General features: G+C 37.2%; 1 protein-coding gene across 2 annotated transcripts; it reads right to left on the minus strand.

Moving 5' to 3' along the window:
* Positions 1-8,696: 8,696 nt before the first annotated feature.
* On the minus strand, positions 8,697-78,576 carry ANKFN1 (ankyrin repeat and fibronectin type III domain containing 1). 2 transcript variants are annotated; one of them, XM_062591780.1, is made up of 17 exons: positions 72,113-72,298; positions 64,469-64,679; positions 59,725-59,919; positions 58,145-58,258; positions 42,919-43,016; positions 41,680-41,770; positions 37,883-37,990; positions 31,167-31,266; positions 29,832-29,964; positions 29,098-29,214; positions 24,143-24,358; positions 21,903-22,069; positions 20,304-20,454; positions 18,367-18,535; positions 14,779-14,945; positions 11,631-11,850; positions 8,697-9,493 (listed from the first exon to the last, which is right to left on the minus strand). In XM_062591780.1, the coding sequence occupies exons 1-17, from the start codon at positions 72,296-72,298 to the stop codon at positions 8,697-8,699; spliced, it is 3,240 nt and encodes a 1,079-aa protein (XP_062447764.1). The 2 variants fall into 2 exon arrangements, with proteins under 2 accessions (XP_062447764.1, XP_062447765.1); XM_062591781.1 differs by lacking the exons at positions 8,697-9,493; positions 11,631-11,850; positions 14,779-14,945 and adding exons at positions 72,905-72,911; positions 78,469-78,576 and having other exon boundaries at positions 18,344-18,535; positions 72,113-72,303.
* Between the last annotated feature and the right edge of the window lie 65,603 nt (positions 78,577-144,179).

Genomic DNA, 144,179 nt, shown 5'->3' on the forward strand with positions numbered 1-144,179 from the left:
CACCCTGATTTTCAGAAGTGAGGAGCACTCCCAGATGCCACTGAAATCAACAGCAGTGGCAGATGTCAGCATCTCTTACAGAAGGGTATTTCAATCTAATCATCTAACGTGGATTTATTTTTCACTGTTTAATGTAGGCAGCCACACCTGAAATGTTTTGCTTCAGGATTTTTAGAAATTGATTACGAAGAGCACTGGACCAAATTTGGCCTTGCCTTTTTTCTGAGAAGTCAAATTTGGTTGACTGAAATTTAAAAATACTTTATTTTGAAAATATCATGTTGCTTCAGTCAAAAGAATGCCCATATTACCAAATTTGAAGATTTTATTTTCATGTTTCCAAAACAAGACTTGTATATTTGCTGCTACAAAATAATGTTTTGTATTTAAGTTGACTTTAGCATTAGTTTATAAAGCTTAAAAGCTGCTGTTCAGTTTAGCATTTTGGTATTTGTGTGTATGTGAGCAGCAGATTAGAGGAGTCTACCTGAATTTTTTCCTGCATGTTTTCTATAATAAAAATGGACTTAAGAAATCAGAATAATAGACCTGTTATTCATACAATTAAGGACTGAAGTCCTACTGATAAATATTAATTTAAAAAAACTTTAAACAAACATTTTTAGTACACTACTTTTTTAAATGAACACATTTGTTTAAAGAGAGAGCTTGAAAACAGCAGTCCATGGAAGAGAGTGGCATTTTATTAATAAAGATTTTTTTTTGTATATTCGCAAAACAAACAAAACCCAAAATCAAACCCAAAGCTTTTTATTTGAAGACAGAATTAAAAATGAGTTACTAGATTGCATATAAGTTAATACATTTGAATGGAACAACAAAATGGTGATCTTTTGCTGTCAGAAGATTGAGTCAAAAACATGCCTGTTAAGAGTTTGTTAAGTTCTTTCCAGTTGGTTTAAAAGCATTTCAGTAAAACAGCATACAACACAGAGGCAATTATAAAACAGCACTGTCTTTCTTCAAAAAACTATGGCAGACTTGCTCTAAAGGTCTGTAAGAACTGCACTGTTCACCTACTTATCTTCTTACGTAAAGAAGAAATCTCAGCTCTGGGCAAGCAAAACCATATGAACAACCAGGGTCTAAAAATGCATGGTACATGCAAAAATGCACCAAAGTAATTTAAGTACATGCACACACAAAAATCCTTCTTTATCCTGTTGTGTTTTTTTCTAGTTAATTTCCTTAGTATTACTGCACGATTGATTACTTGCACTTTTTTTCACTTTTACTAGCTCAGTAAATGTAGTAACAATCCTAATATATTGAAATTAAAAATCAAGGAAGCAAAAATGACAGACAGTAATGTTTTATCTTACATTTCAAGAATTATTTTGTTCTGTTGTTTAACTCCACTTTAGCTGTGCTTTAGTTAAAATATTTTCCATGTGTGAAAATATCCACAGATACTCAGTAGGATGCTGTTATTCTGAAGCTTGCAATGAGTTGGCATGTCATGGCTGAAATACAGACATTTGTCAACATTTACATTACCAAATATACTTGTGCACAGGCTATAGATAATGGATAGATAATGTTGTAGGGATGCTAGTCAGAAAATTGTGTCTAAATCCCTGCTCTGTAACAAGCTCTGTGTGACCTTGGGCAAATCACTTATTCCAGTTATGGCATTATCTGTACAAAGGGGAGAACAATACATGAAACATGTTGAGAGGCTCAGACAGTATGGTAGTTAAAGCAGATGTAGCAATCCGTCCATTTTTGAAACGAAGTAAACAATTACCCAAAGGAGAATCCTTCCAATTTCACTTCAGCATTCAAAATGGAATTGTTATTATTTCTCTTGCTTAAATACAGTACAGCCCAATTTTATACTACAATAATAATGTTGCACTGCTTTCCTGTTTCTTTTGTAAGAATATGTTAAAAAGAGACCAAGAAGAATCACAGCAGAGGAGTGTGTTTCATTTTTATAAGGTAATTCTCTCAGTAGGTAATATCTGGGGTGTTTCTTGACTACAATCAGATTATATATAGGCACAGTACAGTATGTTTACAATGTGACTTGAAAGCATGGATTCACACCAGAAATACACAGCAGATTCTGTCTGGCCCGTCACTGTAAATGTAAAAACAGCTGAAAACTGCAGAGCCTGTATGACAGCCACCAGGCTTGGAGAAAGAAGGCTCAGTCTGTCAGCCTGTGAGGTTTTAATACTGCTCACTGCTTTGAGGCAGATGCTTGTATGTCAGCAATTCTTCAATATGGTATAATACACAGATGAGAAACGTGCCTTTTCAAATCTGACTACCAAGATATCACACCTGTATTAAGGCATTTACATTACTGTAAAACGATTTTCAGTTTCCATTGTTTTTGATGGAAGATTATTTTCACCCACAGACTGTGAAAGTCATGCCTGTTTATTTTAGATTTCTGAATAGGTAGACTGATGTAAAAATTAGGAGACCATGTCTGAAAGTTTGTCCTTAAAAAAATCACTTACTTTCCAATAAAAATAAAAGAATTCTGAGAAAAAAACAAACTACATTCAAATTTCCATTGATTGTAAAGCTCAAGTATGTGGGTATCTGATGATGGTCAGCTAGAACATATCTGAAAAAAAAGTTTAAATATTTTATGTATGTATGGTATTTGAGATTATATGGCTCTGTATATGAGCATCTTTTTTGTTAAGGACAGAGAAGACTTGAAATGAATGGTTGTAGAAGGTCACAGGAATTTGTAAGAATATGAGAGCACTTCAAGTCTTTTAAAGCTTGAAAGAGCTAGGTTTCTATGATATTAGATCAAACAAAAAAATCTGTTAAGTATATTCTTATGACAATGATTCATTCGAATAAATCTAAGATTTCTTTTCCTGACCAATCTTTTTTCTAAAATAGTATTTAATATCTGAAGTTATAAAAATATTTGTAGTCTTGAAAATTATTTTTATTGTCTACGTTATGTACTATACATGCCTCTTTCAGGAATTATTAAAGAAGCATGAGTCATACGGCACTCATTTACTCTTGGCTCATGGCCATCCTCAATATATATTTTGCTATTTTCAAGCCATTTGTACGTACGTATGCATGAAAATACTGTTGTGTCAAGTCCCAAGGTCATAGTTAGCACAACATACATTGTTCATCTGTATATTTACAAAGTTTTAAAGCACATAAAATTGTGCATTATTATATACCAAAGTTTAAACTTTAACATACACTTGGTTGCATATATAGCAACAAGTTACAATAAAAATCTGAACAAAGACAACCAATAAACAGCCAAATTGCTATGTACAAACAAGGCAGGAAGCAATTAAACACTGCCTTGCACATTTCACTTAAATTACTTTTTCTCTGAGGGGAAAAAAACAAACAACCCTTCTTCCCCTCCCCCGAGTCCCCAACAACCCTAAAGAGTCTTCATTTTTTCAGTTAAATAACGGGGGGACAAATCCTTCATGGAACTCCCACTGCATTCAGTAGGAGATTAATTTGCATAATATGGGAGTGAAATTTGGTCCCTATTATAAAATGTAGCACTATATTATGCAGTACATGTGCCCATCACAGTACAACTCGTAACACAGCAGCATGGTGGGCTGACTCTCTGTGCCCTCCTCAGACAATGGTCCCTTTGATCTCTTGGGGGAATATTCCATGAGATAAACAGACTTTTGTCTTTTTTGCATGTATCTTTTTTTATAGTAGTATAACTGTGTAGTTTTCATGATAATTCTACCAGTCCAGATCCTCAGCTGGTATTAAGCGAGCCTCCTGAGTGAGTTCAGCTATGCTGATTTATGCTAGGTAACACCTGTCTGAACTGCAGTGGACCTACTCTTCTCTGTGAACTCTTTACACTGGTGCAAAAGAACCTGAAATGAGGCTCAAGGACAGCAGGCTTGGACCCAAACTGATCCTTATATAAAGTAAAACACAAAAAGTAAAAACAAAAGCCATTTAGCTTGAAGTGTGCTTAATAAATTACTACAGTTCACAGTTGAAGGTAATTAGTGCTACAACAATCACTTTCTCTTATTTTAGATCAATATCATGAAACTTTTTCAAAAAAAAAGAAAGTAACAATAAATATTGGAAATTACTCTTATTTGACCAGCAAAATACGAGATTTTCTGTAGCCTAGTGACAGACAAGCTTAGTAATAAATTACCCTATTATAGAATGATTGGGTTAAAGGTGAAATCTTGCCTAAGATGCTGTGATACAAAAAGGCTGAGGAAGATATTCTAGCCTGGCTCTTATTTCACCCCAAAAGTTCAGTATGAGAGCCAGCTAGCTGGGTCAGATCTCATTAACATCAGTACTGATGAGAGATGATCTCTGGGTTAGCAGTAACTATATAGCTTTCAAAAGTGTGGGGGGTCTGCTTCAAAGCCTAGTCAAACCAAGAAGACTCTTAATGTCTCTGCAAGTGGTAGGTAGTAGCTAGCAGAAGAGGCGGCTGTAGTTGTTGCTTGCACAAAACAGTGGCAAAAGTAGTGGCCAGAACACATTTTCATAGCAAAGTCTCAGCCTGCTTTGTGGAATGTTGCCCTTGGTTTTTGCAGAGAATTCAGCAGGACCAACAGCCCTGCTCCCCATGTCGAGAGAGGATTTAGCCTTATGAATTCTACTTCATGGAATCAACAGATAAGTTATACTTACAAATAAAGTAATATTTGTAAGTATATTTGTAAGTTATGCTAGCTATTTAAAGTTTGCTGTAGTGGAAAAATCAGAGACCCAAACTTGATGAAATCTCTGTTGTCTAAAAATTCAAGGCCTTTTTTCTAAAAATACTTTTTGCTGATGGCAAAGTTCAACACCTCAGAGAAATTCAGAGTAAGTTTCCAAGGTGTATACCATATTTTCAAATACACTACACCCTTGTTGTTTGTAAGGCTATATTGAAGTTTTACGTAACAGTCATGAGCCATGTGTTTAAACACCTTAAAAGAGTTGACCAGCAACTTAATGCATTTCTTTATACCCTAGGGAACTTAAAGATGCACCGTTTCTTTCCAAAACATTGGGATTTAAATACTCTAATGTTCAGGATAAAATATTCCATCTTCTCCCTCCCCCTTTAATGGCTGTATTTAAAAATATTTATGCTTCAGCAGTGAAGGGTTAATTTATAAATTTCTCTGTATGCTCCTACTACATAGAAAATTCAATTGTTAATTAATATCTAAAAAAGGCAAAACACGACGCAAGCATGGGAGATGCATGCTGTCAGCCACAGGATGGGGTAGAGGGTTAGTGTAGTGGTTATCACATCTGCTTTACATGCTGAAGGTCCTGGGTTCAAGCCCCAGTGGAACTAGCACCTGGAAATCTTTGGGAGGTTGGACTAGATGATCTCCAGAGGTCCCTTCCAACCTTACTGATTCTGTGGTTATCTTGAGATAAACTACCTATGGGCAGAGGGCAGACTACCTTCCTGCAGATGCAAGGAAGTGTGGGTAGAAACCTTGCAGTTTACCTGTATCGTTCTTACTGCCAGCAAAAAACAGGAAGTTTTAGAACACAGGAGATAAAGGTCCATAGTTTATCTGTGGCGGCATAATATCAAAACACTATATTTTTTTTCTGCCCAGTCCAATCATGTCTAGAAATAGCAGGGAATGGGTTCAGCCCAGGGGAAAATACACTCCCTGAAAAATGCAGGACAGAAGTTCTGTGGCAAGATTTAAGAATAAGAAAGATTGATATCCAGAAATTTGCAAAGCCTAAGTACCTGTTTCAGGGTAGAGCTTCAGCCGATTTAAGTGGGTAGTGGGTACAGACTTGCTCATTTCAGTGAAGCTGTCTGCTGGCTAACAAAATTCTAGTATGCTGTGGTCTCTAAGCCTCAGTATTTGCTATACCTATGCAAGATTCCTTGGAGAGGGATCTACGATCAAACTAGAGAAAAAGTTCTTAAGAAAACTGCAGAAGTAGTATAATTAGTATTGTGACAATGTGTGAAAGACACCTCTTTCTATTATTTATTTTTCTCTGGGTGCTCACTACTATTCTTCTAGGGAGCTACCTTACTCAGTGACTCACTGAATAGGTAGGGATAACAAGTTAGAATTAAGAACAAATATTTCTACAAGAAGAGGACTCAGTGCTTTACAACCAAAAGTATTTAAGGTCAGAACTATCACTCACTGCTTTAACTATTAAAGTACGTGGAAGAACCTCAGTATGGAGGGAACAGGATCAAGGAAGCATGTCCCATTAGGCATCGCATAAACACCCCTTCCATATAACAAGGTTAATACCAAGACAGGTTTGATTGGGGCTGGCATCTGCACTCACAGAGTCAAATTCTAATTCCCTCTTAGCTCAGGCAGGGTAGCTATCTACCACCACCGAGTCCAGCTCTTTATTAGATACCTGACTACTAGCAACGGGAATAGATAATAGACATTTTTACATCCTTATCGAACTAGCAGTGTGTGCTTGTTGATTTTGCTACTTCAGGCAAACTCACTTTTCCTGAAGAGCCACAGCAAAGCAAGGTGGGTTTCATTTTGGAAACATCATCACTTTCTGCAAAAACATATGGCCTCAACATACTGTTATTTTTATTCCTTAATAAATAATTTGGTGGCAGTTTTGATTAGAGGCTGAACAGGTTGGGGAGCCTGGGCTAGGTGCTTTCTACTTGAAAACAATATAAACTGTTTTGACATCTGAAAATGAGTGTTACATTGCTCTGGCTCTCACTGATAAAGAACATTTTGCTAAGGAACATGATAATCTAATGAAAAAAATGGTATTATGACAGTAAAACATCCACTGTTTCGTTCTATGGTGTATGGGTCTGGTTTTCCCCATGCAATTCTATGTGGAGTAAAACATAGTGTGTTACGTCCTTCTAGCTGCAAGTTGGCACTGACATTTCTCCCTCCTTCACCCCCACAGGAATTTTCAGTGTGCATCTCATTCGAAGCCTCTGGGAGTGAATGGAAGCCTTTCCATCCTCACTGAGCTTTGGATTGGGTAATGAATGAGTATTTTTGGTGCAAAAAGGTAACTTTCCTCTCCCGAAAAACAGGAATTATAAACGTAAACCCCTTATAGAAAGTTTTCTCCCTTATATCACAGCAAAGACTCTTCTTGGCTGCCGCATACTGACCAAGCATAAAAGAGCGAATAACATTTATTTTTGAATTTATGGATTGAGTGCTCAGGGATTTTAATAGCACTGGGGTTATGGAAGTGCTATTTTAATAAGGACCACAGATCATGGGCCCAAATCCTTACCTTCACCTCAAGGACTTGTAAACTCAGCTATTTAACTCAAATCTCTTTATTGGAGGCCTCAGAATGCATCCACCTGGAGGCTGAAAAATTGAAAAGGAGAAGGCTGTGCAAACATGGAGTGAGCGAATTTAACCAGCAGGAATGTGGCCTATAAAATAAAACTTCAAGAACTATTTAAGAAAAATTAAAGCTTGTGCAACAGCTGGGGTTTCTCTCCATATTAGTTCATTAGTTCTCCAAATGTTATGGTTCTTATTAATATTGATTACATTTTGGAGATCATCTTCTGTAGTACTTATTCTATCTTATTCTGGTTGCAAAGGACAAACTCATGACTCACTGTGATCTGCCTTCAGAAAAATATGGCATGCTAAAACACTATCTCCCACCCTTCTAATGATATTAATATTTTTTGAGTCATTAGAGACAGATTCAAGTAAAAAATCTTAGATTCAAATTGCACCCCAAATTCCCTAATCTGAACTGCCAGAATATTCCAAATTCAGACATAATGATCAAATACCCCTGCAGATTACAGTGAGTATTCAGGAAAAAAAGCTGGTGCATTTCTTTCCAATGGGTGTCTGAGCGTGCCTTCAATATAAAAAAATGCACTTTTGTGTGGTGGCAAAGACCGAGCTTCACTTCAGTCTCATTTAGACCCTACATATTATTGGCTTCATTCTATTTGCTCTTGACCTTAAAGGTTCACTTCTTTCCTTCTAGGCTTTTAAAATAACTTGCTACTTATATCATTAGAAATCTATGCTCCTGAAGCAAAACCTTCAGTGATAATAATTGTGTCAGGCTCTGACAGCATTCAGAGATGGTACGGACTACATGTTCTATATACTGAAAGAATTTTCAGTTCTCTAAATGGCTAGAAACTCTGGGATAACTGTCTTACTAGACCAGTTAGTACTTTAACTGTATGCAAACTTAATCTGTTCAAGAAGCAGGCTGAGAAGTAGAAAAAGGCATAGGAAATGGAGGAAAATAGGTTAATAGAAGTTTAGGACACAGTCCTAACATGACAACACCAAGGATGTTACAGTTTCTGCTAACTTGCGGGCAGAACAACTTGTGCTTAAAATTCTGCATGCTCAGAGATATGGGGGAATTGAGAGAACTGCAAAACCTGATTACCAGATTTGATTTGCAGCCACAGTGTGTTCTGTTACATGTCATAATGAATGTTATGTGAATGTCATACCCCTACGTGCAAAACTGCAGATGCAAATACTAATGATTGCATCATGACAGAAACTCCTATAAGACCAGAAATCGAGTGGTGAAGTAAAAAGATTACGACTTTTGAGTAGCAAGGGTTGCTATTGGAGGAGCTGGATTTTTAAATGTGGGTTTGAAATTATGTCCCTATACGCATAATGCTCACTATCTCATTGTGGAGCTGTGGGAAACGACGCAGAAGTCTGTGGTTAAAGTGTGCTGCTGAATACTTCTGAGACAGAAGAACCTGACTGGTCATCTGGACCCATATTCTGTTGCATAGCATTGTGCACACCCTTATGTTCTACAGAGTGTGTGCTCATTGCCAACGACTTGCCTTCCTCATCCAGTAATGTTGTTTTACAAGGCTCAGTATGTATCCTATGGACATGCTGCCTTGATTCCTCATACTTGCCTTTCCCATCTTCTGGAAGGCTGGATGCATGAGGTAAGAAAGTGCTCCGAGTCCCATTGGCAGGAATCTTTATCTGCTCAGTGGAGGTAGGTTCTTGAGATAAATCTGTAGATCTCATGAGATGATGAGTATACACACCTTCAGACAGAGAGCCAGACTGTGTCTCACTGTGCACACGTAGCCAACGATGATGACGGCTGAAGTAGTTGTAATGTTGATGTTTCCCTAGCTTTTTCTTACCCAAAAAGCTCAATGGCTGCCTGGAGCTAGAGGACTTGTCTATGCTTTTTGATGTAAGCTCTGCCATAGTTAGATCGCTCATGTATTCTGTGCAATATTCAGCGTCAGTATTAAAGGCACTATACTCTTTTGGGCCTTCTTTCAAGGTTAGGCAAGGCTTCATGTCATGGACTTGGAGAACATCAGGTGCGCTGCCACCTAGGCCACTGCCTGCCTGCTGGGATATGTCATTTGAGGAGGAATGTATCAAGTCTAATTCTTTGGGGCTTAAAGCATCACTGGAATCATAGTCACTGTCAGTTGGAAGGAATACTTCAGAGCAGCCTTCTTCATCTGAGCAGGGCTGGGAATCTGAAAAAAGAACTGATTACTACTAACAAGACAAGCACATAAGAGGAATTGCTTAAATGTCATTTATATACTTTTTCTTGACTTAGAATCTACTTAGAATATCTACAATTCTGAAAATACTTATGCATTTCTTTGGTGAAAATTTCCATGAGCCTAAAGAGAGTAGCAAAGACAGTCATCAGGGATGTATTAGAGAGGTGGTAATAAGATTTAGGAAAACCAAAAAGGATTCATGTATTGAAAAGAATTGAGCACAGGGAAGAATTTGAATTGCGATTAAGTTTTGAAAGGATCTGTTTTATTTTATCTTGTTTTCACCAAATTTTATAAAGGTAGGGATTTAGGAGACAGAGAAGCTCTAATCTAGATTCTCTTTTCTTTAGAGACGTCAGCTGGGTTACTCTGGACTTACACCTCTGTAACTGTCAGTATGTTGCAACTGTATGTGTGTGGAAGAGGGCTGACGCAAGGATGGAGGCGGTGAGCAAAAACTCCCCACCAGGTGCATTATGTATGTTCAAATTCAAAACTGACACAGTTAATTCAGATGTGAATTTGATAATCAAAACTTGCATTGGCACCAAAATCACTACTGTCCTTTGGATACAGAAGAATCAATAACATTATAGTGTCATATAGGATCAGAAAGGACTAATGCACCACTGCTACCCTGGATCATTTACATTAGATTCACGAAAAAAAAATCAGTACTCTTAATTCAGTGCCAACTATTCACTTTGACCTAGTGTAAATTACCATATATCAGGGCAATAATGAATCAAGCCCATGCAGGGCAAGATAGTGCTCTAGGTTACACAGTGCCAGAGCAAAGGCACAGAGGATTATTCTGCATTCATGGTATGTAATACAGGGAAAAATTTAGCTGAAGGAGAGACACAAAGAGAGAACACTGCTGTGTAAAGGAGCAAATCAAAGCATGTGACACTACTGTCTATGGTTTCTTTTAATCTAATCTAATCAGAGTAGATGTATGTGTTGTTCTTAACTGTAAAAAAATGCTACTCTGAAAAACAAATTATCATTACCAAAACAGTCATGGCAATTATTTAATGCAGCATCTGCTGCTTTTGTTTCTACCATTTCTTTTACTTATTGCTTAAAAATAGCCCAGCAGAATGATGGCGTACATTTTTCTCCAGAGTCCTTACTCAGTTATCAAATTAGATGTTACTGTTTCATTTACTTCCTCTTTATTTAATTAATGTGATTAATTTCTTTTACCACTTGAATTTTGCAGCTGTTCAGAGAAGCAATAATGGCCAATGAAGAGGGCACTTATTTGTGTAATTCTGTGTTTTAAAGGGCCTGTTTAAACCACTGAGGACTCTGATGCATGTTAAAATGACTGTTAAATCACACTGGACTATTGACACTGAAATTTCTTCCATCAGAACAAAAGAAGAGAAGCATAAGAAAGAATTACTTCAAAGCAGAGGACTAGTCAAAGGATAGAAAGAAAATGTTTCTAGTACTAGAGAAACTAGGTGAAAAATGGTGACTGTGGAAAAGTTTGACTTCCATCCCGGGTAAAATGCTAGAAACTAATAATGAAAAGACACATGCACAGTAAGAAAGGGCCAACAGCTTTTGTTCAGTAACTCATCACCAATCTAGTAAAACTCTTTGAAAATGTGGACAATGTAATACACAGGCACGTTTGGATTTCTGAAGACCTTTTGACAAGGTTCTTCACCAAATGTTCTTAAGAAATGAAGCTGTAATTGAGATGAAATGAAAGCTTCTTCTACAGATTATTAACAGATCATTAGTGCATAAAACAAATGAATATTAGTCATCTTTCACTATGGATGAATTCTGGAGGTCATGGAATAATTAGTGGAAGGACCTGTCCTATCAGGCCTATTCATTAAATAATCTGGAATAGCAAGGCGACAAAGTTGGCTGATGATAAACAAGTATTCTGGGTAGTGGAAAGCAAAAAATGATTTTAAGGATGAAGAGGGTTCTCAGGAAGAGTAGCTGATGACTGGTAAAGTGATTCATAAAATACCTTGGCAGGCATGGGGAAAAAAACACTCTTTTTGTAAAACAGAATTCAAGGATTGTTTTACTTAAAAGCAAGTTCAAAGATTTTCTTTGATAAAAACTTTCTTACCACTCACAGCTTTTCTCCTCTGGCTTCTTATCTCAGGTGAGGGGGGAGGTGATGGAAGACAATCTAGATGTGAAGATGTTGAACTGATTTTCTTTTGAGTCCGTTCTTCTGAAAGATCAACAAGCTTCTTTATGGGTAGGCCAGGGGCTGGCTGCTTGTATCTTGCATACTGCAGTGCTTCTGTGATCCATCTCATTTCCCGCCAGATCTCATCAATTTGCTTTGAAGGGAAAAAAAGTGGTAAAAAAACCCTATTAATTCTGGACTATATTAATTCTATTAATTCTCCCTAACCCATAGGGGTTCTTACTTAATAGGAGGGATGAATCCAGGCCTGAACTCTGACATTGATAGAAAAATGAAAATTGTTTTTCGAATGGAGGATAAAGATCATCTCCAGGTTTTCTCCCTTACCATCATTTTGGGTCTGCATGCATTTCATTAGTATTAATCTACCTTGGGGCAATTCTAAGTCATGCTTGTTGATGGCAACAAGAGACAGGTGCCCAAATCAATAGTAGGATGTGGCTTTAAGCATCTACGCAGAGAGGAAAGATGCTGTTTAAGGTTGATCTTGAGAGTTTTGATAATGGAACACTTAAAGTCTTCAAGCAATTCAAGATCTCTGATGACTGAGTAAATGTTGCCGCAGCCAGTGAATGAGATGCGACAGTGAGCACAATATCCTTCAGTTGCAGTATCCTTTCTAGAACTTCCCTTGTGTATCCCTTCCTGCAGAAGCTACTGCATTTAAAGTACGACTGAGCTTTCACATTAATATTGCAGAGTTTAAGGGAAACTCTCTCAGCTACGCAAGCCACATTCTACAAGAACATAAAGGGGAAGAAGCAGGTCAGTAAAAGGATAGGCAAAAGTCAGTGGTACTTTGTGCAGTGAGTGTTATCAAATGGGGATATCACAGAGGGATCAATGAAAAGGAGACACTGTATCGATACATTCTAAGACCGGTTCATTAGCACATCCTCTTAGCTGGAGACACTTTTTCACAAAATGCCACAAACTGTAGATGCCAGAAACTTAGCTAGGGTAATTCTTCCTGGGTCTGGCTGCAGACAGTATAGCTGACTAGATGAATCTCTAGTCAGCCCATATTTATGTAAAGCTGAAATCCAGTCTCCAGAGAAGTCAGTGCAAGCCTTGCATTGAGTTAATTTGAGCTAAGAATCTACACCAATTAGAACAGCCAAGGGATGAGGGATTCACTTCTAATCCTACTTCATTTCCAGTCTTCAGTATAGCCCCATGAAGAAAATATATTGGGTTGACCAGTTAGCAAACTTCTCACCTTTTTGGTTTTGAAGACTTTGTATTTCCTTTCAGTAACTGCCCCCCTCCAGCCCCAGACAACTGCATGCAGTTTATTAAAATGCAAATCCTATTGCTTTTCTCCCTGGTGTCATTCTACAGTGTCTCCTGGGATAATGGGCCAGTCATTTTTAATGAACTGTGGTTCTTATATAACTTAGGAACATTTGAAGCATTACGCTCTATAAATTAGAGCTTAATTGTGATTTTAGCTCCAGTGTCTGTAGATTTCTTTTCTTGCTCTCTAACATTCTGGCAAAGACACCGAGTACCTTATCATCTGCTGTGCTTTTTTTTTTTTTTTTTTTTTTTAAATCTTTTCAGTTGCCCTCTGACTCCTTTTCAGAGCTGCATTTATATAGACTCCTTTGCTCTTTACAATGTTTGGTTTGTGTAGTGACTTCAACACTGTCTTAGATCTAGGATCACACAAATGCTCTTGCGGTTTTGTGGTCACCACTGAAGATTGCGGTATGTGGTGGGCTGAGATATTTTTGCCAATAGGTAGAATACAGCTGGTTTTCATTTGAGAGGAAACCTGACAAGGCTAATACACTGTCACAATAATTCAGCACAAAACACTGAAGTTTAAAATTCTCTCCTATATTTTCCCAGCATATATAGGTGACTGGAGCACTTTAGAGAAGAGGAACACAGAACTTTCTATGCAGTGTCTGTGTGTTAATACAGATGTGAAGGGTAACAGTTTTCTCCAATGCTCCTATACACTGGGAACAACTAGCTTTTCTGGGTGTGGAGTGGGAAGATGGGGAGGGAGAAGACAGTTGAAAGGTGGAAGCACAGTGGAACATTCCCCTCTGCCCTCCTATAAATTTCCACGAGCTCCAGTGTGGACAAGGCTAAAGGGATCTAAATTTAGAGCAAGGAGGAACAGAAATATCATCATCTGGTTCATAAATATGGAGAGTCACAAAAGCTATTAATGGGATATATGGTCGTCTTGGCCCCTGTTCCAAGAGAAGGTTGCATGAGTATTAACAATGTAGAGCGTAAACTGATTTGTGCCTCACTTGTAAAAAGACAGGTCAACCATATCCATCAAATACACTATGCAAAGGCCATCAGTTTTACCCATAAATAATCTATCACCAAATTGTCTGCAAAAGGACAGGCCTTGCTACACCGCACAGTAGGGTGTAGTTCAAAGATCCCTCAGTTGAGTAGGTTAAGTCTTAGTCTGGGAACTGTACTGCAAGATTAGTGTGAGAGACAGAGGAAAAGCAAATTAGACAAGTGTGATAAAATTTGTGGTCCTACTGCATCAGGGGAGTGAAACAGTGTTTCTTCATGGTGCTGGACAGACCTACCAGTTCTCCAAGGGCTAACCTGCTACCTTTAACACAAAACTGCTTTGTTCGCTGTGATACTGTTGATAAAGATTGCCTCCATGACCTCATCTGAATTTTCATTTAATTTTTTTAATTGGCATTATCAGTGTAAAAAAATCTTTAATCCACTAAGATGGAGAAAAACTATTACCCAACTGAACGGCCAAGCATGACATTAGCTTCCCTCACGTCGATTTGAGTGAGTTTTACAAGCAGACTGACACATTTCTTTATAACAGTCTAGTATAACTGTCATTTGATTTTACCCATAAAAATCCTTGTATAAAAGCAACAACTAAGGAAATCATGTTCTGGGTTTGAGTTTCATAAAAATAGAATTGCACTTTTGATACAACTGCTCTTTTTATGATGCCTGTGAATAATTCTCCATTTAGATTTCAATTACAGCCCTACGCAATTTTTAAGAAAGCCACCTTAAAATCTCCTTGGAGTAGTCAGAAACAGACTATTACCTGTGTGTAGTCTATAACTTGCTGGTGTCTTTGTTTGGCTGCAGCGACTTCACTGTCTGAAATTGCTTCCCTTAGGGACTGCTGGGTTTTCAGAGAGTCCAGCTCTATGACAGCAGAAAGGCGGCAATACAGGCTTATAAATTTTTCCTTGTAACAGCAAAAATGAACTGTGAAAAGACCAAATGCAAAGGAAAAACTGTTATATTTTGCTCATGAAATATCAAATTCTTAGCTTTCAGAACACAAATTTTATCCAATATAATTACTAACACTGGATGGGATACTTTAAGATAGAAATAAATAATACTGGCTCTAACTCTTCCCTCCTTCATACTAGTTTACTCTAACCTCCCCGATTTCAAACAAATCATTTCTAGTTTATATCTAAGTGAAGGGATAATCAGGTCCTTAGTATGTAACTCCAGAGGCTATTTTGCCTTTGATAGTTTTAATCAGAAAGGCTGATTTTAAGGCTTTTATAGCTCATTGTGCAATAGCAGGGTTCTTGTAACAGTGACAGTCTAAGAATAAGAAAGAGGAAAGGTTTTCAGGAAGGGGTAATGTCTTTTATCAGGCAAGTAGTGATATGACTGGAAAATAGAACCTATCTTTTATTTTAATTAAGTGTTTCAGAAAGAAAGTATCATTTTGGAGGATGACAACTTTCTCTTGGGCTAGACTAACTTAAAATCAGTAACTCAAATGTAAGCAGTAGAAGCAATTCTGGGATGTCACAATTTGGGTGAAACAATTAAAACTTTGTAGGTGTCAGTAGTCACACACTGTCTCCTGATCTTTTACACAGGAAAGTCAGAACTGACCTCTTGCCTCATGTAATTTGACTTCAGGGTATCATAGAGCTATCTGAGATACCAATAAAAGAGCTAGTGCAGATAGCAGAGGCAGAACAGCTATGATGTCGTGGAGCTTCACAAAAGCTACGTTAGCTAGTCTCTCAAGGCTGTATTCTTCCAAAACCTGCATTTGCTTACACAAAGCTTGCCAGTTATCCCTATGAACTGTAGCAAAGACATACCAAAATCTGCTGAGGGAGAGCAGGTTTTCAGAAATACTCCCCCATTCATTGGCACTTCAGTAAACTCAAGCATACAGCACAATCTGGTTACAGCAGTCAGTGGCAGCTGGCTTAATGCTGCTGGGTGGGATGGTATTTTTCAGGGTGTTTCAAGTATAAATTGCATATATTGTTCTTATCATAATTCTTACAAGTTCTTAAATAAAAATACATACCTGTTTCTCCTTTACAAATAAATGTTAGTAAAAGTAAAAAAAAAAAAACAATCACAGAAAATACATTAGCATAACAATAAAAGTCCAATCTGAACTCCGAAATACCACAAAAAAAGGGAGTGAAAGAAAGAACCTTCTGGCTTCCCAATGATGCCTAGATATTGCAGGGATCTAGTCTGAATAGTGTGTGGTCTTACAGTATATATGCCATATGTGGTGGACTCTTGAGTGAATTACAGCCGCGGTTTCAGCTTCAGTGCTGAAGTTTCTAGCCTTTGTGGTTTTAAGTCAGACCCTTTAATGTTACTTTAACAAATGTTACTTCAACATAGTCTTTTGTGGTTATGCAATTATATAGTTGGTAGCCACCAGCTAATGGGGAATGGAAGCTTCTAATATTTGAGATGTGAATCACAACCATTTTATAGAACATCAGGGATACATATATAATAAGTCATATAGAAAATGTCATCTGCATTAGGCCAGATGATTGCTTACTTAAAAAGAAGTCAAGACTTAAAATCCAGCCTTCCTTACTGTTCTTTCCTCCATGAACTGTTTTCCCACTGCAGCAACACTGCTAAATAGTTTGGGCACAGGATACTATTTTAGAGACTACCCTGTTGAATGTTTATCTGCACCACATCATCCCAATTCAGTGCCTACTGCTGTATCAGCTCAATGCAAATCATGTCCCAGAGAAGAGAATGACTCCTGCCCAGGGCCTGTGCGCCACACAATGAGAGCTAAAAAATCTGAAAGACCTTTAGTGCAGAGATGACTTTCACCAAAGATGATATGCTTTATGCACTGATTTGCACAATGAATGCAGCAGTCACCTCTTCTAGGGAGAAATAACATGCTTAATACACACAATCTAACTGTAGACTTTGAAGCTGCAGGTCAAGAAGATAGTAAATCTGGCTTTAAGGCACTATAGCCACATTAAGTGCTACAGACGTGTGACCCAAAGCACTGAACTAACTCTGCTATTTCAGTTATCTTAGTTTTCTTTTGAAGGGGTAACTTTACCCTGGCAGACTATACAGCAGCTCATGCATCGTCTGTACCTCTCTCAATTTTATGCTGACTCAGATGTCATCTGTTCTCCCACTACTAGCATAAAAACCTGAAGTTGTCATGGGCACCACTTTACGTGTTCTAGGTGATGTGACATAACTCAACTGTATGTTCCTGCCTCATCCAAATCAAATTTGTGCTGCTGAATGATGGCAGGTCACAGATCTACTGTGACTGCAGAACCACAGCCTTAGCGAAGCCCTCCATTATCATCCAGTCATCCCTCTCCTACCACTGTGACTCTAATAGCACTTTGCAGCGATATATAGGAAATTGTATGGTGATGGTAATGGTGTCAAATAAACACCTGAGAGATGTATCACTGAGGATCCAGCTGCACTGGAGACCTACACTATAGCGGCTGCTTGTGTAGCAGCTGCATTGGTTCTGGCTCCTATCTCCCCCTCTCCTCCAAGGCAGAGGAAAGAAGTAAGATACCCAGGCCAGAATAAAACAGCACAGATTAATGTGTAAGGCTCAGAAGTCCCCTTACTTATCAGACTCTATAATGAAGACTTTGTGTGCTGCTTTTATAGGGAGCTTTTCTCTGCTCTGTGGACCCAACAGGAAGAAATGAGGAGTAGGGAACCTCGGAGCTGAGGCATCATCTCTTCTCCCTTATGTCAAACAGCTGGAAAACCCTCCTCCTGGGAATTCCTACCTACCTAGATAGGAACAAGAGGACTGAATCTGCTCCAGCACAGCATGTGCTCCCTAAAGAAGTGTATTTCAAGTCTTGATCCAGTGTTTTAGCCTTTCCCACCGTAACAGACTTTTCCTGCATCACAACAATAGGAATGAGTCTCCTGATTTTTTTTCAGGAATTGAAAGAGATGACTTGGATCTGGGAAACTGCATTCAGGCATTCAACATTTTCCTCTACAAAACTGCTAATTATTCTTGTGACAATTTAAAGGGGCGTTTGAATCTGTGTTTTCAGCTTCAATCTTGTTATCCTGTGAGTAATTTTTGGTTCTGTTTTTTTAAAGAGCATCATCTTCCAAATAAACTTAGACATATACTGGATAACTGTGGGCTTTCCTCTATGCTTTGCATTTCAATAATGATTGCTACAGTATATGCTTTAACTGCTCTGCTCTCTCTATAACTTGTACACAGTTATAGGTAGTGTTGTTGCCAAAGCCATCATGTGATTTATTGACTCTCCACTGGGACAAGGGGGAAAACAGATACAACTTTGTGATTTTATTATAAGGAGACTGGGTTAATATTTCTAGGTGAAGCAAGCTACTATACCGAGTTCAAACATCTGAAGAGGGAGGTTAAGAAATCCTGAGTGTGGGGTGTAAGGATTATTCTGTCCTGGGGCAGTGCAGACGTCGTCTGAGGCGGGGAGCAGGAGAAGAAAGGAGACATTGTGACCCAGTTCCAACACCTCCTGTGTATACAGACGGAAGTGCTTAGCCTGTAGAGGGACACGCGCGGGGGAAGAAATAGGAGAGAATTACAACATGGCACTTATATAAACAACACCCCAAATGATATAAAACATTAAAGAAAATTTGCACGACATCAAGCTCGGAATTTTTATAAAACATAAATATTTTGGGGGGGGGAGAGGCCCTAAATGTGGGTTCATGTCACTACATAAAATAAGGATTTAAAGCTGCAATGTTCCACATTAAAACAACACACACAGGCACAACTCCCCTGAAAACAACATTTATGTTTCTTATTAGGCAGAAAATGATCACATGCCATGTGCTTTTCAAGATTATGATTGCATAATTATGTGAAAACATGAAAATGGATTCAATTAAAAACCTTTAAGATTCAATTTAGGGTTGGTTAAGAGAAATATGCAGCTCTCCCTCAACACAGCACCGAAAAGTTTTAACAAGTGCTGCAGCAAGAGAAAATGGCACACACAGGAGTTGGCCTGAGGCTGCCATAAAGCTGCTGTGTGCAGCACTGCATTTTGTTCTGCATTGCAAGTGTCACTGTCCATGATTCAATTTACCACAATAATAATAAAAATACATAAATAAACATGCTGAATCAAAAATTCAGTTTATTCACCCAGAAGCTGAGTCCTGGGTCATCAAAACATTTACAACAGTGTTTAACTGCAAGATCACATTTTTGCCTGTCTGTCATGCACAATGGATAGGCTAAAATGCTTGGCTGAACTGCAGCCTAATGAACGAACTGCACACTGATTTCAATATTTTAGTTCCTAGCACAGAAGCTCTGACCTCTAAGAAAATACTCTGGTACAGAGATCTGTACAGAGTCCTATTGAATTAGAGTGACTGACCACAAGGCAGCACACTATCTGTCTTAATTTTGGATTCACTTCAGTCTTACTTGGCTTTTCCCAGGCTAGAAGGTGCTGCACTGATGGATTCCTTTTACAAGTAAAGCCCAAACCTTTCAAAATCAAAAAATGTAGAAGCAGACTGATTTATTTTAAGGCCACATCTTTCTGCTGCACAACAGACCTTAAAGAGAATATAAAGATGATTTACTTCTACTTTAAGCCCTCCTGCACTGGTAGATTGAAATACAATAGACTTTGTGTAAACAAGAAACAAATTCCTTAGCTTATTTCTGTGTGTATCTTTCACATTGATTATCCTCACTGACTTCTTTACTTATTCACATATGCATTATTTGTACCTAAATTTAAAGCCAGAAGCCAGACACCTCTCCTCACACACAGCAATCTGGAGGCCTGGAACTATGTATTTTAAGAAGTGCTATGCTTACCTGTGTATAAAAGAATTGCAAAATGCTGTGTTTTCAGCAGGTCTTTTGTACACCCTTGGTAGTACCTCCACAGAACAATCAATTGTCCTGCTTCCCTGGGAAAATACCTATCTTTCTTTGGCAGTTGGGTATAAAGGTGCTCATAACTACTAAAGATGTATGCAAAAGCACTTGTTTGCACCTGCCTGGAGCTGCACAAATATGCTGACAGATACAAAAATAGAAGCGAATTGAAAATTCATCTCTTAGTTCTTGTATGTTCACATATCCAGGGAAAGAACTCTTCCTGGAGGTGTTTTCCCCATACACACTTAAGAGAAATTGGATACAAAACTTCTCTGGTTTTCTTTTCTTGCAACCTTACCATTTAATCCCTACTTGAAAGTTACACATTTTGTAGTTTCTAGTTGTGTTCCTAAGAATCAGTTTTTTAAAAAGGTGATAAATACCACAAAGGAAAATACCTGATGTGGAGGTAGATTGATCTGTTTAAGGAGAGCTTTCACTGCCATCTGGAGCTCATACAAGAACAATTGAGTAGGGCAGTCTGAAGTATGATCCATACTTTCCACAGATTCTGAGCCAGAAAGTGTTTGGATCCATTCCCACTCATCTCTGTATGTTGAGTCAAGTTAAAATTAGAAATATAACAAAAGTTCAGTCCACAAGGAGGAATTCAGTGTATGTGCATTTGGAATCTGTTAATAGTTTAATCCTCATATAGCAAAACGTTCTAAAATTGTGCAATTCTGATTGTTTGTGGTTAAAAATCCAATTTTGAAAAGTTTAATTTTTCTAGCACATGTACATCAGGCTGAACATTCCTTGTTAACATCTGAAGGTCCAGCTGCCTTTGAAATTTCACTATGGTTTCTCACTCCAGGTTTTCTTTTCCAAATACTTTATTCTGTATCTATCACAATCTTTTAAAAAGCATGCATTGGGAGAGAGAACAGTGACAATTACTGGGAAGTTCATTTTCTGTTACAGACTCTCCGGTAACCACTGAAGCCAAACAACTTCCTGGTCTGGTTTTCTTTTGCTAGGCATTTATCCATTCTAGACCTGATAAACATGGGAATCATCTTTCTGGATCAAATTCTTAATTCACCCTACCCATTACTCTGTCTTGAAAGGCTGCCAGCACCAAATGTTCCACAGAAAGTACAAGAAACTCCACTACAGGATGAATGATAGATGTGGGACAATCTGCTCCTAAATAAAGACCTGATCTTAAACCTCAAGAATCAGAGATTGTTGTAAGCTCTGAGGCATTAGGCTTTATATTTCTTCCAAAATTTTTGTTAGTACTAACTACTACACTCTAGATATCCTTGTTATACTGTGTTCCTCTTTGAATCATGCAAAATTCTCATCTGGTTACTGAAACTGTGTGGGATTAAAAAGCATCATTAAAAAAAAAGAGTTGCCCACCAGGCAAGGACTCAGCAGTGCAAATAAATGCACTTGCCCAATAAGACAAGGGAAGGAATGGACATAGGACTTTGGTGGAAAAAAAGCTTTCATAAAAATACAGTACATAGTAGTTCCAAAGTTGATAGCATTTGTCTGAATATGCGTTTTCAGCTGCCATGTGTTTGCTGTGGATTAGGGCTAGAAACCAGGTATTACACAAGAAAGTACACTGAAAAAGCAGGAGCATGCACATCCAGTGCCGGAAGAAAATCAACAGAAAGGGTGAAACTGAATTCATTGGAGGAGGAATAAGGGGTGCAGGCTATGATACTACCAACAGACTCTTAGAAGATCATTATGACTGTGTGGAGCCCGGGATCAGCACTTGAGCAGCCACAACGTACTATCCACGGCAACCAATAGGTTTGTATGTATATGAGGCCTTTAGAATTGCTGGAAATATGCAGGTGCGCCTCTTTAGATCAGCACTGATCTCTATAGCACGTCCCTGGGCCAAACTTTGCTCAAAGATGTAATTTTGCAGTGGTAACTTGGCATTTGCTTTTAAATTTGACAAATTGTTTCAAACTTAACACAAATGCTCTCTCTCTACATATGTGTGTATAAATGTGCATATATTTACTTACTTGGAAACATTGCTGTTATCTCGGATTTTGACATGACACAGGACATTAGGCAACTTCTGCAGTACAAGAACTTTGATTTGATCCACAGAGCTGCAGAGTTTAAGGTAACCCAAATACAAGCCAGGAGGGAGGCGTTGCTGACTTCGTTTGTGATAGGAAAGTATGTCCTGTTTTAAGAGAAACAGTTCTACATAAAAAAACTCTTTTTTTTCCCACATAAGCGGAAGAGCATGGGATCAAAAAGCAGCAAATGTTTTTACAGACATCTTTTTTTTTCAACATTGTTCTGAATTCGCAAAGCATTTGAGCACATGCTTAAGCATATAAATAATCTCTGGTAGTTTGGATGCACTTGGACAACTTTCTACTGCCATACACAGATACTCAAAGTTCTCTGCATCCTGCAGGAACTAAAAACCTGAGGTTTCACATTCTGTGAACTGTGCTATTTAAAATAGCTTAAATAACACCCATCTCTATACTCCTTTCAGCAGTGAGCTGGGTCAGGGAACTGATTCAGCTGAAAACAGCTCAGGAAAAGAAGCTGTTATTTTATTATTTTTTTTCAGTCAGATCAGTTCCCTGATTCACTTTGATGTATAGCTACATAGATGGAGTAGAGCAGCATAGGGAAAAAGGTGTCTGCTGGGGAAGGCGGGAGAGAAGCCAGTACTGTCACCAAAGAAATACATGTAGAGTCACAGCCTAGGTTTCTCCAAAAACTTGTTCTTTAGCATGTATCACCTGCTATCAACAGGCAGATCTCCATGAGCGTGGGGGCTGTTGGTTTGCAAAGTTTAATTAATGGCTATGTTTTCAAAACAAACATCTTCATAGCAAGAAGAGCTCAGAAAGAATTAATACTGATGGTGTATTTGCTGAAGCCAGGAGACATTTTTAAGGCTATGTACAGCAATCCCCAAAGACTACCCTAAAACTGATGTCTGCTGCCATCCTTCGAAATGTGTGCCTTAGCAATGGGTGAGGATTAAGACACCTGGCCTTATGCCTTCACTCTTGGAACCATCAAATTATCTGCCAATGCTATGCTTGGCTCTGACCAATGCAATTAGACCCTCATTTTCACAAGCACTTCATGAACAAAATACCCATTAGATGATTAAGCAAGTAATACAAGAAAGGGTGGGCATTAGATAGGAATGTGTAAACCATTAGGGGAACATTTTTTCCACTAGGATCTCTGTGGAAATCTGATCAGGCCTGTATTGTGGGTTTCCTAATATAAAACTTTTGCCCAGATTGACATTTTTCTACACCTTTAACACATTTTAATACTGTAAATCTAACATAGATCAGGTAAATTTTATTGTCTTTTGGAAATTTTTTAACGTTCTGAAAACCTGGTAATGTGTATTTTGATTGCCTGTCAGTTTCCGGTATCAAAAGCACAGTCTCTCTGCAAGAAAATGCCTCCAATTTGAAAAATAGCCACAGCAGTCATCATCTAACTAAGATGACTAAAGAAGAAACTAAGACAACAATTTGTCTTGTATTATTTTCAGTAATTATGTAACTAATCTGTTTTAGAAAGAGAAGAGACTGACTAATAACACTTAATGAGAAATAAGTTGCTGTTACCTACAGAAAATATTTATTAATCTTACTGTGAACTATATAGATTTAAGATGAGAATATGGATACTCTGATCCTTGATGGTGCTGAAAACATGTGATGCTCACTTTTTTAAGTGGAAGTGACCAAGCATGTTCCAGGACAAATCCATTCTAAACTATGTAAAGAATTCTTTAGCAACTAAACTAGGCTCCCAGAAACTCTGAACCCCAAGAACAAGTTGATGAAGTAGAATTGTATGGTTTTAAAGCATACAAGGCTTAATGTTCGAGGCTGGATGGAAAAATCTTGCAGAGTGTAGAAATTGTAAGCATCTGTATAGGTGCTTAAGAACATGCTAGAGAATTTTAAAGGCTTTTATATCCCTTGCTAAAGAATTCTATCGCATGGTTTCCCGAAACTGATAGAAATTGCACCACTCTCTACTAGAACTTAAAAGCAATTTCTTTAGAATCTTATGAGTATTAAGGATCTGATCCTAGCCCCACTGGAAGTAATATAAATCTTTGCTCTTAATGGGAGCCTTGCCATTCATTTTATTGGGCACTGGATTAAGGCCTAAAATTCTACAAGACTCCTCCAAAAATCAGTGCTCTGGCACAGGCCTTAAAAAAGCAAACAACATAGGGTAAGAGAAGCAAGAGTACCTGAATAGTTATAAGCAAGATGTCTAATGCTGTTGGCTCCTCTGGAGTTGAAAGGGATTTCCTCTGGCTTTGTAGTTTGCATATCTGCATCCATTTGCCATTAAAATATGAATAAAGACTCTCCACTTCTCTTATAGTAACTATCAGTATATTACCATGTCGATCCTTGATTGGCTCATAATAAACTCTGCCTAAGTTGTGAGTTCCCAGCAAATTCTAGAAAATAAGCAAATTATAAAATCAAAATGTTATTTATTACATATCAGGAGGGTGGTATTTTTTGAAATTTATCTCTGTGCTTGCTGAAATCAGAATGAGCTTTCTTGTTGACCTCAACAAAAGCTAAAAACACATAGCATTTCTCAAACTCCTGCTCTACAGTCACATCACTCAGTGGCAACAGAACAAATTTTGCCCCAGGTTGCATTTGTGAACTCAGTTAAGGATCCTCCAGTGTTTTTGGTCCAGTAATTTTAGTCCAAAGTATAATGTATCAGTTTGACCATTATGATCCCTATTTGTGCCCATGCAGAAACAGAGTATGCGATTTTCAGAAGCCCTCTGTTGGTCTTGTGGTGATTCCTTTGGTATCCACGATGCCCTTCTGGTTTGAACAGTGAAGAGCTAGATGCTTTATCTTAACGTCTCCGTCCGTACCCAAATGAGAGATGCAGTGCACGTCAGAGATTCAGAATTCTTCTGCTGTCCCCAAATAATTCATATTGGACACTTCAGATGCCTTCTGCTAGGGTCATTAACTATAATCTCTGTTTTCTGTTCTCTGTTTTAAAATGATGTAGATTATTTTCTGCAACAAAAGCAAAAGGCCCTCATATCTGTGCTGAAAGTAAATAATTCTGGAGCTAAAATGATGGGGCGTGCTAAAGAACACAAAGGAATCTGAAGAGACAGGGACCCTTTTCCTTTTACTTCAGATACCAAGAATGTGTTAGACAAAACCAGCAGAAACTAACAAACTACTAAAGCAAAGCTCTCCAGGAAAATATGTGAGGATTAAAGAAAAGTAATTTTAAAAGACTCCACATAAAATACATAAAATACATATTTTGGTCAAAATTCTTTTCCTCACACAGTAAGGCATCTGCTTATAGGTGCAAACACACTCACTCCAGTGACCAGCCACTGAAGAGATTCCCAGATGTCTTAAAGAAAAATGCCTAACATTTAAAATATGCTCATTACTTTGGGACTTTTCAAGAGATCTACAGTAAGCTGGATAGGGATGAGAGTGGTCTAAAATGAAAATTTGAACTCACAATGTAACGCACACTATGTTTAGGAAAGTATACAGCTGTACATTAACTTATTGACATTGTAAATTGATAGATTATCTTGTATTTATTTGTTTGTACTTAGCAGACAATATTTATTTAGACACTGTATTATTAAGCTGTTTATAAACTCTTATAGATAGTCAGCAGCGTAACTGCCATATATGTGGCCTAACTTGGTTATTTTAGCTTTATGCATCCCTCTCTAGGGCATGCTGTTGAAGACTAGCTACACTATATCCACTTTTCTTTTAATGAAAACTTTTCTGCCTGTTGAGGTTAGCCTCCATAACTAATTAAAATTGGGTACCTGACATATACAGTTTGTATTAATTTATATGACCATAGGTGGGACAAACCATTGCAGCTAGATGCTAGCCATCTAGTTGTCATATTGACTTAATCACTACAATATATGAATTGTGCCTAGACAAAAAAGCAAACAGATCTTTACTGTCACTGACAACTTTCTATTCTGAATAGCATTTCAGCAGGAAGAATGGGAGTACCTACCATGAATAGGAATATATAGCTAATTTATATACTAAAAAAGTTTTTTGCATGCTCATCTTGACATCTCATCTCTTGGGTTTTGATTGCTTTAGTTGTCTGGTGGTAACTGCAGGCAAAATTACAGTCCCTGTTGTCTCTGGATCCACTGATCTAGTTCCTTAGCAGCTGTGCTGTAACTGATCTTTTCCATTCTGTCCTAAATTCCTGTGGAGTCAGTCTGTTACTGCCTCAGTGAAATGTATTCAACTGTACAAACTTTACTGAGATCCTTCAGTTGGTGGATCCCACCAGGCTACGTGGTGTTAAAGGCTGGCAGATCATTGATAATCCATGTGTTCATCAAGGGACAGAACAAATGTTAAGGACAATAAATTTGCCACAAATTCTACAGAGCAATATACCCCACATGGACACATTTGCCGTATCTCTGTGCTTCAAGTTCTGCTTTTAACACTTCCAGTAGCAAGTAACAGCACAATGTACTAGGAATTGTGGGGATCTCAAAATGCATTCTGTGCCTACTAACAACGCTCTGTTAAGGACAATCTGCACATGAGAAACAAAACTATGCTAACCAAGGGAATATGGGTTACCTAAGCTGAGCTAACCGCTCTGCAGGAAACCTTCAGCAGATACAGTTAAAGCTGTCTCTAGTGACAGCTCAGAAGACTGACAAACAGGTGCTGCTTAACACAGGTGGTCCTCTAATAAAGGTACAGCAGGCTGGCACTGCATACATTTCGGGACACTTTGGGGAAATCAATCAAGACAGGTGGCTGCCCAGGAAGGCTACTCTCCTGTACAGATTTCTTTGCTGAAAAATGTATAACAAACCCCATATGGATATTCTTAATAATATCCACATAGTATCTGGCTCCTATAGCTGCTATAAAACCTAGTTTATTACATTGACTGGCAACAAGAAGAAGGATGGCTGTATGGCTAAAGCGTGAGCCTAACAGCATGAAGATCAACTATTCTGTGATTCTGTGATCCACATTAACTCCAGGATTGTACAATACATTTTTTTGTTTAGCTTTGGGGATTTCATTTAATTCTTTTGTGCCTCAGTTACTCTATGTAACAGGAAGAGTTGCACGCAAGCAGTCATGATGGTCTATGAAACACTGAGATGCTTGGGTTTTAGGATCCAAAGAAACACCTAGAAAACCAGCACCAACTAAGTACACTTTTATTATGTAATGTCCTCAAACCCATGAATTTTAGAAAAATACTATTATTATCAGTAATTATTTGTATCTGAAAGCTTTAAGGAAGAATATAGACACACAGTAAGAAGCCAGCCATGCAGTACAAACAAAAGGTGGGAGAAAGTGAGTGCTGGGTATCCTTTCTGTACGTTCTGTAAGAATCACACACATTTCTTTTTGAAAATGTATTTTTCCACAAAAATAAATATTTTATGAAGGGTCTGCCTTCCAACTAGAGATTTCACGGTATCATTAAACCCATACTTCAAAGCTTTACAATAAGCTCAAAATGTTCTGCTGGAGAAATCATGCCATAAAGTATGATTATTATTTGTGTAATAAACACTGGAACAAGACAAAGGAGGATTAAGTGGCTTGCTCAGTGCCACTCAGAAATACCAGCAGCACATGCTGGAAGAGAACTAGGTCTCCTGAAAATCACTTCCTATACTCTAACCATATGACATCAACAGTACTGAGGGGTCAGCACAAGATCTACACACCATTTAACTGGTTTTCATCTCTGTTCTTAAGAGTTTAAATACATCTCTGGCTGTTCCACACTGACAATCCCACGTGATTTTGGTTTTGAGGGAGGGCACTCAGAACATCAGTCTTCGCTTAGTCCATTTTGCTTTTGTAGATCACCTTAATACACTATCTCTTACAGAATAGGTCGGTAGAATTTAATTAGGGATAAATGAAACAGGGGCCCATAAAAATGGCTTTCTGTAGAAATGATTCTAAAGCATATAGAATTTAATATAGAACGACCTACTTTATGAAAAGTTCTAATTCCCGTCAATAGGCTTTAATTGACAATTACACTCCTGATTTAGAATTCTGTGTTTTACTTTAAAAAAGAAAGTATATAAAAGTTAAACAATCTCTATTAAACTCCACAGCATCTAGTTAAGGAAGTGGGTCTTGTAGATAACACTGGGCTGTGACTGTGAAGAGCCAGATTCCATTTCTCCCACAAAACCAGAATGCTTACGTAACATGGGCTCCAGTGCAGTTTGATGGGATCTTGGTATGTAAATCCTTTTTTATTTATTTTTTAATGTTACCAAAATTAATTTCATTAAATCATGTATCATCAACCTTCCTGACCCTATGAACTCCGTATCAGTGCAGATAAAAGCCACAAGACACATCCTTTATCTTTTGGAGGGCCAAGAGGAGCACATAGTGAGGAACAGTTCACAGCATGGAGGTGACAAGGGTCATCTGCCCTGTGTACGGGTCTGAGCTGTGAATGTAGGTGTGTCAGTGGAGACTCAAAAACACTAGGATTCCAAGATTGCTTCCTCCTGTAGCCGAGGATATGGATTATACATCAGCCTCACACAACCTACAAAAGCATAGCCATGTCGTTTGTTAGGCAGTGTAGCTCTGGCCTAAAAGCTGTACTTGAGCACTTGTAAGCCACAGGAGAATCAAGAACCCCATTTTGGCAACCTCAGCACCCTACTTGTCTTTGCTGTTGAGAGCAGAAGCTACACAGCTATATGTATCGAAATAGCACAAGGGAGTGCTAAGCCTCAATGAGAGTTTAAATGCTTCATTAATATATTAATAATGAATAGGCCTTCTAAAAGGATTTTGAGCAGTGAATATTAGGGTTACAACTCTTGCATTCCCAAGCTGCATACCTATAGGCTGGTCACAGACTGACCACAGATGTGGATATTATATCTGTTTGTTTCCTCTTCTGGCACTATTGTTTCTTTCCTTTCTTTTTCCTACTATTTACTTCTAATGTAACCCCCTCCAGCAGGCAAGAGAGGCTCAGTAACTCATTTCACTGTAGGTGATGATGCTACTTCACAGAATAGGTCAATGGAGAGTGGTGAAGCAAAGGACAGCTGGCAGTACTTTTCCTTAGATACCAGAAAGACACTGAAGTTAATGGCTCAAAATATGCAAGGCAACCAACCTGTAGCTGTGCTGCTGCTGAAAGCATCTTTTGCCTGGCCTGAAGTGCTGTTGATGAGGACACGGATACAGACATATTCTGCCTCAGCCATCTGATATCATCCCACATACAAGAAAGCTGCAAAAAAATATCTAGTCCAGTCAGTTCTCAGTATTTACAAAAGCGTAAGTGAAAATAAAAGCATTTTGGATGTGTAAAAATCAGTAGATGTTGTTCATCAATTTGAGTTTCTATGATGGCAATGAGTTCCTGGATAGAAACAGATATCGAATCATAGGTACAAGAGGACATTTTGTAAAAAACATGCACCTATTTCAGTTGCTTTTTAGATGATCATGCAAAATTGATCTACTGTTCTCTGGGGTACAAAAATAGTTCAAAGATGTCTTGAATGTTATAATAACCATAATACTATCTTTAAAACTTCTAGGGTTTTTTCTTTAGGCTTTTTCTCCTAAGTGTTCAAAAAACCTTTAGAGAGCCAATTAGCCATCATTTATGTAGCATCATGCATTTCAAATAGTTAACTGTGCCACTATCAGAGAGCCAGTCAGGATTTAACCCATAAAAATGGCATGCGAAAATTACATTTTAACATGAGTGACAGGTAAAGCTCTTTGTCATTTAGCTTTTCCAATGACATCATTTCATATACTAAGAATGATCAACTGAGACCCTTGCGGAGTCTAGCACCAAATCTGTAGAAGTAATATACGGAATTAGGCTCCTATTACCTTTGTAAACCACAGGAAATCCTGCATAACTGAACTACTATGAGAGTCATCAATTTCCACAATTGGAATTTGATCTTCATTGGTTACTAATAAGTTGTCCTTGTAAAAAAATATAACGGATAAGTAGAGTCCCCTAAAGAAAAAGAGAAACATTAAGTCAAACACTTTTCATGCCTATTCAAATTCACACCAAATCTTTGCTGTTACAAATCTTAGCCAAAGAATCATAGATTTTAAGTGCCAAGGAGGCAGATCTAATCATCTGGTCTTAACATTTATTTTATACAGATCATGCAATTTCATCCAGTGAATTCTTAAAAATATTTGGGAAGCACATCACTTCAGATGATGTGAAACTACAAGAATCTAATAAATTATGAATCTGGACAACCCACTGACATCAGTTTTAGCAAGAATTTTTTAGAGTAAACAGTACACAATTGAAGCTTTATGACCTCCAGAAATCAGAAATTTTACCAAAACTTTTTATCATTAATGGGTTTAAGATCTGCCCTCAATTACTTCAGAGTAAATCTGGAGTAACTCAACTGAAATCAGGAGGGTTATTATGGATTTACGTTAGTGTAATTGAGTGTAATTTGGCCAGAATATCTGCAAAACTGATTACAGAAATCATTCTTTTCAATATTTACCCTTGTAATTAGTTACATACATTAAGCAGTTGCCTTAGGGAATTTAAAGACCCTGGAGAGCTTTTCTGGAAGAATCAAACTCTTATCATAATACAAAGAAAAAAAAGCAAACCGAACATTTACGGCAATGAAAGAAGAAATAATCCAGTCTAAGAAACTTTCATTTGCTAAAACAAACTAGCAAGGCTGAGGGCTGTTGGGTCACACTGGGTTGCAAACCTAGCTAAAAATACTAGGGAATTCTAGATGCACTGCTTCTCGCCAATGTGATATTAATATCTATTAAAACAGCTTATCCAAGCCCTGCATTTTAATGTTATGAATGAAATAAATTCCACAGTCTCATTACTGAGCAACCACAGAGGCAGTACTTCAAAAACACTGAATAACTGTATGGTTGTGTCTGTATACAATATTTAACTCTATTACAATTCATATCAATTTTCAGTAACAACAATGAAGACATTGCTATTGATTTCAGTAGGAACTGGAACATTATTTTCCAAACAGGTGCATCAATCTTACATATATGCAATTTAATCAGGTTTATTCTGTTTGATTGCTGTTTTATTGAGAGTAAAATCTATCTACATCTATTTTTAAGGTGCATTTCACTATTGCATAAAAGCAACAACTATTAGCTAAAACTCAGCATATTTAGGAGATAAAATGGATGACAAACCGTTTCAAAGTCTTCACAAACTTGTTTGATGAATGGAAAAGATGCTTCAGGCTTCTAGATACTGATTGCTTGCGACCAGCATTCTGTAATTTAGAACTTTCTAAAATAGAAATTAAAAATCAAACCAAATCTAACGCTTAAATTTCAGTTAGCATCTCATAATGAACCTTTGTCTCTTCAATCACAATACTAAAATTCACTGGCTGCCCACTTTATTCCTTTCAATAGACAACATTTAAAGACAGACTCATAATGCAAACTTTTGCTTATATTTTTATGATCTTAATGATATGGGGCATAAACCAATTTCCTTAATCCCAGCAAACTCAGACCCAGTAAAAATACTGTTTTGTTCCTAAGAAAAGTGTAGCCTGAACCAGTACCACATACTTTCAGTGTTCATCCACTTGTTCGGAATAGATATGAATTTTGCAAGTCATCTCAAAAACACAAGCATTTCACCAGTCAGCATTTTAGGATGTTCTAATTCCTCAGTTTATGCCCCTATATACTCTTAAACTTCTAAGAACAGAATAATTGGTCCCCTGGCAATCACTAAATAACGTAGCAACATCAGTAATCCGTTCTAAGTAAAACTATACTGTCCCCCATCTGTCCCTCTACACAATCTCTCATTTTTCATTGTACCTCATTAAATGCTTGGCATCTTGTTTGGAATGTATCTTTTTTTCCTGTCGCAACAATTTGCACTCACCTAAATTGCTTCAGAGCTTTCACAGTTACATTTGCTCTTTGGGAATCTGTAATCCAAGGAAGAGCTGTTTAACTCACTTCATGTCAAAGCTGAGGTCTGTTGTATGCCTGCAAGGATCTCTGGACCAACTCTCACAATGCAAGAACAGCCTCAAAATTTAAAATTTTGCCCAATATGCTCAATGTGATTAAATTCGTATTTATTGTGTTGTTTTCAATGAATATGATTTAACGTCCTTCCTTTTCTCATACATAGCCTGAATTTTAAGCCAAAGAAGAATCTTCCACTGGGACCTGAAACCCTCAAGCTCTTTGAAACAGCTCTGTCCACCTGTATACCTGCAAGCAGTTTTTAGGGGATATGCCAATAGGTGGCAGTCAGGAATATGCAGCAGTACGTATGGATTTCATTATTGTCATTAGTTGCTATCTTTGCTCAAGTGTAAATGAAAAGTCACACATCTTTCTACATATGGCCTTTAAAAAGAATGGACATTAAGAATTCTTTTCTTGCACTGCCTTTAATGATGTCTCTCCCGTTGTAAGAGAATCAGCAAAAACAAACAGTCCTAAAGATTTAAAGTCTTAAGGTATTTACTACGATTGGAAAAGAAAAACAAAAAGAAAAATTAACTGTGAAATTACACCTCAGCTTTCTAGGGTCAGTCAGTGTTCTCTTTATTTGAAATACAGATACTTATCCAGATTGAACTTACAAACATTTTGAGGGTCACTGCTCTCCAGTGAGGAAAAAACATGATTCCTGAAAGATCTTGGGAGAAAATTGTTAATTGAAAACTGCTCATCAGTCTGCTTACATGTTCTCAGACTAGCATACTTCCCTGTTACCTCTAATGCAAAATAGGAGGTGTCTATCTGTGTCTCCTTAATGAGTTCTAAGTTTGAACATTTAAAGAACATCTAAATTTGCTCCTGTCAAAACCCCATCTGTGGAAGTGCTCAACATATTTTTAAATGATGAATAAATTTGCGCCATAATTTGCACAGTGAACACCACAGAAAGAAGAGACATTGTTAGCATAATTATCACTCTGCTGAACAGCAAGTACAAAGAGAACAAGATTCTATTGGGGGTGAAATCACACAATTCAGATATATATTAGATCATCAAATCCATTCTCTTTCCAGTGCGAACTAGTTCTCCATGGCATATTCTCCAGTGTGCTGTTCAGTTTAGTTCTAATACACTCAGCTGAACACGACTGCTCCTTTGATGTAACTGATCTTTGTTTTCTTGTTGTTTTTAAAAATTTCAATTGTTTTTCTAGCCATATTTCCAGAGATCATTTTTATTTTCCTGTGAGCTTTTTTCGGTATATCACAATAATGTAAACCAAATGCTACGTAAGAACTCCTGTCTTACTACTTCCTTCTTCCAAGGTTAAGATCTATTTAGAATATTAAGTCCATCCTAATTACGCAGTCTTTGTTTTTATCTATATTAAAGACAGATGGAATGGAAGAAGAAATTACTAAAAGCAATGCAACATAACTCTGTATAAAACACCCAGAGATTGCAACATTAAGCTTTAAAGTAAGAGGGTACATTACATATGAAATATATATTATTGGGCTATTCAGTGGTTTGGGTTTGCTCTACAACTTCTTAGAAGCAAGTAGCAAAAGAAATAATGTAAAGCTACACGAAAACTATAAACTTCCCCCCATTGCTGTTTGCTTTTGTTTTACTGTATAGTGTATTTAGAAGCCAAAAACATGTACCTAAGATTACAGAATAGTTTGGATCCACAGGAAATGGCACATTAACAGTTTGTTATTTAATTAAATAATAAGTAACATAGAGTAACCTTAATATTAAACATCAGTAACAACAAAATAAACTTATATTATTAAATGATGCAACGATTGAGCTGTGAGCTCTTTTAATAAAAGCTCAGGAGCAAACATATCCTGGCAGAGATTAGAGAATTTTCAGTGATCAGTTTTAGATCAGGAATATTCAAATCTGGATTGAAGTAGGAAATTAACTGCCGAGGTGCATTTATAACATCAGGAGTTTTTCTTGTCTAAGGTAGAATATAAAAATGCTTCTCTGTTGTTCACTTAAATACAATAGGTACTTCAAAGCAGAGTAAGTAGGCTGTGGAGGAACAGGAACGAAGCCGCCCGCTCAGGCTGCGAGTGTGCAGCCGCGGGCTTTCTGCAGGAATGCCTGTTATGCGGAGCTGCTCCGCTGGGGAGGAAGAGCACTTGGAATTCTTTGTCCTGTCACTAGACAAGCGGGTGCCTCTCCTCAAGTGGGGCATATGTGAAGTACATGGAATTACATCAGTGCAAAATTATCCAAGGAGAGATTTTAGCCCCACAAATCTGATAGTCTGTGGAACAGCTAAACATCATTTAGGGTGATGCTGAATAATGAAACAAATCAGCACAAGATGAGCTGCATCCCAATTAACTCTTAGTGGAGGGCATAGAACAGGGCTCAGAGTTTTTACTAACTGGGTAACTTTATGAAAACAGATCAAATAACTGAAGCTTCTAGACTAATTCAAACTCAGTTCAAAGCTACTAAATTTTTAGCTGGGCTGACAACTGCCAATGGGATAATGTGCACGCAGACATTATACCACGCAGAAGTTAAGGGCATAAATAGCAGGCAGACACCTCAATAACTGTTATGACTTGAGATCATGATTATTCCATATTACCTCACCTCAAGATGGGATGTCTTTCAAAGGGCAATTTGGTACCTCGTGAAGAAGCTATTGGCATGTCAATCATGTTATTAGGAGGTGTTATTGGATTGCCAAGTCAGGCTTAGCAGCTGAAACTGTAACTTCTTAAATTCCCTACCTGAAGTTCTCAGTCTGTGGCCTGATTCTCCATCCTGTTTTTGTGTATTTTCACAAATAATTACAATCAAAACTTCTAAAATGCCCTATGGAATCAGAGACCCTACTCTTTGTTCAATGTAATAGAAGTACGCAGTCTCCTTGTGAATCAAATTACGTTTTTACTTCATTCTTGACTTTTCTAGTAAAAGGCATTTCAACTAAATTTCAGAAAGAAAGTATCTAGTAAGCATTTTAGTGAAGACTTGGGTTCCTTTCTTAATGAAGCATCACACAGTTACTTAATCCACTCTGAATTGTCCAGAATGAATGATCTATAAGAAAAAAAAATACTTTAAAACTGCATTTGAAATGTTGCCAGGACATACAATTGTAGTAACTCAGTTATGATAGTCTGTAGCACAGTATTATGAAGACAAATGGATGACTGTTGTTTGTAATCATCAGGGTTTTCCAGAAGATTAAACATATGAAAGCAAAGCTTCCTAAGTAATTCCCTAGGAGATTTCATGATATCACAGAGCAGGTTCAAAAGCAACAGCTGATCTAATTCCAAAAGCTCTTAAACTCACTGTACATTCCAACGTATTCTTCCTGGAATTTTGGTAAGCTTGTTTTCTTCAGCCTCTGAAATGCAAAGTGTAGGGCAAAACAGCAGGCTTCAGTGCAAAGCCTGAATGAATAGACTTTAGCAAGAGATCTGTGTGGAATCTGCACAATTTAACCCTCCCAGATCACAACGGAGCACTAACACACAGTCACTGCTCTGGTAGCTCCTTTGCGCACTGAGGCTTTTGTCTGCATTATTCAAATCATCTTACATCTTTTAGATTACTGCCCTCTAAGTTTCTTTCACCTCCTCTGTGGTACTCTTCCACTCTCCTTTGGCCAGCCTGAGCAGCACGCATGCAGTATCCCCACAGGGGAATCATTTAGGGGCACGTCAAGGTGTCGAGCCTCCAGGTTTGAATTCTGTCTCTGCCATCACCTAGTTTTCATTCTACTGTTTATTCAGTACAAGGCTTGATTCTGCTCTAATTTACAAACCACTGCAAATCAGTGGTTGTAAGCACGTTCAAAGTTATTCTACAAACAACTCCTTGCTATTTACTTGCATCTCTAAAACAAATGGGGGAAACAGAGGTAAAAATAGTCATTTATAATCAAACAGAAGCACAGTAAAGACTCGACAAATGCCAGGCTAGGTCCTCAGCTTATGTGTAACAACAAATCCATGCTAATCTCTATCCACGTCAATCCAGTCATACTAAATTACATTCACTAAGAATCTAGCTTTGACCTCTGTATTATATTAAGTGAAAACTATTATTGGGGCTTGTCAGTCACACACAATAGCCTATCTCAGATCCTTGATCAAACTTCTTGGATTTTGCTGAGGTTGAAAAATTCCTGAACCAAATTTCAGAATCAAAGTGATATCATAATTCTTACTTTTTCTGTAAACCATTTGTTTTGGTTCTTTAGGAAATTACCGAAATATAAGAGATTGACATCAATCATATACTTAAGGTAAATTCCAAGGCTGTTCTATTATGTCACAATCCTGATTTATTCAAACTATACTACTAAATTACAAGCGATTACGAGATTTTTATTTGGGTGAAGGCAAGGGTGTTGCTCAAGCTCACTCCACAGTGTAGTAGTGCTGTCTGTAAGATCCTGTTTCTTACGTGCAAGAAAATGTTCTGAGATAAACAGGTCTTCTATATTGTTGTTACTGATTATTTAAGGAAAAGGAGTTACGAGATCAGTTAAAGAGTTGTCTGTGCTTTGCTTTTAGACTGGAGTTAATTTCTGGAGCAGAGGTATTTTATAACCGGCAGGCACTGGTGTCATTTTTTAAAAGAAGGGATTTTCTGCATGTTTTTTATAACTGCTTCTGTTTAGGTCTGGTATGTCAGAAAAACAATTTATACAAAGAAAATTCTCAAATGTTCCATCATTTTATTTCATGTTGACTAGGAAGGTGGCCTGAAAGACCCGAGATACGTACTAACTTCATAAAGGGAAAACTGAAACTGTACCATGGAAAATGGCTTCTTTAATAGCATGAAAAAGCTATATGAGAAATAAAAAACATCATCTGAATCTGCGCTACCAAGACCACCTGCAAGTGATAATGTTTGTACGAATTTTAATTAGAGAAACAACATTTTCCTGCAATATCTCCTTGCCCTTTCCAAGCAACACAGCTGAATAGTTTAAGTTGCTATGGTTACAATGGGTTGTGGCAGACTGTGGATCATCATGATTGTGACATATTTGCACATAAAGAACAAAGGCTGCATCTTTCCATTGCAGCCAGATGATCTTAGCCCTAAGTATTTCTATGAATTTAAATCAATTGATGCAACTTGGAATATAACAGTCATACCAGGTGAAGAAAAAAGAAAACTTTACGGTAGTTTAACCCTTCAGTTTAAAGTAAGTTCCTTTGCCACAAAGCATTATTCCAGTCAGAAGTTTATTTTAAGAAAATAAATAGCAAGTTTTCAACAATTCATATAGAACAGGAGATTTTATATAGGCTTTAGAAAGAATGCCAAGCTGTTGCCTTGGCTCTTGAGCTATTAAAGGCACAGTCCGTTTCTCATGAATGCAGAGCAAAGAACTGGCTGAGATTCGTACTTTCTCCCAGTTTTGGTCCATTCTATTTGCAAATATAGTGATCTAGCCTTCCCACTGCACTGTGCAACTACTTTTCATTACAGATTGGCATCATATCCACTAGAATACTTGGTGTCTTCCATTTAGAGGCAGCCAAGTCCCCTCTTTTGATCCAAGACTGTTGTTAACTTTTCAAAGTATTTCTTTATATAAAAAGCAAGAGAAATCCTTGAAACATTTTAGGGGAATCCTGTGCGACAATGATTTGTAGGAAAAACAAATTAATAGGTGTGTACAGTATAGAGGGAGAGAGGGTATGTCTGTGCTTGTGTGCATTCTAGCTTTCAGATGTTTTCATCCAAATAATTTCAAGGGTTAAGAGCAAGATAGTGCACTAAAGTGATTCCAGATGGGCCAATATTAATATCTTTCTTTTCCTGATGAATGAGAAGGTATGATCTAGTTAGAAAACTGCTAAAATTATAGGCGCCACAGAGGCTTCAGCTGGTGCCCTACCACATAGACATTTATCCTTACCTCTGCAATTATAATGCTGATGAGCTGCTTGAACCTGCTGAAGGAGATGTTCCAGGGCTTCAGTGTGTCCCTTGTGCCGAGGTTCTCTTCCACTGCAGTCCTTCCAGTCTATTGAACAAAGGAAATAAACAGAAATGAAACACAAAGGAGCAAGAGAGGGTTTTAAAAATATTTCCATGCCTCTGATATTTCTTGGCTTTAGAGGAGTCTTATATCTGAGCATGCAGGAAAAAATGGCAGCTGTTTTCAAGTGTGCTGTTGTTACTTCTACAATAAGCTTCCTCTGCCTCATGCCAGAGAGGTAATTAATCATAATGATTACTAACAGAGTGCTCACAATCAGCTCCCAGAAGCTCCTGTAGTGACTGGCTAGACAATATCTATTTCTCTTCAATACGTAAATGGCCTCTGCTACTGTAGTGTCAGAGCTGCTCTTGGCTGTCACCACACTGACCCTTGCAATACCTCACTGAGGTAACATTACTGCTTCTTCTGCCTTTCACTGAGGCACCGGGAGCCTAAACAGCTCTCCTGTAGTTACACAGGAAACCCACAGTAAAGCAGAGATTGAACATCCTCCTGCATCCAGAGCTAGCTCTGCAGCTATAGAAGCATGCTCTGAATAAAAGCAGTTTTGAAAATCTGCTTCCAGCAAAGAGGACTGACTGCTGGCAATTCCTGCCCTCGCGTCTACAGTCTGCTCAGCACTGCACTCGTGAGGCAAGAAGCTGCTGTTTCTGTCCCACATCCCTTCAACCTACAAAAGATTTAGCTACAATCTTAACCTTAATTAAAAGACCCTCAAAAAACAAACAAAAAAAACTCTCCAAAAAACCCTTTCACAGATGCAAGGATGAAGCTGTGCATATCAGAGAAGAGTTTCTAATTCCAGTTTTGACTGTCTTTATATTTTTATTATAATGAGAAAAAAATACCCCACCACAGTCTCCCAACTTGAAGTAGCGGTGGCTGATTAGGGTATTAACAATTCGTCTGCCTGCAAAGAAGACCTGCTCCCTCCCTGCGGCATAGAGGCTATGTACGTATTCACCACCACCAACAAACTGCTCCCTCACTGAGCCTACAGTTCTAGCTTATAGCGCAAGTTCAGAGTCAGGCAGTCCTTCCAGTGGGCGCACTACGCCAGGGATACAAATGGGTGGAAGAAGGCAATGGCTACCCTGATAGCCTGCAGGCAGTGGTAACAGTTGCCGAGCGGCTTTCCTGTATGTTGTATGTTATTGTGGAGATCAAGAGCCAGCTGCATTTACAGCTCTGTGTAAGCAGGTCAGTTCTCAGATCTCCTGTGGGCAGCCAAGAAGAATCAGCTAGAAGTCATCAATCCCAAAGCATCTGGGGAGAGGGAGCAGTAGAGTTTAGAACAACCTCACAACTTCCCTAATCCCACAGTTCCCAAACTTTTTGAATCTCTAGATTGCTGACTACCTTCTAAATGACACAGAAGTCAGACCAGCCCCGTTATCGTCCATCACTCACAATGCTAATCAATAAGCTTACACATTTCACTCTCTACTATGGTTCCCCAGACCAGCTACACAACAGCGGCCACAGCTTCTCAGTCTGCTAGAGTCCATGTGTGGGAAACAGGCAGGCAGTGGCAAATGCTCTCTGTCATGCTACAAGGATGCATCTCCAAGGATGTCACTGAGCTTTGATGCTCTGGGATTGCAATAGATCAGGTTTAAGCCCTGAAGCTTTCATTTCCCATGTATATTCTTCTGGCTGCTATGACAAACACTTTTGTAGAGTGTAAATGCATTTACATTTAATTTTTAGCTTAGGGCTATATTCTGTTATGCAATACCAGTGTAATTTCAGGTTGCTTTCTTCTTGCCAAGCACAGTCAGTCTGTTAGTTTTCTAAACCAATGGTGAAAGCAGCCATGTGGATAAACTCTGCCCCCAGTAACTGCATCAGTAAATAGCATCTTGTCTCTCAAACTAAAACTGTGAAATTAGTATTACTTAATAAAAATAATTTACATTTAGGTTCTGAGAGTCTCACTTGTTAAGTGTAAGCATGTGTCACTAAGGATACTTAATGAAAACACCACATTATTGCTAGCTATATGCATTGAGAGCTGAGCCTGCCTAATGCTTCAGTGTTCACCAACAAAGAACACATACACATACAGCCATGAAGAAACACTGCTCTTTGCCACAAAATCTCAGAAGTTCCCATGCATATGAACAGGTGCTCCTGTTCTCCCACAGGGAAATCCAAAAGACTCCTTCTATTGCCTTGCCTTCCCTTCCAAAAATACCACCACACTCATGGTCCAAGGCACTTCAGTAGTACTCTAATGGATGCTACAGGCCCCAGGGGCAGGGACTTCCTTGGTTCTGAGCAGCTGCACGTGACAATGTGGCCCTAATTCTGACAAGTCTTGGACTTCTTGCTACTCTAGAGCCCTGAATCCCTGAGACACTAAACATAGGAAAATGAACTTTGTTCTCTAGGTAGTTCTTGTGTTGATCCACCGAAATCTGCAGGAAAACTTCCCCCTTCTTCCCAAAGTTTTGGAACTGGTCTGTACTGTCAGACTCTAAAGGATTAAAAGCAGTGGATAAGAAAAAGGCAGGAAAGACAATGCAATACATTTGAAGCAAAATTTCTTATCATATAAAGCTACAGTCTTAAATACTATTTGTCTTGCCAACAGTGCCCTGTGCTGCTCAGTATATTTAGCTGACTAACAGGCAACTACTGTAAAACAGTCTTGTTTCTCAGCTGATGGAAATTTTTGGTTTGTGGGGCCAAATCCTGTGCAGTTACACTTACATAAAGTCAAGGTAATAGCATGTCACTGAGTTATTCAAAACAACTTCATGGTAGTGAGTCATCCACATAACCAAGAGTAGAATTTTGTCCCAGGACTGTAGCATATTTTTTTCCTCAAACAGAAGATTTCTTTAGTATAGTTCTGGCTTTATTCTGGGGTATAGTAGAGCAAAATTTGAAGCAAAACAGGACAACAGTACTGCAACTGCTTCATTTATCCAACCCTCTCTGTTACCACAACTGAGAGTGAGTACAGCATTATTTTCTCGCATTAGCAATGAAGGTTATTAAATTGTTACATTAGCCTAATAAAAACAAGTGCTAATGCAATAAAATAAAAAGAAAATAATGCCCACTTTACTGCACTGATCAATACAAAGGAAGCTGTAACATGCCTAGCCAGTTCAGTAGTGAACGCTAAGCCTAGAAGAGTGACTAACAATAGAATGTGATTTCACAGATTAGAAATTACAAAGGAAAAATCATAATTGAGTCTGAGAAAACTTATCATAGGTTTGTAAAGGAGGGAAGACATGCCTTAAACATTTTACTGCTTAAGGGCTAGCTCCTACCAACCTGCAAGACTCCACTAGAGCACTTTACAGACTGGATGCACCCCCTAAATTCGGCAGGAACTGACATCTGCCAGAATTGGCCAGTGAGTGGTATCTATAATGTCACAAATAAAGTTCCAAATAGCAGAACTTTGTTTGAGAAATTAAAGTCAAAATCTTTCTAATTTTTCTTAAGTGTTAGTGAGGTTAGTGACTAAATACATTGCTTCATCAAAGGACTGAAGAATATAAGATAAGGCAAATAAATATGCATATATAATTATTGCACTTATTTGGGTAGGGGGTGGAACTGAATTTTACTTATTTCATTCATCCTAAATGAAATGCCAATTAAATCTGTGACACTCCAGAATACTTGGCTTTTTCCTCTGTATGAAGAAAAAAATAATCAAACCAGGAAAACAGACAAACTCAACCTACTTGAAGGAGAAGCATATGTAGGAGTAGATTTGCGTGGAGATCCCCAGCCTCTCATGTTGCATGCTGATACACGGACATAATACCTCTGGCCCTGCAAATGGAAACAACCGAAATCAAAATCGGCGCTTGATTTGGAATCTTAGCTATAATAACTAGATAGCTGTCCTTCCCAAAGTTGTTTTCTTTCAAAAACTCATAAACAGCTTTCAGGTGTGTCAACAGATGCATCATGATGGACTGAAACACAGTTCAAAGATCACCTCAGAACAGGTGATTTGCTGAGATTTAACAGAGCACATCACTTCCAACTGAGAAACTGCAATCTCTTCTACCAAAGCAGACCACTGGGAACTCTTACAATCAGACTTAAAAAATAGAGTCCTCTCTCCCCTGTAGTATTTAACAGAGCCCATCTGCCAGCACAGAGACCAAAGAAGCTTCGTTTTGCTGTCAATGAAGTTGGTCAGACCTTTATCACCTATTTTGATGTGTAAATCTAGGTCAATGGAGAGTGCTTGTAAAAAAATCTAGGTGTTCATTTAAAAATGTTATGTAATTTGGAGAGTGTGGACAAACATCGTCCATTGCACTGTTCTTGTTCCGTGCCTATGAAAGTGACCGTACAAGTTTGCTAGCTTTTAAGTTAAGAAAAGTTATTCTGAGTTGTTAGAAAATGAAAATTAGAGGAAATGCATATTGTGGCTCAGCTCCCTGAAAAAACAATGTGCCCGAGTTTTGACACACAGTCAGAATTATTGTGCTTAAGAATCATCATCAACTTTCTCCATTGCTTACTCAGTTCTTATCAGTATAAAACATTTATACAAAAATAAAGAACAAAAAAAAAAAAAAAAGACTTTCATTAATGTATCTTGCTCTTGGAAGTAGCAGAAGAGAAAGAATTATTATTTTAGCTATTGGTCATCAGAGTCAGGACTAGATCTTTCAAGAGCCTTTGATCTACACTAGGATTATCCTATGATCCATGATACAGCATCTTTCATTCCAGTGTTTTCTGATCTCCTCATGACATGACAACTGATAAACCAGTTCATGCTGTCTGTCTATTCCTTTGTGACTTTCAGATTATGGATGCCAGATCTATTATGCTTAATGACTGGAACTCACTCTTAGAGGAATGGCACTCTGCAGTTATTACCAACAGGCATGGATGCAAACATCTGTTTTTGTATCATTGGTAGGGGGAAACAAGATCTAAATGAAACATTTGATACTTACTGTTCTGAGGCCTGTGATAGTACACCTCAAAAAGTGCAGATTATCGATAATTATTTCACCAACCAAAGGACAAAAGTCTTCTGAACAGCTCCATTCCACTAGGAAAAAAATAAAAAGATAAAATAAAATCAGGTATCTATCCAAGCAAAGACATCAAAGTATTTTAATTACTTTACAGATTTTCCCATTCCATGTGAAAATGTTTAAAGTCAAGTAACATTTAGCAAAACTTTGCACAGTAATCAAGTTACAATTGTGTGTGTGTGAGAGAGAGAAAAGCAAAATATTGCTCAAAAACTTGTAATAAAAGAATGCTTAAAAATGGACTGGCTTACAAATTACATTCAGTTAACATTTGCCCTTGTTTAAGCAACTTCCTTTTGAAGAAAATGAAGAGGCAGAAAACAGAGCATTTGGACCCGCTAATGCCATCAAGCAGCTGATACATCCAAGTCAACAAAGAGTGCTGTTCTGCAATCGAATCTGCACAGGAAGGCCTGGGCACTTGCAGAGAGCCCTCTGGGGTTCCCCCACGCTGCAAAACTCTTATCACAGAGCCTTGGCTGTTCCATAGAGAAGTATCTGCTTTGGTCCAGACCTGGCACTCACTGAAGTCTCTTTATTGGTTTCAGTGGGTTCTGGCTCTGTAGTCCATGTCTGGTTCTGCTGTGGTCACTGAAATTACAGAGCTCCACAAGGACCTATTAAGTTTATCCACTTTCAAATTGAATTAACTGGCACTGGGCTCCCACATCCCTCCCAACCAGTCCTGAGGCCAGTCCCGCAGCCTGAAATACAAAGGGAACCTTTACCAAAGTGCTCATCAATTTGTAGAGTCTGCTCATGTTCCTGCTTAAGAAATTATGAAATTAGCACCCTGCTGCAAGTATGCCTCATTACTTTAAAAAATCAATGTGAATGTAAAATAGTATCAAACAGAGCATGACGAACTACAGGATCACTTACAAAAAAGAATAAATGCAAGTGGCAAACTGATGACTGCAGACAGGAAAATGGCCTCTTTTTCTTAAATTATATTTCAGCAATGACAGGAACCATGATTATATTTAAGGTTAATCCCACAGTCATACCTCTGGGATTTAATAACTTGTTCATTTAAAGAAATCTTCAGACTCACACTTTCAGACAAACCTTTCAGAAACATAGTGAAACTCATCTCTAAATTATTCTACTATAGATATAGGAAAATACCATCAATTTTCTGGATTTACACCAAAATAACTGGTGAAGAACTCAGCCCATAGCTCTTCCTTTAAGATACACTGAATAGCTTATAGATGCCTTATTTACATATGTATTTGAGACAATATTTTAAAATACATCAGAAGGCATTTTAACTCCAGCATATGAAAGCTTCACCTTCTCACTCTAAAAGTTCATTGTCTCTTACTGCTAATTTCATATTAAAAGGCCTCACAGAATTATTTTCTCAGCATATACAGCATTTATCTAAAACTACTGAAGTATCAACAGCACAGCTCACTTTTCCTTTCTCCACTACTCCCTGTGATTTCACTTTGTGAATGCACAGTATGTTCTGCAACATTTTCATATTTTCTGCAAAGAAAAATGACACTAATTTTGTCTGTTGTTTTTGAAGTTTTTCAGTGTTTATTTTTGTAGTTTTCCATAGGTTTTGAAATACCTAATTACTACCACCTTTAACAGAAACTATCTCTATACACTAATACGAATATGTAGAAACTGCTACTGTACCGTGTTGTAGAGCTTTTGCTGACGACTTAATTATAACAGTGCCTAAAAGTACTATTAAACTTGATGGTCTGTCAGAGTTTCCATTGTAAACCACGATTTTCAGAGTTATATAACTCCAGTGTATTAAATCGTTGAGGACTTGTATACATGCTGCTAACTTAGACATGTTCTCCATTTTCCAAAAGGATAAATTAGAGAAGCCTTTCTTGAATTGCTGAATACGTAACTAACAGACTTGCAGTCGCTTCAGATGCCATTTGTCTTTTCAAAGATGCATGTAGAGCAAGATAGTGTCACTTGAAACAGATTCTGCTAGCAAATCTTGTTTCTTCACTGACATCGACGGGCATGACCGACTGCGCTGCTCCGCGTGAGAGGCCGTGATAGGCTTGCTCTCCAGGCAGCGCAAACAACGTCCAAGGGAGAAAGGAAGAGGCAGCTTTAAGCCACCTTTGAGCTTCTGTAACTTTCAGCTGTTCTCTGGACTGGAGAGTACCCAGACATAAACTGATAGTTCAAGAGGCATATTTAAGTTATGGTAGTTTACACAAATAATCCTATACTTTAAATACCTACCAGAAAACACTGCAACCCTATGTTTGACACATCTCTCCCTTCTTAACGCTTCCACTTTTACACCAGCATTTAGAAAAGTCTTCCAAATACTTAGAGACCCTAATACACTGCCAGAAGAGAAATAAAAATGCCTTAATGTACATGGAATTTTAATCCTGTACCTTTGCATGTATGTTTATAGCAGGAACAACACAATACTATTATTATGACTAGCCACAACACAGTTGTTCTCAGAAATATTCAAAGACCACTGAGTTCAAAGAAAGAAGCTGAGTTACCTGGAAGGTCATGCTAAGTGATACGATGCTAAGTGATAATGGCAAGAAAAGGCTGTCACTGCCTCTAAAGCCATCAGAGTAACACCGCCGGACGAGGTGGGGTTTGAAATAAATCATAGCTTTACTCTGATGACCTGTCCTAGGACAAACTAATGCCCTGGCTCATGGAGTCAGTAAGACCCCAGGTTCAGCACAAATGCCCTCATCCACTTCTGGGTGACAGTAACCTCCCAGGCCCCCGAGGGACGACTGCTCTCTAAGGAGAGTGACCGGGTCCTGCCACTCCTTTCACAACGGTGCTCAGGTCAGACGTGTAACCCTCTGATCGCCAGAATCAGCCTAGTCTTCACTGGCTGCTAGACAGAAAATCAGTTACATTTCTCTTTACACAGCCAAGTAATGCCAAGATTTTGCTCTTTTTTTTTTGTTAGCTTACCTTGTGGTGGCTGAGTCCCATGAAATTGAAAATCTATGAGGAATATGATATTAGCTTGAGAGCCCTCCTTTTAAAGCATATGTACCTTCCAAGATGATACATACAAAACGTCTCAAAAGTCAATTTTTAAATTTAGTTTTAAAAACTTCACATTTGTAAAGAACCCTGCCTCTCAGTTTTAATAAAAATTTCCATAAATACTTTTGAGCAGCTGTGTTAGAATGTTGCCTTTCCTCCTTGTTTCAAAATACTTCTGAACATATATCAACAGTATTTTACCTACTTGCCTGAAATTCTTCAAATTTCTGGATGCACTGAAACATTGCTTTTTTTTGATAGAATGTCATTCTCTGACTTCTATCATTCCCAAAGAAGCTCGTAACAAATTGGATTTTTTTGCTTTTGTTTTTAATTGACATTTTTTCCCTCATTCCATCATTTTACTGCTTACACTGAGAAGCTTTTTTAAAAAAATCATGAAAGTGCAGATTGACTTAAGTCATTTACCAATTATTAAATTTACATTCCTTGTTACACAGTGCCAAAATTTAACTTTCTATCACAATGGCTGTCTAAAAATAATATTCTACTATACTTATTTATTGAGTTTTAATCTTTTTAGAAAGATATGAATACCAGTATCCATAATCTACAGACGAGAAAATGAAGGCAAGGAGAAACAGTACCTTGTTCACTCAACAGGCCCCAAAAGAAGAAGAGACAAACTCCTATGACCTATGCTATATCCCTATTTATTAAGTCAGTGTTGCTAACAATTTCTGGATATGCAGGATGTACATAACTCATTCTGGTACCTATAGAAAACTACACATCCATAGTCTTACCCTTGCAATTAAGCTAGATCTAAAAATGATGTCACTTTGTGCATGAGCAACCCAGCATGAAGGCATCGATAAATCTTTGCCCGTTTTTCAGAGAGTCTCTCTGTGAGAGATTGCTCTGGCAGTAAAATAAAAATATCACGTACCTGTGTAATTCTAAAGTTCTTGGGACTTTAAGAAAGAATAAAAGGCAGGCTACCCTCAGCATTTTAGAAGCTGAATATAAAAATGCTCAAGCATAAAAACTTGAAGATGTAGAAGGTCCTTTATAAGAACCCAGGAACAAGAGCTGGTCTTGTAGATTGTATCAACTGTGCTGTAAAAGACCTGAAAGCTGCTGGGTGAATTAAGGATGGAGTATGTTCCATTCCTGTTCTGAATACCCGAAAGGCCCGCTTTGTCTTGAACACTGAATGTCTTCGCTGTTGCGGGTTTCCATCTGACACTTCATGTTATGTCAGAGTAAGGATAGTTTTTGTGTTTAATATATTAGTGACTATGTGTTTTAATGAAGGTGCCCTGTATTTCAGAGCTAGCAAATGCACGATGTGTTGCTGCGGTCGCCAAGATAAGTAGTAATTTTTAAATAAACAGCAGTATAAACAGTTACATAAAACTCATGTAAATTGCTGGCACATAATTTTAGACTGGCTTCAGTTATGTAACTTACTTCTGGCCAAGTGTTTTTTTAATTCTCAATTCATGCACTTAGAAATAAAGGGACAAGTTTCTTTTCACCTGTTTCTTTTCTATTCGCTATCTTTCTGGTACACTGAGCATACCTTCAAGAGCTCATCAGAGAGACAGATGGACAGACAAGAGACAAAGTGAAGGTACAAAACATCTCCTGATCTTATTGTAGACCCATTCGGGAAAGTGGCATCTTCCTCTAAGCAAACAGCCCAAATCACAGTAGAATGTCACTTCTCTTGGCATTTGTTTTTACTCACACTTCCAATTATTCCCTACATTGCTGTGTAGCTTAAATAGATTGAAAGACATGATTTATGTTGCCAAGTTGGTGGGAACTACTGAACAGTGTACTGAGCTGGGGTTCTGGGTCTGATTCTTTCATTTGCTTCGGGTTTGCTGTGTGACCTTGGGTAAACCATTGTGCCACTGCAGCTTTAAATCCAGACTCTTCAGGAGCAAGGATGTTCTCTCTTCCCCTTCCTCCCTATTTCCAGGGCCTAGGCTCAAGGACACTGTGATCCTAGCTAGTGTTCCCAAGGACCCTCACACACAGAACCACAGAATCAATAAGGTTGGAAGGGACCTCTGCATATCATCTAGTCCAGCCTCCCTGCTCCTAGGGTCACCTAGACCATGTTAGGCAGGGCTGCATTCAGGCAGGTTTTGAGTATTTCCAGAGCAGGAGACTCCACAACCTCTCTGGGCAACCTGTTCTGGTGCTAAGAGAGTGTTACTGTCACCCAGAAGTGGATGAGGGCATTTGTCCTAAACCTGGGGTCTTACTGCTAAATATGTTTTAAAGGGGTTTCTGATTTTAGAGCTCTCATTCTTTCTGTTTTACATTTCAAAGGAAGCTATAGAACAATGTATTATTATTTGTATAATAATAACAAATAACATTTTTTTCTGTCTGCTGATCTTTAAAAAGTAATTATAATTTACACTCATAGTATCTTAGCAGCTTGATTCAAGGACATTGAGCACTGTCATTTGTTTGAATAAAGATAAGATGAACAGGAATTGTCACAGTCTCAGGTGGCAAAGATAACAATAGCTGATTCTGCAGCACTCAAACAGCAGTCAGCTGAAAGAGGTTTTCTTTCATCCCAATATCACCTATACTAAATCACTGACTGTCCTATTTCAGATCACTGTATCAACAAGAGCTGAACAGGTTTCCCTAAGGACACTGTTGCCAAATCTTGGTCTATGGACTACTGTTTCTCTGAAAGGAACATTTTGTAATTCAGACTACTAAATCCCTTCTTAATCCAGCCTAGAAAAGAGAGTTCAGAGCAGCTAGGAGTTTGTCAGTGGACACAGCATCATCTCAGATGGAGAACAGAGCTGAGTGAATACTGTAAACAAGCTCTACATTTATTCATTCAATTTTTGCAGATTTCGGTTCTGGCTCTCATGTTTGGGAACTCTCCATAGAATGATAGCAGAAAGACAAGTCACACCAGCTGCATGGAATACTTGCAGAGATCCCTGCATGGTGCCTCCACTGAGAAGTTTGGCACTGAGGAGTCTGTATGTGTTCCCATTTTTCACATGAAGTTTGTAATCCACCCATAAATGCAGGCTAACTCAGAACACTCAGAGTCTGTGACATTTTGCTTGATGAGTGTAGATAGGGACAATATGATACAAGCCACAACATTTACAAAAGGGACAGGCGAACTTTTCCTTTGTTTGTTTGGAGACTGGAATTTATTACAGCACCTAAGGGATTCAGACATATTGCTGTGCAAACACAGAAGTTAAAACAATGTAGTCATGGCCTGGCATTATGACTTCTAGGTATCACACAAATTAAAAATGGGGTTCCTACCTGTCTTAAATACCAGCCTTCGTTATTTTGGATTTTATCTATTATTTCAGTTGTTTCTATAAACTCATTCAAGCTGTTTTTACTGAAATGGTAGGAACATTAGTAAGGCTGAAGAGGAATGAAGAAAAGCGGTGAACAACACTGTGTCCACCTAAAGTAAATAAAGCTTTACTGTGCTACAGTGTGAAAGAGAAGAGTATGGCAGACTATGCCTAGAGAGTATATCTTCATTTGAAATGTCCAGGGGTGTGAGTAATAAGCTACTGCTAGTTTCTGAGAAATTTTTAAAATGTTCAAATACTTTATTCATTTGTAGTAAAGCTCCTTCCAAACAGCTGTGGATTCCTTTACCTTTTATGCCTGCTAATAATAACAGATGAATTTAAATCACCTTTTCTGTGATATTGTTTCAGGATATTCCTTTGACTGAGGCCAGAAAAATCAAGGCATAAAAGAGATCATTATAGGCAGCATCATGACAGTGGGCTCAGTACTAAAGAAACATCTTTGCTTGATCTTGGTTTCACCAGTTCATTTTATGGCAGATATATATTACATTCATGACGTATCATTTCTTATTGCTTTGCAGTAAAATTCTTACCGACAGAAAATATGAAAAGGATTGACTGTTTCCTCTGAAGTATTTAATTAATGTTGTCCACCTGCTAACAATTCTTTATCTGCTGGTAGTGAGGTCAGTTAATGCAGTGGAAGAAGGAATTTCTTCCTTTTTGTTAGCGCGAATGAAATTTCTTACTAACAGTTATAAATAACTAAAAATACACGCTGTGGAGGTGCATATTGCCTTCCAATGCAGGCCAGTGGTTAAAAATCTAATGCAGAACTCTACATTGTAACAGCATAAACCCACTCTTGCTGTGAAAAGGAAAGTAGGAGAAAACACGTTAGAACTGTGAAAGGGGACTGCAGAATAAATGAAGCTCTGGCAAAAGGCTAGAAAGGTGGAACAGGCTCAGGCTCCAGCTTTGCAATTTTCCACTCCCAAGTGCGTAGTTTTTACTCATGTAATCTGTGTAACCAAAGCCGTTTGGGAAGCTTATGAAAGTAAGGACTACTCATCTGTGGGTTAGGTACAGCTTCTTCCCAAAACATAACACATTCAAATCTGATAAAAACGACCAGTTGGGAAAATGCAAACAACAACAAAAACAATCATTTGTCAAAACGTACAAGACATTCACAAAGTGGAACACTGCACAGCAATGTCAACAAAGAAAGAAAATACACAAATCTGTATTTCAATTAACCAATTTAATGGGATTGCAGTGCTTTTCCTTTGAAGCCCTTGTAATCTTTTTTTTTTTTTTTTTTTTTTTTTTAAGAGTGGAGCCTTATCTGAATAGAGGCTGATTGATTACATTTGAGGCATTTATTTCTTTCTAAACTAATACCTACAGTAATTTAAAGTGCTTTCTCTTCTCCATAACACTGCAGCCAGTTGTCATGGGCAAAACACTCCTGATTTGGGGAATTTTTACTTAATTAAATTTATTGCCCATTAACACAAACTTCTAATCACTGATTCAGGTATTGAGAGAAAACAAACAAACAAACAAACACTTAAGTAAACACCTTTCCTCCCCCTCTTCCAGGCTCAGCTTAAGCTAAACACCTATCCTACCTCTTTCATAGTCCCTGCAGCCCCTGATTTCACCATGGGTTATGCTTAGTCCTTGCCAACTCCTTCAGGGAGGCAATGGGCAGCACAGGAGTTTGGGGTGCAACCTGCTACTCCCCTGTGTTTCTTGCTGGCCCTCCTCTGCTCCTCACCGTCCCCACTCAGGTGCAAGTTGCCTTGGCTGTGCTCCTTGGAGGGCCCCGGCCCTGGTGTGAATTGCCCAAGGGCTGCAGTCTCTTAAGGGTGCACCCTTGGTCATGAAACAGCTCCTTCCAAGAGCACTTCTCCAGCCCCATATCTTCTCAAACATCTCTCTGTGTGTCTCCTTAGACATCTGCTCATGCATCTCCTCCCCTATTGGCTCCTGCTCTTAAAACTGAGCTAGGATGCTGTGGGCTCCTCTGATGGCTGATGTTTTTGAGTGTGATGGAGTGTCTTCATTGGTTTCAGAGCTGGCTGGGCCTCGCTGTGATCAGCAACTGTCAGTTCCTGGCATCTTCCCACACAAGCACCACTGCAGCCTTGGGCTACCAAAACCTGCCATGTGTGCCCAACACAACACTCAGGCATGAGCTAATTGGGTACCCATGCATGAACCAATTGGGTGCTCACCCATGAGTTAACAGGGTACTCGTGTGAACCAGTTGGGCAGTCATAAGTAATTTAATTGGGTGCTCATGCATGCACTGATTGGGTGCTCATGCATAAATTAGTTGGGTACTCATGCACAAACTAATTGGGCACTCATGCATGAATGCATTAAACTCTGCAATTTATGCTCAATATACCTGGTAAGATCTTGAAGCAAATCTAAGGGCCTAGTTTCAAATTTATATTCATTTATCAGTCCTATGCATCAGATCTAATCACTAGAAGAATATCAGCTTCTGAGTGGACAGGTAAAGTGACTACTTCAGAGCCTCTGCACATATATGTGGACAAGGAAAGACCATGATGGACCACAAAAGACTTCAGCAATAAAGCGGTGAGAACAGAAACATTACCCCATTCCCTCTGAAGAGATTCTGCTACTTAATCTTATTAGCAGCTAACATTGTTAAGTTTGCAGTAAGGAAGCATTACCAAACCCATGGATCAAAAGATCTGCTAAAGAAGGGCTCTCCTTCGAGACAGAAAAAGAAGGTCTTGGGTTCCAGTCCTGTCACTGACTATAGGAAATTCACCTCTTCTATGCTAGCTTCCCTGTCTATAAACTAGAAGCTTTACTGTTTAGCGACATGCAAAGCATTTTTTAAAATGCTTATTAATGCTGTTAAGTCAAAGCAAATGTAAAAGGTAAAGCAATGTCTAAACTTAAGCCTCATCATGATATGAGCCTTTTTCTCAGATACACCAAAGACAGACAAAAACAGACCCTAGACGTCTGGGTTTTCTCACAGTCATTCATCTTGAGCTACTGTTCAAAATTCTTATAAAACACAAAGCAGGAGGAAAGAATGATTGAATTGAATAATGTGTGTCTGATCCACTACATTACTTAATTATACTCTCATTTAATATGTAATCCAACCTCAAAGGTGTCTTTAAATACATAGCAGGCTTAACAGAAAATTTAAGAACTTCTACTGCACTACAGACATTGAAAGGAGTTAGAAAGGTTTGTTGTAACATTTAAACATTTCTGTAGTTGCTATGCATAAAAATAGAAGTCATATTGCACAGTCCTGTTAGCTACCAAAATGTAATGTGCAAATAAATTGCCCAGGAGACCTAATAAAATGCCATAAATGAAGTACTGTAAAAAATATCAGACCACACCTATTCAGCAGGATAAATTCAAATGTCTTACAAAGAAATGTATTCTCTTTCCTTTTTTATGGAGTAAAGAACAGATTTGAGGAAAGAAAGAATGAGTTTCAGAATACACACAAACTTTGACTAATAAGTGAAAAACATTTCAAAATTAAGTTGAATTCTGCTACAAACTGGAACAGGATCAGGGTGTGACAAAGAATCTACTTTATAAGGATGTACAGATATTAATGTTAAAGCAGCCCAGTTTCATACATAAGATCCACTTCCATAAGCATTCACTTCCACATCCAGAGTTCTTTCAGAATTCAAGCAAAGCTCAGCCTTACTATCTTCTACTTTGAGTGGCACTGCAATGTGAACAGTTACCAAGAAAGCAGAAGAAAAGATGGAGTGGAGGTATCTCGTATTTTACACACACACATGCACTTGCAAATAAATAAGCAAATACACACAAGTATGTCCTTTGTGTAAACTCTACCTGATGGACTAGCCAAACCTCTGTGGAGCCAAACCCCCACAGTACTGGTCCTGCCTATGCAATACTGGAAGGATCACTGCAGGAAGCCTGCAATCCAAATTCAGTCAAATACGGCAGGTCTACTACAGATAAACAGATCAAATACACAATTACAAAATTTGTAGTAAGTGTGTGTGTGTATGCGCACAGTGACAATCAGAGGCCCAGTCAGATTCGCGAGATTATTTGGTTGTAGAACGATTATTCCTGTAAGTCAAACATGCAGAATCACACAAAATTCCTAAGACAGTTTTTATAAAATTCTTGAGGCTTTTCACACAGAAATTTTTAATGAAAGATTTCCACTGACAAAGTGAGATCTCAATTGATAACCTCAGACAATGATTTTTTGGGGCTGCAGAACACATAATATATAGGCCCACCTTGGCAAACTTCCTCATCCTGTGATCTTGGATGCTGACCTTTAATGAAAAGGCAGCTCAGTAAACCAAACCAAGTCTGTTCCTTTGGTTGAGACTTCCAGTGACGACATCAAATTGCACCAACTCTCCTGGACAAATGTATTTGCCTATAATCAACATGTTCCACTCAGGCCACTGAACTGGATCAGACAGCAACATATTTTGCCTACTGCACATCTTACTAAGGCTGAACCAATGATTTAAAAATAATTTATTCTAATGCAAAAAATTTTGAAAAGACCACAAATTGGCTAGGAGGAAGGGAAGCAGTAGGTGATCTTTTGTCAAAAATTGAACAACACATAACGCTCTTTCCTGATCTAAGCTAAGCTGCCTCTTTAAAAGAAAAAAGAGTTACATTGACATCAAAAAAGAAAAAATCTTCTCTCCATCCAACAGAAATCTTAGAAGTTGGGCAATCCTGACAAACATAAGTTATTCCACTATAACAAACAAACAAAAAACTTAAGGACTAAAGCAGCCGAGACAACTTAGCATTGCTACCTGGAAAATAACATGGTATCTGAGTCCATAGCTATATTCAAACAGAAAGTAGATCAGCTCTGTTTGCCACATAAATGAGGTTCAGATTTTCCTCTCTTTCTCTCTCTTCAAACATAAATAGCTCATCTCTCAAATAAATTAGCTCAACTTTGGTACAGAAGCTGCCTTAATTTTTTGCAAAAATGTTTGCTCAGGAAATTGTAAATAAAGTACAAATTCAGATTTTCCATTGCATGGTGGTCCTTCTCAGTAGGTAATGTTCAGCACGGTGTCCACTTTTCTTCCTTATCCTATACTTGGGGATTAGAGTACTATTATGACAGCTTTTGATAGGAAATAGATGCAAAATATTATGCAATAAGAGGAGGCTAAACTATACTTATTCATCACAGAAGCAAAACAATAATCAGGTTTAAAATGAGCAGAAAATAAGTGTAATCTTTTTCTTTGAATTGAACTGATTTTTTTGTGTGTGTGTGTTGTGTACTATATGTGAACACCATCAGAAAGGCTAACAGGTAAAAGACAGCAATTCTTAAAAGCCCTCCAAGCACCTACTACCCAGCTCCAATGTGTCTGTGTCTAGAAGCCTATCTGGATAATGATGCTGCTGTGATATTTTGCGTCAACGTAGTTAAGAGTAGTGTAGCTCTGGGGTAAAAAAACATCATGCAGTAACAACATGAGCAGTGTGTACAAAATGTTGTATAATAAGGTTCACCTTATTTTCAAACTCTGGCAAGTTATTTTGTGTGATAGTGTAGAACATTTTGATTGCAGTTTCAAAGACACAAAACCAACGCAGGTCTTAATATTTCCATGATGGTTTGTATAGTTTGACTTCAGGGCAAGATTAACCAAGGACAGGGGCTTTTCTTCTCAGTATTACAGTGATGCTTCACATCCTTCTTAAAGCTGGCTGGAGTAGTGTGTCTCTGGCTTTAAATCTCTCTCTAGTGCAGAAAAGATTATTACTATTATTATTGATTTATGTCATGCCTGTCTGCTTCCAACCTCAAAACACTTTACTAAGTTACAATATACATAGGAATAATTTCATTGCAGCCACCACTACACTGTACCCTTCTCTGTAGGGAAACTGAAGGGAGCCATTAGGATGGTGCCTGCAACATTAAACAACAATCCAAGAGAGGAAGTAAAGAATACGCTGGCTCCTTAAAGCAATGGCTCCACAGAATGCAATCACTGAACTGCCATCCAGCTGGGACACCAAAGTCAATACCCATTCACCATGTGTGGTTAAAATTAAATCTCCTAATGAAGTGAGAGGGTTTTAGTGGTTAGAGAGTGAGTGCAAAGTATTATTCTCCTCTATTATTATTTGTAAGTTATATAGCTAACATGGGAAAGGATCACACACAAGAAAATAGCAAACAGACAATGTTCCAAGCCTAGCTTCGAAATGACATTTGAGCAAATAAAACTTTGGAAAAATATGTAAAAAAAAAAAAAAAAAGACACAAAAAGGGAACTGGCAGTTTCTCAATGTTTTTAAGGAACTAAACTAAACTGAAGTGATGTCAGGTTTTTATCCTCTATGAAGTCCGGAGAAAGAACATTATTAGCATTTCTTAATGAGCAAGTATTCCCTAAACACTACTAGAAGTGCTCCTGTACTTTTCTTCACTAAAAAAAGAAGTATCAGGGAAAAAATCTGTAACAGTTTATTTTTGGTCCTGAATTAGCAAAACGCTTAGATGATTTTCAGGATTGGGGATTTCTATATCAGATTAAAAAGATCCTCAGACAGTGCTATCAAGCTCTTTTCATGGCTAGTAATTGCTAGCTGGTTCTAATCTTTCAAGTGATCATTTGGAAGGTTCATTTTATGGCCCCTCAAACTAGCACAAAAAAATCTCACTCCTTAATGTAATAAACAATTCTACAACCAGTGCTTAATTAATTCCCGAAAGTCACTAAAAGGAGCTATTAATGATCTTTCTTTTTATCTAACCATAAATATGCAGGTCTCCTGGGATAAAGGATTTTGAAAGAACATTCTGGCAGGACTAATTGTCACTTGTCAACTTGATAAAGCATAAAATGATCACCAATGAGGATAATTCAAAATGCAAGAGCACTGCTATCTAGTCTGATTAGAAAGTTAGGTCATGTTGGATTAAATTTCTCTTAATATTGTACTTACCAAAAAGAGAACAGAGCTGTGGCATGGTGCAAAACAGATTCAAACCAAATGTATATGCAAGAGGAGAAAACCACAACCTTTAGAAAATATTTTTAAAAAATTGATTGTATTTGAGGATTTCCTTTACTGTGGAAATACCAACATTTATGATAAATTGTGGACAATGCATCAGAGTTGCACAAAATCTGCTTATTACAAAGTGCAGGCTAGTATTTTCAAGAGAATTTAAGTGTTTTAGGAGCCCAACTACCATTTGCACTAGTAAATCAGGCAGTAGAAAGCCCTTAAATAAAATCTAGTTTCTCGGCAACCCAAACCCATTGTTGAAAATTAGATTTAGGCTCTTAAAGGGCTTTGATGTTTTTCAAAATCACACTTCCTGCAGCACTCCAGAGCTGACTAGGTATAATACAGTAATTTACCCTTCTACTGAGGTTATAAACAATGGAATCACTTTGACGGTCTTAGTCATGTCTGGGGGTTGTTCGTAGGTTCTTTTTTTGTTTTTTTTGTTTTTTTTTTTTTTAAAAACACTGTAAAAAAAATTCTACTGGACAAACTCAGCTATGAAGTGTGTGTGTCGGAGGGCGGGGGGAGGAGAGGAGGAGAGAATCTGCCTATTCCAAAATAAACTTATGCAGTCCTTTGTGTGCAGATACTAGTTGGGCCTGGGCACCTGCATTTCCCACCCTCAGAGGAGCCCCACAAACTATTGGGCACTCTCCTGGACTGGTGCTCTCTGAACATCTCCTGCTGGAGCAATCACTGCGACACACACACACAAAGATGAAACACACTGCCCCACAGCCCAGTCATTATGGTTCTTGCTACTGATACGAAAATCCACGGTTCAGATACCTCTCCAACAAATTTTTAATTATTAATGCAAGCTGGAACAGACACAACAGGAAGACAGAGATAGAAGTAGAAGGAAATCAACTAAGAGGATGTTCAGAGTCCCCATTTTTTGCCCTCCCTGAGGCAGGCAAAGGTGGTGCCAGTTCTTTAGAACAGTGCTTTTATGTGGAAGGAGGTTCCTGATATGTATGCCAGGGTTCCACTGGAAGATGGAGGTTTCTGATTGCTGCACTTAGCTTGGAAGAGCTTACTGTTCCAAACATTTTATAAAATCTGAAAGTTCCTTTAAACATGAAAATTTAAAATTTCTCATTTTTGTTCTAACCTGCAATAAAACTTTTTTTAAAGTTGGAATTTCCTGTGGAACAGAAACTCTGTTCTGAAACCATTTCTATTCAAGAGAGCTATTCAGAGGGAAGCATTTTCCTATTCATTCCACTTCACAACTAACTGGTGCCACCCCAAATGTATTGCTCTTCCAGGAATGATGTGGCAGCCCTGGAATAGCTAATTAGTTGGGCTGTATGATGCTGTTGCCAGAAGTTTCAGCTTCCAGAGGCATTCCTTTAAGAAATGGTGGTGTGGGTTTGGCATTTACAAAGATACACATGGTTTCAGAGGCCCACAGGCACCAAGAGTTAGCTTGTGTTTTATAGCTGGCTCATCTCAACTCATTCACTGAGCTGATGTCCCAACCACAGCGAGTCAAGCAAACTTCATCAAAACACTAAAGGAGAAAGCTTTTGGTTAACTTAATTTTCTTTTTTGAAAATTTCTTTTTCTGGGGAAAAAATCCATTCCTACAGTTATTGACAGCAAAAATGATTAAATTCAAATACATCCGAATTACAGTGCAATATACTCTCTTGTAGATAAATATCCTTGTCACTTAGGCCTCAAAGTTTTGCACATTGTTAAGATAAATGAAAGATGTCTAAAATCAGTACCTTTATATTTGGTCACTACAGCTGAGTTGACACTCAGAGGTTCTTGGAAGGTGACAGTGAGTGATGTACTGCTTGTTACCATGAGACAGACATTGGTTGGCGCCTCAGGGGCTCCTGGGAGAGAAGAGAAAACATCAGCTCTTCAGCACAACAAATCCTATTCAAACAATGTTTCTGTGTCTTCAAAGAACCCACTGAAAATCACCCTGCAATTGTGAGCTTCGGGTTGTAGGTGTTTGTGTTCTCTGCCTTTTAAGCATTTTAATTAGTGCCCCTGTTAACAATATCCTGCAGACACCATTTGTTTCTATCATGGTTTTGGGCTCCTTTTGGTTAAAAATATCTTCCTGCATATATGTAACCCAATAAAATAGATTCATGCTAATTATGTCAATGAAAAGCCCCTATAAATCTCTTGGGGTGGGTAAGAGGGGAGAGAAAGGACAAAACCACAAAGAGCTAATTAAACCTTTATGGTTTCACTAACAAACTCAAATTTATCAAATGACAGAAACCATTTTTACATTATGAGATTCAGAAATTTTGTATTCTACAAATGTTTCAGTGTAGCAGTTCCAAAGTATATTTGTCAATTTAAGCTTAATGTCTTTTAAAACAATGCTGAATTGTTTTAAATTCAGAAATCAAACACAGAATGTCATGATTTAATGATGGTGTGAATAACAGTTTTTTCATTATAACTTACAATACTGCTGAATTTGCTGTATTTAATATCTAATACAAGGAGTACCAAATTTGCCTTGAAAAAATAATTTTAGAATACAGTAACCTTGTAAAAATTATTTGTAAGTCCATTTATATACAGGTGGCTGTAAAGATGTTAATGGCAATGATTGTACTTCATTGAATACAATACAGTTAAGAGGTTTAAATGTGAAACAGTTTGGCCCTGTTTGTTTGCTCCTTGCCATGAGTCCAAAATTACTTTTACTTTGGGTACAGACTCACTTGCAGAACTGTTTAAAGTGGTCCAATCTGTGACTGTTCTCATACGTACATGTCAAAAAAAAAAAAGATTACGTTTTCACAGATTTTTATGTGAGAATTTGAATTCCACTGTTTGGTCAAGTATTTAAAATTCCATTCTTCTAAAACAGAAATGTTTAAAACGAATTTTAAATTACAACAGAAAAAAGGCCAAAGTTCTGTCCCTCTTTCTTCTAGTCATATATTCTTAATAGATCTATTTTAAATTTTGATCACACTAAATGAAACCCAGAAGCAACTGTGAAGAGAAAGAAGCAGGACAGAATGCTTAGATCCTGAACCAAAACTTTGTAGGCCTCCTCTTATCAGTTTTAAGCAATCTGCTCCTAAAGGAGCTGTGTGCTTGATGCTCTCATATTTTTGATACTCTTTTGTTCTAACATCAATTCTCTTCTCATTATGGGTAATGCTATTTAGTTGTATTTCTCAGCTTTCCCACTTTAACACTTGTCTTGTTGTGAGTATCTTGTTGTGAGCAGTGTTGTATCAAAACATCTTTCTTTGACAAAGGCAGAGTATTCTCAGCTGCAGAGTTCTTGTCTTGAACTTCATAATTACTTTCTTCTACTTACTAGCATGCTCGTAGCCTGCCTTCATGCGCTTGTATAGCCTGTATCTCCATTCCCATGCTTTTAGTTGCTTCTCTTTTTCTGTGTTGTCGATATCAAGGCCTTCATTCATCACTTGTGCAGACAACTCAGTAACTCGCTGCTGTGCTTCCTGAACCAACGTGCTCAGATGTGCTGACCTGCTTTCCATGTTAATAACTACCAAGAAAAGGGAAAAGTAAATAATCGCTTGATAGACTTACGCGATAAAATTGTGGCCTTAGGCATTCAAATATAATCCATATAAGATCAATCCTTGCAACACTGTCTTCTGGTAGATGTCCTGTAGTCAAGCGGATTACAGCCATGCCAATTTATACCACTTGAGGATCTGGTCACTTGAATAAATTAAGCAAGTTTTGCTTCCTAGTGTTTCTCACACACTTTAGAATGTCTTAAATAGATTGAAATAGACTGTTTTAAGTTGGTGGAACATTAAAAAAAGAACTAAAACAATTAAACATTTTGTTTTCTATCCAGCCTCTACTTAACCACATCATCATTAGGTTCCACAGAAAAGAGAGGCTGGTATCGGTTATAGATAAACACGTACAATATATAAATCTCTGTAAGTGAAGAGAGATCTATTTGGCATACCTAAGAATGAGTGCTGTGTTTAAGGGCCCTGGCTGGCCTTCAACAGATCTCTTTCCAGGTTTTCTTTGTGCCTTAGGGCCCCATATACATATATATCTATAGTGAACAATTTGACACACAGACGTTTTTCTCCAATGTACAGACAATTTCTGTCTGTTTCTTGTCTATTCTGTTTGAATAGACAATTTCTATTCAACATATATTTGTCCCTCAAATTTGTCCCTATTCAACATGTATTTGTCCATACAAACTTCTGAGTGCTATATAAAGATGAAAATGACAGTAACATAGGTTACAAGCTAAAACAGGCTTTGGTCCCATGTTCTTACGACTGCCCTAAATCAGCTCCTATGCAGTGTAACATGTAGAATCAATCACTATTTTCAGAACTGCTCTTAGCCTGAGCTTGTTCAACAGGTTAGAAAATGTAACTTGTAAAGCTGCTTAATGTGAGAAGTAATGCAACAACTGATCTGACGTTCAATGCACAGGAAATCACATACAAGAGAAGGAATTCTAAAACCACAGAAAATAAATTTTATCTAGTATCTGGTAATTTTGCAAAGAGCTCTCAGATACTCTTGATTTAAAAGGCCCCTATTTATCCAAAATGTTTCACTGCCACAAGCCACAACTCTTAGCAATGATGGGCAGTTGCTGCACAGAGACAGCCAGGCTCCTGGTTTCTCTAAGGTTTTTACAGGAACAGCATGAGACTTGCACAGGCTGCACTGATCATTTACTTGTATAAGAAAGGAGTAGACATCTATGAAAACATCAAAATGTTGTATAAGAGATCAAGACTCTGACTGGCTTTTGACACCAAAATGCCACATGACAGAAGATATCTGCCAGGCACATAAGAACGTATTATTCCTAACCTGGAATCATAGGATTACAGGATAATTCAGGTTGGAAGGGACCTTTTCTAGTCTAATCTCCTGTTTAAAACAGTGTCAGCTCTTAGGTCAGGTTACTCAGACTTGATCCACTCTAGTCTCAAAAACTTCCCAGAAAAAACTCAGGCTTTATAACCATTCTGGACAACTCATTCCACTGCTTTGCTGTCCTTAGGTGAAAGAATTTTTCCTCTTATCCAGTCTGAACCTTTTTTTTCCTTTTTTTTTTTTTTTTTTTTTTTAGTACTTATATCTATTATCTCTCATCACAGTATCACAATCAGTTTAACAGAGTCTAAGGATAACCCTGCATACTACCGTGAAAAGTGCCACTGGATTTTTAAAAACCACAGGGGGAGAGCAAAGAATTACTTAACACCTCTGACATCCAAACGGGTTTTTTTGAAGAAGGTTTGCCTCTAAGATTTTGCTTTCAGAAGCTGGCTTGCTGCCATCCTGCTTGAAGTCTGATCATTCTTCATATGGACATCAGAGACATAGGCCAGGCTTACTGGAATCTGCCGGTATACTCAGTACTGGCTGTTTACTGGGAGGCCAAAGGTGACGGGGTTTCCTGGATCCACGCCTACAACAAGCATGCAACACATCTGAAAGCACACTAGGACTGAGAGAGGAGATTTTATGGGCCAGAACTTCAGGTGATTGTGAATTGGCATTGGTTCAAGTTCCCACTGAGGATCTGGCTGTATTTCTTTAATCAAGATCCACATTTGTCAGGTCTTGGAAACATGTCAAATCAGCCACTGGACATTTTAATCTTGTTTTTATTTGGGTTTGCATGAACAAGCCAAGCCAGAAACATGTGATGAATAACAGTAACTGAAAAGACCCAGCAGTGAAAGTTCTGCCTCCTCCCCACTAAGTTAATATTCTAAGTGCTGTACTCTCTGATCCTGCTTACTTTGTCTTTAAGAGATGCTTGGTTCCTGGTAAGATTTATACATTCTGAGCTCCATGTGGAAGTGAAGATCATAGTTTTATTTTCTATGGTTTTATCCTCTGTTCTGCCTATTCCAGGCAGCAGTCCAGGTGATACAGCTGGAAGATATCTATCTTCAAGATCTTCTTTTCTATAGCATTATGTTAGCAGCTACACTGAGATTCCAGCTGGATGCCTATGATTAAGATAACAGAAGAGCAAGAGCCTTCCCTCTAGGAAGGCTTCTGTACGGAAAGGGCCTTCACCTTGCAGTTTCCCAGGTCTGTGCATATGTCCTCAACAGTCACATGCAACCAGATTAAGTGATGTTTATGTCTTGTCCCAAAACTGAGGTGAGTCAGAATTTTCCCTTGAGAACCCCACCCCTCCCACACAGCCTGGAGAAGTTTTGCTCATTTACCCACCATAGACAAATGAAAATGCTCCTGCTGAGTGCTGGATCATGCTCTTACAGCCCTGAGATCATAAAACAGAGTGGATTTCATTCTAACAGGGTCGGATGTTAGGGAGGCAGGCAGAAAGGCTGAAGAAAATAGGAAGTGATTGCTGTCAGTTCCACAAGAATAAAGCCAAATGGAAACACGCTGCAAACCTTTGAGCGCTGAAAATATTTTTTTGCATTTTGCTTTCAAGTAGTAACTTGAAGCCCTTAACAAAAAAAATACCAATCAATTGCCTTTTATTGAGAAAGCTTGATCCACTATTTCAATCAGAAAAATCAAGATAAGTGAAGTGGAAATTTGGTGCGTATATTTTGAAATGGAAATGAGGTGGTTATATATTCATATTCTCTGTGTTCATAGGCATGTTTGCATTAATTACAGGAAATGAATACTAATTTATGATTGCTCCTACTCGCCATCAGACTGCATTTATTTACAGATGAGGTCAATGAAAAATTAGTTTAGTCTTTTTTACTGCTGTTTAGAACACTCAAGACTGTGTTTTCCTCTAGATTTGTCATGGTTAATGAATGTTGCTTCAGCAGTCAATCATGTACTCTAAATGCTGTCACACTTTTTTTTAAAGCCTCAGTCATGAACCATGACAGAAAAATAAACAAATAAATATAAAGCTAAAAAACTCTTTTCACTGAGCAGCTACACTATGCAAAAATCTCCAGGGAAGGTTAAAGGAGGCCAGAATAAATGATAATATAAGTGCTGTGGACATAGAAAAGCAATAAAGGTGTACCAACACTGAGGGTCTGGCAAAAAACTCAACACACACACATGCACATGCACACACTCTCCAGTAAAAAAACTGGCAATGTTAGTAGCCTCAAGGTGCAATTTCCTGGAGCACTGAGATTGACATGCCAGCACTAAATGTTGTTAATTTAACTAACTTGAAATTAATGGCAGAGTCTGCAGTGGCCGAACCCCTCAAACACAGTCTCATTATGGCCTTGCTGGGAATGTCCTAAATATAGGCATTGACAGTTTAAAACAAATTCACATACATTGGTGTATTTTTAGACACAAGTAAGGCGTCAGAGTTTGTGTCATAGTTTACAGTTGATTAATTGGGTTGGTAAGTTACCATGCAATCCACAAATTGTGCATAAAAATGCCCATGAAGGAATACAAAGGATAGTTTTATAACTTCAATAAGTAGTTATAAACAATATTGGTATTCCAGTAAAGTGAGAAGACCTGTCTCATGCTAAGATTTTCACTGGTTCTGTAGGACTTTGAAGTTCTCATTCGAATGGGATTTTGGGTGATATGAAGACTAGGACTGAAGAGTTATGAGCAGGAGTCTGAAGTAATGGAAACTGTAGATTTCAACACAGTCTGTTTCCTGAAGGCATCAGGGCCAAGATCAAAAGGATTAACAGTATAACCCATAGTCAAGATAATACATTATCCTTTCATTTTTGATGACAAACTCCATATTCCAGTCTACAATCTTTGGATTACTCACTTAGGTCCTCTTTACATATTTTTAAAGATTTCTTCTCAGTACTGATACTAACTCAATTCCCCCAGTGTTAATCAGGTTAAAAGTTCAACCTGATTCATCAGTTGGTATTTCTGACTTAAGAGAACAAAATGTATCTGCTGAGTATGCATCCAACAGGCAGACAGTCCTTCAAATACCCTTCAGCATTGTGGTATTATTGCTGGTATCATCATCTTAATGATAAAAGCAGTCAAACTTCGTGCATAACATAATTAATTTTCCAAAACAACAGTAAACCTAATCTCTTACCGGCAATTACCTAAGCCAATTCGTGTTCCTTACTTACAGTGTGGGCTTTCCTTCGCCCCAACCTGTAGAAGGGTCCTAGCAATAGGGACGTTGTTTGTCAAAATGGCAATATCCAAAGGAGTTAGTCCCTCACTGTTTGGTGTGTTTAGGTCCAGTTCCTCTGGTGTGTACTGATAGAGAAGAATCTGAACAGCATCCAGATCTTGCTGTTCCACGGCCTCAAACATAGCTTCATTGCACTGGAAATTCTGTATATTAATAAAAACAGAAATTCAGTACAACTTTTCAAATGCTAGTGTTTTAAAATAAATTGAAATAATTGTATTTTTGAGACTGCTATAAAATACTGACCCTCCAGCCTCAACTTAGGTTCAATTAGAAACATGCAAATTATTTTCAGCAAAACTCTGCTTGCTCTGCTTCCTGACTGGTGTGCTTGCGCTTAGTTCAGTTTTGTGGAAGGATTAAAATGAGATTTCAAAACCACCCAGAACAAACCTACACTTATATAGAGATCTGTCCCGAATTCAAACTACATGAATGATAATGCATATTTTCAGTGTGAAACTGGATGAAAAATTATGATTTTGGCAGAGGTTTGGTCTCCTGAGTTCTTCAGACCCAAAACTCAAAATAAAAACCTGAGGTATACAAATTCAGGTGATCAAAATCCAAATCAAGGAAGCCATTCTGGAGAAAAATTTTAGAGCTTCAGCATGAGCTAGAAATATCAAATCACTCTAAACACTTCACAGTCATTTCCAGATGCTCATATTTTCACATTTAACTTGTAATTAGAAGCTTTGAAATGCACAAGTCCTTAAACAGAAAAGTAGAAATGAGACTGAATAAACTAAATGTCCAGTCTGTGTATTCAAAAAAGATACATCTGAATACCAAAGAACATAAACAGATAAGCAAATAAGCAAAGCTGAGAACACAAATTGCACGGACTGTCAGGCTGGAAGGGCTCTTTTCCCCACCAATGACAAGGAGATAGATGGAGAACTGTATGATACAAAGAAACCGATCATTTCTTAATTGAGCTGCAGAGAAGCAGGTGCAGGATGCTAGCATGGCCTGCAGGTTTCTGTTATGAAAACATCCTTCTGGAGCCTACAGTAATGACACATTACTTGCCAAGTTTCTTTAAATTCTCTCCCAGTGTCCCATTGTCATAATTACCCAATAGGTTTTCTGCTTCTTTTAAGAATGAATTAGTAGAAGCAAGAGGCTCAGTAAAGCAAGTAGAGCTCAGCATGTGGTCACATAACAGAGCAGAGATCTATGTACACATATTGCGCCAATGGACATACTAAAGAAATGCATACACAAGAGAGCAAGTGATACAGATGCTTGATGTAAACTAGCTTCCTGTGTCTTGAAACTCACAGGGAAGAAACACAGAGATAAATTTTATAAAATACCATATCATTTATGATATGACATAAATACTGAACTGAAATCCTAAAAAGAGACTCTTCTACTATGATCAGAAGTCAACATTTCAATCACATCAAAACACTTCATTTTCCCTTTTTAAATGGATATAATTATATTTGGCATATTCTTGCACAACTTTTGCTCTCAGTGAAACAATACTTTTGATAGCACATTGATTTGCTGGAACATCTTTCATCTGCTTTAAAAATGTAGACTAGGGATTTGCAAGCAGTTCTGAAAACTACAGCAGTAGCCCATGGCAGAGTCCACAGCCACAACTGGAATCTTCATCACCTCTGCAGATGTCTTTTCAGCTGCTCTGGAAGGTAAAAGGGTCTTCAGAAAGAAATTCTGGGGCCGGACAGAGATCTTTGGGGCCAAAAAATCTGGAAATTGCTGTTTTTAAGAACTGTTTTTATTGCAGATCCAATAAATGAATTGGATACAACCAGCTAAGCTGCCCCAGGTACCTTTTAGGAAGGGAGAATATAGCTAGTGTTTTGTTTGTAAAGTACTGGCATCACTCTAAGAAACTCAAAAGATGGCATTGTCTTAATATTTTAATATGGATCCCAACTAAGCTGAATCTTAAGGATCATCAGAACAAGTTAGATGTGCATAAGATGATCTTTATTCCAAATTTTTAATGCACAAAAATGTTAGATGAAATGAACTATGCAACAATGAAGGAATCAGAAGACTCGTGCAAACTTAAGAGATCTAATTTAGACAGCTAAGTTAGGAAAGCTAGCTCACTCTGAGGAAGTCTTTTTTTTTTTGGGGGGGGGGGTAGTTTCCATGCTAAATAGAAGATAACACTTAAACAAGTATCTCATGATAATGCGTCTCTATCAAATTCCTGTTTGGATTGTAAGATCAAGATTTCATCTCATTATCAAATACTTAGATCATATTTCAGTGTTAAGTGCAAGAAATCTTGAAATAAGAGATAGCTGAATGGTCGGCAGCTAGGCTTGTCAGTCTCTATCCATTCCCTCTGCTCAAGGCAAAAGACTTCCTTTAAGAACAAATACTGTCTTCAGGCAGCACACCTTAGAAAAGATGTTGTCCAGTATTTCTCTAATTTTAAGATAAAGCTTAAAATGTCAGATAATTTTACTGCAATGCACCAATATTTCCTTTCATTCCAGCAGCTCCACATGTATGCTGTCTTGCTTATGTAACACATCCTCCTGAAATCAGAGATTTCTTTCACTCAGGGGATTCTCCCCTAGCCCTTAAGTGATTAAGTGCTCTGAAATGCTCTAGAAATGATTTTTTTTAATTAATTTTAAGTATAAAATATTTTAATTAACAGTATGATTCTGATAGATATTAAGTGTCTCCAACTCACACTCAAATTAGTAACACACATTTAACAGCTGTATGTCACTGTACAAAATTAACATGAATAGATCATTGATGTTCCAGCTAAAGAAAAAGAAAGCTATGCTTCTTTGTGCCTTGAAACTCTATTCTTATGGGTGAAGTGTGAACTGATGCACTACTTTTTCACATGAACGATTAGAAAAGCAAAATATGTACACTAATTCTCCAATAATATTTACATATAATCAAAAAAGGATTAATTTCATCCCAACTCACATTCATTTCAAATTCTCTCTTTAGCAATTTTGGAACTTTCATTATATTGTCATTTTAAAATAAAAGTAATTTATGATTCAGTAGCACCTCCACATTTATCGACTCAGAAAACCAGCAAAATTATATTACTTTTGTAACTTGATCACAGCTAGTAAAATCTACTTAACAACAAATTCATAAAGAGCTTATTACAAAGGGAATCAGTTGAAGTTAACTGAATGACTATATTAGTTTCAATTTTTACTGGTTAAGTTCATTTGAGGAAACATTGGCTAACACTCTGAACACAGAATAAAAAGGTAGAGCTGATGATACTAATCAATGACAAGCTTGTGGTACAGACTCAGGACAGAACTAGGTATTTCTCTGTTTGAATTTCCTCTTCTTCTGTAGCACTGGGTACATACATAGCTTTCCCCTTTCTGAAATCAGAATAATCATTTTCTTTTAACCAGCTTCATGGTATGTGCACAAGGCTCAAATGAATTAGTATTTGCAAACTGCTATCTAAGTGCTGGATACCATAATTTGGTTTTAATTCAGATTCTGAATGAAACTCAAATCTTATACTGCATCTCAGGAGTTTCTTGTATTATACAAAAACAGAAAAACTGGAACATAATTAAAAAAGAAAGGCTAAATTCTGCAGAATCAGTGTTACAGCTGAAAATAACTCAGTTACTTTGGTTGACAAAAGCATTTGGCACTTTTCAAATACATACCTACACTTTAACAATAGATTTTACTCATCTGAATTATTGTAAAATTCTTTTCAAACTGTTGTTTGAATTGTTATTTTTGGATTCAATTATCAAGATTTAGACCTGTCTAGATGCCTTTGAAAATGCATCTTTGGATTTTTGTTTGCCAAACTAAATATCTAAAGTATTTCTGAAATTTTGGCCCTCCATAATTTGCTGAACAGAATCTAAGCACATGCTTAAGTTAGTTCCTCGTGAATGTTCTTGCCAGCACATGTATTGGCAGGAATGTTTCACCAAAAATGCAAAAATAAAAGCAAATTTCTATTTCTTCATTTCATTAGAAATCTGATTGAAAAAGCTGCACTCACTTAAACAAGAAACAGAGCATGAAGTTTATAACCTACTTCATCCAATCTAAACAGTTCTGAGACCAAATTGCAAATATCAGGTTTTCCAAATGAACAATTCAGACACAACCAATAGTCTGAAATATGTTGGCATGTCTAGTAACTTCAAAGAGAGAAAAAAACATGGGACTTGTGATATGGCCTTTCTAGCTAGGCATGTATGTAATCCTTCAGGCACACGGTAGTATGCATCTAACCATAACAGATATATTTCAGTCAAACAACATCCTGGTGAGACAGCAAAATATTTACCACATTTTCAACCACACCAGTAAATTTCCCCAATTTGCATTGGAAGTCTGCACTGAGTCCAGCTCTCCAGGCCCAGAAAATGTTCTATACTCCACATCAACTTTTTCCCAACTATTTGCTGGACATCTTTGTATGATTATATTGTTTTCTGCAAAAAGTTAATCATATGCTATTTAAAAGAGTCTTTAATATTTCAGTATTATTCAGATATATCCAGACCAGGAGTATGAAATTCAAACTGTGCTAAGATGACGATGTAATATCATTAGACCTACATGTTCAATTTTAGTTCACTTGGTACTGTCACAAATATTAACAAGAGCCTTCTGATTTTTGTTTTCATTTACATCTCCAAGATAATTTTTTTCTGCTATGAAAAGACGAACCACTGAATTCAAACAGAAACTGAATCACATTTACAAATGATCAGGCAAAGTTTAGGAACAATTTTTATGTTTCTTTTTCCTTGACTCAGTCCTGCAACCTCTAATCATTAGCTTTAGACAGCTATGCTATGTGATTAATTTATTTAGGTGTTACACTGGTGCACAAATGTATATACTGAAAAGGACTACAGTACTGCTTTGCTGTAAGTAATAACCATGTTCCAGTAAGTGATTCAGTGCTGGAGTGTTTAGAAATGCAATCTTATGTAGCTTAATTAAAATGAAGTACCCCTTTCAAGATATTTCTAGGTTAGCCTGAAAAAGTCTACTATGTGCTACTGGAGTTGGAAAAAATGTTAAAGTAGTTTCTGCAAAGACTTGTTTTGATAAACATGAGTTCAAGAATAAAGCTATTTTGGGATATTGCTATGTCTGCAGCAGACAACAATTTACTGAGTGGAAAGTGTTGCACAGCAAGAGAGAATGGAAAGAAAACTCTTCAGTAGCCAAAACTGAAAGAAAACAAATTTTAACAAAAGTAATTCACTTTTCTGGAGACTTGATTTTAGTCACAGAATTAGCTCAGTACCACAGAAACTCAATGATTACAAATACATCAACTAGCAACTTGACTTGTCATATTTCTACTCCTTCACTGATTGTTTTTGTGCTATTTATTTCTAGGGAGAACTGTGAAAACAACAGGCAACTGGAAGACTGGACGGAGCAGGATCCAAAGCCTCATGAGTTCAATGGGAGTCTTTTCACCAGCTGCTGTGGACACTGGCTCAGGTCCCAGCCTCGTAATACTTAAGGGGTACCTACGCTCACAGCAGGCCAGGGACGACCCAGGCTGCATCGTCATCACCTGCTGCAGCAGGTTGAGAGGAACAGAAATTTACAGAAGCCTGCATTCCACGACAGCACCGTCCACGTGCCCGCGCACAACCGGTTCGCCTCGTTATGTCTCCTCATTGACCAGGTCACAAACACTCCCAACACCTCTAGCAGATCTGAGCTGAAAACAGAGACAAGTGAGACTGCAAGTAATTAGCTCTGCAGATAGCACAAGACTGGAGTCTAATGAACAGTGACCTGCTGCTCAGCCTTTGGGGTATGAGTTTTTGCAGTTTCTCTTCTCATCAGTAAAGTATGACAGGAGATCCCGTATTTGAAGGAATATCTGAGAAACACTAGTCAGAAGATAGGTTAATGGTGGCATTCATTCAATCTGCATGAATTGTGCTCTGGTACAGTCCCCAGGACTGGTTTATCCTTTTTTTCAGTTTCATAGTCACACAGAAACTTGCAATTGAAAGCAAAAAGGAAAGAAAAGATAGTGGCTGAAACAAACTGACCCAAGGGATCTTTTTTTCATAGCTCACACTTTAAAAGCCCAAATTCAAATAATCCCCAAACTGAAAGCACCTGGAAATCCACTGCCTCTAAAGCACAGCTGTTGCCTGCTACACAACAGCTGTTCTCCAGCTACCAAGCCTGACCTGCTTCATGCTTCTTCCTTACATGCTTCTCCTTCAGCAAAACAAGCTTTACTGGCTCCAGCAAAGGTAACAGGAGTGAGCCATGATCCCATGTCTCCTTTGGATCACAGTGTTTCTTCACAGGAGAGAGACAACAGCCTTTTGACTTTCCAGTGTAGTAGAACTACCTTTCAGCTGTTTGCTTCAATGGGCCATGCCCTGGTCCTCTAAATTCAGGAAAGGAGTGATCCTCTCTGTTGGTTAGGATCATTTTGAATTATTTTAAACCAGTTTCTGTTCCTGCATTGATGCATATTATGTCTCGTATCTAATACTGATTTGTGAGTGTTAAAGAAAACTAGATTGTGCTGCTGCTTCTCGCATAATGTAGTATTTTCATCATCTGGCCCAATCACGTTCGGCTTAGTCCTGCACTGTGCTGAACATCTGCTTTAGTGTAGCAGAGTAATGGTTTCAAGAAGTGTCTCCTGGCATAGTCACAGACACTGTCATAAAGTCATTGCTCTTTGTAAGTGGAGAGGAACTCTTTCCTCAAAATAATTCATCGGAGAATTTGAAGGATATCTCTTTTCTTCCTACTTATGGAAGCAGCAGATTTGTTTTGTTATGACAGTATCAGCAGCAGGTTCATCTCTCTCCAGCAAGCAGACCAGATTCTATTGTGCACTGGGCTTATGCTGCACTACTGTTTCAGGAACACATCTCATTCTTCAAAATGTATGTGCTGGAGGTTGTGTAACTTTACAGCACAGGCATAAATAGCAGCACCTGTAAGTGTTAAGTCCAGCAGGTACTTACATACTTTCCTAATACCAGCACTAGAATGCTTGGCTGTAATGACACGTTCTGCAACTAGGGCAGACCAGATCAAACTGCTTCATGTATCATCCCCTTTACCGTTGTTTTATCTAGTGCCCATCACCACACTATATGACCAACCTTGCCTTTATCCATCAAATTACAAGTTCTATTTGCTCTATTTTTTAGAAAAACTGAAATTTAGATTAAATACATCTACAGTTTTCTCAAAGTATTTTTTTCTTCATGTCTTATTGGAGGCAAGTGTTTTTATATTTTTTATCTAGATTTTACTATGTTTATGCTGTTAATATTTTTCTACCCAAATAAACATCATCACTGTAAAGTAGTTTTTATTTAGCCTTCAAGAAGATCAGACATTACTAAATGTAATGTTAATTACTCTGTGCCGTAACATAGGACCATTCACAGTTGTAAGCTTGGGGATAAGACCGTACATGATCAGTTAGGGCAGAGGCAAAGCGAGATGATGAAAAGTATGGATTAAAAGCAAACTGATCAAGGAAACAGGGCAAAATTAATACAATAGGAAACTGGTAATTTGATAAATATTAAGTAATTACCATTGAAGTCTTATGGAGACTGAGCCGATCCGATCGGGCTCTGAAATATGCTTCATCAAAGGATGTATGACTTCCCTTCAGCTTCTCTGACAGGTTCCGATATAACCGCTTTGCAGCATTTGGAGAAGATGACCCACTGTTCTTTTTAGTCTGGAGGAGACTTAAGTTATGCATTTGCTGTGTCATTTTGACTTAGCGTTCCTAGAAGGAAAAAAAAAAAAAACGCAGCTGTTTAACAAACTTTTGTTACTCTGACAATCATGCCATTAAAACAAGCATTGCAAGACTTCTGAGGCAAAACACACTTTCACAAATACAGTTTTTGTTCTGAATGTTAAGAACACTTAAAAGCACATTTTAGAGCATCCTCAATGGCAACTTGCTATTTATGGGATTAATCCACCGGATCTATAGGGAGGGAAAATTAAGGAAAAATATAGGGGATAATTTTAGAAATAATTACCAATTGATGAAAAGAGAAGGGATTACACTTAGTGAGAGAAGTGAAGAACTTCTGACAGAGCAACTTCTGGTAATATGAATATCAAAAAAAGCCTTTGTAAGTATTTCTATAAACAAAACTGAAGAGATGGAGAGGAAAGACACCTAACAGTGACTACGGAACACGGCATGACTGAATTCTTTGAACTGGCCAAATGACCAGTTTGACACAAATTCAAGCAGAGACAAGGCAGGTGCTTCACATATAGTATCTGCTAGCAAATTGCATGACCCAAATTTTCAATATATCTTCAGGCTTGTGGGCTGATTCACTTCCTCTAGAGACTCCACAGCAGTACTTTTCATAAAGTATGGCTTGATTCAAAATATTTTTCCATCTATGAAGCCATCACAAGGTACTGTGGAAATAATGTGTGAGCTTACATTTAAGTGAATATTCATTAAATGCTGACATGTATCCTCCAGTTGAAAGTCCTTGTTAACAGATAATAATTTTTTTCTCAGAATTTTGAGCAGCATTTGGCTGGCGCTTGGAGGGGAGGGGGGCACTTGCTCTGTGACTAGGACTTCTAAAGCATGATGTTGCAACAAGTAACAACTGAAACATAAAAAGTCATTTCGGCTCTGTTGTAGGCACAAGTGTTTGCAAAATGAGGCTTAAGTACCTTTCACTTATAAGTACCTATGGCCAACTAGTGCCTAGCTTACTGCAAACAAAAGCTTTACATCATATGTTTTACAGTTAAAATAATTTGTGATTCTAAATGTTGCTGTTTACAATTTTACACCGAGTGATTTCTTCCCTCCATTAGTGAACAGACACTGGTTTTGTCTGTATATTACATAACTTTATCCTGCTCTATGTTTACCTTGTCCATTTGAACTATAAACTCTTCCAGTGAGGAACTATCTCTTCTCTTTAACACTGCCTCACCCAAAAGGTTTCCATATAATCTCAGTGTTAAGTAAATCATAATATTTTCTATGATCTATGATTACCACCATTTTTTGGTATTAAATTAACATTTAGTTTTCTGGAAATACTTTATGTGGAGATACGTTTTACCTTTCTGAAAGGCAACTGAGAATCAGATTTGACCCAACTACAAACACAGGAAGGTATATTCATGAACCTCCACAGGACAAAGGTGAGGAAAATGCACATCCTCTACATTGTTGTCTCCCCTGCTAAGAGTGTGTAAAGATTTAGAAGAGAAAACATCTATCTAGAAGATCTCATAGTTGTAATAGTTTATCTAGCTGCCTTTTAGACTACCTGTTCCTGGAAATAATTTTAAGATTCTATGTACTATGATATAAATCCTATAACTTTCTAGGGGGTCTCATCCTGTATCTGAGCAAATCACATTGCAAATAATCATTCGCAGTCCTGCAATCATAAAAGCATTCTTCACTGAACACTTGCCCTGCCAATGAGACTGGTTTTAAGCATTAATTGGTCCTTAAGATTCAAGACACTACTCAAGTCTCATAAGCCCTCTATGTCTTCCTTTCTTATTCGTAAATGGTAGTGAGGCACACATCCTGAGCACACAAGTATCTGATTACAAATAATCTCACACATTCCCCAAGTCATGACCTAATGAAGAGAGGCTGAGTCTCTGAATGAAGAGACAGAGTCAAGATAATTGCAATGTGTTAAATTAGCACGACTGTGTGTACAAACACAAGACTAAAACTCTGTGTGAGCTGCTTCCTCAAAGTAATGCTCAAGAGTAGTATGATAAGAAACAAGCTCTCTGGGACTTGGGGAGCTGCAGCAGTATGGATGATTTTGGATTGCCTTTCTCTGAGCATCTGGACAAAAGCTAAAGTGAGGCTCACACACAAACAACTCAATTAATCTTGCTTTCTAATTATTACATGTATTTCAGCAGTGCCTACAAGGACTAACTGAAATCACTGACTCTTCAAATGAAGCATTTTATTCTGTGCCCCAAACAACAAGCCTGCACAGACTAGAGAGAAATGCTTACAGGGGAAACCAAGGAACACAGGGAAAAATGTTTAAAGTAAGAGTAAACAGACACTTACAGGCAGAAGCAGAGGCAAGAGAAGTACTGAAGCTTCAGAAATAAGAAAGCGCTTCTTAATGTTAAACTGCAGCAAATACTAAAGTTACAGTTCCCAGTATTACCTTGCAAAGGTGCCAGGAACACCAGAATTATTTGCAGGAATGTGACAGAATTAATATAGATTAAGCTTTACTGTATGGAAGTTCCTGTTAAGTGTTGAGTTTCAATACTGAACACACTATGAAGCCAGCATCTTGTTTTACTGGTGCATTCATGAGATCAATAGGAGATATACTCATGAAATAAAATGCATTTTTTAAGATGGTGATAAGATTGCCCTCTCATCTCTCTCCATTTAAACAGCTTCAATTATACAATTTATTTTCAGATATTTATTAAAAATAAGTTTAGGTAGTGGATTAGCTCAAGGGATCTTTACCTTCTGCTATGTCATGCTATTAGTACTTTAAAGAAACTCAGCAATTCACCAAAAAATCTTGGTTACTCAAGAGTAATGCTTCCACAGTGTTTATTATTATTATACAGAGCTGCAAATTGTCACATAGAAGTTTCTCCTCTTACCTCAATTTTCAGCTAGGTCAAACTACTAACATGAACGAAGAATCTGTTCCTTATATCAAAAAATCCTGGGTCAAGAATCAGGCCCAAGTTGTGGACAAAAAGCAGGCCAATATAGGAATGTTTTAAAATAAAGTTTCAATATCCCCAAGTCATTTGATTCCAAGATTAAAATCATTAGATATCAAATACTACACAGTAATTAGTAAAATCATGAGATAGAACAATTATCATTCACCACACAAAACCCAGATACCATTAAGACAAGGACAAAAGGGGAAAGCAGATTCATCGAGTACTTCATTAAAAGGTACACCAGCATTCACTGTGTTTGGTTTGGAATTATATTTTTTTTCAGTACCAGATGCAACAGGTTCGGTACCTCTGTGGGGTACAATGGTATTTTATGGAAAGGTACCAAGTCTCCTTAAGCCCGTATGCCAATATGGAGACTTACTGAGAAGCTGTGCAGACATTTCAGCGTGTAAGTCCGCATTAAGTAAGTCAGGCATGTAGGTATACTTATTAAAATTGTTTCAGTACTATTAAAAACAAAGCTAAAATGGCTTTGGCCCTTATCAGTCCTCCCTAGGCCATCACATCTTGTATACCAAACTACCTGATTATTGACTATAGGTGACTAAGCCATCTCTGGAGCTATCCGCTGTTGAAGAGGAGCAGATTTGGGATGAAGATTATTAGGGCTAATGTCAAGAGGCGTTTATTTATATGCAAAGTCATGCTTACATAAAGCTGCACTGCCCAAACATACGAAGTCCACTGAACAAGTACTGTGGCAATACTCTTCAGGATTAAAATAGTAATTAAAAAAGGAATTTTGCCAGCCTGATACCTCCATCATTCATTACTGCAGGAAATGTATTTGTATCCTTCTCCTTAAACATATTTCACCAGATGTCTTCTACAGAGGGTCTGGAAAGTCAAATTCAAACTATTCTGAAGCAGATAGAGAAGTGGTTTTCAAGAATTAGTTTTATTTATTTTCACAGAGAATACCTTGACAGCAACATTTTCTTTTGTAAGGGAAATTTGAGGATATCGTAGAGGCATCAGTTTAGTCACACATCTCCTAACATACATTCAAAATTCAGATTGTTTACAGGTTGATTCTCTCTATTTCAATTATACATACTGTAAACAGAAGAAGAAAGGCCCTCAACACTTCAGGAAGTTGGTGGAGCCTCAGGACCAAAGTAAATTCAGGTATCATTTGGCTGTTGCCCTGTGTTTCCAACTCAGAAACGCCAAGCAGCAACTTGATACCAAATCTGTTCAGGCCCATTCTGCACAGCATAGGTTACTATTCCCATTCCTTGTATCTAACCTAGAGTTTGACTCCAGCTATACAATCCCTAGGGCTTTCTGAAATCTTTACCACTCTCATCAGGTCAAAGAAACAGGATTGAGATATACAAAGAAAAAGAAATAGTCTTACTAAACATCTAAACAATGACTTCCAAGGACTGTAACAATAGATTTTCCGTATTATCCATGAAAACCTTCTGAGTACATAGCCAAAGCAAACCCTAAGACCAATATGAATGTGGAAAGAGCACAGAATCTTACTATATAACCTCATGAAAGTATCTCTCCAGTCAATAGCAGGTAAGTCTATACAAAAGCTAAATAAGCACTATAAAAATTGCAACTATTCAGTGATAAAACAGATGGCATCTTTGCTGTACACACAGAATCAGTACATTACAAATGACTTGAAAAATGTCAAATACATTTTATCCTATCTACTAACCATCAGAACCATGGAATATTGCATGGAATAAATACTAAACAGCAAAGCAATAGCTGAAATAATACAACAGAAATGAACCATACTTTTCATCATTGTACTGAAATGAAATGCATGGCACTGCTGAAGATTATTGTACTAAAGATATTCCCTAGTTACATAGAAGCTATGAAATAAAAAAAAAGGTAAATGTAAGCTGCATATTCTGGAAAACTTTCTGGAAGTGTGATCTTATTAAGCTGTAGAAATGATTCCCAAGATGAGAAATGGAAATGAGATCAGGTAAAATCATGAGTAAAATATATAATAAGGAATACAAAGACAAGTCAACTCACATAATTCTGTGATTCAAAACTTAATACTTTAATTGGATGCCAGCATTTGTTTATTTTTTGCTTATTTTTACAGATGCAAACCACTTTACAAGAAAAGCTTTAGGCTCCCTATTTAAGCCTTAAGAAAAAAAAAAGGGGGGGGGGGGGGGAATGTCCTCACTTCACCAGTCAGGTGAAAGAGAAAAATTGTGCATTGTCTTGAGTTAAACAGCAAATCCTGCAACTAACATACACCAGCCTGAAATATGCTTACCTCATGATACATTATTGCTGCAATTTAAATTGGAACAATAAAGAGTTTAGGCAGAGGTGGTGTCCACAATCAACCCTATGGAGATTTGCGCCTTGGAAAGCTCTGTATGTGTCTAGCATAGGTCAAAATGAAACGAGTAAGGAGATTTCAGAAAGGTTCAGAGTAATTCGGTATGATACAACTAACAAGCATTCTCATAGCAATTCAGGTACTACAATAGCAAATATTTTACAAGGTTTGTTATTAAAGGGCGGAACTATGCAGAACATCATCAGCAGCTACCCTTGTAACAGTAACAGTTAGAAGTAGCTTGCTTTTCTGAGAATTAAAAAAGAAAAGCTTACGGCAGTGGTTCCAGTAACAAGTAACCTGAATCTCCGGGGAAACAGTCACTGCACTACACTGGAAATAACCACCAAAACATAGTCTCATTCTTGTTATTATGACCCTGCTATAGTATGTTACAAACCAGTGATAGAAGTCTCGTAACACAGTTCATGCTGCACACACAATCTTTGTGATCAGATTTCTTTTGTACTTCTAAGTACTAAAGCAAGCTGTTTAGTCTCCAATAACAATTTCAAATACAAATGAATATAAGTAAGTTTCTCTTATAAAAGCATATTTTGGATTGGCAAGTATTCATCTATTATTCATGCATAGCTTTTAAATCATACTGCAGAGAGAGGAAAAATCTAAATTATAGATCAGTGTCTGTTTCATGTGGCACATACACACTGTATTGCATAGACAGGCACACTAGAAGGACACAGCATAGCTGTGTTAACTTCAGATTTTAGGAAAATGCACGTAACAGCCAAGAAAACACTCAACACTATACATATACTTAAATATGTATGTTAAACAATTTTATAACTGAACTAATAATTAAAGAATATATGTTTTAAAAAATTAAATATGACTTACCAGTTCAGGCTATCCAAGGCAAAATGTGAACAAGTTGGTGGCAATTGTCCACTGTCTTCATTCAATGAATTGCATTGGCTTTGCTGTCTCTTCTGGCTCAGCCTCTGGGCAGAATGAATAAACCTCTCTTCCTTATACTGCATGAATGATCAGAAATGTAAAAGCTTATTATTAGCAATTACTGAAGTCCAAGATCACTGATTAGATCTCAGAGTAAAATAATTTTTAAAGAAAATAATGCCATATCACAGGTAAAAAAATTGGTGCCTTAATTCTACTAGTTACTACTGCAGTTATGAGAATGTCCAGTATTTAAAGCTCTTGCCTCTGTAGTCAAAGATGCCATGACTTCTGTATGCTTTTAGCTTGTTTTATCCTTTAAAATTGATCAGCAGCTCAGCATGCAAGTAGAACAAATAATTGCATTTTTGTTTACTCTGGCAGTAATTGTATTTAATTTGTTGTGAAGTATGAGCAAAAAGACATTAAGGTAGCCATCTTAAAGCAGTTAGTTTTATGTTAAACCAATAAAAGGGGAAAAAAAGAATCACAATCCTACACTCCGTCCAGTAATGCATGTTGCATGTGATGTATTGTTTCTTTCTTCTTCAAGCAAGCTACGGTACAGCTGTCTGCAATCATAGCAACAAAAGCAGCAACCATATCCATAGCTATGGGATGGCAAGATCATTTGAAAGCTCCCAGATTGAACAGGTTACCTTAAAAAAATTATTAAATAATAATAAAAACATACTTTACTGATGCCTATATTTCAGCTAAAGCAGATCCTGTAGCATTAATACCTTCCAAAACATTAGAATGGTGATATTTCAAAACAAAAATTGTTTACAATAGGCAGAAAATGGAAACTCTGGACCCCCACAGAAACCTACAAAGATGTTATAAAGTCAGAATACAGAATAACCATGCATAGCTTTAGAATTCTAAAAACAGTATAGATGATGAATAAATATAATCAATAATCCAGAAGAGCACTAGTCTGCCTAGGCAGTCTACTGGGTTAAATTAATGTAACCAGAATACTCCTGTTTAATACGTGGCATCAGGAAAAAGAAAAAAAAAAAAAGGAGAAAAAAAAGAGACACACTTTCCCAGGTCTGTCAAAGACATCAATTTTTAACACTTAAAGATTTTTTTTTTGTTGTTGTTTTTTTATGAGATACCAAAGGTACTGTTACAATCTTCAAAACACCTTCACTGGCTATATTTAAATCTGATACTCGATTATGGAAAATACTGGTGACCAGTCTGATTCTCTCACCCTTCAAAACTTAAAGAGTACTCAACCTCATACCAAATAGTTTCCTTTTGCCAGAGTTGCTGAAACCAAAATCTGGTCCTGGGCCTGACACCTGTATGTGTCGCGGGACTTGAACTTGCTCTACATAATTTTAATCAATCTCGATACGGACCAAACCATTTTTAAGAGTTTGTGTGTGTGTATATATATATATATATATATATGTATATATATAGACTAGACTTACCAAGTGTTATGACAATACACTATGCCAAATGTTCCTTCTCCTCTATTGTCACAATCACAGGCTAAATCTGTACAAAATTCTCTCTTTTGTCCTGCTTCTTCTAAGGATCATTAGTCAGCAGGCTACAGGACAGCTGACTGGAGTCCCCACTCCTTGCCAACAGAGGCAAGATTGGAAATCTTTTGAAAACCACTGAACACCTCTTTAACACTAGACACTACCTGGAAAAACAATATATTGAAAATCTGAAATGTCTAAGCACTAAGCAATGTAGGTTAAAATTAAATGTAAGTTTTAAAAATGCATTTCCAGTGCAGTCCTGAATGGGGATGCTTCTTCTAAGTCAAAGTCCTTGGCTTTTTGGTATCTATAGACTCGACTTGTGAGGAAGTTCTCTCTTTGCAGCTGCTTCCAGAGGAAAAAGCTAAAGTGAATTTATTAAAATTAGTCTATTCTTAAACACTTTCTAGCAATTTCTCATTGCGGACAAATGTTCTCCTTTTCTCTCCTTTGTTTTTTCCCCTCAACTTAATGAAAACTAGACATTTTGTAGTTGCCATTCTGTTTCTATGACACTTAGCACTTCTCTATCACTACACAAAGAGCATTTAGTAGAATAGTAAAACACAAGATAACCTGTTGCCCAAGCTAGTTATATGAAAGATAATTATGAATATAGTGCTATTTCTTCCTGTCACATGGATTTAAATTTATTGTTAAATTGTTCAAAACCACAAAACATAAAATCACACTTACTAAGGTAAGAGAGGTAATCATAAATTTACCAAAAGATAAAAACATGAAATTACTAAAAATCATGACTGAATGTAAGTGCAAGATGCACATATATCTAGTTCCGGAAATGGAAAAAAAAAGATCTACAGAAAACAAAAACATGGATTTATGATAAAACACATGCAAGCAGAACTGTCAGTCCGATCTTGGACAGAGCCTGTGCATTCTTAGGCCCTGATGATTCCATTCAATGAGTCAGAGATGTCAGCTGTTCTTTCCTTCACTTGCTTGTATAGTTCATGCTCAAATTGCTGAGCCACATATTTACTCTGCTGTACTTTTTACTACTTAATTAGTTAAGCAACCTACTGCAACAGAGAGACTTTCATTCCATGTTCAATCACTCTACAAGTTTACCTACATGCAGCAGACAACATGAGCAGATTTCAGAAGCTACTATTATTATTACTATTATTATTGCTAACGTTGCATATTTGTACGAAGATGAGTTTGGAAAGATCCTTCATTTAAAGAGGTCACTCAAATTAGCTGATCAACTGACACATTTAGCAAAATATTTACCCTGTGTTAATCTCTGTTTTATACATAATAGATATTCTCAGCAGCCAAGCAGCACGTTTTGTTGGCCTTTAATTCAATGTATCAAATTCTGTTTGTTTCCTCTGGCCACAAGTAACATTTCTGGAATGGGTGAAGGAACTGTCATGCTGAGGATGATAAATTCAATGTAAAATCTCAAGGCAGCTGGGAGACATTCATTTTTATTTAGTCAATCAATAGGTGGCAGTATTCACTCAGTTCTTCAAAAGCAGGATGTGGTCCATGGAACAGCAGCCACACACATGTATTACATTGTTTCAAGTCCACAACATCCACCTAATTGCATATGATATTTCAGAAACAAGTACTTCCTTGGTAAACTGAAACTAATGTCCCTCCGTTTTATACTGCCCTGTGCTCTGGCTCTGTGTAGATACTGAACTTGTGAAAAATGCTCAGTAGGCCAGTAGAGTCTAGAAATTGTGTACGCAGTTGGGGCTAAGAAATACACTCAAACATAGGGAATTTTAAAGCTTCACATGGAGTTTGACTTGATTTCCTAATTGATCAATGGCAAAACTGTCATCATGCTTAGAGGGACAGCTGCATTTTAGGCTGCTAGGAATCCATTGTGAAGAGCACTCCTCAGGCATCAGCTCTGACAGCCTGCAAACCATTACAGCTGGGATCAAGCAGTGTTGCAGGCAGACTAGATATCAGGAAATCAGACCCCAACTTTCCTCCCAAAGTAGCAGTCACTCCAACTCCATCTGGCATTTGTGTGCTGTCTAATATTGCAAATCTGTGACTAGAAAGGTGGTCAGAGTGACTCAGCTCCTTGAAACAAGATAAAAGATTTTGTTGCTTAGGGTTTTGGGTTTTCACACACTCAAAGGCATTCAGCGGGAAGAAGGGGAAAACACAGCCTACAAACATGTCTTTCTTGCAAGCTGTTTACTGCAGTGAATTCCAACCCTAGTTTTGGCAATTTCTGCCTCTCTGGCTCCCTGTATACCTATTGTCTTCCATTCTGTGTCCTGGCTCCTTGTGTTTCCTCAAGGACACTGATGTGAATCTTACTTTCTTACCAGTTCCTTTAGCCAGTGTCCTTGATCCAAATCCACAGTAAAAAAAAACTATTATCCACAGAAACACGGAAGTATTCAATATATTCATAAAAAAAAGAAATATTTCCCAGCTCACCTGTCACAGAAGTGACCAAACTCAAGAATCACTGAAATTCTCCGAGTAAAGAAAAAAATTATTGTGTTTAGATGAAGATTAGAAAGTTTCCCAATGAAATAATTTTCTCAAAGGTTTTGAAATGTTTGAGACACCTGTGATTTAAGCAACTAGATGAAACTGAGCTTCACAGTCCAAGCTCTAAGCTTCCTGACTCAGCCATGGTTCCTAATTTATAATCCTCCCAACTCAACCTGGATTTCAATAGCAGCCAGGCCCTGTTGCAGCGCTAACACTGGCAGAAACACCAGCATCTGAAGCTTGCAGACTCCCAGTATCTCAGGGAGTAATGTGGAGACCAAAATTTCTCTGACTCTGGGGCAGCCTATACAGCAGTGGTGCCTTGGGGCCAGGGATCCTGGTTTCTTATACTTCAGAATACCTTTTTAGATGAACCAGCAGGAAACTGGAGTTGTTTGGTCAGATTCTTTAATGATAGTATGCTTTTTATACAGTTTGTTTTCAAGAAAGTGCCACCCTCTTTTTCTAGTCTCTTTAATTGGAAAATTCCTGACAGATTCTTATCTCTAGCTCCAGTGGAACAGAATCAGGCCCGGAGTTTCTGAACCACAAAACACTAAGTCTTTTCGGATCATCTGAAGTATAATTTAAAGGTAACGGTGATATCTTAGCATAAAGAATTAATCGGATCCTTAAAGATATTATCATTTCAAACTGGAATCCAAAAGCAGCTGCTTTTGATCAGAGCTTCTCACTAAGGTTGTCTCATGGAGATGCTGCCCTATTAGAAAAAGAGCAAAGACCTGAATGCTGTTTGGTTACTGCAATTGTTCTCCATATTAGGAAAAATCTAAACATGAGGGAACATATCCAAGTTCAGAAAGCTTAAACAATTACATGCAGACCATTAGACAAATCTGAAAATACTGTGGTTCCTCAGAAATAAATTACTCATCTGAGTATCACAGAAATAATGAAGCTGTCAGCAACAACAGCACAACTGTGATGTTTTGTCAGTCACATGTTGATTCTGCTATCTAGTCAGACACTGTATAGAGATAATTCATGCCATGTATTGTCTGGCCGTGACTACTTCCAGCTGCACTGTAACAGCATCTAATCCAAGTTACAGCAGAACATTTTGCAAACAGAAATTAACAAGCTTTTCATAGCAAGCAATTTTTAGATTAGGAAAGAGTAATCTAACTCTTTCCTAATCTAAAAGGATTAGGAAATGTTTTTTCTAACCAAAAACTGATTTACCAAAACTGAGCCCAGGAAAATGCTGAATAGAAGCAGAACCACACATGACTCCGGAGAAAGCTTTCTAAGCTTTCCTTTTTTTTTTTTTTTCTTTTTAATAGAGCTGTAAACTGATGTTGTCTTCCAAGATCAGAATAATTTCAGTATAGTGAGACAGCCACTAAGACCACCGAAAGGTACTTAAGTACATATAGACAGGTGTCACGGTAACTCGCATACAATTACCATAATTAGCAATGCAATGACTAATATAAGGCCTGTTTCTGAAAGTGAATCTGTTTTTTCTTCAAAATTTGATGTATAAAGGCGGAACACTGGCACAGGTTGCCCAGAGAGGTTGTGGAGTCTCTCTGCAGATATTCAAGGCCCGCCTGGATGCAACCCTGTCTAACATGCCCTAGGTGACCCTGCTTGAGCAGGGAGGTTGGACTAGATGATCTCCAGAGGTCCCTTCCAACCTTACCGATTCTATGATCATTATAAAGCACTGAACAAGTATCATTCTTTCTCATACTGAGCAAAGAAACAACTTTGATAATGGAAGAACAACTTCCTACTATTTTCTGAATCCCAAACAGCATTTATTGCATTAAACAGATATTCCAGAAAGAGCAATTTGCTTGTGCTGATAAAAGCACAATATATAATTTATAAGCTTTCTGCCCTATTTAAGGGCAATGATCTCTCTTTAACAAATTTTACAGTGATAAAATCAGGCTTTTCAATAAACAGCAATGAAGCACCAGCATCATTTCAGAAAAACTACAATACTGAGGACAAGGAATAGGAGGAGGGAAATTATTTACAAATATCTAAGGAGAGTAATCTCTACAGATCCTGACAAAGACAATCCGTTCTAGGCAACAAGTATTCAAAACAGGAATTATCTGCATTATCGTAGGAAGAACCACAAGGAGAACTGTCTCACTGGACCAGCTTTTGTGAACAGCCACATGGGTCATTTTTACAACAAAAAACACAGCACTTGAGGGCTATGCTAGTTTTGCATGGCCTGGAATTCATACTGCAATAATTTCCTCCAATGTGACTGTTCATTTATTAGATAGAATGAAAAGAACTCTGAGCAGTTCCAAACCATCCTCTCATAGGAGCAATACAAAAACCTAAACAGAACAGAAATGATTGCTGCAAAGTAAATCCAGGCTTTCCAGTGCAATTCTATTTCACATTGAGTTAAAGAGCTCATTCATTTTGCTTAGCATTTATGATAGCTTTCAAAACATGAAGATCCAAGGTTTACTATGGAGGCAAGGTACCTGCAAATAATAAGGAAGAGATTCTGTTAAAGATTTTTTTTATAATTTGCAGAGACAAAGAGACGATTATATCTATTTTATAAGGGGTTATGAGGTACAGCAAAATCAGTGGTAAAACTGAAAGTATGTGATCGTTCTCTCCTCAAGTCCAAAATTTCAATAAAAGGAATATTAAAAGGCAGGAAATGCAACCAAATCTTTACTATGCAGAATTTAGATCTGTAATATATTATGCCAAAAGTCATTACTTTTTATTGCAGTAAAGGCTTTTACAGTATGTAGCAACCAGAATAGTAGTTCATGAAAAGATCCTCTCATCACTTTCCTTAAGCCCCAAAACTGAGGAATCGACTTCCTTTCCATTAGTAATGTCAGCCTCTCAGTAAGAATCAATATTACTATCAATCCTCATTTTGTTTGATCACTATTTTACCACCACAAACCAGAACAGAATAGAAAGTGATCATTGCTCTTTACTGAGCACATACATATTTTTAGATAGATTTGGTTCACACCTTCTCTTTCCATTCTCACATCTTCATCATGTCCTAACTGATGCATCAATCAACACCAAAGGCGAGAAGAGAAATGAATCTGAAATAAACTCCTACTTTTCACCTTTCATGGCAAGTTACAGCAAGTCCACGTTTTTCAAGTGGTCAAAGAGAAACTGACTCAGACCACGACATTCCTGGGTTTATTTCCTATATTTAAGTTCCAATTTGGCAAGGTACATACATCAACCTTTAAGCAAGCCAGTATTTCTTTCAGAACTGAAAAACAAATGGTAAGCTCTTCTCAAGGAATTGTAGTACAGGCCAAATCCTGGAATGTTGGCAGAAGTCTTCTCTGAACTTCCATCTTGCTAATAAGCCAAGGAGAATATGCTTTACTCATGCACCCTCAACTCTTAAATCACAAAGGAAAATGCCAGCTATCTGGGGGGAGAACATGGTTGCAAGAGAATGCATCACTCTGGCGAGTGCAGGGATCCAATGCAGACAGGAAAACAGGCACGGCCTGTGCTGAAGTCACACCCCGAGCTGGTTCAGTCTCTAGCTGGGCCAAGGTTTCAAGTACCTTTGTTCTTCAAGTCCTTGTAAAACACTTGTTGGTCCCAGAGTACATAGGCACTGGCTGGGACAGCCAAGCTCACTTACTCTGTAAGTTCACAGCATCAAGAATATTTTGTTTTCTGCATACTTATGTTTCAGTTACATGCAACAAATTAAAAATAACATTAAAAATTTACTTCAAAAAGGGTAAAACATTTAATATGGTATTATAAATAATAACTACTAACTAAAATTTAATAAATGAAGTACTTAGAAAGGGTCTGTACTTCACCATCGAGATACTACTTTAGCCATGTCATAAGAGACAGATGGGCAGAATAATTTGCTGTTGTGCTAAAAGACTAAACACTGATTTGAAAACAAGGATGTGTAGTCCAATGAAACAAACATTCACTGCAGCTAAAAGTGCTAATCTGACTTCATCTGAATTGAGTTAATAAATGTTTGTAAAAGCAGCCAGCTTAGGTGGCTTAATTAAGAAAACACTTGCTTTTCACCTTTAGGAATTCATTTCCTCCAGGGTCAGAGTTTGGTGGTCTTACTACTATCACACAAACTTCTACACAATTTGGAATGATTAATGACCTCTGTTCAGAAAAATTATGAGGTGCTATAAAGCAAAAATTAAGTGAATTCACACAATGCGAAAACTCAACTCTCACCGAGTACCTTTTCCTTGTATTATTTCTTATAAAACCAGTAGCATGTTCTCTGTGCACCTACTTCATAGAAAACACGTACACGAGTAACCTGCAAATGTGCACAGAACTAGCATCTTACATGCTAATGTAGGTAGGGTCTTCTGCAGGTGCACATCTGAGTGAAACTGAACTCTTGTGGATATTAAGTGCTGCACAAGAGAATTATCCTTTCAAACACCCCTGATCAGTATGACACCTGAATACTTAGACAGAAAATATACCTGAATTTTTTAATTCAGGTGCTCATCTGCCTCGTAAAATTTTTAAAATGCTGCAGCTTTACTACAGTAAGGAATAGATCTGAAATTTTGTGATTTCTTTTCCTGGTTGTCAAATAAAATACTTCAGAGCATACTCCTTGACAATGTTTCACTCATTGCAGATCTTCTAAATGACTGCAACTGAGAATACAATTTGTCTCTTTGAAGATACGATTCTGGGCTAACTCTAACCTCTGGACCCCAGCTTTCTAATTGCATTTCCAAAGTACTGATGCAACAGGATGCATACATCATAGGGTGTTGCTGCCATGTATTTGCTCTGAGAAATTTGGGTTAAGATCAGGTGTTGTCTTCACACTAAAAGATTCGAGCAGTATCAGCAAACATGCATATACTGTTTGGAAAATGAGTACTTATTTTTTCTATCCTTTAGTGATAATATGTTCTTCATCTCCTCCTAAAATCATATATTACCACGCTATTAACCAAAAATACTTCTACTCTAATAATTGCCTATTAATTTAAAAATTGTTAGCAACAGCTTTTTAGCATAATAACCTGTTTCCTTAAGAAGAGAAAAAGGAAGCTATGGAGATTAATGAACAGTTGAAGGTTCAAGAAACCCAGGTGGCAGTAGGACTTCCAGTATGACCATGGACATATTTTGATGTGTGCATGTTGTAATTTTTTTCCCTCAACTTCTGATCTATAAATTATACAGCTGCTGGGTAATTGTGAAGCTTAAATAACTAATAGTTGTAAAGTATTAAGAGATTCTCAGATGGAATGTAGTTTTATATATACAGTCCTCTAACAAAATCTTGTGCTCTAATACACTGGAAACACCTGATGTTTTCGACAGTTTGTGCTTTACATTTTTTTTTTAATAAAGGCCCCAGTGGGAACTTCAGAGTTATCCACTAGCAGTACACAGAATGAACTCTGAGATCTTCTTCCAGTAATTCTTTCTTACAGACTAATTTTCTTTCATCTTACAGATGAAACAAATGAGGATTAAAAACAGTCAATTTTAAACTCTTAAATCTTGAAAGCTCTCCAACTTTTATATGCTGTGCCTTTATCTCAATAGGTACAGCCTCTGTTGAGGAAATGGTCTCCATCTGAAAAACCAAACTTTGCTGAAAAGTAAAAATTCAAATTATTTCAGCTGCTCTTAGTAAGAAGCAGTATTACAAAATAAAGTCACATAAGATTATTTCTCAGAATTGCTGGTACAGTTTGCTCTATTGCCTACTGTTCAATATAAATCAGATGAATTTCCTTGAGACAAACACTGAACAACAACAAGAATCCAGCTGAAAAGAATTATTCCAAACTTGAATCATAGATAATGGATAGCCATGAAAAGAACATGTTAAAATTCCATTTTAAATTAAAAAGGGGGAATGATAGAGTAATCCATTTTACAGCATTCCATTAGAAAAGTCTGATGTACTTTCACACTCACTCCAGTGCAGAAGTGTATGTTTTAAAGGTACAAAATAGAAAAAGTTCTAAGTTTAAATCTAGAATCCTTTTATCATAATCAGGTGCTTTGGACTGGATTACTGTTGCAAGTTACAACCCTTGAAAGAAACTAGGAAGTGCAACAGGCTGCACAAGGCAAGACAGTGATTTGTCGAATGTTTGCTTGGTATTATCGTGACAAAGCTAGAACCAAACATTTATTCTGTTCTTTTGCCTATTTATGCTTCAACATACTGCCTAACTAAAAGAAATTGAGAATTCTGTCCAAGCTTGGCTCACCCGATGTTCTGTTTTTTTTTCTTTGTGGAACTACCACTGAACTGAATTTTAAAATTACTCACAGGCTACATTAATGTTTCTACTTAAAACCATAACTAGATTATATAAAACTAGAATAGAATAGATTTAAAAAGTTAGTGCCTGATGACTGATGCTGAAGTGTTTAGGAATTATATGCTCTGATGTATCATATAAACTTTGATGTGAAAATGATAAATTGCGGGAAACAAATACAAGTGAAAAAAACAGTGTATGTTTTCTAATAGTGGAGAACAGAGATACCAGCTTAGAAGTTATTTGCTGGGTTTCTTATATTGAAGCTAGAGGGTAACTCACCATAAATATTTTCTGGATTTTCTTCCATTTCATTTATACTATAATTTAACTTTTTCAATATAAGAAAGTAATGGAAAAAATCTTACATTTCATAAACTTCGAAATAGTTCTAATATACATCTAACAGTTATTTAAAGAAATAACTCAGTATCAGTTGCCACTTACAAAAGATGCAGTTGCTTCCCTCTTGAAGACTAGGAATCAAAAGTCTTTCTAGTAAATGTAGAAAGATGAAGTAATCTTCTACAGAGTTAATCAACGTATTTTAGACATTGTATTTTTATTTTGCTGTCATACAGTTATGTACCATTAAAAACAGAATATTTATCAGAGCATTTATCTATGAACAACTGAATGTGATTTTAGTGAGGAGAGTTACTTATAGGCAGGAATATTTATGTAGTCCTCAGAAATTAGGGAGTTCAGGCTCTAAAGTGATATGAATCTTCTCTTAGTGAAGTTTCACAGTTCCAAGTGATGTGATACTCAGTCCATGATGGACTTATTTACTAACAAATAATAAATACTTTTAAGTTCAGGGCTTTTAGTGTATCCACTAAAGATCTCAGAGTGGTTTGTAAGCTTCCTTAGCTCTTTGATCATTGCTTTGAATAGATCGAATCTCTCATTAGGTAGGAAACCTCAATGAGTATGAGAAACAGCTACTTTCTTCAGCCCTAGATCAAACTATTAATAACAGATAATCCCAACAGGAATACCACTCCTGGTGAACTTCAACACCACTGAGCTACTGCTGTTCTACGTTGTCAATTTCTTGACATGAGAAAGCTGTATCTCAGCTCAGACAGTACTTACGATTGTGCTCATGGTGCCTACATCAGATTACAGTTCAAGAGTTAAATGCCGCCTGCATGCCAGCAATAGATTTGATATGTGAAGCTGGCAGTAATAAGTGATTACAAATATACACGAAAATAAAGTGGTTAGAATTGCAGTGGTAAGTTTTGAATTGCAGTAAAAGCTGTCTGCCTACAAGACGTGTTTTTTGAAATGAATAGTATCAAAGCAGACAGTCAATTCCTTTTAATTTCTTTGACCTAGCCTTCAACCCAAGGAAGACTCCAAACTGTATTTCCAAGCAAACAATAAAAGAAAACTAGATGACTTCACAGAGCTCACTAATGAACCTTTTCTTTCCTTGAAAAGTGGTGCAGGAAATAATTGCAGCAAAATATTTAGTGCTCAGTATATTCCATTCTCCAATTCAGGAGAATGGGAATTACTGTACTGAAAATTACTATATCAATACATATCCATCAAATAAAAACCACGAGCATTAAAATGTAAAAATTCAAATACACACAATGAGCTGTTTCGGCTGATCACAGACCAACAGTATTTTCCCAAGTATATCTGCTAAGTAAATAATTGTTAATACAACTTATGAGAAAATGGTTTACAGATTATTTCTGAATAAAGTCAAATTCACTGAAGTATTTGCTTCAAAATATACAATCAACTAATTATTAAGTAGTGTTTTTCAATATGGAATAACTAATACAACTGAACAGCATACACATATGGGTGAGAGAATAAAGTTTATGAATGAAATCTGAAAGTCAGTGAAGTATGAAAGTAATTATAATGGAATTTTATTTCATTAGTTCTGTGTGAAAAGATACTAGCTCATTTTCACCTCTGGCTCCAAAAAGAAGATGCAGCACACACTGACAAATAATTTCATGTATTTCAAATAACAAAGGACTTTACACTATTATTAATCCAGGAACAAAGAGGAAAGAAAAAACCACCTTTCTTTACAATTGACAGGTCATCATTAGAAAAGGTCAGAAAATGTCATCTGTATTACCTGTGCAGTTCTCAAAAATAATGCTGTATTAAGAATAAGTTGATGCAAAATATGTCTTCAAAAAACCTCAACAAACGACAGATGAAGAGGACCAGTCATAAATCAGAAATCATGATCCAAAGCTACTAACCACTCTTAACTGCAATAGGATTTGAGCCAAACTGTTAGTTGCTTCCAGAATATATTTTGATTGGTTTAATTATTTTGCTAGAGTGCACAGACAACATGTGGAAGTCTTTTCTTGACAACAGTTTGAACATTTCTGTAGCTTGTCCCTACTACCCAGGACTCACCTGTCTGTGTTCTTTCAGTGGCATCTTTCATGGACTCAGGACACCAAATGCTGAAAACTTCTTTAATGTCCTCTGGTATCATCATAGTATAGATAAGTTCTCATGGAATCAAAGTGTGTAGCATCTGCCTATCATTGTTTTGGCATGGGCTTTTAAAATTTTGAAACACATTTTGTTTTAAAAATTGCAAGTGCTTAGAAGTCAAATATAAAGTTTATATTACGTTTATAGCATTCTTGCAAGACAGAGAGACAAAGGCAGGAATCTTCCACATTTTGAAAGTTAATTAAGCACCAAAGGGTAGAAGCTTAGTGAGACTGAAAGTAGATAAAAATGTCTTTTCAGGGATAGAAATCTCTTGTCTTAGACTAACTCTCACTGATTTAAATTGATAGATTTCAATCAGTACAAGAAAGCTAGGCTCTAAGGAAACTACACAAAAATAAAAAAAGAAAAATACCTATCAATTTGATATTAGCTTCTGGTTGTATTTCTTCAGTAGCATTTTGTAAACACCTGGAAAAATAGGACACACTCCCCCATTAGGTAAACTCTGTGACAAGAGAAATAGGAATTTGCTTTTCCCAAAGCTAACTGAAGCACAATGACAGGAACTTAATGCAACAGTAAAGGCAACATTGCAATTTATTCAATTATGAAAGTGTAAGCTGACAACAGAGGATCTCTGTTACAGTACATATATATAGAGCATTTTGTCTTTTAGGAAAGCCTCAAGAATCTCAGTCATTTGGTTGAGGGATTATGCTATGTATGCTAGGGAATATAAGTAATACCAGCTTACTGAAAAGGTGGACAAACAGTATTCCAGTAACTTTTGTGTACTTGAAAGATACTACAAATTGAAAAATCTGTACAACTGTTCAAATGGCAGCTTTCCATTGTAATTTAGCAATTGTTTATTAAAGGCTAAAGATGCTCCAGTTATTGCTACTGTGCTGATGAATCGCAAGGTAATAGATGATGATTCTCCTCTTTTAAAAAGTAAATATTTAGGTAATTGTTCAATTGTGTCACTCTTAGAAAACTAGGCCCTTGATTTTCTCACTGCTTTGATGGTCAGCTTACATGGTCATAATAATAATTCTAAAAAATACAAAGTTTGAGCAAAGGATCAAAGATAAATGGATCTGGCAGCTCTTCCTTTTATTCATGCTTTGTATGGAAAGGTCAGAAGCATGACGCATTCAGTAAGCATTGTCAGTATTTTCAATTCATGCAAATTATTATTCAGAAACCAGAGCTGCTTGTTACCCAGAAAAATATTTTTCTGTCAATTCACAACCAGCCAGTTCAGGCAAAACTATTTAATGAAAACTTAATATACCCAGAAACTTATTGCAATGATGGAAAACTTCCTTGTATTTGGAATTATGTGAAAGTATTTTTAGAAATAACAGGAAAACATGGAAAAGTCTTCTTTCACATTAACATTCTGCACTGAAAGTAATAATTCGGAGGACTGGCAAAATAATACTCTGGAATGACAGCTCTGATTAAACTGCAAAGCAGTGGCTAATACCTCATTAACTTTGCTACTGGAGGAACAAACCCTTCTCGATCAATGTCTAGATGAAAACATTAATTTTTATTGACTTAACTATATTATAAACATAAACCATAAGATATTAATTTCACATACATTGGCAAGCATTTCCCTCCTCTCTCAACAGAAAGACAAACTGCTCTCACATGCATTGGTCATCTTTTACATAAAAGCAGAAAACCTATGAACCTGATGATATAAAAACCACATTGATGACAAGGTAGGCAAAATTATCAATAGAGAGATGTTACATATTAATGGTGTCCTAAAGCAACCTTCTGTAATGCTTCCTGAACAGCTGTGTGGCATAGTTCTGCTTCAAAGGTAAGCAACTGAAGGTATTTTTGCACCAATTTACATAACAAAACAGACTTTCATGCAATTCCAAGTAGGTTTGCTAGATATTTAAACTGCAAATTTAATTATTAACAGACACTCCTTTAAGCTTCTAATGTAGCTGAAATTGCTTCTATTCTAAGAAATGAAATAGAATGAATCCTGCTTCGATCTATGTTTTTATGACCTTAAGGTTTTGTTTAAGTTAAAAAAAAGTTAACAGAAGAGTCTAAATCCTTTACAAATTATTGTGAAATTTAGAGAGGCAAACGCCATTTGATGAGCTGAATACGTAGACATTATAATTGGTGAGACTACACTCAATCAGCTCTGCACTGGTGCAAATCTGCAATCAACTCAAAGTAGTCGGGAAAACTGCACCTACAGAGACAATTGTATTTATTCATTAATATTTTTGTAAAACAGTTTCCACTATGAAATATATACAAAATATGGGAGAAAAGGGACAAGAGCACAATTTATATAATCCTTTCACAGACTGCAAGGTGAGGGGCCATATCTAAACACTGCTTTAAGCTGCCTCAAGTATGCAATCCAGAGCTATAGGTCTACAAGCAGGCCTAACACTAAAAAAAAAAAAAAAAAAAAAAGTGAAGAGATTTGCACACATCAAGATAAACTCTGACTTTTAAGGCCAAATTTTATTAAAGCACTTATACAGCTGTTAAACCATACATTACTTCACCATGGCCACTTTGCCAGTAATATTACTAGGGACTGCAGGAAGAAATTGTTCCTTGATGAGTACACTAGCGAACTACACATTTTAGTAAAATGAGGAGACTTTTCCTCGTTTTACTACTCTTGCTTTGCCTACCCACTTACAACCTTCTCCTCAATAAAACTATTTATGGTAACTATTACAAGATAAATTAAAAGCACATTTTTGAAATGTATATATACATTCCACTCAAGAGAGCAAGCCTGTATGCCTCTTGTAAGGGCACTGACTGGACTTGTGGCTGCCCTGTGCAATGCTGCCATTTTAATACAGCCTCTCCAACCCTTTGTCTATGCTACAGAACATATGGCATCAAGGAGCAGCACCAGACCATACAGCCTCTAGCATCAAAATCAATTTTCTTCTTAAAATTATGTCTCCGTGGTCCTGCTGAATGCAATGACTTCCAAGCATATGCATGACACTAGGACTCAGAGCTTCGTCACTAGTATACTGGGTATCTCCTAGACCTAGTGCAACCCCAGCTAAATTTTCAACAGAATTCTTTCCACTGAATTTGACATTAATCACACCCGAAATTTGAAGTACTTGCCAATTCATTCAGTCCTCAGGATAGAAGTTAATTAATCTGACCTCAAAGGTACAATTGAATTAATAAGTGTGCATTTTTAGAAGCCCTGAGGAAAAAAAAAAAATATCTGAGCGTAAAAGCAGTACCTCTGAAAGACTGCTGATATTTGGTGTTATATAAAAGAAGTTAGGACTTTGGAACACTGAAACAAATCCAAGACCATTCACTTTTGTTCCTCTCTGAAACATTAAACATTTGTTTATATGAAGTGGGGCAGTTCTGACATATTGGCTTGGCTTTATATTATTACAGTTAGAGCACTAACCTGATATGATGGAAACTCATTCCTTCTGCACACCCAGACCGCAGCCAGTGGATATTTAATTACCCTGATTTGCCTCTTTCAGAGAAGAAATGTAAACATGAGTTGGAAGATCACAAAATCAATATGTAGTAGTCAAAGCTTTTGGTTATTCTGGCATCTCTCTTTAGTCAGAAATTCCATCCTGAGTCTGCAAAAATTATTAATGCAAGTGTTGACATCATTCTATTTTGAAAAAAAATCTTAATTAAAGAATTTTCAAGTAAAATACAATAGAAATCCCTGATTTGCTCTTTTCAGAGCACTATGAATTCAACATAATGCCCACCTTCCATTTTGAGTACAGCACCATCAGAAAGATGACCCTGATAAATGCAGAACAGAAGCTCAGAATGTTCTGCAGTGTGCACAAAAGTTTGTGAAATAGAAAAAATGCTGCCGAAATCTTTACACTACCAAGATACAAATGAAAAAGATATACATTTATTACACAGTGAGCAACAAGCATAAAAACTTCATCTCGCTTCTTGGGAAGTCTCATAGGAGATGAATACATCCATGGAAGACAGTGGCAGGAACTCATATCATACTGTTTGGAAAAATCTTTTTTTTATCCCAGTAATACACAATTAAGTGTACAAATTTATAACAGATCTCTTTCTGTAGATCTGCTGCTAACTGCAATTTCTTTAACCATTCATTTAACTACCACTCTCAACAGAGAATTTTGTCTTTTGGAGGGAGGAGAAAAAAAAAGTTTAATTTGGCACTCTCCTTATTCATTCTTCCACACCAGTCCTAGCTTGCAAGTGGTTATTCTCCCTTCTCTTCAGAACCTTCTCTAAGCCCTCTCATCAGGATTTCAAAGTTAGATGATCAAATGTGCAGAGAGGCACTTAATTTCTCACAGCCACTTCTGAAAGCTCCAGCCTAGGTCTACAGTGAACAATTTTCTTTCTCTCCCCCCGATCCCCTCCTTTTTTGGCCTTTGATCTTTAGAAAGCACAAATGCCATTGCACTGAATAAAGTCATAGCCCACAGAGTCAATCCTCTACTATTTACCTCTTTCCTCCCTGCCCCCTTCAAGACTAAGACTCTAGCACGACCAAGCTAGTTAAGCTGGGCTAAGATACAGCGGCAGGTATCCTCAGCAGTGTGACAAATGAGAATGCGTGTCAGGGGAGACTGTTTAAACAAACAGTTGGATGCTTGGGAACGCAGACAGAAGACCTAAGCTCTTGCTCTTTTTTCTTTTTCTTTCCCTCTCTGTCTTCAAAACAGAAGATTAAGTTTGCTGTGAACATGAGCTGATGAAAAGAATTCAAATAGTGCTTTGAATAGTGCCACTGGGAGTGTCACAGGAGAATTACAAATTGCTGCTGGAGACACCAGTCTCCCTTTACAGAAAGTTAACATAAAAGTACACATATCTTCTTTCTATAAGGTACTAACTTGTAAATTAACCTTTAATGGAGTATAAATGATGTCCTGAAAGAACTGCTTATGCAGCTATATTTATGATCTAGAAAATTGCAAATATTTACAAGATTATAGGTGTTAATGGTCTGTCAAAAATGTTTGTATATTGTACATACATTAAACCCTGGTTTAAGACCACCCTGCTATAAAGACCACCCCATTTCTAGTCCCATATAGAATTTCACTTCGATTCTATATATTCCACTCCTTATAACGAGGCTAGGCCCCAGCACACATCCAAACCACTCAATACAAGGAACTTCCCCATAAAGTCCACATATTTTACCGTCAGTTCCCAGCTGCCTCTGAAGCTCTCCAGTGGACAGCATTATCTATAAAATTCATCTTTAGCAAGAGATCGGAAGAACACTTCAAGTTGCTCCTGTGCTCATGACACACTCCCAACAGAAAGCAAAGCTGGATGGGATATTCAGATACAGGCTTAGGAAAACTGAACAATACTTCACTGCAATACAAGCAGCATCCCCATCTTCCAACATTTCTGCCTCAGTTTCCTCGCTCTGATATAAGCCTGAGACCATCTCTCCAGTCACACTTTTTAATGAATCTTTTTTGTTATCACTGTATCCTCCTCTAAGGAACATATTTACTGTTCAAACAGGTCATCAATAAAGAAAACAGACAAACCAAATCCTGCTGTCTGGCCTCTCTTAAGAACTCTGTTTCCAAGGGCTTCTGCTGCTGTCTACACAGCAGGTGTACCTACCAAGGCCTTTCATCTAGCTGGTAGAGCAAGGTCCCTTTCCCTGACCCAGCACTTCAGCAGCAGCCCCTATTCCCCACAGCTCTATCTCAGCTAAGCTGCTTGTTGTTCTTTTATCTCACCACCTGGGTGCAGCTAATTAATTACATGTGGGGCTACACACCCAACCTCTTAATACAATATTCTCTCCCTGTGGCTCAATAAAATTTGAACACTTCATATTCTACAGTCAGGTCTCAGGTTTGAGCTTTCTTTTTTGCACTATACTCATTATCTAAACCATAATTTTCCTTGCAACTGTTTTTAATTGGAGTTTTCTACCAGTGAAATAAAAAAACACTCCCTTTTGAATTAACAGCAAATTCTGTATTTGTCCGTGGTTTAATAGTTATTTAGCAAATAAAAATTAATATAGCTTTTCCAGCCATAACTATGTTATAATAACAACTTCAATACAAGGTATTTACCATACTGAATTGCTATTCAAAGAGTGTGACCAACTTGTCACCTGATCTATTACAGTTACTTTTTTGGGCAACTAAGTAACTTTCCATATCAAATCTGACAGGAGACTGAGACTTCTGAATTCAAAAATCTTTTTGCAAACATTTTCAAATAAAAAAAATGTAATTTGTTGATTTTGACACTGAGATTTCAAAAAGTGAACGTATGAATTCTGACAATAGAAAAACATTTGTTAAAACATATGTAACTTAAAAATTATTTTTACTCACAGGAGATTTTTTTGCTTTAAAAATCTCACTTTTCAGGCATAAATATAACTAAGGAAAAATAAATATTTTAGGAACAAATACTTGGGACTCTGCTCAGGTTTTATTACAACAGATTATTTTCTTTTGTAATTTATCATTCACTGTACATTGCCTTGCTTAACAACTGAATAAAAGAAAGTTCTTTAGGGTAAAGAAGTCAAAGGAAAACTTGAAAGGGCTCTGTCCCCACTGACTTCACACACATTTTGATTAATATCAAATTGCTTGTATTTTTTTGCCTTGCCATTTTCATCTTTATACCTGCTAGGTCAGATCTTCAGCTGAGGTAAACTGGCATAGATCTAATGGTTTCAATGAAGCCACGTGAGCTGAGGAGACATCATTAATCATTGGGGGTTTTCTGTAAAAAAAGTGTAAAAGTAGTTCCTAACTTTGAAACAGAACTATCTGTAAAGTAACTCTAGAAATATATTTCAAGTGAACTGTTATTAGGAAAATACTAACTTTCGAAATTTTATATAGATCTTCAAATGATCTATTTTTATGCCATAAACCATACTAAGAGAATAATAGAAGTCAAGTTTCTCACAAATTATGAAACAATTGATTTTCTCAGAAATACAGTACACGCTCCATTGCCCAACAAAATGATGCTATTTCCATTTAAGTGTTGTTTTACACAGAATGAGCTGGCTTATATCAACTACTAATAAGTAGCACAGCAAACAAAGTCTATACGGAATCTCCATTTTGCAAGCATTAAATTTATCTGGTTTTTTTCTCTGGCATAACCAGACACACTACCAGATTCCAGAGTTTTCTTCTTGACTGTATTAAGAGTTTCAATGATTCTTCTAAGATTAGTCAAAAATCAAAAGGGCTTTTTATGCAAATTCCTAGATGAAGTTCAGAATTCAATTTTTATACTCCTACAGGTTATCTTCCAATTTCAAGGCATCCACTGTGTAGATCAGAAGCCTAAGATCCTCAGCAGATCAAAAAGCCCATGTGCTTTAAGCAAACACTGCACAGGTCATACAGCTTCTGTAGTTCCGATAGGTATTTCTTGTCTTAAACAAAGGCATTATAAACTCAGTATTTATACTGAGTCAGAACAAATCACAGAACAAATAAAACCTTCATATAAACATGAGGCTGGGTCAATAAACTTTGAAACTTCTAACCTAGGATTCCAAATCAAAGATAAAACTCCAAGATCTGCTTGACTAGACTTCTGAGACATCTCTTAATTTTCTTAGATATTCAGAGCACTGTGCTAAAAATTTCCATGAGTACAGTTCCTTTTTTTGGCTGCCAAAACTCATACTGGAATGGTGTTCTCAAACTGATAGATGGAAACCTCCTGATTTGCCATTTGTATTTATTCATGGCTAGTTTATATTATTTTGGGTTTGTGCCAATGTTTTTATTTGGAAGCTCATATCCAGCTCTGGTGTCTTCCTTCCTGATACTTAGACAGTGATCACGGACCTTGAATCAATTATTAGTTAGTTTCAGCAGCAGTTAAGTGGCTACATGCCTTTGTGGACCTAAGCCTTCATTTTCCTGCATCTAAGTTCTTCGTCTATAAAAGAAGAATAAGCAGTCCTCCTTTCCTCTCTTCTCCTGTACATGTCCACCTCATCTGTTCAGACCATAAATTCTTCACGGCAAGAATTCTGTTAATAAATGTTGGTTTAGTACCTACTACAATGGGTATCTGCTCACAGTGGGGTACTACTATACTACAAAAAACTATACAGCAAGCATTACTGACAGTAAAAATACAGCTCGTTGACTAAAGGTGCATGAAAAGAATGTTGTCCGGTAGGACATCAAAGTTCTTAAAAATTCATATGTCAAGTATTGCCATCTGAACTAGATTAGTTTTGTGAACTAAGATTTCATGGCAAATAAAAACAGTATATCATCTTAATAAAAGCATCATGTGTAAAGGGAAAATAAAAGCAAAAAAGATATAATTTTATAGTTCTTGCACAGTTCTTCTTACTCTGAACTGAAATTCAAAACTACCAAAAGGACCAGCCATCAGCAGCCACATAATCAATCTGCTGCAAAACTGGTGCTGGTCTCCAACTCATTTGATACAAAGGACAGTGGAAACAATAGAAAAGTTTGCAGGACTGTAGTAAATAATGCCTTGAATTGCAAAGGGTAAATGGCCTAACAAAAGTATTTATCAAAGTCATATTGGAGGAAAGAAACATCACCAAACAGAATAGTGCAAGCCAGATGCTTGGAGGTTAAATGGGGTCAAAAATGCATCCCTAATTTTCATAACATCCTCATAAAAATTCACTGAAAACTGCTTTCTGAACCTGTTATAGAAGATATTTTTTTCCAAAGGTGAAGTAGAAATGCAAAGTGGGATTCAACTGAGTAGGCTGAGTAGGATCAGAACTACAGATCAAGGAGAAAAAATGCAGGACTACAGAGGAAGGGCAAAATAACCTGTTCAATAAATAAAACTAACAATATAAAAACAATGGCTAGAAGTACCTGACAGTTATGTCTAGATTTGTGAGATCAGATTTCTATCTTCAAATTTGCACTTGTGTTGCAGGTTCAGATCAGAGTCAGATCTTTAACCCTTTCAATGAAGGATTTGGATATCCTAGATGCAAGGTAGCAAAGATACCTGGCCTTTGTGAACTCTCTAGACATGCCCCTAAAAAATAAACAAAACAAACCCCACCACTACCACCACAAAAAGAAAAAACAAACGCTCCAGAAAACCCACCAACTTTTCTAACATTTGCAGCTGTTTTCAACTCTTGTGTCACGCCTCCTTTATTATTGTACACCATCTACTCAGCAAACTGAAATCAGGTATCTGAAAATCAAAATTAAAATGATTGTTTTCTAGAGTTATTTTTAGAAGCTACTCAAGATCACAGAAAAAGATTTAGTTGTATTGATTATTTTCATTTCCTTTTGAATCTCAAATTTCAGTTAAATTTCTTATTTAAAAAATCACGTTTACTTTTTAATTTGTTACACAATCAGTTGAAAACGCAAAAAACCTTTTCCATCTAATTTTCAAATTTATATTGAAAATACATACAAGATTCCAGCTGCACTACTGATAACATGTGTTCTCACAGATCTGCGCATTCTGGAAAATCATAACCAACTGAGCCAAGAAACACGTAATAAGGAATGGAGGGAAGTATGTGGGTAAGGGGCTGCTTCAGACTCAGTATACAGATACTGTACTACAACATCATCCTTCAGTAATGAGCTTCTTCAATCTGAAAACAGGCGTAAAGGGTGGAAGCAATATGTGCACTAACATTGCACTTCTTGGTATATAAAAGCTCTAGTCTAAAGTCTAATGGAAGTAGTCCCAGATTATTTCTATGGAGTACAGACTAAGCAAAAGAGGATTTTATTCTCCAGGAAGACTTAAAATGGAATTCATCCATGTACAAAGCCAGAATATCAGAAGCATCTAACAGGTAAATCGAGGCCATTCTATTCAATATCTCTTAAGTGCAATGAGTCCCGAAGCCTATTAGAAATGTCAATAGACTTTTTAAAAATCCCCATGATGCCCCTTAGCTGCCATTCAAATAGTCATAAAAAAAAGCCCTGTTGAATTCTTACTTACCACTACCAGCTCCAATGCCAGCTGCACTAGGAAAATGCCCAAAGCAATGACAGGCATTTAATTATCAAGCTTCGATACTGCAAAACAGTGAAGCAAACAGAAATGAAAACTTAACAAATTGGTTGACAATTTTCTTTTAAGCTCTTCCCTTTCGTTTCTATCATTCCAATTTACCTCCTGCTGTTTTGCAAAACAACTGCAGTGTCACTAATTTGCTTTAGTGGACAGTGAAGGAATACAAAATGTGGATATGGGAACTGTAACTTTTGCATATTTTTAGCTGACAGTTTAAGCTGTAATTATTATCTGCCAACTGTTTGCACAAAAGTGTAATCTCTAATGCAAATGAATTCTTGGAAGAACAGACAATGAAGTTTTAGAAAATGAAGTAAAAATAGCCACATTTGAACATACTGCCTTTTGGAAAGGGCATACAACATACTGTCTTTTTGGAAATAAAATTTTGTAAATTGGTATGTTGGTAGGACATGTAGCATAAACAAACTATGCACAGGAGAGACTATACAATGCAAATTATCTCCATCAATAATGAAAATAACTTACCATGATTATAAAGGTCATCTTCCTACTTTTATGGAAATTCAGGAACAAAATAGCTCTGTAGAGCTATAGCTTCTTCTCAGAAGAAAAATAAGCTTGCAATAAAAATGTAACTGAGGCACAACTTGTTACCAGCCACTACAACTGCAAAGCATGATTACGTTTAGTGCTCCTGTGGCCTATGGACGAGTCTAGGCTCAATGCTGATATGATCTATGTATCATATATATGGTAAATCTAACACTTCTGGAAATCATCAGATCTAGTGCACGTGCACCACATAGACAGTCTGTTCATGCTCATTTCTCCCAATCTGATGAGATGTGTTGGGTAATATGCATGCCTGAAGTTACTCTACAGCATGTGCACAAGAAAAAAAGGAGTACCACAAGCAGTTTCTCCAATACAGCCCGGCAGAGAGGGCTTAAGGTGTTTCTACTCTGTCTTGTCTCCAGATCCCACCACAGAGCAACAATTCAGTGCCCTGCGTTCTGCTAGAGCAACTGTTTGTGGTTGCAGTTATTTGGCCTAAACATAAGAAAGAGCCAAGATATTCTGGGGTTCCTGTAAGTCCAGACTGAAGCACTTACATATGTGCTGTGTAACACCTGTGCAGCCAGCCTGACACCTTGAAAACATCATGTCAGACCTACTGTACATGCATGGTACAATTGTTCTGCACATGAACAGAGCAAATCTTCTATGCATGTAAAGAGAAAACATACACAGCACGCTGAGCAGGTCAGATGCTTCCTGAAAGACTTGACTTACTGAGTGAGTGCCGGCTGAATTGAAAGCACATGTTTGGTAGGGTAGGTCTGTCCAGAACTTCCAGAAAGTGTCAGATCTATTGCATACAGTCAGCAATTGTGTACTGCATACACACTTACTCAAACATTTCTTGTAAGAACCAGGCTTAAGAACCAACATAAGATGCAGTACTGATGCTCTAGTTTGTCTGCTGTGTTACCAGAAATCCTGGAAAATTATCTGAATATTTCAAAGTAAGATTTTTGTTCAAAAAGAGGATATTCAAAGGAAAATATGGAGGTATGGCAGCCCATATTTCTTCTTCAGTAAACCTTGGTTTAAGAACTGTGATTGAAGTTAATTCACTCTAATGATTATAATGTTGAAACACATCAGCTATATCTAATTTCACATTGACCAAAGCGCAACCAGCTGAACATTCACATATTGGAATTGTGAAATAATCTACATGTATGCAACATGGACAATGTTAATTTTAACTGTTGAACACTTCACTTCTCTGTCTCTTTTGCTACACTCGTACTGCAGCATAAATGAAGCAGCCCAACTCACCTTCCTTTCACTACAGAAGGGATTCAACCTTGTTGTAGCATTGCATGTTTGATTTAGAACAATATGACTGCCTTCAAAAAGGTAGCCTATTGGAAGATGAATATGAGCTTCCAGGGAAAAGTGCCACATATTCAAAAGAGAAATTATGATAAGACCTGAGAGTAGGTACAACAAATTCATCATTCTTTTCAAAGCTAAAACGACTTAGAGATAGGTTTACTTTGACAATGATGCCTATAAAATTTGGCTGCAGAGAACACCAGTCGAGTGTCCTTCCTTCACATTACTCTTTCATCTTTGAAGCAACTAGAGGTGAAAATTTGAATTTACTGTATATACAGAGGAAACAAAGAGACTACAAACTCATTATTTAGGCCAAATTATTTGTTTTAGTGTGTTATTGCAATATTAAAATCCACCTGGAATGATGCTCTCTGCAGATAAAACTAGAAAGCTGACACTAAGTTTGCTAAGCAACTTGCTAATTCTGCACATTCAACTTCTCTACTTAAGGAATAAGCAGTGCTTATTGTCACATCCTGGACAGATAAGCTCAAATTTCAGATTTTGAGTAGGGGTTGTACTTAAGAAATAACTAAGTATGCAGATGGAGCAGCAATGTGGAATACAGGATAACATGCTGGGTTTAGGAGTGAGGAGACTTTGTTTCTATTCTTGTTACATGACTGTGACCAAGTCACTTCCTGTTTCTCTGACCCCTTCCACCCTTATCCATCATCTGTGCACAGCAGGCTTGCTTTCTTACATGCAGTACCTACTAAAATAGGCTCTGTAGGTGATCCCGTAACACAAATAATACCTGTACAATGCTTTCTACCAATGTTCATTTAGACATGTACCCTCCATGATACTCTATCTCTGGTTATTATTCAAGAGACTGTATAGCCTAACCATAAAACCCAGAGAATACATTACTATCATAATTCCTCAGGGCAAAACATTATTGCAAACATGTGAATCATTAATGATGCCAAAGGCTTTTTGTTTTCTTTGTACTCTGTAAAACTTCTAAGACATATCAGACAAATACATCTTCAAGCACCAATTAACATGCTTTATCATATTAGAATGTGGAAAACTTGGTCTCTGAGACCCTATGCATCTGACTATGCATACCTATGCATCTGACTATGTTATCTACTATTCTAAACTTGTATTTTTATGCCCACAATTTCATAGATTTTAAGTCCTATTCTTTTATTTCACATAAACTTTTGATAGAAAAAGCCATCAGGAATCACTGGTTCTTGAGAGTTTAATTTTCCCAAACAGCTTGCAACCTTTATCAACAATGCAAAAGCAGAACAAAAACTATGCTCAACAAAATGAACACACACTAAGGAACTAAAAATTCTATTACTCCTTCTTAAAACATCTGAAGGATAGGAAAAATGCGGGTAAGCATATGAAAGGGAATGAGAACATTTAACCATTATCAGAAGACCAAAAATGTAACTTTTATTATGCATATGCTTAATTACCAGCTGGCATACAGTCCTTTTTTGAGCTGCATGCCTGATCAAACCACAGAACATCACAGATAACAGCTGGAAATTGTAATACGCACTCCCTGGTTAAAGTTCGTATCAGCAGCAGAGTAAAATGCATAGAGTGAAACCCTAAAATGCATCTAGCATTCTGTTTTTAACCCTGGAAATCATTAAGTGCATGATTTCCTTTAATCTCTCATAAATTTAAGTAGTTCCACTGAAATGAATGAGACCACTTAAATACTAAAAATTAAGTGCAGACTCAGGGAGGATGCTGGATTGAGACCAACACACTCTACAGACCAGAGCACTAATCCCCATTCTGGGTTTCAACTGAAGGCTAGGTACACTGCTTGATACAACAATCTACAGGTAAGTACAGAAACAACAATTCAGGGAAAGGTAGATAATGCTGCTATAAGCAGACTGGATAAATTCATGTAACATGGCTTAAACTTCAATTAATGGTAGCAAGGCCAATCTTGGCTCATATCTCTCATATTACAAACATGCAATATAAGCGAATCTAATGTGTTAAGTCATATTAATCAACTTGAAAAGCAAATGTTTTTGTTTTGTGAAGAGCTCAGTTTCTTGAAAAACAGCTCTGATAGGAACGGAGAAGAACAATTCTCTATCTGATACTAAATATGAGAATACAACGATGCATACCTACACGTAAACTAACAAAAAACCTATACTGAATAATAAGATTAGACTACGTACCTTAAGCTACCAAAATACAAAAAGAGACTGTAATAATCAAATGTCCATCTTTAAGATGGAATATCTGTATTAAATAAAATCACTACTATCTTGTGAAACAAAATAGCTTTTTTAAACAGGAAATGTCTATGTACTACCATGTGTGTGACAGGGCTTCCTGGAAAACTCTGTGTGTACAGGTTACCTTACTTATCAACTTTCCCATAGCCTCAAAGTCACTATATATGTGCCGGTGAGCTGATCTGCATATGTACCAGCCACCTTTTCTCCAGGCTTTTGAAAGTTCAGAAAACCTGAAAAAAAATGGTTCTAGCCCTCTTTAACCAGATTCACTGAGTAAGAGTCATCATAGTTTCACGCACTGCCCATAGCGTGTTACTTTTGATAAACATTTACCTCTAATCTCATATCTGAAATTTGAGAAAAATGTATCTTATCCCAAAATTTATCCTTAAATACCACATTCCAGCAACGATGGAAAATCTCAAAACAAAATTACTTTTTAAACATAGCCTCTTTAGAACGTACATGTTTGGATTTAAGAAGTAGAAAATAAAGTTCAGCACAGTCATTTAATCGGAACAATCTTAAAGCTTGTCCACACAGGAAGTTAAGTTAAATTAGCTGAAAGGTGTGAATTTAAACTGCATTAAGCTAAAGTGAACTACAGTCACTTTATTTCTGAATGAGAACATTCACGCCACATTTTTATGCACTTTAACTGATCGTATCTTTAGTTAATTTGTCTTAACTTCCTGCACAAACAACTCCTCTCTAGCACTTACTGAGAGCCACAATATAGACTGATGTGGGTATATTTATAAATCTGCCTATTAATCTTAAGACTGAGTCAATAAAATTTGGGATGTTAAACAAAAATAAAACGTATGTCCTTACATGAACTTCCTAGTGCAATGAGAATCCCAACATCATGAATTTAGCCCTAAACTGTATAAAACCATGTTGCCAAACTATAGCCAGTTAAATAAAAGTACTTGTTCTAACTGACCATATTGTAAATTTATACCTGAAACAAACGAACTGGAAATAAATGGGAAAAGTTGCATTTTATTTCTATACTGCACTTGCCTAACAAGATTGACCAAGAAGAGCTAACTATAACAGGCTTGTATTTGAATTTACCCTCTCCTTCCCCAAGCTCTAAGATTCTCTCTCTCTCTCTTTTTTTTTTTTTTTTCTTCCTGAGGGATGTCTGAAAGTCATGGTTATAAAAGATGCCTCAAATTATCCAGAGAAAGCAAAACAACACTTTGCCTCAGATAACCTGGCAAATCAATACTAACTGTGTTTTTCCTTCCACTGCTCAAGCGAAAAAAAAACTTTTCCGAAGCAGCTTTTACAAAAAGAAGGCATGTATATTTACAGAGGGACTTAGTGCTCTGACAAATCAAGAGACAATGGTCTAATAAAACAACCAATGTACTATGTACAGCACAACTGCAGTACAAACTAGTGGATCAAGTTTAGACACCAGGAGTCTAGAGTTTGGAGAAAAATAGTTGCCCTCTGCAAGAATAGGGCAAATACATACATATGTATCTTTTCTAACCAAGCTTGCAGACTGCCATTGTATCTCCTCAGGAGTCAAGAAAATGCTGGATGCATTTCCACATATTCCTAAGACTATATAGGAGGTCAGTAGCAAAGCATCCTGATTCTGTATTTAACCTCTAAGTCATAAGACATTCTTGAATAGCTAAAAAATAGCATATATTTAGTTCGAAAGAGAAAATTTAATATCACTGAAACCTGTTTTTGTTTACTGATGACACACACAATGGGAGAGTGAGCCATGAAAAGGATTATTCGAAAAAATGGATTGTTAAAATAACAATACTGATAGTTGCTAAAGCATAAACTTATTATCAAAAATTATGCTGTTTTGTATACAATGCTATTTTACAATTTAGCAATTCACAAAAAGCTTGACCTAATTCAAGCACTGGATGACTTGATCTAGGTTGCAACTGAATAGAGATTAAAAAAGTGTTAAGTAGGTGATATGTAAATAAATAAATAAATATTTGCATTAGCCTTCATAAACACTTTTAAATGCTGAATATTTCCAGACAGATTCTATTTAAATCACAGAACTCCATCAGTTAAACGGTATCTTAAGTGCATTGATAACTTTGCTCTTACAAAGTCTCACACAACACTAGCACACTGCATTAACACAGGTGGCAAACCTATTGTTCTTTAAAGTTCAGCAAAACGCAAGACTGATAGCCTTGTTTAGGTATTCTGGTGCTATGTACTGCACAATACAAAACGCACTCACCGACGTGAGTCTGTCTGATACCATTTTCTGAGAGCAGACTGCTCCTTGGACAACACACAGCCTTACGCTTTGAATCTCAATTACGGCCACTGATGCTATTCATTTCTCTTTTAGTTCCTCTCATGTCTTCAGACTTCACCTAGGTGGGCAGCCCATGACCTCTTCTTGACCACCTGAGAGTGGTATTTTACACTCTGCACCTTCCCTTCACTTGCATGCAGCATGCACTCTTTAAAGCCCCTACTTCTTGTATTTCATAGAAAGAGCCCAGGAGTAAAAGCAGTTCTTGCTTTTGCCAGCCTTACAGTAAATGTAGGTTCATGTTTCAGTAGCCCTCGTTTGGTGGAGCTGAATAGTGGGGGCCATCTTCTACAGGATATCTAGACTCTGCTTGGGCTACGCTTGACTCAGAGGAACAGGGATGATTTACTCTTTTGTTCAGAGATATAAGACAGGGACACAGCATAATCTGCATAAAAGTCTGCATCAGTCTTATTCATCCTAGAAATACAGGAAAACCTTAAAACAGCAAAAACATTAACAGAAAACACATCTGAGATGCATCTATCTAATGCCATACCATCAAGCCACAGGCTAAAACTTTAACTTCAGTGATTATGCCTGAGACATTTAAATGGTTTTAAATTATAAGTCTAGCAGAAGCATTTTTCTAATAATAAGCCATTAATTCTGACAGTTTCAGACTGTCTGAAGCTAGGTGTGTAAACTGTAGCTGCATCAATCAGTGCTGTGTGTCTGGCTGCTTCAGGCATTCCTTGTTAGTGTAAAGAAAGAACAGTTTGTCCACCAAGCACAACAGCAGCAGAGATTCCTGTTGATTGATAACTAAATGTGCCGTAGTGAAAATATATTTGGATAGAGCTGAAGAAGCAGGCACAGCAAAGACGTAATGGGGGCGGAGGAAGGAAAGATGAAATTGGCCACAACAGGAAATTCCTTCTCATGAGTCTTCCAACTAGCTGACAAGAAGGATTTCATTCCTGCAGGTAACTGTGCCTTTCTATTTAATCTTCTACAACGTCTGTAACCATGTAAATTTTTTACTATTCCATATGCAAGCTCAATTACTGAGACGTTATCTTTGCTGTTCTTGACACATTGTATATTTAGCACCATTTCACATACAGAATCCACCGATGTCAATAAAATCTGCAAGTAAAGAAAGCGTATGTATAATGGAAAGTTCTTCTGCCAACTGAAGAATCCTTTGATGATAGCAATTAGGTAGATGGAAATTTCTTAAGTCTAAAGTAGTGTATCAAGATGTATTTATTTCCAGAGGACCAAAGATTTTGCTGCTAAAAACTGGCAGAAGTTCACAGATGTCACAACATACAAGCCAAAGAACTTTACTTTAAAAGCTTCACAATTCTAGCTAAGAAAAAGCTAGAAAAGCTAAAATGTTTCTGTTGAAACATCAATATCCATATTATACACCGCAACAAGTAAAACTCAACTCACTCGCCAACTTAGTGAAAATTGAAATTTTTTGGGTTCCTAGCCAAAGGTCTGTCCAAATCTCTTGAGTTCTGACAGCCTGAAAACCAAGCTAGAACTTTCAGAGCAACAGATTTCCATCATTTGCAAACTGTGAAAACTGAGAGAAAAATCAGGCTGTAAAACTGACAAACTTTGGCCTAGATCCTGATTTAATTAAGTGAGCATCTCTACACCACTTACTAATATAACATTAGGACTTCTTATATATTCATCTTCTTTGAAATATTCAATCACTGTGAAAAGACTATTTTCCTCCAACGCAATGAAATACCTAAGTATGTATTTAACTTTAAATAGTTGCAAAAGTTGTCAAAAGTATAAACTACAGCAAATACTTATCTGAAAGGGACATAATTCTATAATTAAAATGCCATACTGTTAGCACTGTAGAACGCAGTGAGGAAGAGACTGTTACTCTGCCTTAATTTTAGATACTTAAATTGATAGCTGAGGTGGAGAGACAAGCACCTCCAAAGAGTAACTGTGATGACAAATGAGGCAGTGGTTAAATTTGAATGTCACCTGTCTCCAGTGAGGTAAAGCTAGGCTCCTCATTTTGCCACCTAAGTTGTGCAAATATCTTCTGCAGTGAAAGTCAGTTATAGTCCTAAGGACTGAATATGAATTCACAGGTACATCTGAAAGCAAATTTGCAACAATTCATGAAATACATGAAATACAACTGAAGATTTTTGATGCAGTTAAACAAGCCACTTGAAAGAGCACATCTTTATGCACAGGAATTCACACAGTTATTTCACTAACATTAATTAATCTGCTTATATTTAGATATGAGCATAAGTATCTTGCTCAACTGACACCTGAAAGGGAAAGTTTTAAATACAATATCAAGAATGCAAATTTTAAATCTTTTTCTAGATATAACTACATTCAGAGCTCAAATTTTCATGGGAGGAAAACAGCAAAACAGCTTATTTAATTAATTTTTGCCCTGAAAGTGAAAAGGCCAATAGGAACATTTCCCCATCAAGATAGGTTATTTCCACATGAAAGTCAAATTTTCATTCTTACTTCATCTCATGATTTTTCGTTTTTCATTTTTTTCAAGTTCTTCAGCAACATCTTCTCTAAACAGTTGCTAAGCTAAACAGTTGTGAAATTTTTTTTTTTTTTTTTTTTTTTTGCTTTGTCTTTTTCTTGGCAATTCGCACATTAAAAAATAAACAAATAAAAGATATCATTCCCCATTCCTGGAAAGTGAACCACAGCATTCATTTACAAAAAAAAAGAACTTTTCTGGAACAAACAGGGAATGAAAATCATATTTATTTTTACTTCTTTACAAGTTTGTTTGTTATATGACCTAATGAAGAGGCACAAACTCATTCCTAATCAACAGGGTTAACTCGAACCTAGCTTCCCCTCTTCAATAAGACGGGCTGCAAAGTGATTTCCAAGGAGATAGAGCTCGGGATGCCTACAGGGAGGCACACTATATAGGAAGCTTTTATTAGTAGTAATACTGTGACAGCACTTATGAGTCATGGATTAGCATTGCTTGATGCTAGAAGCTTTAGGAATACTGAACTTATCTATGAACTCTGTTCCTCTGCTCCAGTTAAAGATACATCCCTACAGATAACAAGATTAAACAAACAAACAAAAACTATTTTGATTTGTTAATCCTGCATAACTGGGAAAGAGAGGTAGAAAGACTGTCTTGTCTTTCCTTCACTTGGAAGCCTCATCTGAAATACTGAATCTGATTTGGGCACTTGACTTCAAGAAGGTTATACAATGACCGAAGAAATTGCACAAGAAGATCTAGAAAATATAAACTGCACAGAAAGATTAGTAAGACTCTAGTTTATCATTAGGAATGGAGACAATACTTAAATGCATGAAAAGCTGCTACAAAAAGAAAGGCAATAATCTGATCTTGTCTATAGTGATTTGGACATGAACTAATGGCCTTAAGTAGCATTCAGAAAGATGCAGGCTGCTATTAGTAAAGGCAGTAAAGCACCACAACAGATTGACTACTGCACTGCAGTACTGAATATGTTAAAGAAGAGAATGCTATAACTATCAGGAGTGACTGAAGCACAGCTCATCTTGTGTCGGGCAGAGGAGTGTGGCCAGACTATTGTTGACGACGGACTCACTGTCTTTAACACTCAGCGTTTCTCTTTTTACTTCAGATATTTTTTTCAATCACTGTTTCTTACTTACTGATAGTGGCCTAATAACATTCAAAACATTCAAGATTGTATTAGAAAGTCTGTCTTCCTGGCACAATGATTTATTCGTAACTAATTATCAAAGTGACTGTTTATTTCATCAGAACAAACTCCAAGTATTTTACTGTTCACACTTAACATTTACACACAAAAACTGCACTCCTATCCGCACTCACCCAAGCATATACAAATACGCACTCTGAATGCAAAATGTACAGACAGTAGATGATTCAAGGTCTCTGATAAAGCCACATAAAAAGCATAATTGCATTGCAAAGGTGTTATATGCATGAGCTGAAGGTGCCAAACAATACATGGGTTGAGTGTATTGCCAGAGGAAAGGTTTTAGTAGTAAACAGGTGCCCCAAAACTAAACATTCTCTCCAAAACAAAGTCAAACTGGGATTATAAAACTAACTGATACAGCTTGGTGAGATGGACAAGGCCAGGAAATACATTCTAAGCGTCAAGTCTATATCTTGTTTTATTACTATACTAGAAAGGAGCTCTAGGAAGAACTTGAAATTTCTAGGAACTGTGTTTTTCATAAGCTGTAAGTACAACAAATACTTCTAGGACAAGATTTTTGTAAGAAGTTATCATACTCTCAAAGCTGTTCTAACCAGTATAAAAAATAAATAAAAAGATCAGGAGAGAAGCTGAACTTTAAGAGAAATTATTCAAGAAGGAAAGTATTAGCAAGTCAAGCTCTTGGGTCCCACATGATTCCTAGGAAGGAAGCTGGTAACAGGTTTACTCTCTGTTTTGTAATTTCTCTTCCCGTCTGTGTTTCCAGTCTTGCAATACAGAACTTTAATTCCTCCTTGCTAGAACACTTCAACACTTGCAATAATTCCTTGCAACACTAAGCTTGTCTGGTGCTGAAACAGGCCCAGGTGAACAGGACAGTCTCTTCTGCTCCTATTCACTGGATGTAATGAATCCAAATAAAACTGTGCAGTAAGCACAGTTAAACCTTGGTATGTCTGTAACTAGGACACATTTGTGAGAATAACAAGGTGCGGGATCCTGTCAACTTGCAAAGCTCACTGAAGACTGATGTTGCCCAGTGCCCAAATTTGTGGAAAAATGTCTCACTTGTTGTCCCACTGGCAAAATAAGACAGCCCAAATGATCTATATATATCACTGCTGTTTAAAGGGCAAGATTTTGCAAAGGAGCATAAGAGATTTAGTTGTCATAGCTCCCATTAAAAATTTCAGACCATTATGTTGGATCATAAAAGCAAAATAGTATTTCATAGAGAAGTGTAACACTATGTTTATCAAAATATAAGACTGTAATGGTTTAAATGAAGACATGCTCAGGTGTTTTTTGAGCCAATTTTTATCACCTTTTTGTAGTTACGATGAATATATTTAACTAAGGCAGAAAAGATGGTTATGGGCCTTTAAGTCCCACATCCATATAAAAAGCACTTTGCTGAAGCACAAATGACTTAAACTTTTCCACATCTTCCACCTGCACAGTGATTGCACTTAACTTTCACAGTGATTAGCAAATAATTTAATTTTACCACTTCTTCCTCACATGTCTGACCAAATATGCCACATAAAGCTCTTCCCACACATTATCAGTCTAGGAGAAACTAAGTAAAAATAGTATTTCATTTCCAAAATCTCATACAGTAGATGAGTCAGATGCAAACTGAGGAGGTCTGTCTGCCACCACTGATTGTCTTACAGAATACGAAAACAAAACCACAAGTTGGTGACAGTCTATTTTTACATTCCTATCCGTACAAGTGTGGTCATACCTTCTCTAAGAATGCATTACTGTCCTGGTTTGACCTTGTAGGAGATCCTCAGTATACCCTTGTATGGGCTGGGTTTCCTCCCAGTACCCAGTCAGATGGAAACTCCTTTTTTTCAGTTTTGCAGTCTGGATTGAAAACTGGGGTGCACTCTGTTTCTTTCTTCATTTATTTCCGGTTCATTTTAGTAAATGTTCCATCTGTCCACACAGGAAGTACTGCAGATTACACCAGGACACACATTTACAGTATACCAATTACTTTTTAGTAATATCTTCTGTTAATCCTTTACCACACGCAAAATCCCTAGAAAGTGGAATAAACTTTTGTACTTGCTGAGTGTTCAAAGGGACCACATAGAGAGCTACTATATGTGCTAATACCTATAAACTGACATCTTAGTTTACTTTGCAACTTTGCAACAGCTTTTCTATTAACTATTTTGGGTGACATTTCAAAAGTATCTAGAGATAGGTTCATTACTTATCTGCTGGTGCCCAACTCTGCATGCTAATCATTGAGTTCGTCTCTACAGATCTCAGAGTCCAACCTTTGTACCACACAGTGTACCACACAGTGAAGTGACTTCCAGTAAGGAGAGATTTCTGAAAGGCACTGTTTCAAAATTCTGATTGTACAAAAGAAACAATTCATATTTTACAAGCTGTCTACTGAATTCTCAACACTCTAGAGAGACCACTGTGCCAGAAAACACATATTTGATAGAAGCCATCATTAGTAAGCACAGAACTTCAAAAAGCTATCCATTTCTATTTCATATTTAACTGAAGAACATGAAGCCATTAATGATGAATTTCACCTTTAGAATCAAGTACAATCTTCTCAGGTTTTATTAGGGAAAGGAATTAGTTCATCTGATATTCTCTCCAAATGCTTCTAATCCTGAGTCAATTTGTTACCATCTGCAAAAATTTCCTCAGACAGAGAGGCAAACAGCATCAGCAGAGAGAGCACTAGCCTAAAATACTGGTAAACCCACCTTATTTTGAAAGGATCAGAACAATGACAGTGCTGATGGTGCTTTAATTTCTCTGCACTGAAAAACTCCCTTAACATAAGGGAACCAGCTAACTGAGTAACTGAGTGTGTAACTCAATTGAACTTTGGATTTACACAAAACCAAAGCATCTCTCCCTCCCCAGCCTTCCATGCACACCAAACATGGTGCACTTTTCATGTGGGAGCACTCAATTACTTAAAATTGACAACTCGAACTTAGTAAAATTAAAAGCTTTCACTAGATGAAGACTGGAACCTTACAGATGACCAACTACTAACTCTAGTAAACAGTAACTACAAATAGAAACTGGAACTTCCAGAAAGAAGGAAAAGTCTGTGTCATAGGAAAATTGGACTTATTCTTGCAATATAGAACTCTGAAGAAAATAAGAGAGAAAGTGCTGAGAGTAAAGTCTGAATTAGAATCTGTGGAGATCCCTAATATTACATGTCTTGTAGTAGAAGAGGGACTATGCATTAGACAATAAAGCTTTTTCAAATAAAATGATATAGTAATACATGGAAATACGGCATGCAGAGTTACGTTTGTTACCATACTGCTATTACATTTCAGTACTTGAGAATACAAGTTAATAACTCCAGTTAAAAAGAACATTGTTGGCAAGCTAAAGACACAAATCAGTATTTCATATGCAGTACAGCAGCCAACATGACACACTTCTACCAAAATCTGAACTTGGTCAGCTTTAAAGCATCTATTTAAAGCAATTATTCTAGACTTTAATTATTCAGTTTTCTTATAGCATCAGGAGGCCCCTGCTGCAACTGGGGCTATATATGCTCTACAAAGACGTAGCAAGAGAGAATACTTTCCCCTCCAACCTTCGTTTAAAAAATTAATACAGAGGAAACAGCTAGATGAAGAGATTCTAATTATGTACTATCATATGATTTTCAGTAAGATACCCTTTCACTGCAAGATAAGTAAAATATTATCACGTTCATAAATGAGTTAAACTCAAAGCCCATTGAAATCAGTGGAAAAACTGTTAGTTTCAGAGGGGGCTTTGGATTATGCTCACTTTCCCACCTACCAAAGCCCTGTGTACTAATTAATTTGAAATCCTGAGATAAGACTAAAAACCTTGTTTGAGGAACCTAGTGTCCTAATTAATGTGAAATAAACAATTTAGCAACTTGTTCGATTTTGAAAGTCTAACTGTGGAAACCTGTTCCTGTGAGGCCAGTTTTGTAAGCAGGGTAAAAGCCCCAATGAAGTTGATTGGACTCTCTGCCAGTATATTACATACTTTATCACTAATATGCATAAATTGGTGTTCTGAAAGCAGCAGCCTTCCTAAACTCATTATGATTTAAAGACAGACAGACTGCACACACTTTTGTGTATCAATAACTGATTTGGATGAGGCAAGACCCATGAGTGCTTGCAAGAGTAAGGTCTGAGACATACAATTCATAGTTTGCTGGGTTTACAATTAAACACTCTATATGCTAGCAACTTAAAAGAAGAGATCTAAAACATCACTTTTTTCAGTAGCAACATTAAGCTCAGCAAAAGCCTTCAAAGGGAAAAAAACATAATCACATGCAATGACTGCACTTATTCTCAACGTGTTAAGTTCTCAGTATCTCACCAAAGCAGTGCTTTGCTATCATTTTTCTTCCTTCTACAGATTCCTGCAGGGGAGTTCATTTTTAATTCATTCAGAAAGTTTACCATTAATTATCCTCTTAAGAGTGCCAGTAACCTTGACTGAGGTGCATAATAAAATAGCAGAGACAAAACTAAGTGATTTCTATAAATAATGTTTTTTTTTTTATGCTGCAAGATATGAAACACGGATAGAACCACATTTATCTTCCTGTGCCTACAAAGATCTGCTGTATCCACCCAGTGACCAGGCAGACCCTAGAGTATGCTGAACATACAGAATGACACACACATCATATTCCTCTCTTTCGGATTCTGTTAGTCATCCCTGAACTTAATAGGCTAGAATATTATTAATTTTTCCATTACCATCCTCCTGTAAGAGCATCTCTCCTTTCTGTATCCCATCTCCTCCTTTTTTTCTTTTCTTAAATATAATCCTAACTAATTTTTAAGGCACTATAACCATATTGTAAGGACTGACAATGCTAAGGGTAAATAGTACCAATTTTACAGCTTTACTATTGTATACTTTGGGTGTAAATAAACGACTATATAACACCAGATAACACTGGTAGAAACTCTTTTGTCATTCTGTTTTGTTCCTTCAGACAGAAGGACAAAGAACCACTGTCATTCAAGAGAGAGGATGGGAGCTCTCTGGAGCACTAGTTATCACCATCCAAACTCTAGACAAAACCAGTAACAAAATGAAAGAAATTTCAACTCCTCCAAAATCCCCTTTCCCTCCAAACTGCTTCCATCTTATGTTGCTCAGAATCTGGTGTGCTTTCTAAAACTTCACCTTCTTATCATTTTAAATGGGGTTTTTAAATGCCTAAAACATCATATTTGTAGTATGACATCATGTAAAAATATATGCCCTACCTTAAGTCATCAAATGTTGTAGCTCTCAGCCTCATATTTATTATCTAAATTAAACTGATTTGTTTTTAATGTAATGCTCTAAGGAACAGTTCTTCAGCTAATGCAAACTGTAATAGTTCAACTGACTCTGTTAGCTGTGGAACATGACACAACTGAGGCCCTGTCCTCACATGTATGAGCACTCAGACTGCATACCTTCTGTCTCAAGCACAAGTGACATCAGAAGAATACTCAAGTTTGACACAGATAATAGGATATTATATATATAATACACATATAAATATATGCATTTAAGAATATCCTGGAATGCAATGTACCTACTACAATTATTTGTTTTTAATTCAAAATACTGTCTGAAACTGACCGTTGTGGTCAATTTATCCAAGCTTTATAAAATTGTTTTAGAAAGCTCGAGAACCCCCACATGGACCACATGAAGACAGGCAGCTGCCTAATGGAGATGCCAGTTAAAGCAGTTTCTTTGTACGTGGTATCTCCGTGAAAAGCAACAGGATTATACAGAAGGAATTACGCAATGGAGGTCACATTTAACATAATGAACATTAACTAATTAGACATGAAATATTTCATAAAAAGTATTACCAGCCCATTTACCTTAAAAAACCCTTTACATACAATCATCTGGTTTAAATTTCAACTCAAATAATGTAAAATGCTATGTTGATTATTTTTAAAGAATAACTTTCTGGCTATATATCAAATAAAAATTTAATGATTACATTTACTTGTGAGCCAAATAGTATTGTCACACCAGACAGAATCCAATAAAAATGGCCAGGTCCTTTCCGTATCCTTTTGCAATAACCATACATCAATTTTTCCATACATAAAATGCCTAGTGATATATATATTTTAAGAGGTACAAATGGCTAAATGGCAATTCTAGTTCAACATTAACTTCTGAAAAAATTTGATACACTTCATTATAATAATTTTTGAAACAGTCATAATTTTAAATATTATTACAGCTCCAGTACAGCTCACGCATCCAGTCAAATATTTCAGACTTTTTTCTTTGCTTTTCAAAAGCACACTGACTGCATATATCATCTTTCACAACATACTATTTTAGTCATTACAGTGTCAGACTGTAAATCTCTATGCATTTTAAGTGACAATCTGACTGATCTAAAACTCAGTTTGGTTACAAGAAACATTTTGTTTCAGTTTGACTATCTAGTCTCCTTTTCCCAAAGAATTTGTTACTCCCATGGTGATGCATGATAGCTATTGTATAATCTCACACTGCCCCCAAAAGAGGCTATACAATCCAGCCTATACAAGCAAAGATTTATGAAGTGGCAAATATTTGCTTGAGACAATTGCTGACCTCAAAGGAACATCTTCAGGAGATCAGGCATGCTGAGCGTTGCCATATGATTCACACAAGGATTAGCTCTGAACAAAAGCTGCAGCAACTTTGTATTTAGACAAAACTTGGATTCAGGTACAACTCCTCAGCTTGACTCCATGTGAAATTTAAATCCAAAGATCATTAATTTCAACACTGTCAAGATGCAAAAAGAAAAGGAGACATTAGCCTTAAAAGATTTAGAAGAGTGTTTTAGGATCCCCCTGCAGATTTCTACCCTTCTCAACTCACCAGCTGCCTTAAGGCCGAAACCTAACCCTCGACTAACAGAGATGTATTTCTGATATGTTTCTGAGGAAGAACAGACATCAACCTTAAGCCAATTCTGAACTTCTAGACCTTCCTCCAAAATGCTCTCCAAACTCTCAAGATTCACTCCTGAAGACCTGCCAATAAATTGGACTCAACCTTTATACTGAAGCTGGACAGTTTCAGAGATGTAACTCAGAACTCACACCTTGGAATGAGCCCAAGGATTCACCTGTTGTAATTTAGAATAGCTTTTGCATAGCAAACATCCATTCATATGTTTTTTCAGAATACTGCTGAAAGAGCAGAAAGAGAAGGGAAAAGAAAGAATCTTTTCTCCAAAGATTGTTAGAGTAACAGAAATTAAATATGAAAAGGCAGCACTCAAACTGATGAAGTAATATCAACTTGTAATTGGAACAGGAGAAAACAACTCCACAAGCCACCTGACTGAAGAATTAACAAAGCAGGCCATCACAAATGAGGGAACAAAGAAGAAATACTGGTTCCCCACAGGGCTATCCCATTAAGATTATTGATAACATTCAAGTAGAGAGAAGAAACAAACTGAATCTTCTCATATGTATGATGTTTGTGATTTTGGAAAAAAAAGACAGACATACAAGGTTTACATTACCCAAACTCTTTGCTGAATTCTTTCACATATCCTACTTTTGCACTGCAGAAGATGTGTGAGCACTGCTAACTGTCGTTAGTATTTTAAGTGCACCACGTAGCTACAGGTTCAGCTGAGTTGTCTAGACAATATGGTGTGCCAGTGAAATAAATTTTAGGGATATAACAACTTTCCAATTGTTTATCCAGTACCATTTTCACTGCATCAAGTATGCCTATACACCAAGCTAAGAGAATGTGATTATAGCATGTTTTGTCATCAGTAAACTATCAAGGACAACACTAGCAACGAAGACATGACAGCACTAGTGCACCTGAGAAACCAGAATACTCTCACAGGTCCTTGGAGAGTTGTCTTCTCATCACCGTGGAAAAAGCTAAGGTCATTGTTGCTATGTTTCTACAGCTGCTTGTTACCTATGTCAGTAGAAGTACCCTAGTATATGCTACAGTAACAATTCCATTTGGCTCAGTGATACAGTGTGGCTAAAAGGGATATTAGGGCAATGAAGGATTTAGGGCACCTTGTCTACTTTGTGTGTCTGCACCCACCCCTGCATTCCTCTGCATATATAACCAAATAGCTGGGCCGTTAGTTCTGTGGACTAACCTGCATTTGAGCCATGCACATCTCACTAGCTACATTACAAAACCTGCCAAGCAGAAATACCCAGAGTCAGGCTTTATATAACAAGAGGATAAGGCTTCTAGCTACTTCTCTGAACAACAGCTACTGGTACATACGGCAACCGGTACTGCCTTCCTAACTCTTAAGGCACTCTGAAAATGCCAAAACAATGCCAAGATTTGAAACAGATGCACAAGAGCCAATCACAGAGCCCCAGAAAAGAGGCTAAAAGTCATTACAGACGAGGATGTCCTTTATCTGCCCTCCATGGAATAGTAAGATTTTAGTGACAGATCAGAAAATGTAAACAGATTACTAAGGGCAGTATCACACCAGACTTCCCCTGTACAGGACCACAATATAAAAAGACATGATTAGATAAAACTAATAGATAATTTGCTTTTTCACTAGAGGTATTTCAGAGGATCTGTGCCTGCTGATCTTTTAAATAAGACTGAACAGAAAATAACTCACATCACAAGCCTTGTCTTTAGCTGGTGTTGAAAAATTGTATGGTATACAAAAATGGTAGAATCCAGCAATTGGATCTGTATGTGATTATCCTTCATGTGATTATCCTTCTTGCTAAAAGCACAAAAACTTATCCAACTTCTTGGCTGTAAGCCACTTAAAGAAACTTCTCTGAATTGTTCCTGCAAGCCAATCTTTTTTTTTTTTTTAAATCTTTAAGAATAACATCCACCTCCTTTTCAGGAGGAGGAGCCTTACTCTCTACAAGCATCCTGTATGTGAATCATCAAGAAAGTGAGACAGGTGTCGGTATCAATCTAATCTACTTTCCTACATTATGTCTTCACTTCCTATCTCTAGATCTCTGGGGACGTTTCATTTATATTTGCAGAGCATTTCAAATGCTTGGATAAAAGGCACTGTACAACTACAACTAATAACTGTAAAACCTGTTACTAAATCTGAAGTAACACTCAAAGCGCCTATCAGTGGCTTATTCATACAAAACCACAGCAGATCTGGCAAAAGGACTGATAGTTCGTTCACCTGAACGAAAACAGAGCCTACTCAATACGATGGGGTAAATGACTAACGAGAGAAAACTGTAGAAGTAGGCACCAAATGAGAACATGAGAACTGATTAAGGAGAGAAATCCTCGAGGAAACTCTTTTCTAAAAAGAACAAAATAGGAATGATGGACAGGATTTTCTTTACAAAATATACATCCTGAATTGTAATTTGGAACTCAAACACTACCTACTAAATGTAAAATATTCCAGTCCTCTACCTTAGAGGGTATAACTGATTCCTGCAGTAATACTGTTTGAGGTAGTGCATAAAAAGAGGGAACAAAAATAACATTGCTCATACAGGCACAAATATGACAATGTTTCTCCACTTAATTTGGAGCTAGGAGACAAATCATAAATGACCATGCAAAAGGGAGTATTATGACTAACTGAATCTTCGATCACCTAGGAGAAACTCAGTGGGTGCTGTACAAGCATACAGCAATAGATTTGTAGATGATCAATGTTGCACAAGGAATGGGAAGAGTAGTAACAGTATATTATTGACAAGACTGTAGACAGCTGATGCACAATATGTGTGTAACTACTCGGCACACAGTTACCATCATCTATTTTTTCCTGCAGTAATCACATTTAAAATATGAACAACTAAGTGGCCTGTGGTGGCAAATATATTCACTGCGACACTGTTAAGACTCATCCGTATGTCTGAAACAAAGAAAGCCTGCATCCAAACAATCAATATACAGTACTATTTGTCAAAATATGAACTTAAATGCCTGAGTTTTAATTTAAATGTGACCAAAAATTAAACCTTATGTACTGCGATCAGAGGAATGCTGTACATTAAATTGGGAAAAACTGTGTGAGACAAATTTGTCTCTCACAGAAGTGTTGTCCCCCGCAATAACCAACTTAAAATTGGATGAATTCAGATGTCATTTTAAATGAAATTACTATAAACTTATGGAGTTTGTGCATTAGGCTTTTTCATTGAAGACTGACGAGCTCTGATCATAAATAACACTTCAGGGACAGCAGAGTAAGTATTTAATAGTGTAGTGCATACAAAAATTAAATTCCATTATATTATAATATACTGGATTTCCCTGAGACACAGATATTACTTTGCCAATACTATAGCCAGTCTGGAAGAAATAGAGCAATTTCTTTTCATTATTTATATACTAGCACACACAAACTTCTATACATATATGCACACAGAGACACTACATGCCTATCTCCTAAAGCCTATAAATATTGCACCACAAAGGAAAAGTAGCTTGTTCAGTCTACAGAAAAGTTAAATTTTCAATAACAAAATGAATATACTATCTCAGACTCTTCACACATTAGCATTAACTTCAAAAACAAATAGCATTTTCCAAGCAATACGGTACATTTCTACAGAACTTCTCAGCTCTTTCAACATCCTCATGGCATAATATCTCCATTTAGTGGATGAGGAAGGAATATAGAAGCAAGGTGAGATGCCCAGAGCTACAAAGGAAATCATTAGCCTATTAAGGATGAGAACCCAGTTGTACTAATATTTCCAAGCCCTAAAATGTAAATACAGACACACAATCATACCAATAAACAAGGTATGCACCACAATGGTAACCCTGTTAAAAAGGTACATGCCAACTGGGAAGTGCTGGACAGTTCTGGTTGCCAGCCAGTAAACTTTCCCCTCCTCAGCATGAACTCTGATTGTGTGCCAGTTCACTTACCCATGATTATCATTTTTTCTGTCTGATGAACGTAGAACAATTGCCTTCCGAGCACTGGTTAGCTAGAGCCGGAAGAACTGTTTGCCTCAAGCTCAGCTGTCGGAGTCTCCATGCAAGATGCTGTGCAAAATGTTGAGTTAAAAGAAAACACGAGTAGGGGGAAAAGAGAGCTCTCTGAGAACCTCCACATGGTGCCTGTTGCTAGGGGAACCACTCCCTTTGTCTGCATAGGTTAAGAATGGCTGCTTCGTTAGGAGTCTCTCTCTTAAGTACCGAAAACAGCACATGCAGTTTCAAGAAGAAGAAAAAAATCCCCAGAATATCTTGTAAGCAAAGAAAAAATGAAGACACCCAGGAGTTCTTCCATTAAGAGGAACTATTAGTAGTTGATGTGGGACAACTATAAAGGAGGCTGTAGAACTGATCTGCACCACCTGATGGGATAGAATATCACTGCATACAATTTAATTTAGTTACTGTATTCATCCATTGGGATTAAGGGAAATCAAAACCAGATCCAGTTTACAACAGGAAACAAAGAGAGGTAACAGCAACAAGTATAAGCTTTTCATAATGCTAACAGACTTTAAAGAGATGCCTTTACTTCCATTGGCTCCTGTAACAGCCCAAGCAAGTATCCTTAGTGCTCTATTCTGTGACTGCTCTCCTCTACTGCTTTCATCCCACAGGTCCAGTACTGCATTAGCTACATTTGTAAATCCCCAAAATATTTGCAAATTTAAGTTCTATAGAGGCTCACTGGTCTCCATCTCATTCACAGTATGGATCTGATAATCCTTGCTTCTTACCTTTGTCCCTGGTGCTAACAAATACAGCAGTATGTGTGTATCTACACAAGTGATTTAACCACCAGTTTGAGGTCTGGTAACATTAAAAGTTAGAAATTCTCAGAAAGGCGAGTACTTTGGGAACAGAAACATCTTGAATTTAATCTCACAACTTTTGTTTGCTTCAAGAAAATCAGTCTCCTTTTGAAAACAGATATACCATGTACAACACAATCACACCTTTCCCTCTCCGAGGTCACACCAAAAACAGTATCATAAAATACTGACATTGTCCTTTTTCTCTAGAATTACTTATTTCAACACCTTACTGTTTTGGTGGATAAACAAAGACTTGGATTCAAACTCAGATTTTCAAGCCTAGACTTATCTGACACTCCAACAGATCTACAGATCAATCAAAAACATACAAGGTTATGTTTGGATGAATAGACAAAAGTTAAAACCTTAGATGATGAGCTTCTCTATGGAAATCAGATTTTTCTCATTCCACCAGAGAGCAGCTGCTAGTTCCAATAGTGGAAAGAGGTCAAAACTAGTTCAGTCTTACGAAAAAGACCTGAACTTTATAAAAGGTAGTTGCTGAAAGAAATCAATGCCTGTGTTTTTATTTTCAGGATGGTTGGGCTGATATGTTTTCCCCTCAGTCAGACTGTTTCCATTAGAGAACCCCAGGCAGATAACAGTACGAGACATCTTTGCATACACACCACAGTCCAACACTGGTGCTTTGACATAAAGGCCTGAAGAATTCAGCTGTCACTTCATTGCACATGTTGAATTCTATTTGCAAGCATGATGTGTTGCACCCTCCTCCCTTTTTGCTCTCACCCCAACGAGTCACATAAAGCAGTCAGGATTGCTTTGTAGAGAGGCCCTTTTGCTCTCCTTTGCAAAAAGATTAGGAGATTAGAGAGGGCAACTGAGAGTTCAATTTAGGGACATTAGAAAGTAACAGTTAACACACAGGTTTCTGCTACACCATTTTAGCAAGAAAGAGTCAATGTGGGAGAAACCAACCAGTTTATAAATTTATTAATATTAAAACTCCCTTTCAGAGGATTAATTTGATCAACTTCTATATACATGTGTGTATCATAAATATACATCTATATGTGTGTGTATGTGTATATATATATACATATACACAAACACACGCACACACTGTATATCCCATTTTCTTCTCTTTATTGATAGATCAATGTCAAGGTTAACAGAAGCAAAAGATCTTGAGATTCCGTTCAGCCATGACAAGGGCGATAACAGCTTTTAGGATCAAATTATAGTTTCTACCAAAATACTCTTTACTCACTTTCTTCTGCTGCTTGTCAGTCATGGAGCCGCCTTCTGCATTACAGTGACATAGGTGAAAACATGCATTTTTAGAATAGTCAAACTCCCAGTGTAACAAAAAATTTTTTTTCAATGTCCCTATTTAATATTAGTGATTCTAAGAGTGCATTTTATCTAAACATATTACAAACATGTGTACTCAATGTGATCATGAATACTTATTATTATTACTTATTATTCCCATTTTACTGATTCAGAAAAAAAGGACACAGGGAGCAATTACAGATCACATTGCAATTTTATGGGGGAGCCAAGGACAACATCAACCTTTGCCAAAAAATCCAGCCTCCAACTCTATTACACAACGTCCTCCACAAAGAAAGAACAATTCTCCCCCCACCAGTTTGACAAGAAAAGAGATTCTCTCCCTGTTTAGTATCAGTTTTAGCACCCTTTACAGCAAAGATGTTCTCTTGCTCTTAAGAACGTTTAAGATTTCCCTGTTATTACAAACGAACAGTTCTTCGAAGGTTTGGTAATGAGGCTCAAATTTGCCCACTGAAATGCCACTTTGCACAGAAATGGAATTCTGCTCAGGAACTCTTCTTTAATGAAATAGGTAAAGAGCAAGAACTTTATAGTAGCAAAGTCCAGCTTCTAAAAAGCTCGACTGAAAAATTAACTGTTTGCAAGTAGTGATTCCCTAAAGAGTCTGACTTCGTTATGCTAATCCATGGTATTAAGAATAATCAGAAAAGGAATTCATTAATGACTACGTGAATCAACTGCTTTTGCCTCAAATATGAGCACATCCCCTTCATTAGAAATTACTTAATAAGTTGTGATTGAAGTTTATTTACTTTCATATAACATAACTGAGCAGCTTACAGTGTACGAACTGAGGCTATGGAAAAGTACACTACAGTGCTCCTGCTTCAGGGACCTCTCAGCCAGAATTTCATTATATATGACTATTTCTGTTTATTATTCAGTCAAAAAACATTGAAGTCCCTCTGTCCTCTCAGTCTACAGACTAAAATTTAGCAAGAAGATTGCTTGCCTTATTTCGTGTGGCTTAATAGGAATTTACCAAACTAAAAATATTCCCTTGTTTCAATAAGGTTAAAAGACATGTGCAAACATGTTACCTGCTACAAATATAAATTTTGTTATACAATGAAAAAGAGGAGCAGATGCATAGTCTCAATGACAGTAGTGCAAAAGGCAGTTGCATCGGATCAGTATTTCCCTTATAAGGAAATTTTTTCATTTTCCCAATATTTTTAAGCTGTAACCTGGAATGAAAATTCTAACCTGGGAAATTTTCCATAGGATGGTCATATTAAAAAAAATCTATTAAAAAAACCTTTACTTTGAATGAACTGACATAGATTTAAATGACCTGTGAGAGAATTTGTATGGTTATATGTGCATGTATAAAGTTTCTTGTCCACTTTCGTGAGCCCAGACTCCCATCCTTTGTGGCAGCCTGCCAAACAGGCCAAGAACGTGGAGAAACTTGACTTTCTGGCACAATTCCAGGTTAGATGCTGGGGAGCAGAGAGCTGGGAAAAACGGGTGAGTTGGCAGAAAACCAAGCACATTCCCATCAAAACTTTCATTGGAATAGACATATTTTCATGCAACGTGTTAGATTTTGGTGAACCAGCATTAGCTGAGAGAAAAATGTTCCACTGGAAAGTTTCCAACTTGTTCCAGGGCTGAGATCTCCTTGAAACTTGTACCTCGTATTTTTCATGCAACCAAAAAATAGATTTCTACTTCCCATTGTATCATGTACAGATACAATACAGTTCATTGTGCCACTGATTGTCTAAAACTATTTGTCCTGATATTGTAAAAAGAAGTCTCATTTTACCATATTGCAGGAAGTATGGATTTCACTCCTGCATGCTTTCTTCATGACTCCCCCTAACTGAGGTCGTCCATCCAAATGGATCACAACAAGGAATGTCAGCAGATGAGGGGCTCACTGGTTAAGGAACTAGTTTTGACTCAGACAAATTTTAATTTCCATTGCTGGAACAAGACCCATCTCACTTTCTGTACAAGTGCAATGGAGAAAACAGTACTTCCCCACCTTATAGTGTTATTGGAATAAATACATAAGGACAGTAATAGACCTATAACATTTGAGACATGTATAAAAATGCAATAACTTCAACTACTAGAGTGCAGCCATCTCTTGGACACAAAGTATTTAATGTTATTTTGAGTCAAGATGTCAAACCTATGGCAAGGGAGAAAAGGCTATAGGACTGGGTGAGCAGTTAACTGTATTGAACATTTACAAATCCTCTCTCCATTCAAAGAATCTGTGAAACCAAATACTTCAAGACAGAAATGCATATGTAAACTTAATTTAGCCAACATATTACAACATTTCTTTAATTAATTTGTATTTGCTTAAGTAAAACTCCAGTTCCCTCCTCCCCCTTACTCTTCCTTGAAATCAAGAGCTGAAGGGTTTGGTGCATCCATACAGTCTTCAGCAAGGTCTTCTTTCCAAATTTTTCCCTTTTCTTTCAAATATAACTTGAGCTAGTCTAATATACTGCCTCTACAGATCTTGCTTCTGACATCCATAAGTCATTAGGGACACCAAACAATTATTCCAGAGGGGCCTTTCTGCAGATTTGCATTTATTTTGCCATAGCTCCAAGGTGGCTAGCTGAACATCAGAAAGTCTGTGCATGAATTAATAGAATAAAACATGCTTGCAGCATAATACCACTGAGCCAAAACACTCAGCTCTGCTTTCACATACATCCAGGTTTTTTCCAATCATGTATGTGTGAATACTTCACCGATTCTCCTTCAAAAATTCAGATCATTCAGCAGACAGGATTAATACAGTAGTATCAAAATACTAGATTACACACACACACACACTCAAACGTTGATCAAGTGTCCTTACAGCTAGGAAGAGCAAGGCGGGAGGCATAAGGCTGCTTTATTAAAGAAACTTCAGGAGTCCAGGACAGTGCACATACTGCAGGAACTGGAAGTGATACAAGGATGCCACTATAACGAGTGAAGAGAAGAGTTAACGTAGTGCTTACTAATGCTTAATAATCAGGAAAAAAACATGACTGCAGCTAGCAAATTCCAAGGCTTTTCCTGGATACTTCACTGAAGTTCAACTAGTAGCTTACACAGAAAGCAGCAGCTTACATTGACCAGCTCTGTTCTGCTTCTTATATTTTGGTCATCATAAACTTCTGTATAACTATATATGCCTACTGCATTTTGGAGATGGCTGCTGTTTACACTACATCTGAATCTGGAACAGTTCTATAATGCTGTGTAAACCATTTTAGCTACTCAGTGAAAGAGCAGAGATGGGCTATAACGATGAATAGAAGTGGAAGAGCCATTAAAAGCCCTTAAGTAACACTTTCTTGTGGAAAGTGATTCTTAAGAACTACTTCTAGCAAAAGAACTGCATAAGCTCCAGCACAAACCATTAGCTGGTTATAACTTCATGTTTTATCTTATGTCTCTTTTCCCAGGTAGGCTTGCATTGGAATTTGTACTGGGGAGAGATCTTTTGCATTGTGTTTGTATAGGATGTTGGTCTTTATATAGGTTTTTTTTTTTTTTCCCCATTAAAACAATTGATGATATCCATACTACTTTAGACATTCAGCAAACCATCTTTGCCATAGTATTTTATAAGGAGGTAAAACCAAGTACCTGGCAGATACTTTTAGGATGAAATCCTGAACTTTTTTGATTCAGACCAAATTGTTCTACAGAGTAATTCACTGGGGGGGACAATTTGGATCACTGAGAAAATAACAGATTAAGGTGCTTTAAAAATCTGAATAGTATTGTTAAGATTTAACATTTAATGAAATATCAAGCAAAAACACAGCAAAACTTACCTTATTCTGAGTTATGTGTGTGAAACTTCTGAGTTTACTGCAAAACTTGAACCAAATTGAGCTTTGTTACTGATGGGGTGTTACTAAACTGGACATGCTGAAGTTTTGAACCTATCTCAGAACATTTATTCGTATTATGCCCCATTCAGGAAGTGATCTCGCTGGAAAATCTGAGCAAACAGTAGCACAGAACTTCCAGACTCTCAAAGAGCTAAAGAATGTTCTTTCCCCCCTCGTCTTCTTTTAAATGAATTTAGTGCTTGTGTAAGAAATCAGATTGACAACCCTAAAGACTGAGAGTTACTGTGTATGCACAAGTACACAGCCATTTTGAGGGTACTGGCTTTGCACTGACGTACCTTCCTCCTGAATTGCAAGTTTAACTTACCATCTTTGGCATTAGTAGGACCACACTCAAAACCAGTGCAGAGATAAAGCACAAATTTCTGATGCCCGAGGATAAATAATTATGGACTACTTATATACATTGTAGCTGCCTAAAAATTAGGCACCACAAGTCTGAAGCAGAATCCAAAACTCTGTAATAGATGCCCGAGTTCCTTGCACAAACAGCAACTGAACAACTTGGACTCCGAACAGAAAGACACATAGAAATAGCCAATAAAGTACCAAATTAAAGGAAATGTCTGATACTGCTCTTTTTAGGGCTCAGAAATAGATCTGCAAGTTCCAAGCTATGAGCTACAACAGAAATACATCATCCAAGTCCAAGTAAATGGAAAATATATACCAGAGATTTAGTAAAATCATCAATGGGACGAGTGGAACCACAGCCTTTAACTTCACACAGCATCTGGCTTCTCTGACAAAGCTCACAAGGCATAGGCTAGTGCCCAAAGCAGTGGTGATCTAGGAACCATGGAAGCAGAAGGTGTCACGAACCAACCATTGTATCAGGACACAGTAGCAATTATCAATTATTTTTCATTTGGGCTACCAGCATAAGGTAAAGAGCTGCTGCTTTTCTTGCAAGAATAAGTAAGACTGTTGCAGAGTACGTCAAACTCATTTCAGCTGCTGTCTGAACCCAATTACCAAAGGCAATTTATTAATGTGTTAATTCCTCATCTGAGCTTTTAAGTTTTCTGCTGTGAGAAATTCACTCATACACGAAAAGAGATTGAACAACCCATTCTCAACTCAGCCTTTCCCCCAAATAAAGCACTAGCACAAATTTTTACTATTTAAACTGCAGTAATATCCTTCAGTCATTAGTCATTATCTGTCTCAATTCTGAACACGGTCACCAAACTTGAGATAAAGGCAACCTTACGCATATCCCCATGGAACTGCTGTCCCACTTCCTGCTACTAATAATGAAATAAGTACTACTCAAGTAACCAAAACAGCTAATCTTGTGCTCTATGGAGCAGACTAAATCCCAGTCCTAGCTATATTACAGATAGTCATAAGGAAGCCTATGGACATTCCAGGAGCTTGATGAGACAGTAGTAGTTCAGCTTCAGGTCTCCAATTTTGTTCTTGGAATTTTCTTATCCTGCTTGCAAGCGTAACTTACCTCCTTTTCAGAAGCATGCAACCCTGTCTAACATGCTCTAGGTGACCCTGCTGAGCAGGGAGGTTGGACTAGATGATCTCCAGAGGTCCCTTCCAACCTTACTGATTCTATGATTCTATGTTAGACAGGCTAGGTTGCATCCAGGCAGGCCTTGAGTATCTCCAGAGAAGGAGACTCCACAGCCTCTCTGGGCAACCTCTTCCCGTGCTCCATCACTCTCACAATGAAGAAATTCCCCCTCATGTTCAGGTGGAACTTCCTGTGCTTCAATTTCTGCCCATTGACTCTTGTCCTGTCACACGGGGCAACTGAAAAGAGTTTGTCCCTGTCCCCTTGACACCCTCCCTTCAGGTACTTGCAGACATTGGTAAGATCCCTCCTCAGTCTTCTCTTCCGCAGGCTGAAGAGGTCCAGCTCTCGCAGCCGTTCCTCATAGCACAGATGCTCCAGTCCTCTGATTATCCTTGTAGCCCTACGCTGGACTCTCTCCAGTAGCTCCATGTCTCTCTTGTAGTGGGGAGCCCAGAACTGGACACAGTACTCGAGATGAGGCCTCACCAGGGCTGAGCAGAGGGGCAGGATCACCTCCCTCGACCTGCTGGCAACAGTCTTCCTAATGCACCCCAGGAGACCATTGGCCTTTCTGGCCACAAGGGCACATTGCTGGCTCACGGTCAACTTGTCATCCACCAGTACTCCCAGGTCCTTCTCTGCAGAACTGCTTTCCAGTAGGTCAGCCCCCAGCTTGTACTGGTGCCTGGGGTTATTCCTCCCTAGGTGCAGCACTGTGCACTTGCCCTTGTTGAACCTCATGTTGAACCTTCATCTCCAATTAAGTTGGTGTCAGTATTTCTGGGCTGAGCAACTGCATTCTTCAATAACTAACAAAATTGGCTGCAGTAATAAGGATATTACCATCCTCATCATCATTCTCTGGAAATATCAGTATATTCGTATTAACCATGGTAGTCTTCTAAACGTCAAACGTGCTGGTTTGTATTCTAAACTTACTTTTGCTTGTTGCAACAGTAGATTTCAAAAATACTCCTATCTGCGCCTTGCAAAAGAAACAGAATAATTGTTTGCAATTTTTAAAGAGCAAAGGCGGCCATGGGAGACTGTGGCAGAAATGAAGGGAAAGCATTAAAGGAGAATGAAGGAATGCAAAACAAGTGGAATACTGAATGAGGGAAGGCCCAATTAAATGCAACTCACTTCCAATTAATTTTCAATACAAGAGTATGAAATGTCCCAAGCCTGCTGAAATTGAAAGGAAACCTATCAAAGAAAATATTTGCACTGAATTAGCAGGCACAGACCAGGCCTGCTGATACATATTGGTCAATACCTCAAAACACATAACCATGTTACCTGAGCTGAAGTCTGCTGCCTTTGTCAGTCACAACAGCCGACCTCAGATTTATCTCTGATTTATAAAAATACAGATTTGGGAAGTTTTATGCCCACCTATAGCAAATTTAAATGACCAAATAAGAGCAAAGTTCAGTACTATCATGAGCAAAACTGTTCTAGCACATTTAACTATTCTCTAAAGATAGAGATAGAGTCTATCTCACATTTTTCATGTTTATACACACACATCTGAACATATATATAATATAGACATGAAAATATATATTAGAGGCAACTTACTGTGCTATGCTTGATTTTTCTTCACTATGCCTGTTTTCCATGCTATCACTGACAATTTTCAATGTACACATTTGCTCTAACAGCTTTGAATATTATCATGTTCTCTCATGCCTTTGGATGGGATTGACTCACTCCCATCCCTTTTGTCGCTGTTAAGAAAGTAAACAGTAGCTGCAAAGCTGTTAATGAATTTGGTTTTTCTCCTGTTTGCATTTAATCCTTTTATCTATATACCTAAGAGTTTGTTCTAGCATTCAGCTCATATCCACAATTGACAATGGCTCTTGATTAATTTGGCAGAAGTTTATACCAAGCTTTGGTGTTCTTTTCACTTTCATTTGAAAGTCAGGTGAAGAACGAAGTAACACAAGTTGACTAAATTTAAGCCAACAATTCTGACAAATTGTTCAAAAGAAAAAGTTTGGGAAAAGCAAGTTTTCTGCAGAGGCTCCCATCATCAAGCACACACAGGTAATGCTCCTCTCTGTGTCTCATAAAGAACTCCTAAAATTGAACTTCACTCACAGCAATCAAAATGCCATTCAACTGCTGATTGAAATATCCTTCATTCAAATCAGAGTGAGTGCTTTAATGGCTAACCAAATGGATGTCAAATTAAATAAGAAACAAAATGCAAATAAATTAGTATTCCTAGCTACTGATACACTATAAATATTTATGAGGAAAAAAAAGATGCTGTAATTTCAAGTGATACCACAGGCCTATTTTGTACACACAGTTAAAACAGCTATACATGCAATACTGTACTTTGCAATTTTTTTCCATTTCACATCACCATAATCACCTAATAAATATTTAAATGGACCCATTTGCTGTAACTATAAAAGAACCGTGTAAACTTGTTGTCATCTAGACACATAAGCCGCAGTGGAGTCAATGAATTTCAACAGTCACTTAATATTGCAAGCCACAAGCTACCTTAAACCTGCCAGCAACTGTCTGCCAGGAAGCTACTGTAGCACCACGGCTACCTCCTCCAACCCAGGACACGAGATTCATTATGAATGCTAGCATTGCTACTCTAATTAGGCCTGGGAGAGGTTTAACAACCATGCTACAGTCTTGCTGCTGACAAATATAAAAATAAAGCCTTGTTCAAATTAGCAATGTGAAGTGAGAAGGCCTAGAAGCAGCAACTGTCTGACCAGCAGTGAAACAGTTCTAATCTATAGCGAGGTTATTTTGCTTCATAAACTGCTAGTATGTTACCTGCAGGAGGTCTCCCTGTAAAATGAATTATAGTAAGCTATATGTGATAATTAACCGTGCATTAGCAAATATCTTGAAACAGGGGGGCTCTGTTTTCTCTGTATTTTGACTAATAAAAGCATGAATTTGTTCAACAAATGATCATTTAGGTTGTGGAATGCTAAGCATATTGGAAGAACACAGTAAGCAATAGAATATTGTAGGTGGACTAACAGTTTCCTTACAAAAACAGGCTGTTTAATAGGCTGGCTCCATACTACGTTATTCACAGTACTAAAAACCACAGTGTTGGGAAGACAAATACAATATACATTTAAAATAATATAAACCTTGTACTCCTATTTACTTTAAAAATGCCATGGATGTGACAATAAAAAAGATCCATAAGTAAACATTTCTTTCAGAAAGACAAAATCCCAAATAACTCTTTCCAGCATGTAAGCAGATAGTGAAGCAATAGCTATGGTCATCTTCTCTGGAGGGTACAAAGATACCTGGGTTTAAAATAGTCTGTATCATATCAGTGTGAAGCAAGGCAAAAAATCGTATCACTTTTTTTAATGTATACTGCATATCACAAAAAGTGGTACCATAATTTGAGCTTTATTTACATCTAATGAAAATATTTAACCATAATGCTTTACTGAACCATATCAGTCATTTTCTCTGCTGCAAATCAGGGGTCAGAGCTACTTAGGCATGCACAGGCTAAGAATCTGGGCCTCTCTATTCATATCGAATGGCCTGGAGCTCAAGCTTCCAAACACCACAAGCTGCAATGCTTTTTATATACAAGCAATCTATCAGCTTTAACCAGACTCCCTGTAGTAATAACTAATCATAGGATTTGGCCTTATGGGAAAATATACAGCTCCAGTGTAACAGGGACAAACTGTGAGTAAAGAGAGATAAATGAACAATGATGATTTTTAATTCATAAATATCAGCATCTGGAAGTCTACCAAAAAACTTTCAAGTCTTTAAACATCAGAAGTACTCTAATTAAAATAAGGCCAAAATCAGAATACACCTCAGATGTAACCTGCATTCCCTCCCACCCACCAAATCTTATCTGTCCTGTTACAAATAGCACATCTAAGGTACCAGATCTTTCATTTTAACATATTGGCTCTATTTCAGTTAAAGTATTGGTTTCTGAGGCAGGAGGTTATCAGCAAGATGCCAAAATCATGAACGCACAACAGATTCAGTCTTAGTCTAAGTAGAAAACAATATTCAGACAGCCAGTATGTGGAGAACACTGAAAGGATGTGACCCTAGCATCCTGAGATACATAGTCAAGACCAAGAACGCTTCTCATTAATTTCCTGTGGCCTTCTTTTTGATTGAACCGAAGGAGGCTGAAATATGTGGATTCAAAAGTTTCAGTAGTTTTGCAAAACAGCTGTTATTTGCATTGTGTCCTCCTCTTCTCAACCTCATCTCAGACTTCTCAGCCCTAATTTGCAAGAGAGATCTACAAAATATGAAGATTATGAAAATAATTTCATCCCGTAAAACTATTTTTATATATTTTTATATATATATATATATATATACACTAAAAATCATGGACTCCACAGAAATGTTGATTTTATAGCACTAGTTTTCCCCACAACTCATCTCTGCTAGTTGCTCAATGTTAACTAAATAGTTGCCCACCTCTCCTAATCTGACTTGCAGAAATTACTAACTGTATTGTGCTAACACTTCCCTCTATTACAGAAGTGTCTGTCATTCTTCACCTATGGACTGTTTCTCTCATTAACATCATTAAATTCAGAACACGCATTGACAATCCTCTATTATCTTGAAAATTGCCATTTCAAATTCCTTACTGAACTAAAAGACAAAGGTCTTTTATAACTGAAGACTTGTCTGTCTTGGATTGTCTGCTTCAACTGTATCTGCTGGTCTAATAAAACATGCTATCTTTTCCTCCAAACCATACTGCACCACTATTAAAGACAGGGATATAGATTTGTATACACAAAGTGCTTTACTACATCACAGGGAGAGAAGAGAATGGGAAGGAACATGGATGGCATTTCACCTGCAGACTATTCACTTTCCCCAAATGACCAGGACACGTTTGCTCTCTCCATTTCTAATGTGCAGCTTTCCCCTTCTTCCCAGTATCATGGTCAAATTTCCCACACTGTTGCACATGCTTATGTACAACTAACCCATTATCTTACACTCATGACTACTCCTCTTAAGACACTTCCATATTGCTCAACCCTGAATTTCTAACACACTACAGAAATACTGTTTGTTGGCAGCCAGTATGCATATATACACACATATATTTATAGTTTCATGTATATACACACACGTATATATGAAGTCTTTTTTATAGTTATTATTGTCAAATTATGAAACACAATTTTGTTATTTAGACAGTATATAGAAAGAAAACAGGAATCTTACAGAAAAATTATATATATATTAACACATAATACTAAAGCTATTAAAAAAGAGTGATTGGCATATTCCTTGAAGGCCCTTTTCAAAAGGCTACAGGTTATTTCTTACACTTACTTTACAGAAAGATCAAAGTATAAATATTTTGCACAACTTCAGTTGTACTATTATTACATTTCCTATTACTACATTCCTCGAGCAGGTACACATTTTTGTCTTAAATTTGTAAGTAGCAATCAGCTGAAAAAATAGGATGAGTCTGAGATTCTATTTTTATTCCTTAAACTCCATCATAAACACGTTTGATTTATGCCTAAGAGCTGTTTAAGTGTATAATTTGACTTTTCTATGGTTTTCTCCGTCAACATGATTGTTCTCTACAGCTGAAGGCATGAGATAGTTTTAATTATAACACCTTGAGAGTGACCACATGTATTCATAATATGGCAGTTAACAAAGTTTAAAACCTCAGTGATGATTCTATTTTTTTTTTAATCAAACAAATGCCTCCTAGAAGTTCATCATTTATGCACGAAGTTTCAGTTCTGCTAAGGTAAATGAGACCTTTGAAACCACTACACTTCTATTTTCTCAATTGAATTATAGTTACAAGCTTTCGGACAGAGGGCAAGATTGCCCCCTTTTGGAATTTTCAAGCCTAACAGTCAAAATAAAGATAGGTGTAAAGCATTCCTATATCGTTACTCAAGACACGCATCTCATCAGGGATTATTTGTGTTTCATAATGTTGTATTCTACTCTTATTTTGTTTGTGGCTTCACATTCCTTACTGAACTAATAGCCATGAAAGAATTCAATTGCTCTTGCCAGCAACCACAAAGGCACAAAGTCTAAAGTCAGCTAAAGGTAAACATATGGAGCCCTCTATGGAATGCAGTTGTAAAAATGGAGCATATGACTTAGCTCTCCCCTGCTCTTTTCTGTAGGACAATTATACTGAAAAGTCATTTTAGAGACAGTAATCTATAAGTACAGTCTACCATAAAGCAGCATTCTCTGATAAGATTCAGGAAAAAAAAAAAACATTTTAACTAAGAGATGAAATCACTGAAATTCTGAAAAGAATCAAGACAATTCTTTTGCTTCTAGATTTAAATTTACAGTAAAAACCTTTAGTATATTGAAACAGTTGTTGTTTTTTTAAAATTGACTTGGAAACTTTAAAAACAAGCATGATGGTATTTAAGACCATAATTTCATTAAGTGTACTAGACCTTCACCAAGATATTCACAGCCACAGTGAAAAAATACAGAGTAATTAGTAGTTTAGAAATCAGTATTTTCATGAGAAGCTTATTTTTATTATTACAGTGCTATACTGCCAAAAATACCAACAATTTTCTGTTAATGAAAGCAATTTAGGTCTTATTAGCAGTTACAGATTATAAATATTTTTGTAATAAAGCATCACTGATCTGTTGATTGACCGTTACCTTCTTGTGACATCCAATTTTAGAAAGCTAGCCTTTTCTAATTACACTATATAGCACGTTATGTAGCAGGTTCTTTCTCTTTTTCTTTTTTTTCCCCCAAAACTGAAGGCATAATCTGAACTTGTTTCAATTCAGAATTTTTTCCACATAACTCAGGCACTGTGGCTCTAGATCTGTGTTTCTTACTCATCTGAGTGTGGTTGGAATAATAAGCCCTGTACTGTGCCTGATGTCCTGAAGTAGGGTGATATGAACTCCCCCAGTCTTCAAGATAAAGTACCTTTTCAGAAGAAAGTATTGGCACAGAGCTGTAAAACCAAGTGATACCTTGCCACAGAAGCAGCAGTCAATAAATTAGTGTATGTTTTGCGTTTGATAACAAGTTGCATACAGTAGAACTGCTAATTCAAATGTAGTCATCTCCCACCCAGATGCACTCATCAGAAACAATGCACCATACACTTTCTCAAGACCAGTGATGCACACAGCAAAAAGTGGAGGTGCAGGCTGCATCTTCCATTTTGCTATTACCTATGTATTGATTTGGGAAAGAGGATATAGCTCTACCTCCAGCCAGCATTTCCCTGAAGTGATTTGTTCCCCACTCGCTTGTGGAAAACAAGGATTGAACTTAGTATGCAAAGTTTATAATCACATTTTGCCTCTGTATAGACAGAGGCAAAATATATAGTAGTAGTGTTGCTCTGTGCTTCCCGCTTCTGGCAGTCCAAACAAAAAGGCAGTAACATAGCTTCTTAATCAGCCTGCTCCTTGAAACAAATGTTCACTGACCTTACCAATACTATGCAATCAAGAAAGAATTAGCTGTACAATAACTAAAAAAGCACAAGCTCTAACAGCTGTAAAGAAACAGTAGAGCTTGTAGATGCACTTTAATAGCAGCGTTGTTTGTAATGTAGATAAAATGAACGGAATCAAGTTACTTTCCTTCAGATTTTGTTCCCATCCACATAGCTCTGCAACTCCCATCCTCTTAGAGATGGCACTGAATACCTTGTTATAGTTCTTCAGTCTGCTGCTGTCTCAAAACCAAGGAAGTAATCTCATTAAACAAAGGCTTGTTTTCTTTGTTGATATTCTTCCCCAATTTGTTCTCACTAGCCTCTCCTCCATCCTTTCAGGCACACTTTTATAAGGCTCAGGTGGACAAACTCCTAAACCTGTCCATGTTTTCCATTTAGCTGTATTAAAAAAAAGCTAACTTTAATAAATGGCTTCAGTAAGCCTAACTGTGCAAACATTTGGCAAGTATTTAAGAGTAGGCTCATGAATAGTCTCAGTTTTATCAGGGTTTAAGACTGGAATAATTACTATTTTGAGTGAAGGACACTTTCAAAGCTGCTACTACCAAATCCTACTCATTTTAATAGGAACCTGTTCCCTCAAAATTAGTTAAAAAAAAGTTTAATCCAAAAGAGTATTAATGTCATTAATGTCTTCAACTGCAGGTAACTTCTCAAATAGTTTGACAGCCATCCTACAGGATGAAACATGGAAAGATCTCTAAATGAAGACAGACTGATAACCTGACAAAAAACAGCTATAAATTAGGAATTGGACAATATCAGTGAGAGCTACATCTATGTATCTCAGAGCTAAAATAAGACTTCTGTTCAAGCAAACTAAGAGCAGGCAGTTAATAAACCACACCAAACCCACATGAAAACACAGAAGTCAAGCTGTGCAATTCTGCTGAAGAACTCCTTGCCTATAGCTCTGTATTCAGTATTAAATAACCACATCATACGACTGTTTCAACCTAACTCCAAGGAACATAGCAGTTGCTTTTCCATCTTAATACAATCACAATTACACCACCAAAGGCTGTTGTCTTCCAATAATTTAAGCATGGTTTAATCAACTAAACTCAGTCTTTGTAGTAATACAGGTTTATGTATTACGTACTTTTATTTATGTAAGTAGCATGCTTTAGCATCAGCATTGAACTTATACTATAAGCCCAATACCATGGAACAGCATATTTTTGCATATTATCAAGAATATCATTATGTCAATGGACTTCTATGCAAGTGTATCAGGAATAGAGAAACAGGGCACATTTTCAAATATTGAAACACACTTTGACTTTTCTCTCTTATGGTTAATACTATAGTATTCTTAATCTCATAGATATCAAACTTTAATGAAAGTGATCCTTATCATTTAAAGTATGCTTTATCTTTGCTTCACAGTAAATAGACTATCATCATACTACAGATTAAATATTGTAAGTTTCGCTTAAGCTTTATCAAGTCCACTAATTACCAAGCACTCTTAACAGTGATGCAAATTGACCCAAATTAATCTCATCCTGGCTTCTCTTTAAGCCAAGATCCAGCCTAGCCCAGTCATATGATCACTCACAGCTACAAGAATAACCTCACTCAGGACCTTCCTGTAATATAAATCAGAACCCTATATGATATCCAACTATAGTGCTTGTATAGGTTGCCCACGAGCTCCAATTCAAGCTCAGGACACTAACCATTCTCATCAGCCCTATTCCTGGGCCACCAACAGGCTGCTCAGCAATAAACTGTATCTTACTTCTGATTTAGTTGCAGCTTTCGCCTTTATTTACAACACCACATATTCTCCAATTCTATTTTAATTTGGCACACATTATCCTGAACATAGCTAGACCTTGCAATGAGCTTAATCTGCAACTTGAGCTGTGAGTAACTTGCCAAGAAAATAATAATAATAATAAAAAGGCTTCAGGAGAGAGACTTTGAAAAGCTGCATCTCTTGACACTTAGGCTCTGTACAGTCAGAAAGCCTCACTACCATTCTGAGGAAAGAACAAATGACAATGTAATGAAGCTAATACAAATTCTACTGAACTACGCGAATGCAGTCTATCTCATAAGGACAGATGCTTTCTATCAAAAGAACTGTGCTGGGCTGCTGCAGTAGATATGCAACTCATCCACCTGTTTACATACCACACCTACTCACAAGCAACATAGTTCTTCACATACTAGCTCTCCCTTTTTGATTAGGTCCAGTCTCTGGGATTTTGCCAAATGCACTTCAACAATGCTGATTATTGTCGAAAAACATGAGTTAGTACAGAATGATCATGTTCTACTGATTTCAGTGTTGCTACACTAATTAAGACAAATATTAAATCCATAGTTTTTAAATCTCCTAAACTAGGAAAGCTAAATTGATGCTGAGGGAGCATTAATGCTGACTTGTTTTTAAACTCACATATTAATTTATTGCTTAAGTCAAGTTCATATGACTCCTTCTTCCAATACTTCTATAATATGGAAGAAACCTACCTTGCTAGGCTTTTGTCTTAACTTGCAATTTTAGATTCTTAAACGAATAAATTTAGCCGTTAGTATTTTTTACCATGAAAGTATTTAAAGTTGCAGGTGAAGTCTCCTCATTTTAAAATGTGACAGTTGCAGAAGTACCCAAAATAAATTGTCCTACTGAGACTTCTCTTGGGCTACTTAGAATACTTTTCAGACAAAACTGAATCCTCTGCAGATAAAAGTTATCAGATAGTCCATCTGTAAGATCTGCATTTGTGCAGTATGAACAGTATCTGAATAGTAGTATTTGCAAGCCAAAAAGGTGGTATAAAGAAAAACCTTCACAGAAGCTACAGCTACACAAGCAGCAATTGTAAAGTGTAAGCCAAAAGACTCCAATTTAACTTCCCATGCATGTGTGCAATGAGCATGGAAACTGAGGTACAGGGGCTGAAACAGCCTGTCAGGGCCAGGTAACTAGGAAGGGGCACGTCTGTTTTAGACGACGGTCCTGTTAAACAACTGCAAGTTACATGACGTGCTTGGCTAGTAAGATCTGAACCGACAGCATTTTTCCCCAAATACACTTTGCCAGTTAATTCTTCTTTTCCACAAACATTTACACATCATACAATTATAGAATAAATTAGGTTAGAAGGGACCACTGGAGATCATATAATCCAACTCACAAATGAATGAGTATTTCTGTACTTTAGAGATATACATGAATAATAGTTAAATACCGACAGTAAATCTGAAGGAAAGGTAGGAATTTAATCCTTAAGATGTTTGTTAAACATAACTCAGGCAATGCAGTAGTTACTAAAAAATTTAAATGTATCTAAACAAAGTTGGAAGTCCCTTGGGACACAGCAGTTTCTTACTTTCTATCAAACCAAATTGAGTAATTTTTAAACTCTAGAAGTATCAAGAATTTAAATTAACAGGCTCTATAAAAAGAAAAACTTGTTTTCAGCTTTTTTCCTCAGCTGCATTTATAGAGCAGAATTCACCACCACATAAAAAGCAGCGAGCAATTCCTCTGCAACAGGATGAACAGCAGTGTAACTTTCCAGACTGTTTGCCCAAGTTGTTTCAGGCCCTATATAGCTCAACTGAAGAAAATCAGAGCTTAAGTTGAATTATGCCCTTGCTGCTTTCAAAACACTTAAAACAGTTACTTAGACTGTAGCCAGTGTGTCATGCATTCCAATTCAGAATATAAGAATGTATTTAGTGCCATGGTAAGACTTTTTACCTAGTTTTCCTTTCAGTGCCATAGAGTTAATCATAAGGAAGGAATGCACACTCCAATCATGTTAATTAGCTTACTAAATATGACTAAGGAGATCACTTTAATGTGTCCTCAAGGATGCCTGAAAGCAGTTTTATGAAAAGAAACACTTTTTCCTTCGCTGACACATTCACAGGATCAAAAGGCTGTCATTAAATAATCTGTAGTTATCTTGATATCTATATATACAGAAGAATACCACAGCAAAACATACAATCTTATATATAATAATCACAATTTTTATTTTGTGGTTACTGAAAAATGCCGTATAGGCGTAAGGACAGGCGAGGGGGAGGGGGGGAAGTCACTTAGCTTCTCAGAAAATTTAAATACGAACTACTTGGTGTGTGTGTGTGTGTGTATGTATACATATATAACATATATATCCTTTTTTAATGTATAAAAGGCATGAACTAGTGCTCTGGATCTTCCTACTCCAACTCTGTGCTTTTACTTCACCACTTGTACCTTTTATAAAAGATGTTAAGAAACACAGCCAACTGCTCCCACATCTATACTAGAGAACCAGTTGTGCACCATAGTTCTCTCAACTGCAAGAACATTCCCCTCTCTAATTGGGCAAGTCTCCCACTAGCGTTTTTGGAAAGTTCATATGTGTAGCATGAAATACCCGCTCCGTGGCCGTAAAAGCAGTTAAAAAAAAATAGTTGTCACTGTACCACAATCTACAAAATATACATGAGTTTAAGTACAGCATCATTTTATCAGTAAGCTGAAAACCACCAGGTAAAGAAAAGAAAGGGGGTAAGTTGGAGAAAACAGTGACCAGCTGCTCAAAGCCCAAATGAATCCAGAAAGTATGTTTTTCTACAGCTACACTCTACAATATAATTCTGCGCAAAAGAGCATAAACAAGTCTGCACTGAGCTCTACATAGCTCTAGCTAAACTAATTCTAACAGGTTTAAGCATAGTAAACTTTCCTTGGAAGAAGTTCATTATTGTGCGAGTACTGCCTGCCACGTAAATCATGATCTTGGCTAAGAATTCTTGGTCCTACTGCAACTCAAGTAATATTACAATTATACAACTGAATGCAGTCGTGTCTTTTAGGCTGATCACAAAGTAAAAAAATTTTAAATAAGGCAAGATTTTCATGTGTCTACAAAATACAGTCTACATACAGTCAGATGTAGTAGTCATAAGCCACATCCATTTTGTACAGCACCTCTTTTGAGTGTTATTGCCTTCAGCCAAGTAAGCTCACATCTGTCCTACTTCACTACAGAACAAATACACAGGCCACATAGAGCAACTATGCCGCAGAAGCATATTCTCATCATGCTACCCTTTAGCCGACTTCTTTTCAGGAAAACCACAGGACTGATTACATAACTCCTGGTCCCAGAGATAGTTAAGTCATCATTAACCTTAGGATATCTAGTCTGTGCTGCAGTGTGCAACAAGAGTGTACTGTAACTGCCTAGGTTGTTTTTAAAAAAGGAACATGGACACCTTAAAAGAAACATTTGTACATAAGCTTTTACACATAAGCTTTTTACATTGAATGCAGGTTTTTAGCCACTTCTGGTAGAGTACTAATAGCAATGTTTCCCAAAACCAAAACATGAACAAAATCTAATCAAAATCAAGCTTCAGACACCCACTTATACCCTTTGATAGTCTTATTTTGATCCTCAGATTTTCAATGACATAGGAGGTCTTTGTAGTCAAAAGGCTGAAAAATCTTGCCTTATGAAAACATGCTCTTCTACACTGCCTTTTCTCAGAACTAAACATGCTCTGCAAGGAAATAAGTAATATTTTTCAGTGATACACTCAGACTGAGTCTTTGATCAGTTTTTACTGATATAGAGCATTTCATTATTTCAGGAAGTCAGTGTATGATATGGACAAGCATACATCCTAAACCTTAAAAGACAAGTAAGGTTTTCTTTGAAAATATACTGAGATTTTTCTCTTCTCTTTTTCCTACTGTTCTGTTCATGATAGAAAGACTGTTTAAACCGCAGAAGCACTAACCTTTTAGGTGCTTCCTTAGGTCAAGGAAAAACACCTCATGCTTACCCATGGTTCAGAAACTGCTGTAATTTGTGTTCTCATCACTTTTGATATAGATTCTTCCCATTCTGTTACCAAGATCCTCATTATGGCTTGAGGCCTTTGCATAGACAAGGTCTAATTCAGTTAGTATACTAACAGGAGGTTGGTCAGATACCCCCACCTGCTGCTACCATCAGGTTTCCACTGCCAGTTCTTCAGTAGTGGCTACATTAGAGTTTACACACAGGTAAGCCCTATTAACAAATTGTGCTTTGTCCTCCTTGTTTCAAGTAAGTGTGAAAGACATTATATGCAACTACTAAAACTGTTTAGCAATTTGTCACAACAAGAACAGCCTCGCGCATAGGACTCTTTGCTTGTGCATTTGTTTAGAGGGGGAAGGGAAAAAAAAAAAAGTGTTCTCCATCATAAGCAAATCTATTGCAGAACCTGACTGAAAGATGTCAGACTGGGCTGACATAGTACAACAGAGAATCTAAGAATTCTTAACAGAATCATCCTCTAATATTTGAAAAGACTCTTAAGTGTAGGAGAAATTGCTTACTATGTGACTCCATAATCGTATATTTCCTCCAGAATTTGAGCCTGTTAATTAAATCCAAGCTATTTGATGTTTCTAACGCAATTCCTATACTCCTTTATCTTTCTTCAAGCAGCTAAAATAACATGTAGAAACAACTGCAGGTTGGAAGATGTTTCATCTAATTTACTGATGAGTTTCCACAGTGCTTTATTCAAAGTTGCAGATTACAGAAGATACACTACTGAGGTCAAATATATCCAGACACTGAAGACAAGTTACAAAAAAAGGAAATATCAGAAGAATTGAAAGCAA

Source organism: Rhea pennata, chromosome 19 (assembly GCF_028389875.1).
Source record: "Rhea pennata isolate bPtePen1 chromosome 19, bPtePen1.pri, whole genome shotgun sequence".
NCBI classification, from domain to species: domain Eukaryota; kingdom Metazoa; phylum Chordata; class Aves; order Rheiformes; family Rheidae; genus Rhea; species Rhea pennata.

What these genes read in the sequence shown, in the direction of transcription:
- ANKFN1 (XM_062591780.1), bottom strand. Translation starts at nt 72,298, where the DNA reads ATGACACAGCAAATGCATAACTTAAGTCTCCTCCAGACTAAAAAGAAC. An exon ending in GGCGAAGGAAAGCCCACACT is followed by an intron (nt 59,920 to 64,468) that starts GTAAGTAAGGAA and finishes TTTTCTTGGTAG; the next exon opens with TTATTAACATGGAAAGCAGG. An exon ending in TCAATCTACCTCCACATCAG is followed by an intron (nt 18,536 to 20,303) that starts GTATTTTCCTTT and finishes GTCCCTCTACAG; the next exon opens with GCTAAGCACTTCCGTCTGTA.